A 144,179-nucleotide genomic window follows, 5' to 3' on the forward strand; every position below is an offset into this window, starting at 1 on the left:
CAAAGTTTAACAGAATGAAATTTGACACTTTAAAGTGTGATACATCGCTAAATTGTGTTACATATTTTAAGGCAAGAATCAAATATTTTTCCTAAAATAATTGATGATGCAACTGAACTCACAGGAATTGAATCATAGCAAAGAATTCAATAATAAAAAATAGTAATAAAAAAAATTAAAGGATATGTCAAACTTTGAAGAGATTTAAATTTAAATAATAGTTACAAATATAATTGTAAGACAGTGCAAATGTCAAACTATTCATTACAACGAAAGTAATGTTAAAAATAAATAACGGTGATATTTCTCTAACATTCTGGGTCTTTTTTACTTTGTTATTATTAGTTATTTCCTACCAAAATCTGTTCTCTTCTTTCCTACTAACAGGAACTTGATTTTGTTCAGCAGGTTAGAGTGCCTAGCCTTAGGGACCAAATAAGCCAATCATTTTAATCCTTGTCTCACTCTTCCAGTTTCTCTTGGAGTTAGAGATGACTATGCATCCAGTTTTAGCTAATAATACCTGAGTGAAAGTATTCCAAGGAGTGTTTTGGGACAGCGTTTGCTTCCCCAGTAAAAGGGGACAGCTATGGCTGATGCAGATCTTCTTCCATATCTTTGCCTTAAATATCCACAGAGTACAATAGCTATTTTTTGTTTGTTGGTTGGTTGGTTGATTATTAAGTGAAAACATGAAAGTGAAAAATAATATGCTAAGCCTGGAGGAATGCAAAGGGAAGAGTCCTGAGTTCATGATGACATCCCTAGAAGACCAAACTAATAACTGCAACCATTTAACTCCAAATTTCTTATTATACAAAGCAGCAAAACTGTTTGTTTTAACCTTTACAGTGCAGCTTTAGCATCATCTAGTAACTTCTTATAACTGTAGAATCTTATATCACAACCCAGATCCAACTGAGTCTTACTACCAAGTCTACTGAGATTGACATAATGTTCATTTAAGCCCCATAGATGATTCCTATGCATATTTAAGTTGAGAAACCCTGGTTTAAACTGCTGCTCATGATTTATTCCATTATTTACACCTAAATCCTCACCAGACTGATAAACACTAGCAAATACTGAGAAGGGAAAATTGTGGTAATATAACAAATGCAACTTTCTTGTCAGTCACAGGTTGGGGACTGTGAGGAGGTACCACATCATTTTCTATTAGTCTTCAACAGGAAGTATATTAAAAAATTAATTAAGAATGTTGATTATTATAATTATTATTAGCAACATCAAGGTAACAGTAAAAATCTACATGAAAAGATAACTTCCCTTCTTTTCAAGGATCTATGAAACACATTTATTGATCATGTAATTTTAAAACTGTGTTTGTCAAAGTTGAAGGGTTTTACAGATACACAGGGAGGGGTGAGACTTTGTCCAAACCAAGGGGTAAGGTTTGTTTGTATGTTTCTAGGTCTCTCAAGTCTCCATTCAACTATAAATGTCCTGCTTTTCATCTTAAATATTTTGATTTAACTTTTTTTTTAAAAAAAGTGTTGCATTGGTTGCACAATAACAAGCTGAAAATTTCTGTCCTAAAAGTTAATAAATTCCTAAGAGTTGAAATGAGATGCATAGGCTTAGTTCCCAGACCATCATAAAGTAATTCCAGAAATCTGTAATAAAAGTTAAATCAAAACAAACTTTCTGACTGCTGAGATATTAAAATTACTCTTTTAGTTCATTATCAACTCAAAATACTGACCGAAGTACAATTACAGCCTGCTTCAAAAGGAAAGCATTTTATATTAAGGCCTGTAAGATGTGATCAAAACAGTGACACAGTCATGAGTTCAAATATTTTCATTATTAAATGAGAATATAAGTAGTAAAAAGCAAGCATTCCACTCACTTATTAGGGAATTTTTTTAAATTGAAAAAAAGGAATTTTAAACAAAAATAAAGACAAATAAACATAAGAAATGAATAAAATGTTGCAGTTGATAAATCTTAGGGTTGTATTTTTAGAATTAAAAATAAATAAGGGATGGGAGTATATTAGTCCTTTTCTGGTCACTGAGACACAATACATGACACCCACAGCTTAAAGGAGTGAAAGTTTATTTTTGGTTCACCTTTTAAAGCCATAGTTGGCCAGCTTCAAGGCAGGAAGGCATATAGGAAAGGACTGGCAGAGGAAAACCATTCCTGTCATGGCAGCCAAGATGCAAAGAAAAAAGGGAGGTGCATGGGAGGGAGACAAAACATTGCAGAACACAGCCCCAGTGACCTGCCTGTATGACCATGCCCTACCTCCTAATATCACATTCAGCTATAGCTCCCCCATGACCCAGTCACTTTCCAAAGCCCCAACTCTCAGAACATGGGGCTCTTGGCTATTTCTAGATACAAACCACAATCTGAAGTATGGCTGATTTGTAGAGCATGTGCTTAGCATGCACATGACCATGGGCTTGAGCCCCAGCACCAACGAAAAAACAAAACAAAAGCAAACAAATAAAGGAACCAATGAATTAGACAAATTTCTGGCAATTATAATAAAGACAAAGATGACAAATTAAAATTTATATAATTATGAGTAGTAATGACTTAGTAATAAGTAATGTATAGTAGTAATAATAAGAAAGTGGTTACAGAAGAAATGGACAGATTCCTAGATACATATGAATTACAAAAGTGGAACGAAGAAGACCTAAAAATTCTGAACAACCCAATATCAACCAATGAAATTGAAAATGTAATTAAAAACTTATCAACTAAGAGAAGCCCAGGCCCTGATGGCTTCACTGCTGAATTCTACAAGACATTTAGAGAGGAACTGCTGCCACTACTGTTTGAACTCTTCAATGAAATTGAAGGGAAAGGGAAGCAATACTCCAAAATTCATTCCTGGAATCAAGCATCACCTTGATCCCCAAAGCACAGAAAGACCCAACTGAAAAGGAGAACGATAGGCCAATCTCACTCATGAACATAGATGCAAAAATCCTTAATAAGATAATGGCAAACAGAATGCAGAAGATCATCAAGAAGATCATACACCCTGATTAATTGGGATTCATCCCAGGGATGCAGGGATGGTTCAATATACTAAAATCAATCAATGTAATACACTATATCAATAGAGTCAAGGACAAAACCCATATGATTATTTTCATAGATGCAGAAAAAGCATTTGACAAAATCCAACATGAATTTATGATAAAAACCCTACAAAAAATTAGAATAGATGGTCTCTACCTCAAACTGATAGAAGCCATCTATGAAAAACCAACAGCCAATATCATACTAAATGGTCAAAAACTGAAATCCTTCACACTCAAATCAGGAACAAGACAAGGATGTCCACTATCACCACTCTTGTTCAATATAGTTCTGGAAGCATTAGCCTTGGAAATTAGCCAAGAGAAAGAAATAAAAGGAATAAAGATAGGAAATGAAGAAGTCAAATTGTCATTATTTGCAGATGACATGATACTCTATATAGAAGACCCCAAGAACTCCACCAACAGTCTTCTAGACTTAATAACCAAATTCAGTCAAGTAGCTGGTTACAAGGTCAACACACAAAAATCAATAGCTTTCCTCTACACCAATGACAGACTCACTGAGAGAGAAATAGGGCAAATAATTCCTTTCACAATAGCATCCAAAAAACTGAAATACCTAGGAATCAAAGACCTCTTCTCTGAAAACTATGGCACTCTGAAAAGAGAGATTGAAGATGATATCAGAAAATGGACAGACATCCCCTACTCCTGGGTAGGAAGGATTAATATAGTGAAAATGGCCAGACTTCCAAAACTGCTATATAGATGTAATGCAATTCCAATTGAGATCCCAGAAGCATACTTCATGAACCTCTAGAAAATAATCCAAAAATTCATTTGGAACAAGAAGAGACCCAGAATAGCAAAAGCAATTCTAGGTAACAGAGACATGGCAGGGGGTATCACAATCCGCAACCTGCAACTATACTACAAAGCTACTGTGATAAAAAGAGCATGGTACTGGCAAAGAAACAGACTTGAGGACCAGTGGAACAGATTAGAAGATGCAGAAACAACACCAGACACACTCAGCCATCTCATCTTTGATAAAGGAGCCAAACACCCTCACTGGAGGAAAGATAGCCTCTTTAATAAATGGTGCTGGAAAAACTGGGTTTCAACTTGTCAAAGATTAAAACTAGACCTGTATCTCTCACCATGCACTAAACTAAAATCAAAATGGATTAAAGATCTAAATATTAAAATAGAAACTCTGAACCAGTTGGAACAGAGGTTAGGTAGAACCCTTGAACACATCGGTGTAGGAAAAGATTTTATGAACAAAACCTCAGTTGCCCGTGAACTAGCACAAACAATCAACAAGTGGGATCTCTTCTTATTAAAAGGCTTCTGCACAGCAAGAGAAACCACCAGCAGTGTGAAGAGACAACACACAATGTGGGAAAAAATCTTCACCTGCTCTTCCTCAGACAAAGGTCTACTATCTCGAAGCTATAAAGAATTTAAAAAGATCAGACTTCCCAAATTTAAAGACCCAATCCGAAAATGGGCATCTGAAATGAACAGACATTTCTCAGACAAAGAAGTAGAAATAGCAATTAAATACATGAAAAAATGTTCAACATCACTGGTCATTTGAGAGATGCAAATGAAAACAATGCTGAGAGTCCACTTCACTCCAGAAAGAATGGCTGCTATCATGAACTCCACCAATAACAAACGCTGGCAGGGCTGTGGGGAAAGAGGAGCCCTGTTCCATTGCTGGTGAGAGTGTAGACTGGTGCAACCACTGTGGAAATCAGTATGGAGATACCTCAAAGAACTAGGACTGGAAGTCCCATTTGACCCCACTATTCCACTGCTGGGGATCTTCTCCAAAGAATTAAAAGAATCATACCACAGTGATATATGTGCACCCATGTTCATAGCAGCACAGTTTGTGATAGCTAAAACTTGGAAACAGCCCAAATGCCCATCAACTAGAGACTGGATAAAGAAAATGTGGTTTTTTAATAAAATGGAGTACTACTGAGCCATAAAAAATGAGAAATTAGAGACATTTATAGCTAAGTGGATTCACATTGAGGTGATACTCTTAAGTAAAATAAATAGGAATACCGAATAGTTTCTCTGGTGTGAGAAATGGAAAATGTAAATAAGGACTAAATGTATAATAGGTAATGTGAAATAGGAAGAAAAGGGGCAAAGGGGAAGGAAGTGGGAAGGCTAGGGGAAAGGATAGAAGGGAATGAGATTAATATGAGAAAATAGAAAAATAGGAGCAAAATCTTTTTAAATAGGGAGGAATGGAGGGGTTGAAGGGAGGGCTGGGCAAGGGTGAAAAATAAGAACCAAGCGAGACTATGTAAAGGTGCAAATTTCCAATGACGAATGTCATTATATTGTATACCTAAAATGTACCAATGATTAGAATGAATAATCGATAATGCAAAATAGGAAGAAAAGGTCCAAAGGGCTAGGGGTAGTGGGAGGGGCAGGGGAAAGGAAAGAAGGGAAAGGAAAAATGCTGAGAAATGGAAAAAATGGAAATAAAGTCTTTGTAAATAGGGAAAGGTGGAGGGGGTGAAGGGAGGGCTAGGAATGGGGAAAAAATAAGGAAGTGGTTATAATCACAAAGCAAAGGAGATCATAGATTTATAAAAGAATTTACATTCTAAGCAGGGAATATAAATTAATTCCATACATCAGAAAATAATTTGATGCATGAGTCAAAAAAATTATGATAGAAAAACTTAATACTTAAAAGGAAGTTTACTTTTGCACTTATGCAACAGCAAACCGTTAAAAATTTCATGAATGATCAACAATAAGGGAAGATTAAATGAATTATAACATACTCATTTGGTGTAATACCATGCTACCATTCAAAAATTTCAGAATATTTCACATGGTTTTTATGATAGTCGTCTTAATATTTTGGAAAGTGAAAAAGGCAAATTTCAAAACATCATCCCTGGCTTTTTTGTGGATTAAATTATGTAACTAATTCATGTCCAATCCTCAATGGAGAAGACATTCAAACTGTGTTGGTTCTCCCTCCCACATAGGATTGCTTTTAAAGCTAGTTGTACATATAATGGCTGGTCCAAGCCTGGCAGTCATCATCCCCTAGATGTTAGGCCCTGTTCCTTTCCCTTTGTGTGGAGGAGGGTGTTACTTTAGCACACACTGGCATGTTGTACCAGGATGCAGTGAGTTGAATGTGGTTTCTGATGCGGTCAGGAAATGACAGCACAGTAATGTGTGTGTGTGTGCATGCACGTATATGTTAACCACTTACCTACCACTCATTCACATGCATTTAACATTGAATTTCTGCAGATAATCAGAAAAGGGCAGCTGTGTGAAAACCAGAGATCGTTCTAGGTTCTGCCCAGTATTTTTCAGTTAATCTGGCTGACAGCCAACCCCTCTCCATTTCCACTACATGTGTACACCTTTGTCCAGACCTACAGCATGTGTTCACAGAGGAAGACCCTGGGACATCCTGTGGGGTTGTCAGTGCTCATTAGGACTCAAAACTCCCTCCATGCTTTTGTTTTGTTTTGTAGTTAAACTTGGTATATTTTACAATGGCTTTCATAAAATTCTCTAAGTATATAGTCTGCAATCATTAGATTTGATTTTAATTTTCTATGGAAGTTAGAGTTGTAATTGGATTATTATTCTTAACTCAAAGAAACAATGGAACTGGGATATTCAAAATAGGAGCTTTCTCCTGAGCCCTTCTTTTCCATGTTCAAAGTAAAACATTCCTATTTTTTTCCCAGCAGAGCCCTCAATATGAAGCTGTGGGAAATCTTTGCTGGGTGCCTCAGCTTTGTGGTGGTTATTTATTCCCATACCAGCCCTGCTTAAAACATCATCAATGTGATGTAGTTATTTGCCTAGGTTCCACTCCCTTACACTTAGGATTTTAAAGTACCACTGCAAGAACCTATGAAAATAAGCCTTTCAGGCATATGATCCCATATGTGGCGCAGTGAGTAAAATTATTTTCCTTATCCTTCAGTATTTCTGGTAATCCCAACCATTATTTTAGACCTATCTCAAATTTTCCATTCTCCTTCTATTTTGTGTCTATGGTGTATATTTTCATTCTGAATTTATCTATTATTTCATTCCAATATATAAGAAGATATAAAGGGCCTTTGAAGTCTTTTTTCCCCCCCTTCCTCCTTCCATCTCTCTTTATCTTTTTTTCTTTTTCCTTTTTTTGGTAACACATTTATAAACTTATTTCCCTTCTTGAAATTGATAAATCATGTGGTATCGACTCATTAAGTTAGAATGGTCTCAAGGATCTGGTTTTATGAACTTACAATAAGGTCAAGCTATAGGGCCTATGGGCAAATGTTACCTTCATATTGACTGAGGACTCATGTGGTGTAAAGCAGAGTTCTAAAGATGCTTAGAAGGTTTCTCAGTCACCTAAATAATTTTATAAAACAACATGTTAATGATTTAAGTATAAGTAGATTAAACACATATGGATTTAATTTCCCTTCAAATACACATGACTTGTTAAAATCCAACGGGAAAACACTTAGGGCAAAATGTGTTTTGGGTTTATAAAAACCCAAACACTGGGAAAAAAAACAATTGAAACATTTGTCTAGCCCCAAATACCTCTGGGTCAGCTTATCCCAAATTGTCAATTCACAGACTGTTCCAGGAAACCAGAGCATATCTCATCCATTCTTGTCTTGTGTGATAAAGTGCTCTTAAAATAAGAGGATGTCTCAAAAAATATCTTGAAAGAAAAAAATTATGATGCCCCCCAAGATTTTTTTTAATCCACTACAGTATTACTTGCTTTGTCCAATGCAGTTCTGATATATCTCCTCTAAAGGTGAGGACTCAGTTTTAGTTCCATTATTTCAATCTTTGTATTTGTTTACTTTGTGTTGGAGAATATTTGCAACTCTTTGGAAAAAACTGTTTTCTTCTTAATAATAATGAATTGCTTTATAACATACATAGCTTTGCAAATACTTGACAAGCTCCAGAAATGAAAAGTACTTGGAAATGAAGCATAAACCTATTTGAACTCTTTAGTATATATTAAGTCTTTAAGCTCACACTAATTTCCCCACAGGGCTTTTAAAATTCTTGTCCAAAGAAGACCAATGCAATAGATTACCTCATCTTTCTTTGAGGCGATGCCTAAGAGGTATGGATTCTGCAGCTCTAGAGAGAGCACAATGAGTGTTCAAGAAAATCTGCCAAAACACAGATGATCCCAATGCACAAATCAAAAAGTCAGATTGCACCCAACATTGTGTGTGTGCGTGTTTCATGGTGGGACTGGGGACTTGTCCATAATATCCAAATAACTGAACAATAGCTCTGAGTGGGAAAATGTGACTAATGATTAAATGGCATAAATTTGCTGTTGTTCAACCCTGTCTTCAGCCTGTCATAATCATTTGTACTTGGCATTGCACATCTTCAGGTGATTGTTAGGAATATCTGTGTCTACTTGTTTATGTGTGTGTGTGTGTGTGTGTGTGTGTGTCTGTAAGTGTGTGTTCTTTTTACAGAAGTTTCCAATGTTACAATTTCAGATGCAATGTAAAAATTTTACAAATATTCCTTCATTGCAATGAAAATTTTACAAAATTAACATTTGTGTAGTTAATGTGTTGGTACCTAGCATTGCCCCAGTCAGTATTATAGTATCCTGTCCTACAGGATCATTATATCAGCACTGCTCCCCAGGAAGGTTGGAATGATGGGTCAAACCTTAAAAACTTACCAGATGCCACGTGTTTTACTCTATTACTAGCCTTCACCAAAAATCTTCCAGTAAAATGCTCTTCACTCCATTCTTTGTGTCAAAGAACTGACTGTAAGGCACATACATGACTCAGAGCACACACTTGGAAATAGACAAGACCATATATAAGTCCAGATATGTGGGTCAGAAATCCATTTTGCTTCCTTTCCAAGTCCTTCAGCCAGAGGACTGACATAACTATGACAGTGGTAATAGCAATACATTAACAGTTAATGTTTATTAAGATCTTATTATGAGTGGCAACATTTTAAATTCTGTAAGCAGGTTTGTTGAGTTCTTATTGAATGACAAATTATTATATTTAGTGTACTCAATGTTTTCAACACTTTATATGTTTCAACAATATTGGTTCTCATGATGTCAGAGAAATTATCCCTATTAGTTAGACAAGGAAACTAACTTGGTTAACTTTCCTAGGATCACTCTGCTGTTAAGTGGCAGAGCCATGATTCAAAGGCAGGGAGCGTGGCCTACAGACTACATGTGTTTCCTACCGTCCCTGTGATATAACTGTCTGTCTTAGGAAATCTGCTGAAAAAGGAAGAAGCCAAATGTTAGAGATTTGGCTAAAATGAAATTTCAGAAAGAGGCAATATTGGTGAAGATGAGAGTCCTTCTCTGAATTAAGAGTAATAGGAGTTTTTATATATGACAGATGAAGAAGTGAGAGGTAGTGCAGACTGGCATTAACCGGCATCTGATGTTTTAGACATTTTTACAAAATGCAGGAGAACAAGCCTTCAGTCAGAGTGAGAAGATGAGTTTAGACCTGGGCCCTTTCAGATCACGGCAATACATGCAGAAATCTCCATAGGACAGGCCAAAAAGGAACCATCAAGAAATGAAGGAGCCACTGTAGACTCAATTTTTATTAGGGCAAATGTGTCACTGTAGGAGAACATGATTGATTTTCCCAAAGGAAGTATCAAGAACTGTTTTCCTAGTGACAGGAGAGAGTCTGTACTGAGCCACTGTGTGCACCTCTCTTATTACAGGCAGGAGCTTTTGAAGCTGCTGTCAGGGAAGGAAGGGTAGTGGTTGTATCCCTGGGTTGAGGCTGACTGTCCCACTGAGACAGAGTGTGGATTTGTCCCATAATCTTCCCATCAGGCCCCACTAAGGTGATCATCAGAAGAATAATCCTGGACATATCACATACATCAAGGACTGGAGAAAGTCCTTTAGATGGAAAAGTTCCCAAAGAGTTACTATTTCAAAGTTGCCATGTTCCCCTACTTCTAATAGAAATCTCAGTCTGCAGGGTGTTGGTATCTTTCAGTTTTTTGGGTTTTTTTCAGAATGTTTCTAATTTAATATCAGATTGAATTTGTGTTCCTTTCCTAGGAGAAGTAAGCAGTTACTCTGCTTTATCTATGATTGACTGCCTCTTTTGGCATATACTTAACCTATCAATCTTAACTTCAGGAGCTAGGACATCAGTCACACCAAAGATAGATAAATAGATAGATAGATAGGTAGATAGATAGATAGATAGATAGATAGACAGACAGACAGATAGATTGGGGGAAGTTTCATTTGCTCATCTGCTACCAGCAACTGTAGACTGTGCAGCAGTAATGTAGACTGCACAGGGAGGTTTCAGGAATCCAGTTTGTGTTGATGCCCTTTTCAGGTAGAGGGACTCCCACTGCAAGTCACAGATGCCTGCCCAGACTGCTTAAATAATAGGAGATTTGTTGACTACATAACTGGAAATACAGGCAGATCATAGAGTACAGTTTCATCCACCAGTTTTAACTCTATTTCACCACATTTTCTCACATTGCTTTGTCTGCATGTTGCCTTCATCACATACAGCTTTCCTCTTGGTAGCAGAAATGGCTACAGTAGTTTGTGATTTCACATCCATGCACCACAATGTCAAGAGGGAGAAAAAAATGCTGTCTCTTCTTGTGTTCACTCTTTAGAGAGGAAAAGTCTTGCCCAGAAGCTCTCATCAAACTTCCTCTAGGATCTACTTGACCGCCCCATTGCCTTGGTCTAGTGAACTCCAGGCATTGAATGAGTCAGTGCTGCCTACTCAACCATGCAATATCCCAAGACCAACCACGTTTGCCCCCAGTCCTCCTGTGAGTTCTGTGAAGAGAAGTTAACATTAGATTAATGCTGGGGCTCCCAAAGGCAGGGGAGAGGGGGAATAGATTGGCCTTTGAGGGGCATCGGGAAGCACACTGCTTAGCAGATTCCTGGCTGGATACATTTTGCCAGTGACATAAAGAGGTGATGAGCTTTGTATTGCAAAACCTCTGGAGGAACTCCATGGAGTACATATTCATGGGCCTGTATCTTGCTATAGGCAATGGCTATATATAATTGCTTAGACCTGTACTCCCAAGCTTTAGGGAGGCTGGGGCGAGAGGACTGAAAATTCAAGTCCTGTCTGAGCAAATTAGCAATATATATATATATATATATATATATATATATGGCTAGGGATATAGTTCAATGGTAGAGTGCCCTTGGATTTAATCTCAGTTACAGAAAGAAAAAAAAAACTGCTTAGGGCTGTGACAGTGTTCCTTTTTTCTTTTTGCAGTCCTTTGCGTTCTGACAGCAGTCACTAGAGGGCTCACGGGACACTTTCAGTGCTGGCCCCTAGAGGTGGAATTAAGAAATACGGTGCTTGGAGCTGATTGAAAGGCAGGGGGGTCACTGGAGACCTCAAAGGGCACCCCTGGGGATGAAAAGCTGGCCAAACTCCTAAAGGCAATGTATTCATCGACCAGGACGAGAATACGTGTTGTTATTATAGCTGCACTACCCAATATGCAGCCATGGATTGTGTGTGAGTTTTGAGTGTTGGAGGAGATGTGGCGGGCTCAAACTGGAATGTGCTTGAAGTGCAAGACACACTCAGGATCTGAATGGCTTGGTATGAAAGACAATATAGTAAAATATCTCGATTTTTAAAAATATTGACTACATGTTAAAATTACAATATTTTAACTATACTGGTTGAAATAAAATATACTGCGCATTAAATTAGTATGATTGATGTCTTTTTCTTTCTTTATAAGGAGTTGAGCATGGTCTGTGTTTGGATCTTTCCTGGGCAGTGCCATGCTGTTTGGATTGGTGGGTGAGGAAAGGAGAGCTAGAGCTGGAGTCACTCAGAATCCCTGGGGAGGAAGCTTGAGCGATTTCCAAACTGGCCTCATAGGTTTCTGCAGTCAGTTCCATGCAAGAGGAGGATGCTAACAATGATGACAAGGGTAACTTTCCTCTAGTGAGATGGTCCAGCCTATCAGTGCAGCCTTCATTACTCCAAGTTCCACCAAACAGAAGCCATCTCACATGGATGTTCATGTCATCCCAATAGTTTCTAAGTTCAAGTCTTTGCAGTTCCCTTTCCTCTTAACATAACCTCACACTGGATGCACCTGACCAAAAGTGCACCATTAAAAAACTCTGTATGTCAGATTAAACTCAGCACCCAGCTGAGTTGCATCCCCTAGTTGCCCCAGAGTTTGTGTGTGAATCAGAACAGATGACTAATGTCAAACCTGGATATAGGAAAGGAAAATAAAAACCTTACACATACATTCATCATTTTTCTAGAATAGAAGTGTTTGATTATTTAGCATTTGGAGCCTGGGAAAATGAGCTTATATGAAATATTGCTTCTTACATAACCTATCTCTCTAGAGGTGGCCATATTGTTTCTGTGAATATCACCTATTGCCGCATGTTGTGTGTCAGACAAGGAAGTATCCTGTGTTACTTTATTTTTCAAAGCAACACAATGGAGATCTTCCAGTGTTTTCCTCTTTCAGAAGGCAGAAGTTCACTACTTTTCAACTTTTTATGTAATGTGCTGGAGTCAGATGAATAAAATGAGCTGTTAGAGATTTTCCAAAAGTTTAGACCAAGGCCAAGGACAGCAATCAAAACAAATAGAAGGGAAACCAATCATGTGAAGTAAGGTATAAAACGATAGTATTTGATTCCAATTCCTGGGGCATTGTTTTGCGCTTCCTGTAGCTGTCACCATAATATTATGTATTATAAGTTACCTGAAGATTATTTTTTAAAGTGTACAAAAGTATTGCAAATAAGACACCATTTATAAAGGGGGCTTGAGCATCTATAGGTATTGGCAGAGTCCTAGAACCCAGGCTCTATGGACACTGAGAGAAGACTGTACCATTCTCTAAAAATACAGCAAATTAGTACTTGAGACAAAGCTTGAGCACACAGCATGAGCTGCTATGAGCTGTCACTGACACTGTGTACCTGCAAGGCTGGGTGGGTCTGGCTTCCCCAGGTGTTATCAAGGGGCAGCTGTGAGGGACTTGATGAGGCAGGGAAGTGGGCAGGAGAGAGAGGTCAGAGAGGGCTGGGCACAAGGAGGATGGTGGGCAAGGAGAGGGTAGACAGGGAGGCTTTGGCCTTCCTCAGAGGCGCGGGCAGGTTTATGAAGACAAGACAGCAGAGCATCCATGAAGGGCATACTCCCGGAGCTGTGCCTGGGAGCAAGCTATATAACATGATACTTTGAAGCTTTTGGCCAAACTGGTTCCAGCTGTCCTGCTCTCAGCTAAATGTTCAAGAGCAAGTGTACAATTCCCTTTCCTTTTTATCTCCACGCTTTATATTTCCATGGTGCCTGGCACTTCTTACAAGTCCACACATCTTTCTTCTTCAAAAGACTTTGTTGCTCAAATCTGTGGTTCCATCTCTTAATGTCATTAGGTATCTTAGTATTAGGTTTTATTTTTATATTTAGGCCAAAAAAAGGAAAAGAAAGTTCCTCTGTTTTCAAATAATTTTATTTATTAGCATGTACCAAGCAGTTTATTTTAGAATCCTGGGATCTTTCAGGTTAAAAACTTCAAAGACAGAAAGGGCTGGTTGGGTTCTTACTATTGTTAATGTGAATATTATCAGTAAGTACTATTGGTGACCATCCAGTCTTCCTTAAAAGCAATGTGGAGAAGAGAAAGTTCCTTACTGTGGGAGTCGGTGTGCTGCAATGGAAAGACAATACCAGGGTTTTGAAAGGAATTGTTAATATATTTTAAAAACAGGGATTTTCCCCCACCTCTCAAAATACAAAATAGTACTTTTGGCAATGAGGGTAATCTCATACAAAGAATACAAATGTAAAACCACTAATATATGTGAAAATACAATTTACCAAATTTTACAGACTGGTAAATTATAGGCTACATTGAGTCACTATGACAAACATTAATGGAAGATGGGAAGGTAAATGCTGTTTTGCCATTGGCTAGGTGACTGGTCCTCAACAGCTCTGGAAGACCAGCACAGTAAAGAGGAAATCATCTCCATGGCAACAGGCCATTCAACTTAACTTTTTAACACATGAAGAGGTAATTACTTTATTTTTTTATTTCCATTTTTATAATTTTCACAGTTTATAATAGCAATGAGGACCTTTAGGTCAGGCATTTCCTGGTTGTTAATAACAGGCTGATTTAAGGTCACCAACACTTAAATGCAGTGCCAAAAAAATTTTTTTTAATAAAAAAAGATCTGCAATTTTTTCTTTCTTCCTGAAGTCTGTAGCACAAATAAATGACAGAATTTTATGTTCGTAAACATGGTGTTTTGATTTCCTGTGTAAATGATAATATCAGGGAGGAGAGTGATAACCACAGGGTGCTAAGAGGGTGGGGCTCTGGGTGCCACAGTAAAGCCACAGGTGGATCCCTTGGGATGACAGGTGGCAGGCTGGAAGATAAACCTGGGGGATTGAGAGAGAGAGAGAGAGAGAGAGAGACAGAGACAGAGAGAGAGAGAGAGAGAGAGAGAAGACAAAAAGGAGAGCCTTGTAGGGCAAAACTGGGAAAAGGAGGATGCAAAGTCTCAGATCCTATAAAGTTCTGCTGGAGGCAGAGGTCAGTGAGGGGCTCTCTCCATGCTCCACAGGGCCAGCAGCTGGGTGGTTCCCAGGAGACTTTTCCTTCCCAACCATGAAGTAACTTTAGTATCTAGGCATGAAAACGTTCCAGGGGAGCCCCAGCCACAGGTTGCCTTGAGGACAAGAAATAAGTGTGCTTGAAGTCTACCTATGGTAGCAGAACATGGCAGCAGCTATCTGCAGAAGAGGAAGCACCAAACAAAGGGCCACTGTGCTTCTCAGCAACCTTCCAGCAACTTTAAATCCAGCTCTAAAGCCTGTCCCCATTTCCAGGTTACTGAAAAGAGGAGAGCAAAACAGGACCACTGGTGCTATCCTCTTCACTTCTTCCTGCCCATTGCACAACCCTATTAGCCATCAATCCCAGAGTGTCTATTGTGAGAAAGATAAGACAGTAGAGAAATCTCTGACGTCCACATTCTGCACATGAAGTCCTGGGAAGTCACTGGCTCAGAGAGGTGAGGGAAAGAGACAAACAGTGGCAAATAGAGATGAGAAGGACCCGGATAACCACAAAACCTCTCTCTAGTCCAGAACCCAAACCCCCAAAGACCCTGAAAACAAAAGAACACTCTCCATGGGAGGAAAAGAGAGACATAGGCCAGAGAAAAAGATTTCTGTGAAATGGAGATGCACTCAGCTCAGAAAAGAACCTCATGATTCTGGAGATGCCTCCTGGAAATTATGCTTCCTTGATAAATACTTATGGCTGCGAAGTTTGAGATAAGTTTACTATAAAGCTTTACTTAAAATAAGACACTGAAATCTATTTTACCCTTTCCCTTAAGCTCTATTATTAGCACAGAGGATTGTGGCAGAAAGAACAGGCTCCTTGAACAGTTTCTTGGGAGCCAGGCTAAAATGCAGGGAGACATGGACTTCTCTCCCTTGGAGTGTTCAAGAAGATTCCTTCAGGACTCCTTTTGCAAGGATTTTGAGATCATCATACTCATCAGCCATATTGAAACAAGTCTTAAAATGAAAGGCCACTTTCAAATCTGAGATGGGCAATCTGCTCCTCCAACCACCACTCCAAGTCAGGCCACCATGACTTTCCAGTCTTGCTGTGAATGAAGAGGCTATCACTTACAGGAGCTGGGTTAGAGCTTCTCAGATCTACAATTATGTTGTTTTTCTTCCCTTAAAATCAGGTTCTGCTCATAAAAATTTATACAACAATGCACTAAATGTAGGCATGTCCATCTTCTCTCCACACTTTTCTTACCCAGCCATCACATGAAGGGATCATATGTGTTCATATTTTAGTACCTTCCAGAACAGTTTTATGCTGTTAGGCATTGTTATACATATCCTCCCTAAATTACTGTAAACATTAATAAAGAAAATCCTTAATAGGATTGGGTAAAGTCAAGGTGAAATGCAGTGCCTATCAGGGGTTTTCTGAATGCCATACACTGTGCTGGAAGAACGGCTCTTTCCTTTTTTCTTCCCAGGTCTGAGTGGAACAAATCAAGCACTATAGTCTTCTTTTTAGCTTATTAGCCAAATATCTTTCCCAACTCCGGCTTTTCTTCTGATCAAGGAGAGAGAGGTGTAGGGAACAGGGGAAGGGGAAGTTACCAGAACCTCTGCAGTAAGTCCTGGTCTCCTGCGAGCCAGGGCAGCACAAGGAGAATTACAGGAAAGGTAGAAAAATGAGACTGAGAAGAAGCTGAGCTGTGTGTCTCATCAGCGCTGCTCTGGGCAGCAAAGACGAAAGCCCCCAGCTTACTGCACCTTTTATTCAGTGCATTGGGAGAAACAAATGTAACAAATGACTTGCACAGAGTTCAGTACATCCTGCTTAAAAAAGATGTAACAATCCAAAAACAAGGAGGAACTGAGTAGGTGTTTGTTCCTCCCAGGATTTTCTCAGCTCCCAGGATGTTTCTTGTCCTGGAGAATCACAGCATCACTGGATCATTGAGGTCTCAGTTGTGACCAGAGGCCAAAATGGAATTATGTCTCAGAATTCCATAGCTGGGCTGTAGGCAGGAGAACTAGGCTAACCAAATGATTTTTCCCTAAAATTATGTAGCATTGCTCCCGACAGAGAGGAGTTCTAACATCTCACAAACCTTCATCTTCCCAGGACAGTTGTCTCTCAGCTGCCAAACGATGCTGCTACCTCATCTAGGGGTCACAGTGCAATCCCTCCTGCACTCTGATACAGATGGAAGTTGCTTCTATCTTGTCATGTGCCTTGTCTGACCTTGTCACGACAGGACCAGTATCATTACTGGAGCCTCCTGGCAGAAATGAGATTTCTCCCTTCTTGCAACTCAATTAGCCAACTTTTCATTGACTAGATTGCAATCTCAGTGAGGATAGGTACCATGCACACCTTGTTTTCTGATACCTTCTCTGATAGGCATATAGTAGGCCCTCACTATGTTTTAATGCCTGGAATTCATTCTAGCTGCATCCTGCACCAGTACTGAGAGATCAGTTTCACTCTTTTTCTCAGGGTAACTTCAAATTCATGCACTCCAGTCGACTCTTTCAGCCTCTCTCAGAAGATTCATTTCCTAATGCCAAACAAAGTCAAACATGCATTCTCTCCTGCTCACTCTTGTGACATGCTCTCTACATCAAAACTCTTCAAAGTCACTACTATTTCACTCTCTCTTCTAAATAATTGGCAGTTTTCCCATTTTTCCATTTCTTAACTAAATTATTTCAATACTTGCTCTTTCCCTTGGCACATGAATCACAGATTGCACTAGGCAGATTTTAGTTGCTGTGGCAAAATACTTGAGATAAATCATCTTAAAAGAGGAAAGGTTTGTTTCAGCTCACAGTTCCAGAAGTTTTGGTTCATGGTAAGTTGGCCCTACTGCTTTGGGCTTGAGATGAGGCTAAATGTCATGGTGAGTGATGCATGGTAGTTGAAAACAGCTGAACTCATGGCAACTGAGAAGTTAAAAAAAGAAAGATAAGAAAGGGTCATGGTCATGGTCCCTAATATGACCTTCAAGAAAATGCCCCCAGTGACCTACTTCTTCCAACTAGGCCCCATGTCCTAAAGTTTCCACCATCTCTCAGTAGCACCATCAAGTGGGGACCAAGCCTTGATCATATGAACATTTAGGGGGACTTAAGATTTGTGGGGCTGGGGATTTGGCTCAGTGGTTCCACTGCCTGCCTCACATGTGCAAGGACCCGAGTTCGAACCCCAATACCAAAAAAAAAAAAAAAGATTCAAACTATAGCACAGCTTCACCTTGAAACATCCCTGAGATTAGGGTTAACCATTTAGGTGCACATTGAACTTCACAACCTTTCTCCATTAGAGGACTCCTGTGTTATCTTCTCTTGTATCTTATATGGCTTCAATATCCCTGGGACATCACAGGAATAAGTAAACTCAAAACTGTTTGTGGTTTGAGGCCAATGTGTATGAATGGCTTTGCATTGTACCTAGTTGAAGCTTCATTTCCATTCTCACATTCTTTGAACTTCTCATTAAGACACAAAATGGCACCTTTATGGGAGACTAAAAATTTAAGAAAGGCTGGACTTTAGATATACCATGATAAGAGTTACCATCACTGAGGGAACTATTGCATGAGAGAATGAAAAGTGGGAGTAGATATCAGACTTTGTCAGCAAGGAAAGAGAGGATAGCAGGGATAATAGGCAATCACTCCAGAAGACACTGAGAAACATGGCGAGGAAGTTAGAATGCTGAAGGCCAGTGTGAGAACTGGGTCAGAAGGCAGGAGATGGAGTCAGGTTTTAAAGTCAGTTCTATTGGAGAGACCTGAAGACTCTTCCTGAATGGTTTGCTTTTTGATTCAGTTTGCCTTAATGTCTTGGCTCCTTGGAGCACTCTCCTCTAAGACATGCTTGAAGCTTCTGCTCAATCTTATGGGAGACACAATGTAGAGGAAGCATCTGGGTGACACCAACAGGGCCTGTTCTTAGAAAGGGAATGGAGGAAATCAACCTGTTCAGGCATGGGAAAAGGTTTACATCAAGATGTGTGGCTGGATCTGATCTGGAGGACATGAAGAATGACAAGGAGAATCTGGAACTAAATGTAAGGGCATCTGGGGGAGCACTGTAGACTTTTCAATTTATGCAGCACTTATTTAGTAAATGCCTGCAGCCAGCCAAGACCTCATGGAGGAAGGTAGTGAAGGAGTGATTAAGGAAGCTGAGCCAAGGAGAGGGTTGCAAGAAAGGACAGATGGAAGATGCGGCAGGAGAAGACTTGTGGAGATGTAAAACCTCACTGTTCCTTAGGCTCCAGTCAAATTGGCAGAGTGAAAACTGTCCAGCAAGAATCAGGGCCCCCCATTCCCTTCACTTCCCTAGTTTAAGAATCTCTGCACTTTTCACCAAATCTTAATCATACCTACTTCATTTGTTCTCTTGTTTCATTTGACACTTATTTATCAACTACTACTCACTAACCTAGGCATTATGCTAGGTCCTAAGGGCACTTTGATACTAGAGACAAAGTCCCTACCAAGACTGGAGCAGATGATCCTTTTGCAACCAGCTAACTCTGCCACTGGAATGCAAAATGAGCTATCAACATGATATAAACAAATGAGCAGGACCGTGTTCCAGTGAAAATTTGTTTACAAAAACAGGTGACTGCCCAGATGTTGCTTAGGGTCATGGTTTGCTGACCCCTGGTCTAGAAGGGAAGTCCCTGAGAATCTAATTGTAGTAAGCATCTTGATTGTTTTGTAAAAGAAAGATAAATAAGAGAACAGAGTAAAAGATCAAACTGCCAAAAGACCTAAAACTGAGGATGTGTTGTTTAAGGTCATAGCTGAAAGTCTAATAAGAATGATCTAAGTTGAATGGGTATTGTGGAGTTAGTTGGAAAGGCAGAGAATGTCCCAAGGAGAGGGACAGGCATGGACAAATGCCTAGGCATGAGAGAGAGCAGGAAGACAGTCAACAAGGCAGGAAGGAGGAATGAAAGGTGGAAACCAGTGAAAGGAGAGACTATGAATGAGTACAATGGGGCAGATTATGGAGGTTTATCTTGGTCATTTTTTAAGCAAAGCTAATGTGGAGAAAAATGGAGAAATAAGCAAAAATTTCAACAAGTTGTTTTGCTTATGACAGTTTGGGAGAATCAACAAGCACTGTGGCTAACAGAGCAGATAAGTATTTAAAGCAAGATTTAAAAAAAAAAAAAAAGAAGAAGAAGATCATAAAGCAAGATTCCTGGGGAGAAAGCTTCTACTTGGAGCACCTATTGCAGGGATAGACAGGAGAATAAAGTCAATGCCAGTGACCTTATTCTGCAGCCCAGATTCCAGTGGAAAGCTGAGCACTGAGGCGAATCTGTGGATTTGTCTCTCTCCAGCACCTCTTTTTGTGTAGCCATCAGCCTGCACTTTTAAGTTGGCATGAATGGTCAGCAACTTCCACTGAGTCCCAGGTGCACCCAGGATCTGCAGGCCCAGGGCCATACCAGTGCAAACCTGACACCACTGTCTACACAGGCATGTACAGAAAAGAGGAACAAGACAGGATGGACGGTACCTCTTAAGTCAGGCTTCCTTCAAATCTGCTCTTAAGGAAGGACTGCTCCTACCCACCTCAGGCCTGTATGTTTGTACCTCAAGTACTCTAACACTGAGCCACACCCTCTCGCACCCCCACCCCCAGCATTTTTTCTGACAGGGTCTCACTAAGATGCCCAGGCTGGACTTGAACTTGTGATCCTGCTGCCTTAGCCTCCTAAGCAGTCAGGATCACCAGGCCTGAAGAGTTAGCTGATTTGTATTGTTGAGTGCTCATCGTAAGCCTAATAATTACAATTTTCCTTATAACTCATATCTGAAAAATTTACTTACATAACTCAATTAAAAGATAGATAATAAGAAAAAGAAATAGGTCTTTTGCAAATGGCAGAGAGACTAAGAGAACGCAGAAGGGGGAAGCAGAAGAGGATGAAAAAAGAATAAAGGTGTGTATGTGCATGTTTCTCCAAAAGGAAGGTAAACATGATGCACTTTGAACATGTATTAATAGAAAATAAAAGTAAAAATTGGGGCAAAAAACCACTGCTAGCATAAATTTTAAGAAAAGAAAAAAAAAAAGTAAGCAAGTGATGGTTCTTTATGCAGCTGGTTTGAACAGCATGGAAAACACTGACCCTTCACAAAAGTTGGGAGTTGTGGATTTCACGAGTTAGACTGTAACTCACTTGGAAGCAGTTACTATTTTTTACAAACCTTTGTATTTTTTGCAGTGTCATGTGAAAGGACCAATATACATGTTGAGAAATACATTGAGAAATACATCGTTTGATTTGAAGTCTTTCCATTTCATATGCTTTGTGGCTCTCAGGAGAAAAAAAAAGTAAAAAAACAAAACAAAACTTACTCTCAAGCTCATTCCCTAGAGTGGTTTCTGTTTTGGTTGGGAACTACTCAGGACAATGAAACGGCTTCAAGAAATGGAAGCTTTTTGACCCAACCTTCATGCTAATTTCAGGCAGATTCCTTGCAATGACTTGCAGCTGTGACTGTCATTCTGCCACAGGGAAAGTGTCAGAAAGTCCAAGAATAGTAGCAGTCTGTCATCTCCCTGTTTTTGACGTTCTCGTCTAAAATGTTAATGAAGAAGCTGCTATGCACAGAATGAAAATAAAAGTCAAGAGAAGTAGCAAAGGCAAAAAGTGCAATTTTGATAGTATTAAAATACAAATATTGTTTTCCTGCATGTTATGAGTTCCATTCTGCTTATTTTGGTTGTAAACATGTTGTAACGAGCAATAAATACATAGTGATGCTTACCAAAAGAGAGGAAAATTCAATAGATGTGTAGGTTTTGTTTCTCTTTAAAATCTACTACTAAAGTTAGTTGCTTATAGATTTTTTTATTAATCCATGAGTAACTGAAATTGTGCTTGTTTCACACATTAGAGTTTTTGTGTTACATTTCCCAGTAGAGAGGCCAGCTCAGTAACACTTTCTTGATTCAGTACTCAGATAAATTCTTAAAATCTCAACTTTTTAAATTAAACTTTGAAATGAAAATGTGATCAGAAGATTTTAAATAAGTATTAGTATTGTTGGATACATATAAATACTTTCCTGATAATATCAGAAATATGAAATCTAAAGACTATTATTTCCAAGCCTATTTAATAAAAAGTCCTGTTAATCTAAGGGTTTTTATGTTTATCGTTTATGTGTTAGGTTAATTCTTTCTAGAATAATGAAGAGTCTAGGGAATATTTGAAAGTTTATTTTATTAACTAAACAATGGTATCCTTCACCATGGACTCAGAGCTCTGTGCATGTGAAGGAGTTACTGTCTGAAACAGTGAAGCCTGGAATGAATTGAAATGAAACCTTTAACCTCTGCTGAAAGGGTGACATTTCAACTATCTTAGGAATATGTCAGATAAAGGAAGTGAGGTCCACAGGATAAATGGAGACAGAGAGACAGCAAATTATATCAGACCAGAGAAATCATGGAATCAATAGTATTTGCTGACCCTACTAAATCACGAAGTGCTTTTTATCCATCCCCTTAGCTAATTTAAAAGGTTTTAGTCAATGTGGCTAGAAATATTCTGTCTTCTCTGATGTCATCAGATATTCTTTCTACTAATCAGAAATTTTATATTTTAAGACTTTTAAAAAATGGGTTTAAAAATCACTAATTTTTTTTTCCTTTGAGGACATTGTGTAGGAAAAGATTTTATGAACAAAACCTCAGTCGCCTGTGAACTAGCACAAACAATCAACAAGTGGCATCTCTTCTTATGAAAAAGCTTCTACACAGCAAGAGAAAGCTCCAACAGTGTGAAGAGACAACCCACAATGTGGGAAAAGATACGAGTTTTTAAGGTGAGACACATTGCTTCTGAAACTAAAATCATGAAACAATAGAAACTTTTCCAAACATTTAGTTCCAGTATTTTTCCATAGCTAGTTTCTTTTGAAAAGCAGGTGAGTTTTATTCATTGATGTAATGTCACTTTTATACTGAAGGGAATACTTACATTGATGGTGTGTTAGCTTGCTGTTACTATCACAAAATACCTCAGATAACTAATTTATAAAGACAAAAGGGTTACTTTGGTTTACAGTTTTAGGAGTTCCACTCCATGATGAGTGGACCCATTGTTTTGGGCCTCTGGTGGGCATGCCAGATGTAATGGTGGGGAACTTGTGACTAAGCAAACCACTCACCTCATGGCCAGGAAGCAAAGAGAAAGAGGCCAGAGTTCCTCAGTTTCTTTTGGAGGCATGCATCCTCATGACTTGAGAACTTCCTACTTTCTAGTTTTATGATTTTTAATTCAAAATTACTTTCAGCCAAATGTTTGTGCCCTGGATAATTTGTAATATTGAGGAGCTGGGAGCAGCCGTGAAACTGCTGTCACATTTCCACTCTTACAAACTCCACAGAATTCAACTATTTCATGGGCACAAAATGTATTGGAAAGAAAGAAACATGGAAAGAAATCCAGCCGCCTATTCTTTTAAAAAGTAAAAATAATTAATATTTACATAAATAGGTATAAAACAGGCTGGTGATGAACCCAAATTAGCCACACAATGCAAAATAGTATTTGAGAAACATTGTATTAATTTTTAAGAAACCATCTATTCAAGCCAAATATTCATCTCCAAAGCCAAATTGTTGGTTTTAATCACTATCTTATTTTATATTAAATTGCTTTTGACCAAATTAGTCAAGACACCTGGAGGAAAGCCCCTTTTCTCTATTTCTGTGACACTTTCTGTCATTTCAGTTCTGCAAGAATAGTTTTTGGGTCCTGGTCAGTTACAGAGAATCTCATGGAAACAGGTCCTGCCCACCAGGAGAAACCCAGCAGCACTGATTGGACTGATACCATCTGAGCATTGACACCTTTGCCTGTAGGAAGATTTCCAAACTCTTCTCCCTCCTCCTTCCCGGGGACAATTTAAGGGACCTGAAAATTCACTTGAGTTGAATACTGGATCAACATTAGAAACCTCTATGCTGAATAGCATTTTATCATCTTTAAAAAGTATGTCCATTACCTGTCATTTAATTTTGCCAACACAGGTGTGAGTATTCAGAGCAGACAAAGTTTGAGATGAGAAAAATGAGTTTTGGAGCAGGAGGAACCTTCAGTGTGACTTAGTAATCCATTTCCCTCATTTGCCACAGTGCATGAAGTAGTGCAGACAGATTCACATATCTTTGTTGTTGTTGTTGTTCTTAAATTAGAGAAATTTCCACTCCTCACTACTTTGCAATGAACTTGTCCAGAAAAACACAGTATGTACACAGACCTAAAAAGACAACTTATCAATTTAAATTTGTTGGGTGAATTGAATGTTACTACTAGACAAATCAATGAAGACAATAAAACTAGCTTGCTGAACATCAGAAATTTAAATACAGGGTTAAGAATGACAATAGTTCTCTAAGCCTCGGTATTTTGTCGCTTGGACATTTTGTTTGGTGTCACAATGTTTGGCTATCCTGGCCCACAAGGTGAAAGAGGCAGTCTTCTAATACAGTCCTTGATAGCCTTCACTGTTTGATATTCGTATCTTTGTGTGACTTCCTCCTTTGAATATAGGCTAGACGTAGTGGCTAACTTCTAATGAACAAAATATAGAAAAAGTAAAAGGATGTCATTTCTGAGGTTATGTTGCAACAAGACCGTGACTCATTTTCTGTGGTCCTTCTTGCTTGCTTGTACTGATGAAGCACTCTCCCATGTTGTCAAAGTCCTACAGACTCAGAGTCCCCGGGACTCACACCTGGCAAGCAACAAATAGAGACCACCAGTAAATAGTCCAAGAGGAACTGAACTTCCCAATACACAGGCAAATAAGCTCAAGGGCAAATCCTCCCAGTGAAGGCTGTGATGTCTACAGCTCCGGTCAATACCTTGATTGTAGCCCGTGAAAGTTTCCCAAACCCTGGGAAGCTATGCCCAGATTCCTCACCAACAGAAGCAGGTAGATAATACATATTACTTGTGGCCACTGAGTTAGGGGATAATTTTTTCAGGCACAAATGGATGATTGACACACCAGGTAAGTACATAGCTGTAAAAGGTAGTAAACTTTAACATCTGCCTGCTGCAATCTCTAGATTCTTCAGAATTAGGCAAAGAAGGCAGTCAGGGGATGCAATGGCACATTTTCTCATAAAGTCAGTTAATCTGGCAGTAGCAAGCCCGACTATGAGGTATCCAGTGTGGTGGCCTGTGTAATGAAACATGCTTGCGTGTACTTTTGGAGTTTGTCAGTATAAACTAAATAGACTTTGAAAAAGTGGATTTTATGTGAAATGTTTGTGGAAATCTTGGAAGCTGGCACATGTAATGGAAAGAAATAAGGTCTTAAAATTAGGCCAATTTATGCAGACTTGGTTTCCTCACTGTAAAACTGGAATCATAATATTTATCCCATGAGTTTTAAATGACATACACTCAGTTTAATTCTTGGACAATTGGTACTCTTTGGCCCTCCTTACTGTCGTTGGTAAGGATGAGAGGCAGAAAGGTGGAGTGACTTGATATATCCCAAAAGGAGGAGATCTAGGACTTGCCACTAACCTGATAATGCTCCAAATTACCAAGCCTTTCAAGGGCAGATTTTGAATTCTGAATTCTGTTCTCTAGTCTCATCCACATCACACAGAGTCCAAAGTCATCAACTCTGTGTGTCTAAATTACCAGAAAAATTCCCCCTGGGATTTTATATTAAAACCAATACCTTTAGTGCAGATTGTGACACACTAAGAACAAAGGTTTACGAAGATAAATGGAAGAAGAATGGCACTTCGTTTAGATGAATCCACATTTAAAATGCCATCTTCCTAAACAGTGTCTTCCCTCCACCCTCTATCTTTGATTTTGACGTTTATAGAAAAGCTTTCAAGAGAACAGTTAGATGAAGCTACTAATTTGAAGGAACAATACAGCATGAATGGCACTTACGTGTGGTGATTGCAACAGCAATTGTCTTCTGCCATCTTTCTCCTTGAAACAGTTTATCCTGTCTTGTTCACCCTTTTTGTGTTGTTAAGGGCTATTGCAAGTGGGTGTCTGTGTGTGTGTATGAGAGAGAGAGAGAGAGAGAGAGAGAGAGAGAGAGAGAGAGAGAGAGAGAGAGCAGAGACAGAGACTCAGTAAACTGCTGTGGAAGAGAAGAAGGTATAGGAAAAGATGAACCATGACAACAGGTATGTGTGGAGGAAGTAAGAACACTTGGACTTAGGCTGTTTAAAAGGGGATTGAGTCCTTCCCTGTGAGCTCAGTTCTGGATGTCCTGACCAGTAGGATGAAGGAACTGGAAACAGCTAGCAGCCTTCCATCCTCTCGAGTGGTGAAGCAGCACAGGGCATTACTGTGCTGCAGCTGCCTTCTACTTCCCATCTCATCACACCAGAGAACCCAAGAGTACTGAGCCACACTCTTGTCCTCCAGTTGATACTAACATCCTCTTGGGCATTAAAAAGGAAACAGTTGAGCAGACCATTAACTTATTACACATTCTGATCTAATAAAAGCATCGAGGTACATACATTCCAAATAATGCCTTTTATAAATAAACTGTTGGGGCTCAGAAAACAATACACCAAAGTGAAGATGTCCAAAGCAGCTATAGAAATAGTTTCTTGTCCCCATCTCCTGCCCTCCTGTCTGTCACTCTTCATTCTCCCCCAAGGCAAGCCATAGGAAATAGAATTCCTGGGCTGGGGGATTTAGCTCAGTGGTTCTGCTGCCTGCCTTGCAAGCACAAGGACCCGAGTTCGATTCCCAGTACCCAAAAAAAAGAAAAAAGAAAGAAAGAAAAGAAAATAGAATTCCTCTCTCTCACTCAGGATGAATCATGAAATAGAATCACCCTTTCCTTCTTTCCAAAGCCAAGCATAAAACCTAAAAACATTATTATAACTTTCCCCCAACTTCTATGTAAGAGTGAACCCTAAATAAATTCCCTGGCCTATTGTAGGTTGTAAGATCCCCCATTCCAGAAAAGCCCTTGCCCCATACCAGGAAAAAAGAAATGCTGTTCAGAGAGGCCAAGAAAAGTCTGAAAGCACAGGATGGGTGGGTTTCCCCATACTATTAGAACATGCATTTGTTTTTCAATCACATTTCTCCCCAGTTTTCTGTTCTTCATCAAACTTAAGCATAAAAATGAATTATTCACTCTGGGTCTTTGGGTCTTCAATCTGAAGGTTCCCATGGAATATAAATCATAAACAAATTACTTGGTTATGGCTTTTCTTGTGTTAATCTGTCTATTCCTAGTTTATTTAGCAGTCTTATATAATGAAATTTCAGAGGGAATGTTTGAATTTCTCAACAAAATGAATGGCAAAAATTGTATATCATTCTTTGCTGGCTTTTTCTCCTTTCATTTTACTTGGGACATCCATGTTACTGAGATGTTATGCTTCTTGACAGTTTATAATCAGTAACACTCATGCCTCAGAAATTTTATGGGTTTCTACCACCACTGTGGAAAGCTTGATAGTATTTCAAATAGAAGGGGGTGATCAAAATACACAGTGAATGTTTAAATTTTTAAAAAGTTTTTACAGTAAATGACATACGGAATATTGCCATTAGTCCCCTCAAAATACTCCCCCTCAGTTGGAAAACACTTATCTCATTGTTCTTGTCACTTTATGAAGTGATTCTAGAAGTCTCTTTTCATGAGTATCTTTATGAGATGTGATAAAAAATATAGTGAATGACGCTGCTACTGAGTGTCATTCAACAGAAAGGGGGATTCATAAAAACATGATATATCCTCATCTACCTTATTCACCAAAGCTGGCACCATGCACCTCCTGGGCTTTCCCCAAAGTCAAAATGACCATGAAGCTAAATGTTTCGAATCCATTCAGAAAACTGAGGCAGCTGCAACAGGTCAACTAAAGATGCTGTCATCAAGGCACACCTTTCTCTGCTTAAGTCTCCTCCTGCCCCTGCCCATGACCTCACCTCATCTAAATCCCCTGTCTACCACCAGGCACCTGCCATTCTCATCTTCTCTCTGCTCCAGCCAAGAGCTTTCTTATCTTCCTCCCTCTGCCTGGAACATGTATCACCGAGTTCTCCAAAATCACTCCAGAGTGGCCGCGTGTTATGTCTGCATCAAAAATGCCCCTGCAAAGGGCACAGCCACAATCTGCATCAAATCCATGCAAAGAGAGCATGCCTGGAAAGTCTCTCCTAGGAGCCTTTGTATAAATTTTGATACTGTCTTCCTTTCTTCTACCTTGTAAAGTGAGGAAACAATCAAGTTATGTGAGCTGAAGCCATGTGCATCCTAGAATAATTTGTCTATTTTCCAAAGTTTTTAAATCGTAGGACACATTCCTTGTGGAAAACAGCCATAAGCATGGTAGAAAATTAGAAAGTGTATGTTTGGAAATAAAACACCAGTCTCACAAAGCAGCATTTCTCAAAATCTATCTGAAATCACCTGGGGCATTAAAACACAGATTCCAAGACCCCTCCCTAGAAGATATAAGCAGGTGGACCCTTTCTGGATTCAGAAGAAGAATTTTCATATTTTATCAGCACCCTGGGTGAGCCCTGTGTGCACCTAAGTTTGGGAAGCCATATTCAAAGCATGTAGAGTTTTTGCTTAAGGGACAGCAAAGAGGTAACATCAGGACAGGTGTCCCTGGGGATATGCAACCAGAGGACTTGTGCAGAACTGAAAAGGTAGGTTATTTTAGAGGAAAAGATTCAAAGAAACTCAAGATCCTCAATTGAAAGAAGTAAAATTTATACTGTAGAACTGAGGCACTGACTACAAAAGGTGGCCTATTTTTCCCTGTGTAGGATCAAGGAATGTGGGCACAATTACCACTATCAAAGGGTTTTTCCATGCTTTGCTAAATAAAAAGCAGCTCTGAGACCACAATCAGCTGGTATTAGAAATGTAATAGTCATATCTTATTTTAAAACCTGTTTTTAATCTTTTGCCACCTGTGAAACTAGACTAAACAGATCAAATGTTAAGGCTATCTAAAAATACTCTGAGCAGAAACATAATTAAGGTTCTAATTAGGATTATTATTTAGTAGGCTATGTAGACAAGCCTGAAGAGATAAGCCTCTATCAGTGGCATTAAGTTCTAAGGGTTTATTAGATTTAGGGGCTAAGCCATGTGTTTTGGGGGGCAATATAGAAATTGTGTTGAACAAGTTTCAGAACCTGAATAATGACTGCAATATATTTTCATTTAAATAATATCTTTAAGGGCAAGGATTTCAGCAGACAAAACAATATGCTGTTTGAAGGTTTCTAGCTCATGAGAAAACTTAGCTGTAGAGCTTAGCCAAGGCTTCAGATACCACTTCAGGGTGGACAAAGATAGCAAGAGAGAACTTAGAGGATTTTTGATTAGCTTTCTCAAGGTTGTCATCTTTGTGTCATATGCTACAATGTAGCATAACATCTCTTGATTTAATTATACATCATAGAAAGCACTCTTTGTACAGAAGACTAAAAGGAAATATTTTCAGATACAGCTAGCCCTTCATTATTTGTACTAATAAAGAAACCAGGGTCAACTCACTTTCTGGTCCCCCTTCTGTCTCTCTTATACAGAACCTCTCTTTCTTTTAATAAATTTTTCCTACCCTTAAAAAAAAAAGAAGCCAAATAATGTAGATTTAAGAAAAAACAACCATGATATAAATATCATTGCTGTTATATATTAAATTGGTCACTGGATAAAACATACAATCAAAATTTTAAGTGACTGAAATCATGGGGTCTCTGCCTAAAAACCCACCTCAAGATGAAATAAAAAATGTTTGAACTTTGTTATCTGGTTTCCTTACTCGAATGTGTCATTCTAAAAACCACTTTTCAGGCAGATGAAAAGAGATAGTCAAAGGAAAATGATCTTTTCTCTCTTCTTAAATTACCTGCCTGACTCACAGTTTCCTTGAGGTTGGAAAAGGTTATTAGATGTTTCTGTTGAAGAGACAGATGGCACCTAGGGGAGCCTCCGCTCCAGCTGTCTACCGACACAGCTGGTGAGGTCATCAGCCACAATGGCCTCTGTGTTTTTGTGTTAGGAATGCGTTCTCTCTGGAAGCAGCTGGTCTATCAAGTTCCTTATCCCAAATATGTGTCTCAGAGATCTCATGCCTTTCCCTGCCATAAGCCAGCTATTTCCACATTAAACTGGCAAATGTCACTACATTTATCTTTCTTCAGACAGAAACTGAAGAAACCCATCATCTCTGCACATAATTCCATCAAGAAACTTTGTCTCTTTTTGCCTCTCAACACACATCAAATTTTTCTAGTGACATCTTTGTCCAAGACATCATCCCATTTTATCTGATTAGTGCAATAGCCTAGGTAAGTACTGTCACTTCTCTTCATTCCTTTCTCCCACACATTTTGCACAGAGCAGCCAGACTGATAGTGAAATATAAATCCTATCTTATCACACCTGCTTGAAGTCTTTAATGACTTCCCATTGCACTTCGAAGAAAACCCAAAATTCCTCACAGTGCCTACCAAAAATCAGCATCACCTGGCTTCTGACTTTCCCTTGTCTCGTATCTTTGAGAACCCTGAGGTTTTTCTCCAGATATCAAGATCTATTCCCTTTCACAGCCTCCATGCATACTGTTCTCTGGTCCAGGGTGGTTCAGCCTTACCCCAGCATAACAAAATCACCTAAGCAGTCCTACATATTCATCATCCCTCAGTTCCGGTGTAATCTCCTCAGGAGAATCTCTGCTTTCCCTCCCATCTGAGTATGTCCCAATTTTAGTATATGTGCTGCCAAAGTGAGCACTGACTATATCCCTTCTAGAATAAATTGATTAATTTAACCTAGAGCAGAAGATTTGGAAAAGCAAGGACCATGTATATTTTGTTCACCACAGTATTCTCAGAGCCTGGAACATTTAGGAAATAGTTGGAAAATGAATGAATAATTGACGGAACTATTTACTCTGGATTTTAAGACAAAAATTTTAAATGTCAAAAGAAACAGAAACAAGTACATTTCCAGTTGTTCCTGCATCAGGCTTCAGTTTTCCACAGAAGAGCTGCAAGTAAGAGAAGCAATGTCAGGACCCTAAAGGTCTTTCTCTTCCAAAGCCCCTCATTAGCTCAAGAAGGATCAACACAGCTACCATGTTCCTTGGAAATATTGACGTCTGTTCTTGAATCAAGGCAGGAACACATTTTTTCAAGGTGAATAGAATTTTCATTAACCAAACTACATCCAAATCCTTTGAAGTATGTCATCACGTGCTTCAAAAAGACAGTGACGGGCAGATAACAAAGAGGTGCTAGTAGTTAGCCCTGAAGTATCCACCAATCATCTGGGTCTTTGAGATCAATTTGGGTGGTTAATCCTGGCTTTTCCAATTATTGAGGCTTTCAGTTTTCTTCCAACAGTTTTACTCTTAAAATGAGTATGACTGATAGAGCTATTTTTAGCTTTTGAGAATATGGAATTTGTTTTGTTTGTTTTTGGTACTGGGGATTGAACTCGGGTCCTTGCGCTAGTGCAGCAGGCGGCAAAACCACTGGGCTAAATCCCCAGCCCAAGAATATGGAATTTGAAAGGACTGTCACTAGATGTGGCTCTTGCACCCCCTTCCCAAATAGGAGATGGGAACCTCAACTTGGCCCCCTATGGGATAGGTTCAATGATTTTCACCACAAAAAAAGCATTTCAGGATGCATCAGTGAAAGGCATAGGCAGATTTATTAGGCAGAATAAAAAATACACACTCAGGAAAAAGGTGTGCTTGAAGTGTGAGGTGCATCATGGTCCAGGGTTGGGGGGTTTTATATGGCCTTGGGTGTTTCCTCAAGGCAGATGATCTAGAATGTGTATTCCTAGTGTCTGTCAGGTTACCTGTTAGTGGGCTAGATTAGGATACAAACCATGTGCATGTGTTCTAAGTTTAAAGATATGGTACCCAATCAATAGTGTTGTCTCCTTGAGGGTAGAAGGCTGTGGAACCTGTGAATTTATGGTATGGGAGAGAAAGCCTGGGCCCAATTTACAGGCTTGCTGTAATTCTTAGGAATTATTCAAACTCTTAGGAATTTGAGTTGCTTGGAAGAGATTTAAAAAAAAAAGCGTTGGAACTTTGGGTAACTTTCATTGTGTTCTGAAGCTGCAGTTTTTTAAAAAGTATAACTTAAAAAATTATAGTGTTCTTTTTCTCCTTTTTAGTTACCTTTAGTTTTTCTACCCTACCTTAGTACCAACCTGAAATATAAGAAACATGAAGTTAACAGGTTGAACCATGTCTCCGAGGATAGAGGTCTGAACCCACAGAACTTGTCTGAGAACAATGTTGCCAACCTGATGGTTGAGCTTAGATAAACCACTAGTACTATGGTAATCAACAACTAAGCAATTGGATTAAATATCCCCATACTATTCTACTGCAATCATTTGATAACCCATCCTCCCTTCCTTCCTTCCTTCCTTCCCTTCCTTCCTTCCTTCCTTCTCTCATTCCTTTCTTCCTTTCCTCCTTTTCTTTTGTTTGTTCGTTAGTTATTTTGATCCTTTTTTCTATTAAAAATAGTCATATTAGGTGCTGGTAGTATAGTAATGCACAACAAATGTGGCTCCTGTTGTCATGAAAGTTACTATAGAGTTGAAGGTTAACACTTAATAAATAATTTCACCAAGTAGTGTAACTACAATAGTAACAAAATATAAAAAGTAAAGTTTGTAATGAGAGTGAATGACAGGTGTAACTGACTTTGTTTGAAACATCAGGAAAATTTTCCTCAGAAAAAAGCAGTTCAGTAAGACCTGAAGGCTAGACAGATTGCTTTCTTAAGTGTTTTCTAAAAAGTTTTATAAATATTTTATAAAATGTAACTTCTAAATAGTTTATAAAAGTCTAGAACCTTCTATACCTTTGTCGTTGTTTATAGCTCTTATTCTCAAAATTGGAATGGTTTACAGCACTGCCATCCCTATAATAAAACCACTTTTTACATACTGCCAGATCTGACTTCTAAGAGTTTGTTTTGTTAAAAAAATTTCTATCTATGTTCATACTTTTTTCTTCTATTATCTTTATCCAGTTTTAGGATTAGCACAATGTTGATTTCCTAAAATGAGGGGAGAAGTGTTCCTTCTTTTTTCTGCTTTAATTGTTTGATATAATTTATCAGTTAAAATGTTTATGAGCCTGCTGTTGTCATATAGGTAGGTTTTCAAGCTAGGAATATACTTGGTTTAATAGGTGCTATTCAAATTTTATATTTCCTCCAGAGTTAGTTTCATTAATTTGTCTTCCAAGGTACTTCTTAGAAGTTGTCAAATTTATTTCAAAAAAGATTTTTGTAACATGCTTTCTATATCCTTTTAAATTCTGTAAAATCTGTGGTAATGTCTCCTAGATCTTAATATTGTAATTTAAAAAATGTATAAGTGATATTGTGTAACAATAAGAAAAGGTCTAAAAGAACAGGGGAATTGTGAGGGGCAGGGGAAGGGAAAAAAGGGAAAGGAAAAAATATGAAAAGAGGAATAAAATGGAAACAAGGTCTTTGCAAACAGGGAAGGGTGGAGTGGGTGAAGGGAGGGCAAGGGAAGGGGAAAAAAAGTAAGAACCAAGAGACTCATGTAATGGTACAAGATCCCAATGATGAATGTAACTGTATTTTATACCTAAAATGTACCAATAAAGTTAATGGGGAAATTGGAATGGTTTAATTAGAGGTAAGTTAGGAGAATAATATTCAATCATGTGAGTATAGGTTTCTAGCTCTGTTTTAGATCCTGTGTCTGGGAAAGAGTCCTGTAGGAGCATTTATAGTGACACACACACACACACACACACATACACACACACCATAAATCATCAAACATTTTTGAAAGTTTCAAGGTGATTACACAATACTTTCATATTCTGAGCTTACACATTATCTCCGTGATTATTATCAGGTTTCCCCTACAACTTACAGTGTGCTCCAAATAATATAATTACAGTCACCAGAAGCCAGTTTGACTATACTTACTAATTTATTTACTTTCTCTAAATATCAATCAATATTGGTTTTTAGAAAAGAAATATCTAGTATTGCCTCTATGTAAGGGGGAAAGTGGTTGAGATTAAGAGGAAGAATATAAAACATTGCATATTTTGGTAATGTTTTATTTCATTTAATATTTGAATAAATATAAAATATTGATATATATTATATATATTTAAGGGATTGGCTACATGGGTACATGTGTATTACAACATCTTTTCTAGGATTTTAAAAAATTAAGGTACCTGATTAAGATCCTACCATTATTAGTTCATGTGATGATTAATTAATACACACCACAGATAGCCATTAAGCACTTATGCCATATTTGGATTTGTGTTAAGTAATAGGCAGTGAAGAAAGTACTCCCTTATGTATGGAGTCTAACTCCAGGATGAGGTTCCTGGTTCATGTATCCGCTGCACAAGGAGGTGATTTCTTGAGACTAGGTGAGAGTTCGATCCTCTTATGGAGCATTTAAAAATGGCCTTCCAACTTACATCCTGACAGAGATAAAAGCAACTTATCTCCTCTTCTTAACACTCATCTCTCTTTCCAAGATCATTGCAATGTCAATTCTTTCCTTCCAAATTAGCAAGTTTTCAACAAGAGTCTGTGCGGACACTTTCAATGAAATGAATGTTAAGTATTCTGTCAAATAAAAAAGAATGTAGGAGATGGTAAGGCCAAATTCTAAGAATGTATCTCCTTTGTGACAAAAGACACTAGGTACATTTGGTTATCCTTGGTTCAAATTCTAAATCTGAATAACATCACTGACAAGTTTTTGGATGAATTATATGAAATTCTTTTAAACTCCTTGTCACAGCTTATGACAGTTCTTAAATAGCAGCCAATCACCATGAAGAAAATACTGCACAAGGGTGTTGTCAGTGTCAGCTGGCCCAAATGATGTGTCTGAGATTGAAACACCTATCAATCTGAGTGTCCTGTAAAATCAATACTTTCACTGTACCTCTGAATAGTTAAGAGCTTCCTGAACAGAGACAATCACCTGCCAACCTTGGATAACTAACCAGTGTTATGAGATTAGAGTCTCCTTTAGACAGCCAATGGGCGAGTCCTGTTTTCATGTTACTAAGTAGTTCTTTACCAGTGTATCTGTTACATAATTTGAAGCAGTCCTCCAAAGCATCTTCAGCAAATTGCTGACAGAATGAAATTGTAGCTATGGCAAGGCTGTCTCTTAAAACTCCATAGTTCCTTTGTATTCAGACTAGTGTACTCATAGTCTTTATGGTGAAGACAAAAAAGCAATAATTACCAAGACATAAGTGACTAAAGGCCAGGGACCACTTGAGTCTTGTGTTCTTATTTTAGATTCATTAACATGTACATTGTGCAGGCTTTGTCACTGTTATCATTTTGGACACACTAATACATTAATAATTTAGCTCCTCTAGTTATGCTTTTTCATAGCATTCCAAAATGTTTCTTATTTATAAATATATGAACTAATGTAGTCATAAGTGATAGAAACAAGATATTCTGTTCATAATTGATTCTTAAATCTTGAGGGGCTATAGGGTAGAAGAACATAACAGAAATGAGGGGCCCTTATCTTAGCTGAATTTAGAGTGTCATTTTGCCTTTTGTTGTGAGTTCTTCCCTGTGAAGAGTATGTACATGGGGGAATTCTGAAGATTTATTAAGATAGTTTAGTTGCCTCTTCATTTAGTAGCTGAGCATGATACCAGAATGAGCTAAGGTGTTTGTGATCTACTCTCCAGTGAAGTTGGCCTGGGATTGCCAACTTCACAGAAATAAAATTGGACGTTTCAGGGCACGTGGCATTTTCACTGAAATATAGTTTAGTGCATCTTTGTTAAACTCCTTTCTGAGTTCCTCTGTATTCCTTATTAGGATGAGCAACACGAGGCTTCCCGTTTGAAGGCTTACTTCTCCCTTGCCCAGGCTTAGATTCCATTGCTCCTTGGAACAGTCCCACTTCTATACAGACACATGGACTACAAGTGACAAGATACAGTTAGGATAATTGTCAACTACATAAAAAGACACAAAACAGTCTCCACCCACCAGTCAGATGCTGCTCCATCAGGATGGAAGACAATGGGAGGATGGAAGACAATGGGGAGAAGGGAGATCATTCAGCTGAACACAATCCATTTTGAGCAATCTCTAATCAATTCAGGGACACCTCCTCTTCACCCCCTCTTTTCTCCATCATCTGTCTACATTTGTGTAGATCTGAGCATAGTATTAAGAATACTTTGACAAGGGTGTCATTTTAATCTCAGTGCCTCAAAATGATTGGGGAGAAAAAGTTCTCTTTTGCCTTCAACTCCAAAGTAAAAATGATATGAGAGGGAAAAAATATTCACAAGAAATCTACTTATGGTATGAGTTTTATAGGACTGTCCTGATGGAGATAATTTGAAGTGGAAGAAAGAATATGACATTTGTCATTCATTAGGAAAGGATTAGTCTGGCCAGCCCACTTGGACCTAATTTCTCCCCAATTATAAGAACCTTAAGGGGAAAGAACTTAGAATTTACAGTCAGGAGTTTAAAACCAGCCTATGACTCTTGTTATCTATGTGATCTTACACATGTGTTTAACATTTTGGGTCTATTTTCTTATTCATAAATTAGAAGTAATTCCTAAACTAGAGTATTGTGAATATTAGGTAAGGTACTACATGCAAAAGTATTTCCTGTTTGCATAGCTTGTGTAGGTGGACAATAATATTTGCACTGAATGAAAACACAGAGTTTAATGTCTGCAAAGGTGAGAGCTTAACCTTGGGATGTGGTTAGGGTAAGAGGCAGTCCTAGGGAGGGGCGGCATGCATTGATCCCTCTGCCCTGTAGATCCTCCGAATATGCACACACTTTTCTTAAGTCAGGTACCTTGGGTGTGAAAAGGAGCAGAAAGAAGTATTAGGGCTTCCATTCCAGTTCTGTCTTGTGTGGGTGGCCTCTCCTTCACACACTCCAGGAGCCTTTACTTGCAGATTTCACAGCCATATTCAGTCATAGATACTTGTGAGACTCCATGCAATGTATTTCTTCTCCCAACCGTTCTTGCTGCATGAATTTGGTTATTATGTCTTTTATGCCCATCTATAACCCTTCCACTCCTATTGCAATACATTTGTTAAATAAATTGGATAATCTCTTCTCTAGAATTTCTTATATTCTTCTACATTCTGGACTTTGCATTTACATCCTGTGTTTTAAACTCTTTCCTCTTTCTCATGTATTTCCTATAAATTTGGCTACGAAAATTTTCTTCCTGTAAAGTGAGAGCTAATCTAGAGGCATAGCAAATTCAGGTTCAATGTTTTAAGAATACCTTATAAACCATGTGTTCTGAGTGCTATGAACATGTGTGCACGAACACACTCAACTTGGACTACTTTTTAAACTTAATTTTGCTTTACAATTAGTTAAAATATATATTTATAATTCCAAAGACAAATCTACAAAGTAAAGTATATTTAGAGCAGTGTTGGCTTTATCTTTGTTCCCTCTATTTCATTCCTTTTCACTGTAATTATTTTAAGATAAGTTTTTTTCTCTCATAAAAAAACATGAAAAGTTTACACTTTTTGAATAAAACGTAGTACACTACACATACTATGCTACTCCTTTTTTTTTTTTTTAATCACACTGGTTTTTACTTGCAAAGATCACTTAAAAGTTATAGATGTAGCCAGGGATTTAGCTCAGTGGTTTCATCGTCCACTGCACAAGCGCAAGGACCCGAGTTCCATCCCCGGTACCAAAAAAAAAAAAAAGTTACAGATGTCAAGAAACAGTTTAAAATAGCATATACATTTTTATCATGTATCTATGATATGAAGTTTTTTTCTTTTAACAAAGTTCACATCATATACCTCATAGGAAATAATTAAAATGTTATATATATAAAGTCCAATAAACAAAATTATCTTTTCAGATCTTATATCTTCTCCTTAAAATCTCCAGATATTCTTGTGATGTTTCTGAAATTAGATCTTGGCCCAATTTATTAGCAGACCTTGTGGGAGAAACTTTAAAGGATCCAGACTCAAGTTCAGTAGTAGCTTCTCTTACTCCTCTAGTTATACATTTTTCCAACTCTTGCCACATTTCTTTTTCTTTCTCCTTTTCATACTGATGTATTCTTTCTTTTAAATGATTACATTCATTGATTAACTCTTTATTTCTGTCTTCCAGCATGAGAGTTTGTTTTCTACTCTCACCTGAAAGTGTCTTCACAAACTCATGAAACTGGTCTTCGTTATTAATTAGTGTCCTTCGTTTATAGTCAACTCTGTTGTGACCATCATCCAACTGCTGTCGAAGCAATGCATTTTCACTTTGTAGTTGAGATAATCTCTCTTTTATAGATTCCTACTTTCCCATGTATTTATTCACTTTCCCTTGTTCATCCTGATACATGTGTCCAATTTTCTGCATTTGACAATGTGTTTGCCTTGTGTCTCTTTGTACCTGTTCTAAAACTGAAGTCTTTTCTCTGAGAGCATCTCTTGTGTGATGAAGCTCAATTTCTAGGCTATTGAATTTTTTTTCAGCTTGTTACATTTTAGGTTAGATATGTCAGAATTCAGTTTGTCCTGTAAATGAACCCACTCATCCCTTGCTCTGTGGAAAGCAAGTTCCACATCTCTCTTTTTTTTTTGGTACCAGGGATCGAACTTGGGACCTTGCACTTGTGAGGCAGGCGCCGGAACCACTGAGCTAAATTCCCGGCCCCCACATCTCTTTTTGATGTCTGATTTTCATCATAACCGTGTACAGCAGCAGCCAGTCTGGAATGCTGTGATTCAATTTTTGTTTTCAGTCTTTCCTTGATTCATTTTTCATTCTCCAGTTTAGAATTTAGTGTTGTACTTTCTACTGTGAGACTATTAAGCTGTCTGTTACACTGAAATATTCTTTCCTCATTCAGTTTTACTGTCCTTTGCAGGTCAGCATTCTTTTCATGTGCAATTTCAATATCTTCCAGATATTTATTTTCTGTTACCTGGTTCTGATTTTCTATTGCATCTATTTCTAGTCTTAACCTGGAAATTTCATGCTGCAACCTGTGATTTTTATGCAATAGATCTTCATGACTAACAGAAACCAGATTCAATTTAATTCTTACAGTCTTCAATTCAATATCTAGTGTTGTAAGAGAAATTGCAAGTTGGTGTTTTGCTTCAACTACTTGATAATATTGCACTTCTTGTTTTCTTAACTGTTCTTTAATTTTTTCATAAAACTGATCAACATCTCTTCTCTTCTTGTTGTAAGGCAAATTTTAAATTACCAAATTCTCCTTCTTGACGTAGTTTCTCATGTTCTAACTGTGATTTCACTTCTTTTGTTTCTGTTAGTTCCTTCTGTAGTGTTCTAACCTTATTTTCCAGTTTTTTAGTTTTCCCTATAAGCAGTTCATCATGATCTTTTTAAAGTTCTATTGATGTTTCATATGAATGTAACGCCTCCCATATTTTTAATACACTAACAGAACCACACTGGTGGAGAGAGAGGTCCCTGGCTGTCTGGAGCCCCGCTCCGTCCAACCCACCTATCTTACTCCTTTTGTTCACTCCTTTTATGAAGTCACTTCATAGTAAAATTTAGTTATTCTTCATTTCTTGTAGTTTAGTAATATTCCATTTGGTACATTTATTTAGTTAATTTGACAAGTCTCCTATTGATGGACTCTTAGCTTGTTTCCAGTCATTTTTTATTACAATAATGGTGCAATGAGTGATCACGTAGGTGTGTATTTTTGCCAGTGTATCTTAGGAATGAGTTTCTAGAAGAATTATCTTCTGTTGAGTTTTTACCATTTTGCATTCCAACTATCAATATGTGATAGAGCTTGTTTTTCCTCAGCCTTGCCAATAGAGTATGTTGTCAGTTTCAAATTTTTGCCAATCCAAAGACAAGAATTGTATTTCATTGTAGCTTAAATTGGATCTCTTATTGTGAGGGAGGTTGAGCAACTTTTTCATATAAGAGCCACTCACAGTTTTTTCTAATTAACTATACAGGATTGATAGACATTTTACTTATTTTTAGGAGACTTTAAATTTGGGGGATACTATTGCCTTGTGATATAGATTGAAAATATTTTACTATATTGTCAAGTTCTTTGCTTTTGATGATTTTGCCATACAAAACTTTTTTAAAAATATAATTTATCTATGTTTTTCCTTTATTGCACTTGGATTTTGAGCTATAATTTGTAAAGAATTTCCTCATTCTATATTAAAATTAATTAATTTATGTTCATTCTAGAATTTGTGTAACTTGTGGTTAAATTTAGATCCTTCATTGATTTTAAATTAATCCTGTTGTGTGGTGTGAAGGATTCAATTTTATCCATTTTCATATAATTCTACAGTTATCTTAGCACCATCTGATATAGTCTATCATTCCCCAGAGATTTGAGATATTACCTCTCTTACATACTAAATTGATATAAATATCAAATTCATTCTTATTTTCTATTTTGTTCAGTCTGTTTATTTATCCATGTGTTAATACTATGTTCTTTTAATTAGTTTTTATATATGCTTTAGTATTTGATAAAGACAGATTCTCTTTGTTTTTCTTTTCCTATTTTGTTACTAATGTTGCTTATTTGTTCTTTAAAATAAATTTTACAATCAATTTTTCAAGCTCCAGAAAAAATAATTTACTGATTTTTTACATGTAAATTACATTAAATTTATAAATGAATATAGAGAAAATTGACATCTTTACTAGGTTGAATTTGTCTATCAAAGAAAATATTCTATCTTTTCATTTGTTCAACTATCCTTGATCATCTTTAGTAGTGTATTAAATTTTCATCTTATACTCATATTTTGCTGAACCTCTTGAATCTCTGGGTTGATGTTTTCCATCAGTGCAGAAAATTTTTGCCTGTTGTCTCTTCAAATATGACTTTTCTCTATCCTCATTCTCTTTCTCTCTCTCTCTCTCTCTTACCTTCTGTCCCACCCTTCTACTTCTCTCTCCCTCTCTCTCTCTCCTATTTCTCCTGCAATTTCAACTACATGAATTTCAGAGTTTTTAATAATGTGTTTTTAAAGTTCTCTTTTTAACTTTTCTATTCCTTTTACCTTCCCATGGTGTGTTTTCTATTGGCTTGTCTTTGAGTATACAAATCCTCTTTTCCACTGTGCATAAATTGTTATTAGACCCATTTCTCAATAGAATATACAATTCCAGATGTTGTGTTTTGGGATTTCCAGTATGAGAATATTTATTCTTTTTGAAAGATTTCAATTCTTTAAGAAATTCTTCATTTTAAAAATCTATTTCCACCCTGCTACATCCCCATGCCCCGCTTAGCCCAGTGGGCTCCTGCAGCCCCTCAACCCCCCACCTCTGGCCTCCTGGCTGCACCGCTACCTGGTTCTAAACTACAGAGGCACAGGGGATCAAAAAGGCCATTGTCCTGAGCTTCAGAAGATAGAGCAGAAGTGAACAACAGAAAAAGGGCCTCGCTCAGGCTCCTCCATGAAAACAGAAGTAGAAAAGTGAAGAGAATCTCTGCAATAAAGGCACACCAGACCACCATACTTGGTAAGTTGGAGGGATCATCACTTCCTGTCAGAACCTGGACTATCTTCAGGGGAAAGGCAGCTGGAACCTGAAGTAGAACCTTGCAGAGTTCAACCCTGCAGGAGGACAGGGAGCTCAACTTGGGATTAGCAGCCAGAAATCTGCCTGAATCTCACAGGTCTGCTACTGTCTTGCTGAGATTCATTGACTTCTTTCTGCCCATGGTTGTCCATGTTGTCTATTGTGAAAGCAGAGACATACCCTGAAGGAGGGACTTCATTTTATTTTTTATTTGTCATTTGCAAAATTTTTTTTCTTTTATTTTTAACTTTTATGTTTTTGTACTCATTGCAAATTTTTATTCTTCTCTTCTTCTTTTTCTTTCTCTCATTCATACTCTCACTGTCCCACATCTTTCTTCATCTCCATTTTTGTTCCTGTTCTGGATCTAATTTGGAATTCTTCTTTATTTTTTTTTCTTCTCTTTTTCTTCTCTTGATTGTCATTAATTTTAAAGGAAAGTAAATGCAATTTCTAGCCTCTCTATTGCTGTTAGGGTGATTTGTTCTTGTCTTTGTTCTTTCATTCTGCCTTTTCCTCTTGTCTTCAACAGTTTCTTAGCATTTGCATCATCTTCCTGTGTCTCTGGCCTCACGGCTAACCTTTCCCTATCCTTCTACCTATCTATCCCTCCCTCCCCAACTCCTTCTAACTCTGAATCCTGAAGGGTAAAGTTGTTATATTGAAGAGTTTATTCACTATAAACATATGTTGGGCTGGTCCTTGATTTTGATTTAATTCACACAGTTAAAGGTGATAGATTAATAAATACCACAAATCATCATTTTCTAAGATGTACTTGATGCTACGATGTTGCTGATTGTATCACTTGGGCTAAGGTGTTGTGCTTGATCTAATCAGTTGTCCTTCCTGGTATAATGAAAATGAGATAGCCTTAGAGCCATTAGAAACTCAAAACCTAAAAACCAGCTATATCAGGAAGACACCTCTGAGAAGCAATCATTTAATAAGGGTTCTAACTACAAACAACAAAGATACTTACAATAAGCAACTTCAAAGTATCAACCGAGGAATTAAACAAAGGACAATACCAAAAACAAAAATGATAAGACATTTAAGCAAGGCACAAACTCAGACTTCCACCCCACAAAAGGCAAATTCTGAGGGAATGGAGGTGAAAAAGTCTGATAATCAACCACCTGGACATCCTGAACTGATAGCAAAAGAAGTAACAAAACAGATGAATGAGGCTCTAGAAAAATTCAAAGCAGAAATAACCTGCCAGATAACTACAGAGATGGTGAGCAGAATGAGAGACATGATTTGAGGCTCTAGAACAGAAACATAAAAAAAATAGAGGAGCTCAGAAACATGCTAGAAGCCATGAATGGCCAGCTTAAGAAAGAAACAGAAACCATGTTTGGCCAGCAAAAGAAAGAAATGGAAACCATGATTGCCCAGCATAAGAAAGAAATGGAATCCATGAAACAGATTCAAACAGATATCCAGGAGATTAAAAAAACACCATTGAAAGTATGCAAAGCAGATTAAGAGATGTGAAGATAGAATATCAGATTTAGAAGAAAGGATTGTAGTGAATGACCATGAAAACAGAGATTTCTTACAAATAGTAAGGGACCACAAAAAATAAATCCAGTAGCTGCTAGATGATGCAAAGAAGAATAACATAAGACTGATAGGAATCCACAGAAAAAAGGGAGAAAGTACAATTGACATGAAAAAAAAAACCTGTTCACAGAAGTAACAATCAAAAACTTCCCAGCCAGAGGTAAGGGACTGGACATACAGATAAGTGAGGCATATAGAACTCCAACTAGACACAATAGAAAAAATCTACACCTAGACATGTAATAGTCAAGATCCCAGAAACTCAACAGAAGAACAAAATCTGACACACAGTTAGAGAAATGAAACAAATCACCTGCAAAGGAAAGCCCATCACAACCACAGCAAACTTCTAAACAGAAACCCTCAAGTCAAGGAGAGCCTGGAGTGAAGTATTTCAAGCCCTAAAAGAAAATAACTTCCAACCTAGACTGTTGTATCCTACAAAACTATTTTTCAAAATTGATGGGGAAATTAGATACTTCCACAACAAAGAAGACCTGAGAAATTTCATGAAAACCAAACCAGCACTCCAAACAACTCTAAACAGTATCCTAGAAAAAGATAATGAAGGTCACAACTCCATGAGGCCCAACAGAGGGAAGCTACCAGGCAAGGCAAGAAACTAAAGGGAAGGGGTGGGGGGAAGCCAACAAAAATAAAACATCATGACAAGGATGAGTCAATATCTATCATTTATAGCCATCAATGTTAATGGCATCAATTCACCAATCAAAAATAAATAGACTGGCAGAATGAATTAAGAAGCAAAATCCAACAATATGCTGTATACAAGAAACACACCTAACTCAAAAAGAAATTCATAGACTGAAGTAAAAGAATGGAAAACAGTTCTCCACACAACAGGAACCCAGAAAAAAGCAGGGGTAGAAATCTTTTTTTGCAGACAAAGTAGATTTCAAACCAAAACTAATTAAGAGAGACAAAGATGGTCAATACATCCTTGTGAAGGGAACAATTCAAAAGGAGAGATGACAATCATAAATATATATGCACCAAATATGAATGGCCCCAACTATACAAAACAAATATTAATGGGCATGAAAAACCAAATAAGCACTAATACAGTTGCAGTGGGGGACCTCAATACCCCATTATCACAAATAGACAGATCAAATAGATAAAAAATCAACAATGAAATTCTAGAACTGAACCAAGTTATTGGACAAATGGACTTAATAGATGTTTACAGAGTGGTCCGCCACACAAAATCAGAATATACTTTCTTTTCAGCTGCATATGGGTCATTCTCCAAAATAGACCACATGCTAGCTCATAGACATGTCTAAGTAAATGTAAAAGAATTAAAGTTACTCCCCGTATATTATCAGACTATAGTCCAATAAAATTGGAGATCAATAACATAAGAAACCGTAAAACCCCCACAAACACATGGAAATTGAATAACACCCTCCTGAACAACCAATAGGTCACAGAGAAAATTAAAGAAGAAATTAGACAGTTTCTACAAGTAAATGATAATGTCAGTACAACATACAGGAATCTGTGGGACACAAAGAAAGCAGTTATGTGAGGGAAATTCATAGCAGTAAATGCCCATATTAGGAAAATAGAGAGAGCTCAAATAAACAACTTAATGCTGACCTCAAGCTCCTAGAAAAAAAAAAGGATGACAAACCCAAAGCTTGTACAAGAGAGGATATTATAAAGATCAGCTCAGAAATCAATGCAAAGGAGACTAAGAAAATGATACAAAAAATCAATGAATCAAAGAGTTGGTTTTTTGAAAGAATAAATAAAATTGATAAACTTTTAGCCAACCTTATCAAGAAAAGGAAAGAAAAGGTTCAAATCCATGCAATTAAGAATGAAAAAGGTGAAGTCACAACAGATCCAGCAGAAATCCAGAGGATCATCAATACCTACTTTTAATAAAACGGAAAACACAGAAGAAATGGACAGATTCCTAGATACATATGAATTTCCAAAGTTAAATGAAGAAGATATAGAAATGTTAACCACCCCAATTACAATGAGTGAAATTGAAAATGTAAGTGAAATTGAAAATGTAATAAAAAAATCTACCAACAGAGAAAAGCCCAGGTCCTGATGGCTTCCCTACTGAATTCTACAAAACATTTAAAGAAGAATTATCACCATTATTCTTTAAACTCATCAGTGTAATTGAAAGGGAAGCAATACTTCCAAATTCATACCTGGAAGCAAGTGTTACTTTGATTTCAAAACCAGGGAAAGGCCCAACCCAAAAAGAGAACTAAAAGTCAATCTCCCTAATAAATATAGAGGCAAAAATCCTCAACAAGATACTGGCAAACAGAATACAGAGTGTCATCAAGAAGATCATACACCCTGACCAAATTGGATATATCCCAGGGATATAAGGATGGTTCAACATATGTAAATCAGTAAATGTAATACACTATATTCACAAAGCCAAGGAAAAAAACATATGATCATCTCAATAGATGCAGAAAAGGCATTTGACAATATCCAACACCCATTAATGATAAAAACTCTACAGAAAATTGGAATAGAAGGTCTTTTTCTCAACATGATTAAGGCTATCTATGAAAAATCAACAGCCAATATCATACTAAATGGTCAAAAACTGAAAACTTTCATGCTAAAACCAGGAAGAAAACAAGGATGCCCACTATCGCCACTCCTGTTCAATATAGTTCTGGAAACATTAGCCACAGCAATTAGAAAAGAGAAAGAAATAAAAGGAATAAAGATAGGAAAGGAAGAAGTTAAACTGTCATTATTTGCTGATGATATGATACTTTACACAGAAGACCCAAAAAACTCTGTCAAAAGACTTCTAGAAGTAATTGACAGATTCAGTAGAGTAGCTGGATACAAGGTCAATGCTCAAAAATCAGTAGCCTTCTTATACACAAATAACAGACTCACTGAGAGAGAAATTAGGGAAAAATTCTTTTTACAATAGCATCTAAAAAATGAAATATCGAGGAATCACTCTAACAAAGGAAGAAAAAGACCCGTACAAAGAAAACTACAGCACTCTGAAAAAAGAGACCAAAGAGTTTATAAGAAAATGGAAAGACATCCCTTGTTCCTGGGTAGGAAGAATCAATATAGTGAAAATGGCCATACTTCCAAAACTGCTATATAGATTTAATGCAATGACAAATGAAATTCCAAGATTATAATTCACAGAACAAGAGAAAACAATCCAAAAATTCATTTGGAACCAGAAGAGACATAGAATAGCAAAAGCAATTCTAGGCAACAGAGACATGACAGAGGTATCACAATCCCCATCTTGAAACTATACTACAAAACTACTGTGATAAAAACAGCATGGTACGGGCAAAAAAAAACAGACCCAAGGATCAGTGGAATAGATTAGAAGATGCAGAAACAACTGCAGACATACTCAGCCACCTCATTTTGACAAAGGAGCCAACCACCCTCATTGGAGGAAAGATAGCCTATTTAATAAATGGTGTTGGAAAAACTGGATTTCAACATGCCAAAGATTAAAACTAGGCCCATATTTATCACCATGCATAAACTAAGATCAAACTGGATTAAAGATCTAAATATTATAACAAAAACACTAAACTTGGTGGAAGATAACATAGGTAGAACTCTTGAAGACATTGGAATAGGAAAAGACTTTATGAACAAAACCTCAGTAGCTCAGGAACTAGCCCAAAGAATCAACAACAACTGGAATCTCATCTTTTTTTTTTATTGAATTCTTTTATTGGTACATTGTAGGTATACAACACAATTACATTTCTCATTGGGAATTATACCTTTACATAATGCATCTTGGTTCTTATTTTTTCCCCATTCCTAGCCCTCCCTTCACCCCCTCCACCCTTCCCTATTTACAAAGACTTTATTTCCATTTTTTCCATTTCTCAGCATTTTTCCTTTCCCTTCTTTCCTTTTCCCCGCCGCTCCCACTACCCCTACCCCTTTGGACCTTTTCTTCCTATTTTGCTTTATCGATTATTCATTCTAATCATTGGTACATTTTAGGTATACAATATAATGACATTCATCATTAGAAATTTGCACCTTTACATAGTCTCTTTTGGTTCTTATTTTTAGCCCTTGCCAAGCCCTCCCTTCAACCCCTCCATTCCTCCCTATTTACAAAGATTTTGTTCCTGTTTTTCTATTTTCTCATATTAATCCCATTCCCTTCTATCCTTTCCTCTAGCCCTCCCACTTCCTTCCCCTTTGCCCCTTTTCCTCCTATTTCACATTACCTACTATACATTTTAGTCCATATTTACACTTTCAGTTTCTCACACCAGAGAAACTATTCTGTATTTATACATGTGTGTCCTATTTATTTCACTTAAGAGTGAAGCATCCACTTAGCTATAAATGTCTCTAATTTCTCATTTTTTATGGCTCAGTAGTACTCCATTTAAAAAAAACCCCACATTTTCTTTATCCAGTCTCCAGTTGATGGGCATTTGGGCTGTTTCCAAGTTTTAGCTATCACAAACTGTGCTGCTATGAACATGGGCGCACATATACCACTGTGGTATGATTCTTTTAATTCTTTGGGGAAGATCCCCAGCAGTGGAATAGTGGGGTCAAATGGGACTTCCAGTCCTACTTCTTTGAGGTATCTCCATACTGATTTCCACAGTGCTTGCACCAGTCTACACTCCCACCAGCAGTGGAACAGGGTTCCTCTTTCCCCACAGCCCCGCCAGCATTTGTTATTGGTGGAGTTCATGATAGCAGCCATTCTTTCTGGAGTGAAGTGCAATCTCAGCATTGTTTTCATTTGCATCTCTCAAAAGACCAGTGAAGTTGAACATTTTTTCATGTATTTATTTGCTATTTCTACTTCTTTATCTGAGAAATGTCTGTTCATTTCAGATGCCCATTTTCAGATTGGGTCTTTAAATTTGGGAGGTCTGATCTTTTTAAGTTCTTCATAGATTCGAGATAGTAGACCTTTGTCTGAGGAAGAGCAGGTGAAGATTTTTTCCCACATTGTGGGTTGTCTCTTCACACTGCTGGTGGTTTCTCTTGCTGTGCAGAAGCCTTTTAATAAGAAGAGATCCCACTAGTTGATTGTTTGTGCTAGTTCACAGGCAATTGAGGTTTTGTTCATAAAATCTTTTCCTACACCAATGTCTTCAAGGGTTCTACCTAACCTCTGTTCCAACTGGTTCAGAGTTTCTATTTTAATATTTAGATCTTTAATCCATTTTGATTTTAGTTTAGTGCATGGTGAGAGATATAGGTCTAGTTTTAATCTTTGGCAAGTTGAAACCCAATTTTTCCAGCACCATTTATTAAAGTGGCTATCTTTCCTCCAGTGAGGGTGTTTGGCTCCTTTGTCAAAGATGAGATGGCTGAGTGTGTCTGGTGCTGTTTCTGCATCTTCTAATCTATTCCACTGGTCCTCAGGTCTGTTTCTTTGCAAGTACTGTGCTGTTTTTATCACAGTAGATTTGTAGTAGAGTTACAGGTTGGGGATTGTGATAACCCCTGCCATGTCTCTGTTACCTAGAATTGCTTTTGCTATTGTGGGTCTCTTCTTGTTCCAAATGAATTTTTGGATTGTTTTCTCAAGGTCCATGAAGTATGCTGCTGGGATCTCAATTGGAATTGCATTACATCTATATAGCAGTTTTGGAAGTCTGGCCATTTTCACTATATTAATCCTTCCTACCCAGGAGCAGGGGATGTCTGTCCATTTTCTGATATCATCTTCAATCTCTCTTTTCAGAGTGCCATAGTTTTCAGAGAAGAGGTCTTTGATTTCTTTTGTTAGGTTGATTTCTAGGTATTTCAGTTTTTTGGATGCTATTGTGAAAGGAATTATTTGCCCTATTTCTCTCTCGGTGAGTCTGTCATTTGTGTAGAGGAAAGCTATTGATTTTTGTGTGTTGACCTTGTAACCAGCTACTTGACTGAATTTGGTTATTAAGTCTAGAAGACTGTTGGTGGAGTTCTTGGGGTCTTCTATATAGAGTATCATGTCATCTGCAAATAATGACAATTTGACTTCTTCATTTCCTATCTTTATTCCTTTTATTTCTTTCTCTTGGCTAATTTCCAAGGCTAATGCTTCCAGAACTATATTGAACAAGAGTGGTGATAGTGGACATCCTTGTCTTGTTCCTGATTTTAGTGTGAAGGATTTCAGTTTTTGATCATTTAGTATGACATTGGCTGTTGGTTTTTCATAGATGGCTTCTATCAGTTTGAAGTAGAGACCATCTATTACAATTTTTTGTAGGGTTTTTATCATAAATGCATGTTGGATTTTGTCAAATGTTTTCCTTTTTCTATGGAGATAATCATATGTTTTTTGTCCTTGGCTCTATTTATATAGTGTCTTACATTGATTGATTTGCGTATATTGAATCATCCCTGCATCCCTGGGATGAATTTCACTTGATCAGGGGGTATGATCTTCTTGATGATCTTCTGCATTCTGTTTTCCTTTATCTTATTAAGGATTTTTGCATCTCTGTTCATGAGTGAGATTGGTCTATCGTTCTCCTTTTCAGTTGGGTCTTTCTGTGCTTTGGGGATCAAGGTTGATGCTTGCTTCCAGGAATGAATTTGGGAGTATTGCTTCCCTTTCAATTTCATTGAAGAGTTTAAACAGTAGTGGCAAGAGTTCCTCTCTAAATGTCTTATAGATTTCAGCAGTGAAGCCATCAGGGCCCGGGATTTTCTTAGTTGATAAGTTAATTATATTTTCAATTTCATTGGTTGATATTGGGTTGTTCAGAATTTTTAGGTCTTCTTCGTTCCACTTTGGTAATTCATATGTATCTAGGAATCTGTCCATTTCTTCTGTGTTGTCCATCTTATTGGTGTATACGTTCTGGAAGTAGGTATTGATGATCCTCAGCTGGGTCTGACCCTCTGCTGGGTCTGTTGTAATTTCACCCTTTTCATTCCTAATTGTGTGGATTTGGGCCTTTTCTTTCCTTTTTCTGACAAGTTTGGCTAAAGGTTTGTCAATTTTGTTGATTCTTTTGAAGAACCAACTCTTGGCTTCATTGATTTTTTTGTATCATTCTCTTAGTCTCCATTACATTGATTTCTCCTCTGATCTTTGTAATTTCCTCCCTTGTATGAGCTCTGGCGTTGTCCTGCTCTTCTTTTTCTAGAAACTTGAGGTTTAGCATCAGGTTGTTTAATTGGGTTCGTTCTGTTTTCTTAATATGCATATTCACTGCTATGAATTTCCCTCCTAAGACTGCTTTCATTGTGTCCCCTAAATTGCAATATATTGTATTCTCATTGTTATTTAATTGAAGGAACTGTCTGATTTCTTCTTTAATTTCTTCTGTGACCCGTTGGTTATTCAGAAGTGTGTTGTTCAATTTCCACCTGTTTATGAAATTTTTTGAGTTTCTTTTGCTATGGATCTCCAATTTCATCCCACTATGGTCTGATAATACACAGGGGATAACTTCAATTCCTTTGCACTTACTTAAACATGTTCTATGTGTGAGTATGTGGGCTATTTTGGAGAATGACCCATGTGCAGCTGAGAAGAATGTGTATTCTGATTTTGTGAGGTGTAAGACTCTGTAAACATCTGTTAAGTTCATTTGTTCAAGAGTTCGATTGAGTTCTAGTATTTCATTACTTATTTTTGTCTAGTTGATCTGTTTGTGACAGTGGGATGTTGAGGTCCCCCACTACAATTGTATTAGTGCATATATGACTTTTCATGTCTGTTAGTATTTGTTTGATATAGTTGGGTGCACTAGTGTTGGGTGCATAGATATTTATGATTGTCATCCTTTCCTCTTGGATTGTTCCCTTTACAAGGATGTAGTGTCCTTCTTCATCTCTCTTAATCAGTGTTGGTTCGAAATCTACTTGATCTGCAAAGAGGATAGCTACTCCTGCTTTTTTTTGGGTTCCTGTTGCATGGAGTATTGTTTTCCACCCTTTAACTTTCAGTCTATGAGTTTCCTTTTGAATTAAGTGTGTTTCTTGTATTCAGCATATTGTTGGATCTTGCTTCTTGACCCATTCTGCCAGTCTATTTCTTTTGATTGGTGAATTGAGACCATTAACATTGATGGTTATAAATGAAACATATTGACTTGTCATTGCCATGACTTTTTCTTTTTGTTGGGTTCTCCCCCTTTCCATTTAATTTCTTGTCATGCCAGATGGGTTTATTCTGCTTTGCTTCCTGGGGTTGTGATCCTCAGTGTCTGTTTCTAGGATATTGTGTAAAATTCTTTGTAGTGCTGGTTTGGTATTCAGGAAGTTCCTAAGGTGCTCTTTGTCAGGAAAATATCTTATTTCTCCATCCATTTTGAAAGATAGTTTTGCAGGGTACATCAATCTGGATTGGAGGCTGTTTTCTTTTAGGGCTTGGAATATGTCACTCCAAGCTCTTCTTGCCTTGATGGTTTGTGTTGGGAAGTCTGCTGTGATTCTGATGGGCTTTCCTTTGTATGTGATTTGTTTCTTTTCTCTGACTGTTTGTAGAACTTTGTTCTTCTGTTGAGTTTCTGGAATCTTAACAATTATATGCCTATGTGTAGATTTTTTTTTGATCAAGGCTATTTGGAGTCGTATATGCCTCACTTATCTGTATGTCAAGCTCTTTTCCCCTGCTTGGCAAGTTTTCTGCCATTATTTCTGTGAAGAGATCTTTTAAGTCATCTGCACTCTCTCCTCTTTCTTCATTGACTCCAATCAGTCTTATGTTATTCTTCTTTGCATCATCTAGCAGCTGCTGGATTGATTTCTCATGTTCCCTTATAATTTTGGAGCAATTTTTCTTTTCCTGGTCACTAATTGCAATCTTATGTTCTATATGTGAAATTCTGTCCTCACATTGGCTCATTCTGCTGTGTAGACTTTCAATGAAGTTTTTCATCTCCTGGAAATCTATTTGCATCTGCTTTATGGATTCCATTTGTTTCTTATGTTGGGATTCCATCATGTTCCTGAGCTCCTCTCTAGATTTATTAATCATGTCTTGCACTAGGGGCACAATTTCTGCTGTTATTTGGGAGATTATTTCTGATTTCATTTTTTCCAGATCCCCTTTTGTTGCCAGTTCAGTGGGTCTAGGTGGCTGAGTATCAGAGTTTTCCATCTCATTTCCCTTTGGGGTTGCTGTAGGTGATTTGGAAGTCTGGTTTTGAGACTTATTTACTTGTTTTCTCATTTCGACTGGGGGGGGGGGTTGTTGGCACCTGCACGGATTACCTCCTCTGAGCTGGGAGAGGTGGACCAGGGGCGGGGATCAGCGGTAGGGATGGTGGCCCAAAAGCCCTTTCCTCTGGGCTGGGAGCAGCAGGAGGGATGGTGGCTGGGAAGCCCCTTCCTCTGGTCCAGGAGCAGTGGGATGGTGCCTCAGAAGCCCCTACCTCTGGGCCAGGAGTGGCAGGACAGAAGGTGGCCCAGAAGCCCTTTCCTCTGGACTGGGAGCAACAGGAGGGATGGTGGCTCGGAAGCCCCTTCCTCTAGGCCAGGAGCGGCAGGACTCAGTACTGTGGTCTGTTGGTCTGGTGTCCTCTGCGTCTTTGTAGTGTGGAACCAGGTGGCTATAAGAGTAGCAGGGCGGAGGGTGTCCAGTGGATTGTTTCCAGGGAGCGGGCTGATTCCGTGTCTTCCACGTGACTCGGGACCTCTGTAGGTCGTGCACAGACCTGCCTGTCTGCAGCAGGCTGATTGATTCGGCCCCTTCCTCACTACTCGGGACCTTGGTAGGGCATGCCAGGATCTCATCTTATTAAAAAGCCTCTGTACTGCAAGAGAAACCACCAACAGAGCTAAGAGACAACCTGCAATGTGGGAAAAAAATTTTAGTAGCTGTATCTCAGGCAAAGGACTATTATCTAGAATATATAAAGAACTGAAAAAAATAAGACCCCTCAAATTTAAAGACCCAATTCAAAAATGGGCATCTGAAAGGGATATTTCTCAGACAAAGAAGTAAAAGCAGCAAATAAATATATGAAAAGATGTTCAACATCACTGGTCATTTGAGAGATGCAGATGAAAACAACACTGAGATTCCACCTCACCCCACAAAGAATGGCTATTATCAAGAAATCAACCAATAACAAATGCTGGCAGGAGTGTGCAGAGCAAGGAACCCTTCTCCATTGTTGGTAGAGGTGCAGACTGGTGCAACCACTGTGGAAATCAGTATGGAGATACCTCAAAGAACTAGGATTAGAAGTCCCATTTGACCCAGCTATTCGCCTGCTGGGCATTTTCCCAAAAGAATTGAAAGAATCATCCCACAGTGATATATGTGCATCCATGTTTACAGGGGCACAGTTTGTAATAGCTAAAGCTTGGAAACAGCCCAAGTGCCCATCAACTGGAAACTGGATAAAGAAGGTGTGGTTTTTTTTTTTATAAAATGGAGTACTACTCAGCCATATAGAATGAGAAACTAGAGTCATTTATAGCTAAATGGATGCACATTGAGGCCATACTCTTAAGTGAAATAAATAGGACACAAGTGTAAATACCAAATAGTTTCTCTGGTGTGAGAAACTGACAGTGTAAATAAGGATTAAAAGGTTTAATAACTAATAATTGATACTTTGAAATAGGAAAAGGTCCAAAGGTGTAGGGGTGGTGGGAGGGAAAGGGGAAAGGGAAGATGGGAAAGGAAGAATTATGAGAAAAGAAAAAAAAATGGAAATGAAGTCTTTGTAAATAGGGAATGGTGGAGGGGTGAAGGGCACACAGGGAATGGGGGAAAAATAAGAACTAAGATACATCATGTACAGGTACAAGCACCCCATGATAAATGCAAACCTATTGTATAACCAAAATGTACCAATAAAAGAATTTAAGCAAAAACAATCTATTTTCATCTATTTAACTCTTTTAACAAGTCATGTTAATCATAGAAATGAGGTCTTTGTCTGATAACTCCAATATTGGATCTGTGAGACTAGTTTTGTTGTTGGTTTTCCCCTCAGAGTTCCATCATGTGGTTTTGGTTCATGGTTTTATTTAATGTTGGGGATTGATCATAGAACTTTCTAGAACTTCCATATGATTCTGTCACCTCCAGAGAGATTTTTACCCTTCCTTCTACTTGGAAAATCCAACTCTACATTGGGATAATTAGAAGCTGAGTTATAGTCTTAGAGCTCATTTTCCTCCTAAGGAATAGACTTATGTTAGTTTTCAATTGTTCCAAAAACAAATTATCACAAACTTCATGGTTTAATGCAATGCAAATGTGTGATTTTAAAGTTTTGTAAGTCAGCAGTCCCACCTGGGTTTCATCATGCCAAGATCAAGTTGGGAAAGGAGGCTCCTTGCATTTCTGACACAATCATTGGTTCTTCCTTCATCTTTAGGGCCAGCAGTATAGTATTTGCCAATTTCTTTCTTCCTCTCCTTTTTTTTTTTGGTACCAGGGATCGAACTTGGGACCTTGCGGTTTCGAGGCAACCAGCGGAACCACTGAGCTAAATCCCCGGCCCCTTCCTCTCTTTCTGTAATAGCATTTTTTTCTGCCTTTGATTCGATTGCCCCTTACATAAGGGCCTGTAGGGAACAGGGAAAGGGGATGTTACTAGAACCTCTGCAGTGAGTCCTAGTTTCCTGCGAGCCACGGCAGCACAAGGTGAATTACAGGAAAGGTAGAAAAATGAGACATTGAGAAGAAGTTGAGCTTTGGGTCTGATCAGTGCTGCTCTGGGTGGCAAAGACAAAAGCCCCGAGCTTGCTGCACCTTTTATTCAGCACATCGGGAGAAACAAATGTAACAAATGACTTGTAGAGAGTTCAGTACATCCTCATAAACAAGATGTAACAATCCAAGAACAATGAGGAACTGAGTAGATGAAGATTTTGTTCCTCCCAGGATGTCTTCAGCTGGTGTAATCTTGTCCTGGAGCATCACAGCATCACGGGATCATTGAGGTCTCAGTTGTGACCGGAGGCCAAAATGGAATTATGCCTTGGAATGCCATAGCTGGGCTGTAGGCAGGAGAACTAGGCTAACCAAATGATTTTTTTCCCTAAAATTATGTAGCATTGCTCCTGACAAGGGCCCTTGTGGTAACATTGGACTAATAAAGATAGCCCATGATAAAACTCTGTTATAGTTTAGTTTTAAAATGTCCCCCTAAAATTTCATGTGTGTGGAAGGTAATTGGAACATGGGGGTGCTGTCCTCATCAGTAGAGTCGAGTCATCCATTGAAGAGTTCAGTAGCTGAAGTGCTGTTACGAGTTGGGGCCTGGTTGGGGGTACATCACTGAAGGCATGACCTGGAAGGGTGTCTTTTTTGTCCCTGGCTCCTTCATTCTCTCTGTTTCCTGGCTTCTGTGGGTTGAAGACCTTTTTTTCTTCCATTCTTTTCTTCTGTCCTGTTCCTGACTTGCAGCTGGCTGACCAGGTAGTGGAACTGTGAGTCAAAATAAATCTCTCCCCCTTTAAGTTGTGGGTGTTAGGTATTTTGTTCCAGCTACAAGAAAGTGATTAAGACATTTTCCATTTCAAGATCTTTGATTTAGTCATATCTTGCAAGCGTGGTTTGTCAAGTAATAGATGCACAGGTTGTGGGGAGTAAGGTGTGGACATTAGGTCTCACTATTTTGCCTACCATAAGTCCACCAAGTAAGGTTACCAGATTTATCAAATATAAATATAGAATGCCTTCTTAAATCTGAATTCCAAGTAGACAAAGAATAATTTTTAAAATGTTTTCAGGCTATTCTTATAACTCATTTATTGACTATCTGAGATTCAGACTAAACTGGGGCTTGTTCCGTATTGTCTTTGGCAACTCTATTTCCAATGCCTATCCTGAGAGCATGATATACTCACTGGGACCCTTCCTGCTAACTGATCCTAAGCTTAGTTTTTGTCCCCTCAGAAAGTCAAGATTACCAATAACTCAAATCTTCTTTTAGAAGACTCCCACTTAGTTTTTTTAAACTCCCAGGAGTAGGTAAATATATTGAAGGAAAACCCATTCATGTGCTAGGCTTAACTCTCTGACCACTCTTCCCACCAGGATATTTGTTCAATAAGTCTCTATTTTGTATTTTTAGCCCCCAGGTAACTGTCACAAGCTCTATAGGTTTCTCTTTCCTCCAGCAGCGGTCTTCCATCAAAGCTTTCTTTCTGCACCCCAAACTAGCAGTTGTTCCCAGTAGGAAAGCAGCTGATGACTCTTGAAGCACCTGTACCTACTAGTTTCAGGAGCCCTCTGATGTACTTCAGTAGAATTTCATAATTTACCATGCAAAAGTATTGTATGGCTGCAAACTCCTTTATCAACCCAGGTTTTCTCATAGCAAACCCAGTGCATTTCCCAAGATGATCAAATATGTAAAGTGGTTGGTGGGCTTTAGTGGAAAGGAAGGAGGTGGTGTGGTGACATTAGAATGGGGAAAGTGTGATTGGCTTACTCAGAGTTTGTTGGGCCTCCGAGACCTTGGCATGAGTGTTCAGCCTGGGTGAAAATAAAGCAGGTTCTTTTGAACGATGCAATTTGGCAGTGGCTGTCTCGTTCACACTCAGTTTTGTAGGCCTGGGCTGGAGCTTTGTCCTTGACACAGTAGTTTGAAGGAGTAAGATTTTTTCACGTAACAACTTTTAAACTTTTGCTCACCTTTAATCACCTATTGTATCACCAAATTTGCTGTCACTGCTTCTCTAATGATAAGGAGACCTTTCTCATGGCCCTGTATGAGCCATTGCCACAAGTACCAGGACTCTGTATGCCCCAGGCCAAAGGCAGGCAGCTTTTGGTTTGGGAGCTACTCTTCCTTCTTCCTTATCCCCATCCAGTATATTTTTGCTGGCATTTACTTTGTACCTAGGACCTAATTTCCTGCTGTCAAGCACCAGATCTCCATCCTTGACTTCAGGGCATGTCATTCTTCCCTCTGCATTAGCAGAACCTGCTCAGAAAATCCTGAACTAACTTACACTTGTGAGGGAAAACAGTACAAATAATAGATGGGACTTACCTCACTCTGGGGTTTACCCATCATGCTGGATTTAGAAAAGCCCTGAGCTCAAACTTGAAGCCCTCACCAACTCAGACAGCCCTCTGAGGTAGGAAGATGAGAGGGGCTGCAGGGGGTGGGGGTGGGGGGATTATTTTTCCCTGTCCCAAATTTCAGTATCATTACCTATTCATAAAGGGATGATCAAAACAAAGTCAAGACTTTTCATCAATAAAATATTAAAAAGAGACCAAGGAAACATACTTTTCTCAGGCAAGATGAATATTCTGGGGAAACACTGAGTTGATATTATTAGTTAGAAAAAAAATGTTTATTTAAAAATAATTTCACAGGGCCGGGGATTTAGCTCAGTGGTTCTGCTGCCTGCCCTGCAAGCACAAGTACCAGAGTTCGATCCCCAGTACCAAAAAATAATAATAATAATAATAATTTCGCAAATGACTATGGAATGTAGTGGTTGATTGTAGTTGAGATCCCAGAACAGGGAAAGGACATGGAATAAAAATTAAGGAAACCTGCATGAAATATAGAGAAGTTAATAATAACTAACAAGTCTGTGAAGTATAGAAGAGTTAATGATAACATATTCATTTTGGTTCATTAGTGATGACCTATGTACCATGCTAACGTTAAGATGTTAAAAGTAGGGGAAACTAGGTGTGGTGTATATGAGAACTATCTTCACAACTTTTCTATAATTTGAATTATTATATAATAAAAAGCTTATGTTAGAAAATGATTTCACATACAAAGAAGGTGTTGAACAAAAAGGTGGGACAATCAAAGGTTATGCATATTATTAAAGTTATAAAAACACACAGAAATATTAATATTTCATGCAGATTTCCAGAAATTATTTCAGCAAATCATACTTATCTGAAATTAGCACAGTGTAAACAGAGCATTTCCTGTTGGGAGAGCTATGTTACAGAGTCCAGCAGCACTACCAAGCCCTTGCCTCCTTAAGAATGGCCCTGAGAGTTTTCTCTGGATGAAAATGTATATAATTCACAGTTCTTAAAGAGCTATGGGTTGAGGATACTCTTGGACTCCATTGTTTCATTATTCTCAAATTAACCTCTTAGAATGAACTCTTCTCCTTACCTGTTTGAAATGGAAAACTTATCCTTAAAAGTGACTATTTTATTGAACATTTAAAAAAATAAGACATTTGACTTTGTTTTTAATGAAAACTTTCAAACACACACAGAAGAGTAGAGAGGGGAGTCTCATGAGCACCTCGTGCCTATCACCCAGCTTTATCAGTTATCAAGACTCACCAAGCTTGTTTCAAATATCCCCTCTACCTCTGCAGATTTTCCCCTAGAATATTATAAAGCAAACCCCACTGTCAAAGACATCTTACACAGTTCCTCTTCAAATATTTATGGGAGCACTTACTTACCATGCGCTACCTTAGGAGGTAAATATAGAGATGAGAAAGATATAGGTGTCACCCAAAAGGAGGAACATCAACGGAATCGTAATTCACAGGGTGATAAATGCTGTGGATAGAGGCACAGATAAATGCCTGTAGATGTTCAGAGTAAGGGTGGAGAATTTCAGCCAAGAAGGTGGAGAGAAACCTAAATAATGCAGGCAACATCTGTTCATGATGCCCAGGATTACAGGCACAGCAGAATTAGGGAGAGGAGGAGCAGGCCAAGCCTGTGCCCACCCCTTTGTCCTATAAATACATACTGGACAGGGGCCCTCTCAGAAGAAAGCGCTTTCTCCAAAAATAGATCATCCTTGTGGGCCAAATGTTAGAGTCAGTGTGTGCCTCATTTAGTGAGAGCGAACCCAAAGAAGGCGAAGATTTTTATGAGTCTGACAAAATGGGAACTCAAAATTAAATAATGATTTCAACAATCAAGGTTAATGTAATTCTTGTACTCCTACATTTGTATTTTTATCACAAATATGTGCTATGACATTTGGAGGTATTGGAGTGAGAAAAGATAATTCTAAAATTAAAGTTACACTTGGAGGTAGCAAAATGTCAAAGAATGGAGAGCATAATGGCAGAATAAATCTTGAAATGAGAACTACTTCTTCAAGATGTCTGTGTAAGAATAAGAAAAGGCAGGTAAGAGAAAGGAGGAAATGATTATCACAGTCACTTGGTTTTTCTTAGCAAAGTGGAAGCAAAATCATGAGCCAAGCCTCTGGAGCAGAACTTGATTGGAAGCAAAAGAACACACATGCAATGATGACTACACACTCCAGGTTCTTCCCTACATTTTCCAGCCAGCTAGTATATGGCTAATTCTGGCCAGTGATTTGTGGGCATAAGTGACTTGTATCATCACTTCCATGATGAGGCATTTGAGAGCTAGAGCACCTTCACTCTTTTTTTCCTGCCACAGCAACCCTAGAAACTACATGACGATATGGTGGCACCACAAGATACGACAGCCTGGGTCCCAAATTATTATATGGAGAGGAGCCAAAACAATAGCCATCATCCTTCACATGCCCAAGATATAGGCTTTTGTTCTGCCACCCCAGTGATGTTCAGAGCACAGCATGGTATATCCGCATTGCAGATATAATTAGTGTCCAGCCAAGAGGCAGTTTAACTTCATAGCCAGCCAGACCAGGAAGCCCTCAAGGTCTCCTAATCGTGTGTTGGCAGGTCTCCACAATTAGATGGAACTCTCAGAAGAGCCATCATGTCCCAACTCCTCCTTACAGGACCTAACAGTAGTGTTGACCAAGATCCATTTAATGTGAAAACAGATTTGAAGAAAGCTTGGAGGCTGACCTTTGCGAAATCTCAGACTTCATAAATAGCAAAGAAGAAATCTTAGACACTTCAGTTAGAAAAATAAGGCAGTGATCCAAAGAGATAGCTCTGGGAAGATGCTTGAATTTTCAGGGCCATCATGTTCATTGTGTTCAATAACAATGAAATCATTCAATAGAACAAGTTCCCACAGTTGAGCCTTCAGTTTAAGTGTCAGATCTGGGGCCAGGTCACGAATTCAGACACCATGCCGATTTTAAAATGATACTTACTGCTCAGTTATTCCCCCAAATATTTTTGATCAAATATACAGTTTCAAAGCAACAGTCGATGTGAGTCCTGGATATAGCACAGTCTCAGGGAATGTTTCAAAAACAACACAATCATTACAGAATCAAGACATTTTAGAGATGATCTTAAGGTATGATAAACTTTTGTTCTTAGAAAAACAAAGCAATTCCTGCCAACAGCATTGATATTCAGTCAGCAGGTTTTCCATTTTAAGTGCTTTCAAAATGAAAGGAAAATTACACTCAGGAAATATAAGTAATAGCCTAAGAAATCATGGCAGAGAATAAAATTTCATGATGTTTTTATATTCACAGTAGTTTAGTACTTAAAAGAGTGAATGAGAATAAGCCCATAATTTCTTATCATAGAAGATAACAATTATACAGTAAGTCCCCAACTTACAAACATTTGAATTCCAAATTTTCACAGATATACCTTATAAAACTCACTTTGTTGAATATGAACAAATCCAACTTACAAATGTTCTCCCAGAATGGAACTTTTTGGTCATTGAGGACTTAAAAGTTGGTATAGCATTTTTACAATAAGAAGCATTTTCCCATATATCATACTATTTTTCCCTTTTAACAAATGTCTGAGGTAGGTAATATTATTAGTCCTATCACATAATGCAAACATTTGGTTACAGACATTGTCCGCTTTCTATTATAGTAACATTGACAGAAAAATGTGTGCTCCACTGAACCCTTTTGGGTACTGAGCACCAGTTTGGTATAACTACATGGTGGTTAACCGGAGCCTGGGGATCTCTCACCAGCCCCTCCTCATGAGATGTACCACCTGTGCTGTCTTGCAGCACAGTAGCCCACAGACAGAGCAGCATGTAACACCTTAGGCGCTACCCCAGGAGACGTGCACATGGCTTCCCAGATGCATCTGGCATCCAGTATATTCTTCAAGTGATGGTGTAGAAACACAAGAAGAGATATTTACTTAGGCTGCAGGTGGGATCTAGTGGGAGAGAAACCAGTGCTTCTGGAAAAGCACTTAGCTTTTGCACTCCTTCTAAAAGTTTTAAGCACTTTTGTGCCTTCTGATTCTAAAAGGTGGAATCTTAAAATGACCTGTAAAGTCTATTGTCCCCTTGTAGTAAAACACACATGAGCAGATTCCTCAGGGAGGTAAATTCAACTTTTAGAGGAAGGGTTGGATGGGGGTGAATTAAGGGGCAGAAAATGTGTGTTACATCTTATACCTCTTGCAAAGACAAACAAGTTTCTAAACTTAGATTAATTTGTACAGGCTAATAACAATAACACCTCATTTAACAATGGGGACACCTGAGAAATGTATCGTGAGGCAATTTTGTACATCAGAGGTTATGCATTGTATAGCTTACTACACACCTAAACAATGTAGTAGATATAGACAGCTTAGCCTATTCCTCCTAGGGCCATGATGAAAAAAACAACAATATGAAATTAAAGCAAGCAAAAGAGAAAATGATGCATTCTAGAGACATGATAAATGAGATGTGTGAGACTGCTCAGATGTACAATAGCAGATTCTCAGAGTAAACTCTTTTTTGTAAGTGTACACTTTAAAATAACGATAAAAAGTATAGTATAGAAAACACATAAACCAGTAACATAGTTATTAGCATAATTATTAACCTAGTTATTAATTTGAAGTATTATATACTTAATCTACATGCTATATTATATGCTACTGGGAGCATATCAGATTCATTTATACCAGTTTCACCACCAACATATGAAAAAAGTGTAACTATCTGAGCTACAATAGCCATGGTGTCCCTGGACAACAGATGTTTTTCAGCTTCTTTACATATAATGTTGTGGAACCATCGTGGCACCTGTGGTCTATCCTTATAGAAATGTGCTTACCCTGTACTTGGCATAGTTGTTCTAAGGACTCACTGTTCTATCACTGTGCTTTTAGTTTCCTGATTTCCGTTGTGAGCACTTGTTTGCACTGGGAGCAGAACTGTGATGAAGAAGCTGTGATCCATTCATCCTCATTGTGATAACAGAATGCTTGGAAAGGAATCAGGAAGTTTTAGTGCAGTTCCTCCTGGATTGAATTGTTGTGCTTCCACAAATAATGTCACTAAAATTGAATACTCCGGGCTTTGGTAATATAAAGATGGAGTGATTGTGGAATTTTCTTGAGTTTCCAGTGTGGATCACACCTGTGGACAGGGTGGGCTATTTCCTGAAAAGAATGAGCATTTCTGTGGTCAGTCATCCTGGAGAAGATGACTCCAGGACAGAGGGGGAGGCTGGCCTTAGAGTGAGTCAAGAAACTACTCTCTGTTCCTGTGCTGGCCAGGATTCTGGGATAGAACACTTCTGGCCATAAGTGGTGGTCATGTGAAAATAAAATGTGGCCCAGTGAATAACTCTGAGGATTCACAGGGCCCATGTAGTGAATGTCTATGCCATAATCTGTACATTATATTTACATTAATCATATTATCTCCATGGCACTTTCTTCTATAATTGCTATAATGTTTCACCTTATTACAAGTGATGATTTAGCTTCTGTGGGGGGTAAAGAACTCTGAGAAGCAGCCTGTTCCCCAGTTTGTCACTGATTATGAAAGGAACATGATGGGGACAGTGCCATTGCTGGGAGAGAAGAACCATTATGCCCGCTGAGCCAGTGACTACAGGGCAGCCAGCAACAGCAGCTGTAGCACCTGGCAGCCCATAAACAAGGTTAAAGGACTAAGTCCTGTCCCAAAGACTTTATAGAGTCATTGCGCACAAGTTCTGCTAATAAAGTGATAGGATCTCAGACATTTAAAAATGGGCTATTAAAATAATTTCTATCATAAGGAATGTGCAGGGGAGAAAGTTAGTTTAGTGGATGATAGAGGCTAATGGTAAAAGCGTAGCTGATTCTTTTCATTTTTCTTCATTTTACCTATACATCTAAACCTGTAGGAGAAAGAAATTAAGTGCAGATGAATTAATCTCAGAGGCTAACAGTGTTTAGTATCACAGAAATTCTGTGTTGAGAAAAATTTGCTTGAGATGCTACAAGACTCTAAATTAATATTTTTCTATCATTTTTATTAAAACTAAAAAGGATCCCTGGTACCAAAAAAACAAATAAATAAATAAATAATTGAAAAAACTAAAAAGGAAACTAATGTATGATAGGGACTTTTTCATAATAAATGCTAAAATGTTTTGGTAATGTCATAAATATGCAATATTTGTTCTAAAATATGCAATATTTGTTATAACTTTCCCAGTATTTTCATACTTTGTGAAGAAGAAACTTTGTTGCAAATTATGCTTTACTCCTGACAGCTTCTCCACTAAAAGACAACATATGAGAAACTTTGATTTTGATTGCTATCAGTCCTGGTTGGGGAAAACCCTCTAAACACAAGTTCGATGGATTCAGCTGCTTTCTTGTGAGTTGGGTGACTTAATGATTGAATTATCCAATCTGCCTCAGACTCAGTTTCTTTGTCTTTAACGTGATGTTATTAATAGTTTCACCTCACTCTTGCAATCATGAGGAGAGGCAGAGAACCACTGTGTGTGGCATACAGTGAGCGCCCAGTAAATAATGAAACTTTTGCTACACTTTCAATACTAATGTCCAGTCAAAGACACTTTTCCTGGTGACAGACAGCAGTTTACAAATGTTTCCTGTTCCCTTACCCTGTAGTTATGATCATATTGCCTGTGTTGTAGGCTTTTTCAGTGTACTCAATTTACATAAAGGAAGTAGCTTTGTACCTTAAAATTTTTCATCAATCCACAAAGATGAGCATTTTATTATTATCAATTGTGATTGTTTTTTACAATATTTGGATTACATAGCTATTTCTGAAAGCAGCTCTTAAGAAATTACATGCAATGCCCCTACATCGATGGGCATGCTGACGTTGCACATATTTGCAGGAGATTTTTAAGGGATGGTCTACATGTTTTATCTGAAAGAGAAAAATTCCTCTCCATCCAAGTCAGGAGCCCTTGTAAGGAGAAGAGAAGCCAGACCTGAGCCTGCAGCTCACTGGATGGGCCAGAAGATTGGAGCTGTGTACACTGTCCCTGGCTTCCCACCAACTTCCTCCATGACTTTGGCAAAGTGACATAGGGCATGGAATCAAAAGCCTGCCCACAAGATAGCATGAAAGTCAGTGTTGCAAATGGCACTCTACTTCAAAAAATCTAGGAAGCAAAAGCAGATGTGGGTTTCGATATACACTCTGGGAGCTGGAGATGCAAGTGCGCAGGAAAAGGTAAAATATTCACTTTGTTTTAAGCATGGACAGCTGAAAGTAGGTGATTAATTCATCTGATGCTTTCATAAGAAATCAAGCTTCACATATTTGATTCTTGTTTTGCTTTGGTTTGAAGGACAACTCAAGATTTTTTTGGTCATTTTTATGATTCTTCTCTCCATTTCTTTGTCTCACCAAAAAAAAAAACCCCAGTGATAACAACAGAAGCCTCTTTTCTACTTGAAGATTTCCAAGGGCATTTGTAATTATCACCTCTGAAGAGGAGCATTAGTAACTAATGACAAGCTATTGCCTGTTACACCTGGTGACTTTCCTCCTTTCATGGCAGTAACATAGAGCTATTTTCCAGCAATGAGAAGAACTTCACAGGTCCACTAAATTCCATTTGCTTGTTAAAGATGAAGGGAATGGAAGGCATTGCCTTTTGGAACATCTGAGTTCAGGGTGCTGAAGAAGAGACAGCAAATCCCCTGCCATAAAATGCCAGCTGCAGACAATGAGGTGAGGAGAGGCTGAACTCCAAAGCAGAACCCACGTGTCCTACCTCCTCAAGGGAGGAGCTGGCCACCTGCCTGAGGAATGGGAAGAGCATTCCTCCAGTTAGGTATCATCTTGGAAGACTTTGTGAAGGACTTTTGGTTTGGAGAAGCTGTGGAATCCCCAGAACAAGGAGATGAATGCTTTCATTTGTGAGTTAACTTTAGAAGGCAGATGAAGAGAACAGGACAAGGGAAAGAAGTAGAAGTAGAATAATTTAAATCAATTAGTGATACTCACACAAAAGGGCCTATGGCTGGAGAATGATCACTTTTTAATTTTCCTTCGGAAACATTCCCTTTCCACATTTCTGCCCTCCCATCTCCTGTGCCAACACACCTATCCTTAAGTCTGGTGTTTCTTGAGGCTGTCTGGCTCACTTCCCTTCTCCTTTTAAGCACTCCCCCGGTACCCCCTGTACTCCTAAGGCATCCATCAGTAGCTGCCTACTTCCAAGAACTCTCCCATCTAAAGTTCCAAGCCAGACTGTTCTTGGAGCCTCATGATCTCTATGTGACCGTGCACTCAGCATCTCTACCAAAACCTTTACACAGACACCAAAATCAACACGGGCAAGACAACTCACTACTTTATCTCTAACTCTTCTTTTCCTTCTCAGTGTCTTGTCTGTGTGAGGGTAACCACCCACCAAGCCCTGAACCTGAATAAAGAGTTCACAGATCTATCACTTTCTCTCTGTTCCTATGATGACTACTTTAGTGCAAACACCACTTCTTTCTCACCTGGATGGCTATCTGGGATCCCTAGCTCTAATCTCATCTTCTTCTAGTCAGTTCTTTATGGTGTTGTCATGGTAATGTTTACACCGCAAGATGAAATATGCTGTACAAAGGAGATTCCATTCTTGTCTTGGAACTTTGTTTGAAGACCCATTGCTGAGAACCATAAGGTCACTCTGAAGAACCCCAGAGCTATCAGTCATCTCCTCCCAGGGCTTTCTGAGAGGTGGTCATGTAGGTCCTTCATCTCTCATGCCAATCCCTCCAGCTCCCATGCATTACAGAACACTGGAGCTCACTGAGTTATCAAGGAAGAAAGAAACAATGAGGCCTGGGGAGAAAGAGGAGAGTGCACAGGCTTTTCTCCTCTCTTTCTCACAGGGTGAAGAGGGGGAACTGTCCCCTCAAACCAAGGGATATGCAAAATAAAAGAAAAAAATCTGACATCTCACTTTCCAGCATGATATTTACTGAGCTATGTTAATGGCAAGGCCCATCCCTGGGACCCAATGTAGAGTACAATTGAGAGATGCTGAGAGAACTTGATTTTCAGCCTCAGAAGTTTGCCAACATGGGTGAAGACAGAGGACATGGTTGCCTTTCTCAAGCAATCTGAAGACAATTAAGAAGGGGGAGAGGAGAGGAAATAGTGGGCCAGCCTAAGCAATATGTGTTATAAGGATAAAGGATAAAGATAGTTCTGTGGGAAAATATATGCCATAGAAAGGAATTAGAGTTCACTGTCTTTAAGAGACTAGAGGCTTGCTTTTGGTGGCAGGAGCTAGAGATGTGTCACAAAAGGGAAATCTCTAGAATGTGTCACCCAGTTCAGAGAAGTGTGCAGTAGAGAAATCTTGCAAAGCCTTCTAGATAAGCCTGAAAATGTACCTTAAAAATAACATTTTCTTCTTTTCCTTTAATATCTCTCTCCATCAAATCCTATTCTGAAGGAACAAGAAGCACAAATGATAAAGCAGACTCTTAATTGCAGTATTCCACCTCCAGATCAGTGCTGCACTGGGGGATCAGAAGAAGATATGGATCAAATGCAAGACTGAGGTTTTAATTTAGACACTGTTGGGCTCATTAATATTTGTAAATGAATCAATTGCCAGAACATGACTGCTCTTAGAGTTGAGAGTGACTAGAAGCCTGCAGAATCTTCTAGAGATATTATCAAATGTTCAGGAAGAAAGATTTGGCAGAACACATTTGAAAGAAGTACTGGGAACAAAACAGAAGTCATTTCTCATACTCCAAAGTCAAAATTATCCTATCAGTCCTCTGCTGAAAGTCTTCTCAGTGACTTGCAAGCTTAACTCTTGGCGCATAATATGCACTGTATCTATATTTATATCTCTATATATGACACACATATATGTATTTTTTAAAGATCTGAGTCCAAACTCTAACATTGTATTTATTATCCACGACGTTGGACAAGATATCTACTTTTCTGAGGCTCAGCTTCCTCCTGTACAAAATAAATAAAATAGCAACATTTACCTCACAAACTTGTTGCAAGAATAAATAATAAAATGAATGTTGATAACTCTATAAATCACTTTGCAAAATATAAAGTACTATCACATATTCATTCATGAATTCATTTATTCAACAAAGATGTTATTGGTGATGAAGAAAGAATAATAAATGAGGTAGACAAAAACCACATTATGGACAAACACAAAGGAAAAATAATGTCAGATAGCCCTAGGTGTTATAAAAAAAATTAAAATCAAAATAGTAAGAGCAATCAGGTGAAAAGCAGGCTACTTTGATTGGAAGGGGCTGGATCGAATGGCCTGGAAGGCTTCTCCAAGGACAAGACACCAGAAATGAAATTTTAGCTGCAGGAAGGAAAAAAAAAAACAATGCGGAAAACTGGAAGCCGAATTTCGCAAGGAAAGAGTATAGCAAGGACAAAGGTGTTTGCCTGGCCTGATCTCAGGGTGTGTGAAGGAATGTGATGTAGATGGAGTGCGGTGAGCGGGAGTGGAATGAAAACATGATCAGGAAGGGGCCAGACTGCAGGAGGCCTTGGAGGACACAACAAAAAGTGAAATTTTATTTATTTTAAGTATGCTTTCTTGATACTAGATATGATCTTATAAACAACAATGATGAGGACAATTAAATTGCAAGCATTTGACGAAGGCAAGGCTCATCTCAGTGTATTTCCCTTTATTCTGTCCTAGTCCCCCAGTTTCCAGGTGTCCCCACCTGCCCTAGTGACCATCTCTCCCCTCCCCTCCTCTTCCCTCTCTTTTCCTTTCCTCTCCTCTCGTCTCTTCAGGATATATAGAGATACATGAGGGGATTTATTAGACTTGACTCCCATGATTATGGAGGCTGAGAAGCGCCCCTTCTACACCCCCCCCCCGGTCATCTGAGGCTAGAAAGCAGCTGCTATAACTCAGTCTGAGTCTGAAAGTCAGGCAGAGATTAGCAGGGGGTGAGTGGTTAGGGGTGGGTGCTGTGTAAGACTCAGAGTTAGAAGGCCTGAGAACTAGTACTTCTGAAAGTCAGGAGAAGTTGATGTTTCAGTTCAGAGAGAGGAGTAATGCCCACGCACACGTCGGAGGGTGGATCTTCTGATTCCAGTGCTAATCTCCTTCAGAAACACTGGCAGATGCACCCAGAAATAATATTTTACTAGCTATCTGGGTGTTCTTTACCACAGTCCAGTTGACACATAATATTGAACATAACAGCAAGTGTTTCATTATTGTAATTAAACACATTTTGAAAATGTTAAGTAGATCACAAATTGAGCATCTCTTTTCTCCCTGGCTCTACCCATCAGGCCCAAACATATTGTCTATATCTGTATCTGTCTCTATCACTACAGTTATATCTATATTCTCATCTTTATTATTTCTTATGTCATCAATGAAAAGAAAAGGAGAGACATTGTTAATATACAGCATTCATTACTTTGGGTCTTTTTTTTTTTTTTGGTACTGGGGATCGAACTCAGGACCTTGAGCTTGTGAGGCAGGCACTGGAACCACTGAGCTAAATCCCAGGCCCTGAATTTATTATTTTGGATGTTCACATATTCAAATCAGCAACCAACAAAGGTAAGAAAATGCAACAATTTGTTAGAGATCAAAATTATCAAAATCTAGATACTTATCAATATCTATAAAGATATATAAATATAGATATTTCTTTTCATACATGACACCCCATGAATGACTCTCCTTTTTGTCTTGGCTCTTCAGCTTTGGTGCAGATGATTACCTCAAAATCTGGCTACAACCTACAGCCAACCCCTTGCCCAATGTTGCTTGGGCAGCTAATGGGACTCTCTGAGCTGCCAAAGCAAACAAATGGCAGTCTTGTAGGCCAGTGCCATTAGTTACCTTCCACACCCTTACCAAAGGCATAGAGAAACTTCCTAGAAAATAGTTTCACTCTTAATAAAGCCTAGCTTTGAAAGCAATGCAAAAATTTTATGTTGATAACTGAAGATAAAAAAGGAACAATGACTTTTTCTTTCTCTTTGCATTCCTTCCTTATCAGTACCACAGATAATATCTTGGACTGACTTGAGAGAAAGTCTTGCAAATGCATAGGGGAAAGTAATCTGATACAAATCTGAGCTGTGAATTGTATCAGGCTCTGTACTTGTATATGAGAATAAAAATATGAATAAGACATGACCACGGCTTGCAAAGTGTTCCTTCTTTAATACAGGATTTTAAAACTTAAGAGATAGACAAAAACATTCAAGCATTTCAATTTCTCAATTTCTCCCTATTTTGCCTTAAATTTGTAAAGTACTAACCAGGGAGCAATGGAAAAATCCAAAGCTAAGAAATGTTGTTTGAGCTCAGAATTTTACTAGCAAATTATGCATTAAAGGAAGCCAATAGGAAATCACTAGCTTCTTGGCATGCAGGATGAAGAGTAATGAGAGGGACAAGAGATAATTCTTTTTCTAGTAAAACAATTTCTAAAGATACTAAAAATCTGTTGCCACATAACACTTTCAAAAATGTTTTATACATGAATCAGAATCAACACCTCCTAAAATGAACAATAGCTACAGATTTAATAGCTTTTGTAATAAAATAGATCTGAAAATTAGTGAAAACAAATATTTAAACCTTTGATGGAAAGGCACATTGTAAAATGGATTTTCATAATCATAAGCAAAAGAGAATGATATAATCTTCATTAAAGATGATTTATCAAAACTAATTTTTAATTTTGTATGTAATTTTAACCATTATATATTGACGATTCAAATACAAATGGAAATATTCCATCTATTGGACAATTTTTGCAAACTGATTTCTAGATCAAAATCTCACAGAAATAAAGATATTCTATCCCAAATGAGTAACTCTTGGGATGTGTGGGTTTGTAAATCCAGAATTGATTGTGTACTTCAAATAACTCCCTTTGTGGCATTGTTTTTGAAACTCCTCTGCCATCTGAAAATGCTGCTTGTCCTTGTGGTTACTTTTCAAATGGTCCACAGGAATTAAATACACTAATGAGTTCACTTGGTTCTAAATATTATTAGCCTAATCATGTAAAGCCCAAATGTTTTCAATTAACCAAATGCCCAGAGATACTTGGTGTTAGCTTTAAAGAAAAGTAGCTCCTTAGCAATGCACCTTGGGAAGAGAGACTTGTTTCATATGCTTGCTGCAGAATTTTGTGAGGTGAGTGATGATGCTTTGGTGGTGAGTCTTATAGATCTTTCTTTAGTATCAATCCTTACAGGAGGGTTTGACTAAGTTTGTAAGAACTTTATCAATAGTACAAAGCACAAATTTATGTCCAAAGAGTACATGCTCTCTTATAAGTATGTATACATAATTTCAAAGGATCTCTATATGGATTTTGTAAAGTGTTGAATTAGATGACCTGGAATTTACATGTAAGCCTATTCTAAATTTCATGTGGTACAGATTATGCTTACCTCTGGGTTCTGATCATTACTTTATCATTCCAAAAGAATTGGAACTGAAAGGTGAGTCTCCTTTATGATCCGAAGGCTGAGATGCAGAAACCTGGAACCAAATGTCTGCCAATACTACCTTTAATGTTCCTCATGATTTGTCACTGACAAATTGCTCATAGACAGGACTTGTAAACTGGGTGAGGAATGAACCTGGATCATATTTTTGCACAGTTTGATGTCTGGTTCTTGCTCTTGTTTGAGGGGTAGGGATGGAACTGAGGAAGATTCAGGGAGCTATAGCCATGGGTTTCAGGATGAGCCCAGAGCTGGGGAAAGCCAGGAACTGGTTCATAATAAGTTGCATACTTGTTCCAGCAAAGTTTTGGCACTAGTAACTATTAGACCTTTTAAATCTGAAAATCTTTGCAAAGATCCACATGATCACAAGATTTAGATCCACAATAAACTTTGGGAGATTAAATTTTCTCTTCCTAGGCACTTCCTTTTTCAGGTCTGTCATAAAGTCTATGTGTCAGTATACTATAGCCAAGTCTGCAGTCACTTTGCTACCTACTTACTCTCTCCTACACATGTGCACACACGCACACACATACGCACACACCCCTTACATACACACACACAGACACCATAATACATTCAAGAAATTTAGTCAAAAACATCTTGACTAATTGCTTCTTGACTACTTTCTACAATAATTATTTACAAGCAATTGGTTTGTTTTAGAAATGAGATAGGACCCAACTTGTGAGCAATGACCATCTTCTCCTGGAATTAATCAAGAAGGCCAAACTCTGGGCACAACTGTGGTGGCATCAATAATAACAAAAAGAACAGCCATGTAGAGATATGGCTGATTCATCATCAAAGCTCTTCACTAGATTGGAAGGGACTACATCTGCAGTATGACCAGGCTGTGGGAGCAGGTGCAGAAAACTCTAGATGTACCCATATATTTTGTACCTCAAACTTCCCATAAGGCAAGACACTAAAGACAAAGGAATAGAAACATATGAACAGTGACCCAGAGGACTCTGAATCACAGAACTGAACATTACTGAGAACCTGTTTTCCACCTCCCCTAAAGCCAACCAGCCAAAGCTGTCTTTCATGTACATCAACAGCAGGGCCAATCTCAAAGGGCCCATACCTTTTTTGGAAGGAATCCTTTTCGGTGTTTCAAACTCTTGATACTCACAGCCCTACAACAAAGAAATATCAATTTTCAAGAGCTGGCTAGGAAATTTAGAGAAGAGAATTTGAATTTTGCATGTACAAGGGAGAAGTGTGGGGTCCAAGTGAGTGAGCACACCCTGCTTTTTCTCCCTAACTTTTGGGAAGACACCATATAGTCACTGGTTCTATGGCCTCTGAAATTTCCAGGTGTGGCTGCTGTCATGAATGAGTTCTGGGCTGAGCTGGTGTCTGGGCAACCCTGTTTAGTCAGGTATAAACCAGAACAAGTGATATCATCAGAGCCTAAATGAGATTACTACATAGGATCATAAAAACTTCAGCTCCATATAGGAAGTAGCTAGAGACAGGGTTGGAGATCATGTTCAGAGGAAAGAATTCTAGATGTTTCATAGAACTAAGGATTCTTACTGCACTGTCCTAACCATCACATTTTAAACTCTTTTCCATGGGATATTTGCTCAAATAGTTAATTCTACCTTCACAATTTTTGACATGTTGGTGAACCACTTGAATGGTATTTATTTAATAGTCTAACACCAATACACTATTATTTACTTAGTGATATTTAAAATATTTACTTTAAAAATAATCATATTCACTTTAAAAACCTTAAATAGCACTCTTGTTTTGTTATAACTCAAAATGTTTTTAATGCCCATTAGAAGGACACATGTATTAGAATATTCATGCCCACATATTGCCTAAAATCATCTCACATAACTCCAGGGCACTGCTCAACTCTGGGAAACACTGTTGCCAGTTGTGTTTCTGTTTCTCAAAGCCCACCCCTGTGGGCTTCTGGGGTTGGTGCCTGTGGTCACCAAAGGGGGAAGATGGTTAAAAAGTAGACATGCCCTGCAGAAATAGACTTTTAGCTATTGAAAACTGGGTATGAACAGTGTCAGCATCTTCCCTGAGAAAAAGTTTTTAAAAAGTGAATTATCTACCAGGGATGGCTTGAGCACAACCAAAAGTGCATCTAAAAATGGAGGCTGAAAACAGTTCTGATGAACCAATCTGTTCAGCAGTTTTTGCCTCAAAGTGAAATGCTCAGATCAAGAATCATTAGATTCACAAACTGCTCAGTATTTGCAAAACTGTTCAACGTTCTAAGAAAGTGACATCTTAAAAACTACTGTGGGGGCTTTCTAACATGATAATTGACTAGGCTGAGCTCCATTTCCTTTCTCACTAATGTCCCTGAGGGTGGGTCACAGGGGAGATTCTGAGGAGATAAGAAAAACAAAAAGAAGCAGAGGCCACACATTGAAGCTCATACTTGTGATCTGTTCATCTGCCCTGTGGGTGTGAAGTCATACCTGGGGCTACAACCAAAGAGATGGTGTAACCAAACCCTGCATTTGTGTAAGCCAATCCTCTGTAACAAATATATACGTATGTATTTGCTAAATCTGACACAATACATCGTCAAGAGATTGCAGCCTCTAATTACTATTACGTAGTGTGGTGAGAGCCCTAGATTTAAGTTAGAAAATGAGTTTCAACTCTTGCTTTTTATCACATGCACTGCTTTGGTGAGTCATATAAGCTTGATTTCTTCATGAATGAAGTAGGATTTACAGGACTGTGAGGATTAGATTGAAAAAAGGAATGGATGGTACTTTTAAATTGTAATGCTGTGGTAGTGTTAAGGCATTAGTTTCTGTATTATTCAAGGTAAATAACATCAGCTGCTGTAAAACAAATTCAAAATCTCAGGAGCTTAAGGACTAAAGGCCTATTTCTTGCTCTAGGGGACTCAATGGAGGCTGATGGAACAGAAAGTGAGTGGGTGAGCTTCCATGCTGCCATTCAGAGACTTAGGTTCCTTTCCTTGTTTTGCCCTGGTTTCTTCTAGGGCCTTGTCTTCCTGTCCATTCAGTCATTTAAACAAGGGAAGAGAGAGTATATGAGGAAACACCTGCTTATATTGCCTTGGCTTAAAAATGACTCACAGTGCTTCTACCACTGTCATTGGCAACAACTAGTCCCATAGCCCTGTCCACATGCAGAGGAGCTGAAAGATGTAACCCAGCTGTGTCCATGAACAAGAGCACATCACAGATATTAATGAGCCCTAAGAAGCCTAGGCCAAAGGGCTGGACATTGCTAATAGTTATATTCCTCTCTGAAAGAATTAATATGTGTCCATTACCCTCTAAAATTAATGCCTTGTAGAAAGGACATAATCCCTTTGAAAAATGACAGTCTCTGTCAGAGGTCAAACAAATTTCACCAAATGTTTAACAAATGCATTTAACTTTAAATGCAAATTTCAATCAGATGATCCTAAAATAAGAAGTCTATTTTGGAGCTGTGGAGTAAGAAAGAAAAGTAAGTTATCTTCTGGAGAAGAGCAATTTCACTCATATTGTCATTTTACTTGGTTCCTCTTTCAGTTGGATGGAATAAGATACAGTATGCATCAATCATAGTCAACCCTAAAGTCCCTGTGCCTAAGGGGTGTTACTTCTGGCTTGTGTCTCACGTGCAACACCAGTTGGCACAGCCCTTTGCTAGAAGGACTCACTCCTGGACTCAGGACCTACCTTCACAAACACTCCTGTAATTACTCCTGTAGAAAAAGAGGAGAGATGCCTTTCAAGAGTCTCTCTGGAAAGAATAGGCAGTACTTCCATTTACATTTTATTAGCCAAACAGGTCACAAGACTACATTTAACATCAAAGGAGGCAGTGTGTACCCAGCACAATGGAGCACTGGCACATGAGGAAATGTATCGCACTTATAGAGCTTCTCTCTCACTCCTTACAGGAGAAAAAGCAAGTGGATAAGGACAGTGTAAATGGCGGCACAAATACATATCTGCCCTCTAATGACCTGGATGCACTTCAAACTTTGCTGGTAGAAAAAAAATCTGTATGATTAAACAGAACTTACAAATAATGTCAATGTCCTCTTGCCCTTGAATACCACAACCAAAGCTATATTCAACCCTAAAATTATTGTAAACAACAACATGAATGAATCTCAAAAGAATTATACTAAGTAAAAAAAAAAAAGCCAGATGCAAATGATTGCATGTATACTGCAAGTCTACATTTATATGACATCCTGGAAAAAGCAAAACTGTAATGTCGGAAAGCCATTATCAGTGGCTGCCAATGGCTAATACTCTGGAGGAGAAGATTGACTGCAAAAGGACATAAGGAGACATTTTAAAGTGACGGGAATATTATGTATCACCATTGTGGGGGTGCTTACATAACTGTACACATCTGTAAAAGTCCTCAAATTGGCAAATATTATGTACAAAAATGACATTTCAATAAAAATTTAATGATTTAAAAAGCTTTATGTATATTTTTGTAAACAACTGCTTTTAAGCTTTGGTTGACTTTTGAAATATACTTTCTTGAGAACTCACACTTAGTGTTTTAAAATGGAAAAGCTTAAAGAAAAACATACCATTCTCTTTAAGTGATTATGACTATGTAAAACCTAATTGTTTCTGACTACACAAGTGTAAAGTCCACAAATCCTTAGTTGATTGCATTGTTTAGCGTCTGCTTCAATCACGGATGACAAAGGGATTTTTGGTGCTGACATATTCCATGTACTGTCCTACTTGGGGTGGCATCAGCATAATCCTGGGCACAATTTGATAGACAAGAAATCCACCTGTCTCTGGCAGAAATCTGTGGGTTGAGGCTAAAGGAAGTCTGTAGCCCATAAAGTAGAGTTAGAATTAGAGTTCTTCCTAAATGCACTGCTGTATATTCAAAAACAATGAACAAAACCTATTCCTTGGAGAAACACACGTAGACAGAAGTCTATAGGAAGAGAATAGAATCCCTAAATTCCTTCTCCTAAACATGCACTGTGACAACTTCTTATCAAAGTTGTCTTCATTAACTTTGTATCTTTATCTTATTGTTTTAAGTTTTTGTCAACTTTTTAACAAGTTTTCTAAGATTTGGGGCTTGGATGCAGCTCAGTGGAAGAGCACTTGCCTAGCACGTGCCAGGCCCTAGGTTTCAGTCTCAGTACCACAGGAAAAAAAAAGAAGACTGTTAAGACAATAATTAGAAAAATATAGAAGGCTACATATAAATCTGTACATATAGTTGTGTGTGTGTGTGTGTGTGTGTGTGAGACCATGCATCACAGGCAGCAGTATGAACATAAAACAGACGGAAGCAAGAAAGGAAGTCAGAAGTGGAGCCCTTTCTCTGAGCTGGCCGCCCCCCCAGTCAGTCACACAGGCTGATTTTTCCTCCATGCTTCTCCCTGGCACGGCAGGAGAACCTGGCTTTAGCTCACTCTGAGAAAGAGACAGAACTGCAGGGCTGGAAGGGAGGCAGCAGGCTCTTGCCTGGTGGCAGATGATGTGAGCTCGCTCACATGGTGGCAAAGTTACAACTGACACAGAAGAGAAGGGTTCGGTTCGGACTTGAGTGCTCTCCGTGGAGAAGCAGGGGTCAAGACAAAGTGGGTCTCGGGGCAATGGGATGTTCAGATGCTGTAGCCACCAGAGTTCCTTTTGCTCCAGATAAAACCTGTCTTTTTTGTGGGGCACGAGAGGGCAGGAGCTGCTGAGCTGATTTTCTGTTTCCTCACTTACCCACGTGTCCATCCACCACAGTGTGCTCCTTTTCTTTGTCACTCCATTCCCTCTCATCCACATTTCTTTTCTCAGTTTGACAAATGTACTGATTTTTTTCTTTTTCCTCTCAGGTTCAGGCCTCCCTGGACTGTGGTTGCCCTCCTACTCCTAACACAGCCAGTTAAAAGTCTTAACCTTTATTTTCTAAACAGTGACCTTTTCCAAAACCACAGGATCCACTGTGTCAAGTCAGAGGGCCAGTGGTCCAGGGGCCGACTTCAACATTGCAGCTCCTCGAAATAATGAGGGAGACTTTCACTGATCCATTGGCAACTGACTGCATTCTCTCCTGGCATCTCCTGGACCCTCCTCAAGGTGAAGTTCACTTCTCACACATTTGTTTTCTTAATTAAATTCTTTTATTGGTACATTTTAGGTACACAACACAATTACATTTCTCACTGGGAACTGTACCTTTACATAATGCATCTTGGTTCTTATTTTTTCCTCATTCCTAGCCCTCCCTTCACCCCCTCCACCCTTCCCTATTTACAAAGACTTTATTTCCATTTTTTCCATTTCTCAGCATTTTTCCTTTCCCTTCTTTCCTTTCCCCTGCCCCTCCCACTACCCCTAGCCCTTTGGACCTTTTCTTCCTATTTTGCATTATCGATTATTCATTCTAATCATTGGTACATTTTAGGTATACAATATAATGACATTCGTCATTGGAAATTTGCACCTTTACATAATCTCTCTTGGTTCTTATTTTTCACCCTTGCCCAGCCCTCCCTTCAACCCCTCCAGTCCTCCCTATTTACAAAGATTTTGTTTCCATTTTTCCATTTTCTCATATTAATTCCATTCCCTTCTATCCTTTCCTCTAGCCCTCCCACTTCCTTCCCCTTTGCCCCTTTTCTTCCGATTTCACATTACCTATTATACATTTTAGTCTTTATTTACACTTTCAGTTTCTCACACCAGAGAAACTATTCGGTATTTATACATGTGTGTCCTATTTATTTCACTTAAGAGTATGGCCTCAATGTGCATCCACTTAGCTATAAATGTATCTAATTTCTCATTTTTTATGGCTGAGTAGTACTCCATTTTATAAAAATAAAACCCCACATTTTCTTTATCCAGTCTCCAGTTGATGGGCATTTGGGCTGTTTCCAAGTTTTAGCTATCACAAACTGTGCTGCTATGAACCTGGGTGCACATATATCACTGTGGTATGATTCTTTTAATTCTTTGGGGAAGATCCCCAGCAGTGGAATAGTGGGGCCAAATGGGACTTCCAGTCCTAGCTCTTTGAGGTATCTTCGTGCTGATTTCCACAGTGGTTGCACCAGTCTACACTCCCACCAGCAGTGGAACAGGGTTCCTCTTTCCCCACAGCCCTGCCAGCATTTGTTATTTGTGGAGTTCATGATAGCAGCCATTCTTTCTGGAGTGAGGTGGAATCTCAGCATTGTTTTCATTTGCATCTCTCGAATGACCAGTGATGTTGAACATTTTTTCATGTATTTATTTGCTATTTCCACTTCTTTGTCTGAGAAATGTCTGTTCATTTCAGATGCCCACTTTTGGATTGGGTCTTTAAATTTGGGAGGTCTGATCTTTTTAAGTTCTTTATAGCTTCGAGATAGTAGACCTTTGTCTGAGGAAGAGCAGGGGAAGATTTTTTCCCACATTGTGGGTTGTCTCTTCACACTGCTGGTGGTTTCAGGGATTTAGCTCAGTGGTTCTGGCACCTGCCTCTCACACATTTTTACATCCAAACAGTGTTGTGAATTTCACATACTTAGGTATGAGATAGAGAATTGTTGCTTTCATTTACTTTCTCTGGAGCAACAAAGACTTGGATTTCTGTGTCAAATCAGGTTTCAAAAAATCAGTGGCATTTCTAGGTTGTCCTAGAAAATATCACTATATTTTATATATTTAATGTCAACATTTCAATAAATTCAACTAATTATCTAATGTTCTAGGGTCTTGTCAGGTATTGCAAGGAGAGTTACAGAATTTAACAAATAAAATTGATCACAAAACAATTCTGAAAAAAAATTTAGTGGAGTGTGGTGGCACACACTGATAATCCCAGTGCTTGGGAGGCTGAGGTAGGAGGATTGTAGTAAGTTTGAGGTCAACCTGGGCTACATAGTGAGTTCAAGGCCACCCTGAACTACACATGAACTACATAGTGAAACCTGTCTAAAAAACCAAACCAAAAAACAGATCTAACATTGTAGAATGTCAGAATGAGATGAAGTCTTAGAGATAAACATGTTTGCCAGGCATAATGGCTCAGCTCTCTAATCCCAGCTACTCAAGAGGCTGAGGCAAGAGGATTCCAAGTTTAATACCAGCCTGGGCAACTTAGGGGCACTCTACCACTGAGCCATATCCCCATTATTGTTTTGAGGGAGGGTCTCACTGAGTTCAATTTCCGGGGCTAGAAAAAATAATGATGAGCATGCTCAACTCTTTAATATTACAAATAAAAAACTGGCCCGGAGGATGTCACTGATCTTGCCATTGTTTACCTCTGTCTGTTTGTTATTTCAGGAGGCCTCCTCTCTATTTAATTTTTCTCTTTTCTTTTTTTGAGACAGAGTCTCACTCTAGTTCAGCCTGGCTTTGAACTCATTATGTAGCTCAGGCTGGCCTTAAACTCATGGTGATCCCTACCTCAGCCTCTCGAGTGCTGGGATTACAAGTGTGCATCACTATGTCTGGATTTTTAAATATGTTTTGTGCTGTTGAGAGAGTCTATTTAATTTTTAAAATAAAATAAACTTATTGACATTTTGAGAGGAGTGTGTAGGGGGGCCTGTTGAAAAAGCAATGACGACTTGATACAGAAGTTCTCAGCTAGATCATTTTTAGGATCACCAGGGGGCTTTATAAAAATGATCAATCTCCAATTCCCCTGCAATATATAGGATAAAAACCCCGAGGAGATCCAGAAATGTGTCATTTAAAAAAAAAACTACTCCTGATTCTGATGCACCTCCCAGTTAAGAACCACTAAAGGTAGAAAACACTGGACTTTGATCTGGCTTTAGATGCAATCTGAGATCTTTCCCTTTCTGAGTGAACTTGAGGGACCTGCTTTACCTCTATGAGCTTCAAATTCCTTGGATCAGAAAAAAAAGGTAGTAATAGTAATTCTACAGTGATAATGACATAAACTCTGAGCACAGTCCTCAAAAGAGAGTGCACTCTGAATAAATATTTGTTTGCATATTGTAGCCTTGGAAAGCCTGAGAGTCCTCACATTGTTCTCTAAGAAGCAACCACATTTCCCTGGCAGTTGAAGGCAGGGGTTTCATGGTCAGAGAGGTCTGAAGTTTAAGTCCAGCTCTGCCATTTATTACTCATTTGTCTTTGGGGAAATTAGTGAGTTTTTCTATGCCTGAGTGTTTTCTCTCCCGTGGGAGAACAATAGCGTAGTGTTTGGCATAGAATCAGTGTGCAATAAGATACACCTATGATTATTACTATTAGAACTGCATTATTCTGACATGTAATGCGCAGGTTCTACCAGTGAAACCTCCCTACTTCATTGTTACTAAATGGAACTAGCTATTCAGGTTCTGAATAAGGTGTCATACGCTGACATACATTGATCAATAGAACTGGTATATGATGTTCCTAAATTTTTGTTGAGGTATAATTACATACAATAAAATACAGTTCTGAAAAATGTATCCAACCATTTAATCTACATCCTTATCAAGAAACAGAACATTCCCCCTGACTCCAGAAAGTTCTTATGTGATCCTTCCTAGTCAGTGCCACCTCCTTACACCTGAAAGAGCAACAACTGTCCTGTTTATATCATCATAGATTAGTATTTTTTAGAACTTCATATAAATAGGATCATAAAATGTGTAGCCTTTCAAAACTGAGTTCTTTCATTGCACATGATATATTTGAAATTCATCCATGTTATTACATGTACTGGTAGTTATTCCTTTTAAATGTTGATTACTTCACTGACTCCACTAGTTCCATAAGTTATATACCAAAGAGTATCCTATATGTTCAATTTTTAAAAAAAGAAATAATAACAATTATAGATACAATGTTACCAATGAAAGGTCATTATCAGCTGGTGAAAGAAATAAGAATATATAACATGAGGACAGCAAAATCTGATATTCAGCTATTTTGTCATCTCAGTGGGGAAATGATAGACTGGTCTTTGGCAGGTTCATTCCAGTCTGGTATTTTCACATGGGTATCGGAAATTAAAATTGATACTACCCACATCATAAAATACCATAAATATGTTTTCAAAATATGGTGATGCTCATATTTGAAAACCTCCTTACGGCAGTAGTCTTCAAAGTACTTGCCCCATATAATGATTGCAGAGCAATATATTAGATCTTCTATAAAAAATGAGAAAGATGCTGTGCTTTACTATCATCAATAAGTCTACATATCAGAAATTCCTTGAAGGAAGATCAGAGTCAGAAATATGTTCCTGCCTCCTTGGCTTTTAGCATGTTACCATTTATGGCATTTACCCATGAACCAATGTATGGATTATGTAATCCAGTTTTAATTAAACCAATCATGCAAAAATACTTGTTTAAATTTATCCTGCAAAGAACATACAATGAAACCTACAATGCATCATAGTGAGGCAGATTAAGGAAAGAAAGAGGGAAAATTGAACCTTTTCTTCAAGGAAGGGTCTTCTTTGTCAGCTATGCTACGAACCCAATACATTAGCAGTCTAATCACACCTGAGAATTTGGCAGAAAACTTGATGTTATGAAGAAATATCAGAAATAGGTATCACTGAAGATAAACTTTTGCCGAAACTTATGCTGAGCCTTGAGACATTAGCAAATCAGAACATGAAGCCATGGTAATTAGCAAGATATTTAGAAATATTATTTATTTTAATCTTAATTCATTCTTTAAAATATTCTATTTTATGCATGTTTCAAAGTATGTACTATTTCATACATTAGATAATATGAATAAATAAATATAGGCACATTCATGTATATGTAAATAAATATATGTAATGTACATTGATTTATTGCAGGTGTTTATATATACAGGAGATAGTCAGGTACTTTACTGTGTAATAGGTGAACATCCTAGTGTAACATAACCTAAGCTAGTTCTATGTTTATTCTCCTCTATAAAGTAGTCTTTATTTCTGAACAGCAATGTGGAGACAAATGAGCATAGAGAAACATTTCTACTACTTAAACTTGATCTCTATTTCAACATAAAGATCAAGATCACTGTGTTTACATAATGTACCGTTTGGTCTCAAGAATTGTTCCTTATAGCTGTGGTTTCGAACATGGTTAAGTAATGTGTAAAATAGCCATTTCCATTAATATAGTGCCTTCTAGTGCAATGGAAAACATTTTTTGTAATATTCTTCCAGAAATTTGCATATTCCTTCACTCCTTAAATGTGTTGGACACTTACTAAGATGTTCTTCAATGTTTACAGTCATGTAAATTTATGTAGCTATGTTTTTCTATTTTGAATCTTAAATTTATTCCACCTCCATGAACTAGTTGGTTAATTTTACTGGAAGATTTAATGAGTGGGAGGAAGAAAAAATAGAAAATAGAAAAAGAAAAAAATAAGAGAAGCTTCAAGACATCAGAAGTGAAACAGGAATTATTTTTAAACGAATAATAGCAGTCGATGCTACCATAATAAGACTCTGTTTGTGTAGTGCTTTTCTTCCAAAGAACTTTGAGCCTTTTGTAGGGAAGCTCACATAGTGAGTCAGCACAGCAGGAGAGCAAAAACCACCACCTCGCAATTTGTTTTTATCAATAATTGCCTTTCTGGGGCTTATACCCAAGGTCACAGTTTAATTGCTCACCTAAGAAATTAGAAGGGGAATTTAATGTTAAGAGGCAAAAATAAAGAGAAGGGAAACAGATACTAGTAAAGGAGAAAGACCAAAGCAGACATCATGGGTTATTTTCCAGTTAATTTTATTTCCTTCTGGCACTTTCCACCTCTATGAGATTTAATCGTTTTCATCAGGTGGTACTTGAATCCCAACTTGGATACCAACTTAGTGATTACCTTCAGCCTCTTCAGAAGATTCCTAGTAATTTTAATTTGCTCTCCGTTTTTAAGGTGCTGATGCTGCCACTTGGTGGAATTGTGTTTATTCAAGAGACAAAGTATTTACTGAGAAATATTTTTTATATTTGCACATAATACATTATGCGTTCTCAATACATGTGTTTGTGCTCTTGTAATAAATAATCTCCATGAGTACTTATTATATAAGGCATATATGAGAATATTCTTAAAAATGCTGGCTACTTTTTGGGCACATATTGATTTGTTTCTGCATAACAAATTTCTACGTTTCCCTGATTCACCACTCTTAGAAATTAGGCCTTGTTGGACCCCACAGCTCATATTGATATATTTGGTCCGTGAATCTAGTCTATTATTTTTCATGCATTATGTGTTTAGTCTCTCCAATTAGTTTGCAATCTCTCGAGACACAAGCAGCACTGGTTACTTTCTTTGGGAGTGTTTACTCATTGGAAGCACGTCTTAACTGCTGAGATTGTATGACAAAAGACCTTACTACTCTTTTACAGGGATGTGAGCCTCATGTATAAAGTGCATCATACATTCTGATGGCAATATGGAGATTATCCTCATGATTCATTCATTCAATTAATATTTTTTATCTCCTACTGTATAGAAAATCCAATTAGCACTCAACAGTAAGACAACAATTTCTGACTTCATGTGGCTTCCCTTTTTTTATATAAAGAAGAGATAAGTGGAATGTTAAGTAAGTTAGTTTATTACTCACTTTTCCATCACTGGGACAAAATTCCCAACACCTGCAACTTAGAAGAGAACAGGTTTATTTTGGCTCATATTTCAGAGGATTCGATCCACGGTTGGTTGGCTCCAAGGAAAAATAGCATGGCAGAAGGACATGGTGGAAGAAATCCACCCAAACCATGGTAGTTAGGATGCAGAGAGAGAAAGGAAGATCTGGGGACAAGAACACACCCTTCCGGGTCACACTCCCACTGAGCCACCTCTAGCCAGGCCCCACTTGCTTTCAGCACATTCAGCTATTATTTATCCACTGATGAGTAAAGCACCCTGTGATCCAATTACCTTCCAACCCGGTGAGACTTTGGGGGACATTTGAGATCTAAACCATAAAAATTAGGGAGTACTAAGGACAGATAAACACTTAAAAGTTGGCATCTAAATAAACACCACAAAAATGGGGAGCAAGTCATTGAAGGATCTGGATGGAAAATATTCCCTGCACAACAGAATAAGTAAAATGTCTAAGGCAGGAGTAGTGACACCAGTTTGTTCAAGGATGAACCAAAAAGCCAGAAGGGCTAGGGCAGAGTGAGCTGTTGGAAATTGAGAATAGCTCACAAATGAAGAGATCTGAGAGTGAAGGGCCTTGTAGGTCACTGAGAGAACCTTGTCACTCTGAGGAAATGGGAAACTGTTTCCAGTAGCTGGGGTTGCAATGACAAGGTGGCACAAACTGTTATCTTACAGTTCCAGAGGACAAGCATTTGAGATCAAAGGTTGGCAGGGTTTATTCTGAGGCCTATGAGGGGAACATCTGATGTAGGCCTCCCTCACTGACTCTTGGATGGCCAGCTCCATATTCACAGGGTATTCTGTATATGAGGATCTCCAAGTTTCCTCTTTTTACATAGACACCAGTCGTATTGGACTAGGGATCTTAATGGATATGGTATCTTAATAACCTCACTTTGACTTGGTTAAAATCCTATTAACCCATAATAGAAGCCATTGGAGTTTTTCAGAAAAAAAGTTTATGAATTAATTCTATTTAAAAGAGTTACTCTGGCTTCTGAGCTGAGTAAGGAATCTAGGACATCTAAGCTCATATAATAATCCAGGTGAGAGATGATGATGGTAACAATAGAAGCAGGTGATGAAAACAGCCCATTTCTGGATATGCTCTGAAGTTTGGGCAAACGGGCTTTTCTGATGAATCAGATGCAGTGTGGGAAAAGGAGGCCAGAGTAACTCCTGGTCACCATTTTTAGGGTTGAGACAAAGAAACAGAACAAGTCTGGAAGCGAACAAAAGGAAGCACGGGGCATGTAAAACTTGAGATGCCTGTTGCACACCTAAGCGGAGATGTCAAGGTATATAGCTCAGCAGACACATCTGGAGTTCAGAGGGGAGGTCCTTTCTCACCCTTCGTGGATGCCAGAAGCCATGATGCTTCAGTGTGAATAGAAGAGAGATTAAAGAGCTAAGTCCCTGACTACTTGTGCATTTGGGGTTAGAGGATGTGAAAAGAAAACAGCAAAAGAGAAGAGCCAGAAAAGTACTAAGAAAACTGGTTGAGTGCTGAGTCCTGGAAATGAAGATTATTCACAAGATCCACACAGTCAAGTGCTGCTACAGACCAGGAGTACAAGAACTAAGAACTGACCAGGAGGCCAAGCAATGAGGAAGTCATGGGTGACCTTGTCAAAGGTATCGGTGGGAAAGGATTTAAAAGCCTGACCACAATGGGTTCATTTTGGGAATATTGGACCAGGAGGTAGAGACTCTGTGAGGAGGTCTTATTGTGAAGAGAAAGTGAGAGCTGGAGCGGTGGCTGGAGGGGAAAACACAGCATATTTATGGGTTGATGGATGCTGACTAGAAGGATTGTAATCGGAAAAGAAAACTGACGGAGCATGCAAGAGAAGAGCATTAATCATTCTAGAAATTGCTTCAGAATATCTTACAAGGGTTCGCATTGTTAATTGGAAATGAGATAATACTACTTTTTTGTTAGAGGATAAAATGAAATAATACATGCACGGTACATTGAAAGATGTTTGAAATTATATATACATATATTGCTGAAAATCATATATATCCTTATGTAGCTATGTGTACATAAACATATATGCTATGGTTTATTTTATAGGCTCCTACATATACATAGACCTTTTAACTTCAACTTACAGTCCCATGGTTCTGAAGAAGATGTGATATTGTGTATCTTTGTGGATGTAGCTACTTATTGATGAATAGAGGCCACTTGAGCAAAGAAATAAAAATTTTACAACTTAGGCAGATCCTGTCTCAAAATAGAAAATGAAAAAGGGCTGAGGATGTAACTCAGTGTAAAGGCCTTCGGTTCAATCCCCAATACCATGCACAGACACAGACACAGACACACACACACACACACACGCACAAGTGCATGCTTGCTAACTGTTGGCCTTGGGCATATTATTTAACCTGTCTTACTTTCCTAGGCTATAAAATGGTATAAAAATTCCTAGCTGTAAGAATTAATATAAGAAAATGAAAGGGTTCATATGAAAGTTCCAACATATAGTAGACATTCAATATACTTTTTCCAAATCACAAAAATTGAGTGCTTCAAATCAATCTATTCATCTCATAGCTTTCAAAATCACCAATGTTTTCCAAAGGTGCTCATTTGAACCTATATAATTTAAATGATTTTAAAATAGCAATAATTTGAAGAAGCCCTGTTTTCATCATGTTTTTGAATAATGAATCAAATGCATGGTGGTCTCAGCACTGAGGCTCTATTCTAACCCAGCACAATCTCATATTGAGAAAATAAGCATGTCAGCCTCTTATATAGCATCTAAGAAACAAATCTACATGTTAATGAGATGACCTATTCAATCTCTGCTACTAAAGATATTTATTAGTAGTAATTTTTGCTATGGAGCAACAAAATCTTTCTCCACTTCCCATCCCCTAGGGAACAATTGTTTCATTAAATTATGGCTGTTAGACTTATTGTTCAAGTGAAAAGATGGATTTTAGTGTTCTTAGAGACCACCATAGATATAGATCAAGGAATACGCAATAGCATGCCTGAAGATACTGGAGAAGAGAGCATACAATGATTTTCTTTTCCTTTGTGATACTCCTAAAGAGTCTGTATATCACACAAATAATCAAAATCAACTCTTACATGATGAGATGCTATACATGCATTCTAGTTTTAGATAGACATTTAGTTTGGATAATTTGAAACTTGAGAATTTGTTTACAAATTCATTAATTTCATCTAAAAACTAATAGTCTTCCCTGAATCATCACAATTGAGGGGTAAAAGCTAACATCTTACTAAAATGGTCATGGAGGGTATATACTTTCACATGGTTCATGTTTTATGGTGATGATAAGCAGTTTTTCAAATTCATCTGTCTATATGATAATTTTCTTTGATAGATAAACCACTAGCTTGAAAAAAGGCATGTCGACATGAACATAGTTTACTGATTTTGGGGTTTTTTTGGGTTAGATCTCCATGATTGAGCAGCTATCAGGAACTTTGATTTTACATCCAGCTTTAATAGTTTGTGTGAACTTTGGTGATTAAAAATGGCTATAATTATATTAATGAAATAACAGCAACAACAAAAAGCCTGTTGGGAGGCAATTTTCCATGGATCTCTTGAATTTCTGCACATCTTACAACCAGAGGCTCTATGTTTGTTCTGGACTATCTACCCAAAGATTTTTCTTTTCACATTAGCCTGGGAAGATAGAGATAGTGCCCCTCCAAGGTCCTGAAAGATGGAGATGGTGTCTCCCTTCTAATAAAGGACATGCATGCTATTGCCAAATATAACAGACATTATGTTCCTCTGGCACATTACTTACTGCCTACTACTTAGACTTTGATCTCCCTAAGTTCAGAGTTCCTTCTCTGTATCACAAGTCTCTGTGGGTGCAGCCACTTACGTTTCCATAGGGCAATTGAGGAACTGATACAAGAAAATGCTGACATTCTGACCACTTTGACTGCTAGGAGTAATGACATCCTTTGTATTCATCAGGATTCTCCAGAGAAACAGAACCAATCAAATATATAGTCTAAGTGGGGATTTATTAAATTGGCCTACATGATCAGTTGCTGGATAGTCTCACAGTGCTGTCTGCAGCCTGAAGACCTGAGCAATGAGAAGCTGCTGAGTCCAAGAAGCTGAAGCCTCAGAACCAGATGACCAATGAAGTAGGCCCATTCCAAGACTGAAGGACTGGAAGTCCCTGGAGAGTCCCTGGCACAAGTCCAAGTTCAAAGACTGAAGAACCTGATGTCCATGGGAAATGGCAGCAGCAGAAACATATACCTACTCAAGAAGAGTCAGGGTTATACAAGCAAGAACTTCCCTCTTCTCCTTTTTCCTTCATTCAGGCTCCTGGCCTATTGGGTTGTACCATCTACATTCATAGTGGTACAGGGATCGAACTCAGGACCTTGGGCTTGCAAGACAGGTGGCAGCACCACTGAGCTAACTCCCCATCCCAATCCTACACATTTTTGACAGTTGCATCAATTTATACTGGACTGGTATTTATATTACACGTGTGACCTTCCATGTAAATAAGGCATTTTCAGTCTTTTGATAGACTAGCAAAATTGTTAAAAAAATTTTAAAGACTATCTCCACTACTTATATTTTAGAGCTGGTGATTATCTACTACATTATCGGTTCTTTAAAGAAAAGACCTAATATAGATAATGTGAAATAGGATGAAATGGGGCAAAGTGGAAGGGGAAGTGGGAGGGGTAGGGAAAAGGAAAGAAGGGAATGGAATTAATATGAGAAAATGAAAAAATGGAAACAAAGTCTTTGTAAACAGGGAGGGATGGAGGGGTTTAATGGAGAGCAGGGGAAGGGGGAAAATAAGAACCAAGAGAGATTATTTAAAGGTGCAAATGTCCAATGATGAATGTCATTATATTGTATACCTAAAATGCACCAATAAAATAAAATTAAAAAAAGATTTTTAAAGTAAAAGGGAAAGACCTATAAGTTCATTTCTAAAGTCATAGCCCCTGGCTCTGTGTCAGATACACAAGAGGCACTCAATAAATATTTATGAAGCTAAAGTCAAATAAAGAATATCCTATTGAGTGTGTTTATTGAACAATCTCTTTTAATAAATTTATTTTATAATTACTAATCTTTAGTTTTACCTAGTGGTATTATTAATATTGTATTATTAATAATATCATATATGACATTATTGATATTTTGAGAATCAATAAAATTTGCCTTTTGTTATAATTTTATCAAAAAAATATTTTTTTAAAAATCTGATTATCAAGACTACTACATTTGCAAATGTATTTTGATTATATCCAGGTTCATAGAATACAACAGAACTGGCAAATTAAGATATTTTACTTCTTGCTGTGGTTTCTTCCTTATAAAATAAGGCAATTAGACAAAATAAAATGTAAAATCATGTTCAATTTCAGGATTTTATGTTTCTGTGTTACTGATTTCCAATCTTTCTCCTATGAGTTTAAAGAAAAGTAATGTTCACGTAAGAAACATTCACTTTTTTTTGCTAGTGATGAAAAATAAAAACAGAAAGCAATCAACTGGGACAGACTTTGTGCTATTCCTAGGTCTCACTGCTGTTTGCTGATCTCAGGCTGGTGTTCCCCCTCACCGCCATGGCAGACATTTTATCTCAACTGTGTTCTATCAGTTCTTCTGAGGTCTCAGGCCAGAATGAAAGCCAAAGGTGGAGCTGAAGCTTAGGACTGGTCCTCATGGAGTTTTGGTTGTTGTCCCTCACTCTGATACCCTTGGAATGAAGCTCTAATGCATTGTTAAAACTGTATTAAAAATATTGTAGTGAATGAAAAAGTTCAATTTTTTGGTTAGAGTTTGGGGCTTCCAGTCAGAAAGACTGTATATTCAGCCTAGAAATTAAATGTATGCCAAGCCTCTCTGTGTCTCCACGTAGGGATTGGGAATTGGAGAACCAACACAAGATAGCACTGACGTCTGACAATAGTCTTCTGAGAGTAATAAAGTCCTTTGTATCTAATCTCAAAGTCTCATGTCTTCTACAGCATTCATGAGTCTAACTTCTTAACTCACAAGTAGCACTGTATGAGGAAGAAATTTGATGGTATCTGCCATAGCCTTAGCAAAATGACAGCCACACGCTAGTTCATTTATTATCCAGATCTCAAGTAAGCATGCCAGAAACACTTTTGTCTAATTTACCCTCTCAGTGACATGGTGTAAATGCAGTTGAATATGGGGGCACTGGGGTGGTGGGGGAAAGAAAGAACCACAGCTGTGAGTGGTTGAAGGTTCTGAATGAAAGTAATGACTCCGTATCTGCTGGAGGTCTTGATTTAATTCCATATGTGCTTGGGAGATGATAATTCTCATAAAGATTAATCACTCCACAAGTGTTTAAAATCATAAAATAATGAGGAACTGAATCTAGCTTCTGGCCTCAGAATTCCTGTAACCTATCCAAAGGGTCTCTCAGAAGCTGCACTCTTAGAGGACCATTGCACGATTTCCATTACAACAAATGTTTGTTTCCTTGAAAATTGCATTTTAAGCTTTCAAACTTAAATCTAACTTGAATGTGCTGCCACTTTCTACAATAAATGCTGACATAGAAATTCAGTGTGATATTTAGACAAGTAATCACTGATATTCTACAGAGAAGGAAAGAAGTACCCAGGTTTTTGCTTTGTTAGTGTCTCACATGGAGAAGTTAAACTCCAGAACTTCTTCAGACCAAAATACTCTACTTTTATGAATTCCTTGTAATTCATGACACATAAGAGAGAATCCTGTGTATCTCTGCATGTATGGTGCACCTGCATGTACATTGTGCATATGTGCATGCACCTATATGCAGAAGATTGTGAAAAGGATATAGAAGAGGAAAACTAAAAGTGGAAACATTACCAAAGCTTCATGTTGAAGGGAATACTGAGTCAATGTTATTCTAGGCAGTACACACCAATTTCAACTTAGAAACTGGCAAGTTGGTTATATTTTTCAGATGAGCAAAGTGCATACTTTTAGAATGATGGAAGAATATTTCAACATTAATTTTAACATGTCTTTTTTACTGATGAAATATGCCAGGCTTACCCAGACTGAGCTGAGCCACCACTGTTTGATCTGGACAGAACGCTTCCCCAAGGGACCAAGCCACTCCCTGGTGAGCCAGCCTGGCCTTTGAGGAAGAGATGCTATGCTTGTGAAGTGATATGGAATGAACCACAAATCGACTAGATTTTCAGCCTCACTTCACATTAGATCATCTGGCAAACTTCACTACCCCCTTCTGAAGGCTACCGAACATCTGCAGCCAGCCCTCACCATGCAAGAAATATTTAATGTTGCAAAGCCTGAGTCAGGAACCAGCGACCTGGGTTTCAAGTTGACTTAGGCAACTTACTGAAAACTCTTTGCTTTCCTTTTCTTATCTGTGAAAAACATTTCCTCATTCTGCTAAATTTAAGATGTTGAGGGAATAAATTTATAATACCTATGAATCAATTTGAGCTCCTTTCTAGAATGATAACTGTTGGGGGCTGTGTTGAAGGTGCTTGTCTTGCCCAAAAGTCCTTTAATAAGAACTTCCCTGACCTCAACCTCTTAGAACTGGGCCCCAGCAAACAGCTCATTTAACGTGATGCTGAGTCCCTAGACAGTTAGTTAAACTGAGATGGGCAAGAGAAGCCAATCTCAAATTAAGTTGAACCTATTCATGGACCTCTCTCAGAAAATTGGAAGGGGACATTAGAGCCTTTGGAAAATCACTGGGCACCTGGGACTGGAAAGTGATGTAGAGCTAAGGTTTAGCTGCATGTTCTAAGACACCATCTTAAAAGACCAGAAAAAGTCATTATGCAAAGAGAAAGAAATGATCCTGATACATAGAGAGGAGCAGGGATGTGCAGCTGCTGGTCCCCAGAGAGTGACACTGGGAGGTATTTCCTTAGTTACTGAGCTTATTCCAGCTCCTCATTCCAGCGCTTCGTGTACCCTGGGTCTTCTTCCTGTCCTTGGAATCCAAAAGATAAGCCCATTTCCTTTCAACAAATTTACATTTTAGCATATGCTAGTTGGAGTGAGTTCTACTACTTGGAGCCAAATGATCCCCAAGCCTGAAATCATATACTCTGAGTTGCCTGTCTTGGAAATGCTAGCAATGTTATTGGCATAAAAAGACTCTTAACAAGACTTTTAACTTCTTTAAAAAAAAATTAAAATCCTTTTGAACAAAACACTAGCTCCCTGCTTATTCTTGGCAATTCTTATCTGGTAAGGGGTGAACCCATTTTGAAATGTTACCCTAACATGAAACTGAGCAGAAACTCTGAACAGGAACCCAGGGCTCAGCTATTAGTAAAGGTTTTATTTTTGTTAGAGCATTTCAAGATGACCATTCTTAAACTACTAAGTAGCTAACCTGGGTTTTTTGTCCTTGACAACTGCACAGCAAGTTTTGCATACACAGGTGCAGCTCTGACTTTACTCATCAGCCACGGTGGCCCACATTAGTGTTCATGTGGATGTCACTCACAGTACAGATGGCCCAAACCATGCTCTCAAGTGGGCCAGAAGAATTTGGAATGGAGACAGAAGCTGGGGGTGGTGTGAGAAGCTGGGTTATTGCTGTTCACAGGGAATCTAGGTGAATCGTGACCATGTCTGACAGACTGAGGTTGAAAGTGAAACTCTATTTAACCATCAAGATTTGCTCAACTGGGGACTGCTTATGATGGGAAGAAGCAAAGCACAGAATTTACTCATAAGTAGTCCTAGACTTGTAGGTGGAAATCTTTTCCTTTGTGGTATCTGCCTAATCACAAAAAGAATCAAAGAAGATCTCTCTATATTATATATAATATTTGTTATATAAATTATATATATATGGAAAGAGAGACAGAGTCAAGTACAATGTTTTTAAAAGATCACTAAATAAAGAGCTGAAATAGCTATTCTGAACTTCAATTTCCTTGTCATTAAAATATGGGTGTTAGACTACATCACCTCTAAGATTTCTTGAAGACATAAAATCAAATTATTCTTTTCCTTATAGTAGGAACTCTTTGGAGCAGGAATTATATTTTGAATATCTGTGGCCTCTCCCCATTCCCTCCTCCATAGTGACTTATTTTCCTAAATGGAGTGAGTGTCCCATAAACCTGGTGAGTCAGTACATCATCCTCTAAATTGCAGCACCGAACTGTCAAAAACTTCAACACCTAAATCACAAATCAGCCCAGAGATAAAAGTCCTCTCTCTGCCCAGTGACCCCATCACAGCAAGAGATTATTATTTAAAAATACTGTTCCATCTGCAACTTTTCAAGAGGAATGAGGTTCCCAAATTGATACATGCAAGTATGCTGTTTGTTGGGTGCTGACTACTGCTTGTGTCTCTTCACTGAAGACACAAAGTTAGTTGCAAGATGAAAGTGTCTTAGCTCTTCTTCAGAGGAACTTAAGGAGAATTTTGAGAAATTCACCTGACATCTTTCCTTCGGGGAACACCTGTCCAGCAGAGTAGCCACAGCAAGGACAGTCCTCCACTTCCCTGGCCTCCTCATCTTACCTGCTAATGCTGCCAGGTTGACCCGATATTTAAGTCCTCCCTCATTGAGCCAACAGCGAGCAGAGGTCATTCTTGGTGGAAAGTGTCAAGAATTGTGCCTTCCCTGGAAATGTCACAAGACTCCCTGGTGAAACAATAATGGGACATTGACTTGACATCCCTGCATCTTGATTCTGAGGACCTGTGCTTGGGGTGTGTGTTTACTCTGGTGCTTCCTGAGACCCTTGAAAACCTTCCCAGCCTTCAAGGCTAAGCTCTTATCAACAGTGCATCATAAATAAGACCTTTTGTTCCATTTTAAATGGTTGGGGGTACAGCTCAGTGGTAGAGTAAGTTCTTTGCTTGTGTCAGTAAGGTCCTGAGTTCAGACTCCAAGCACCAAAAAAAACCCAAAAACAAAACAAAACAAAAATTCATCTATCTTGAAGGATCAGTAAATTTTTAAGATAAGAAAGCCACTCCTTGAAATCTAAGACATAAACAAAGTTATTGGGAAGTATATAAAATGCCAAATGTAGCATATACTCCAGTGAATGGAATAAACTATAAAATAGCTACTCATTCTGTTAAGTGATGAGCGATATTTTGAACCAAAGTGACTTTGCATAAACAAGGATGTGTCTTTTTTTCTTCTATTTTATTAGGAAGGAAGAAAATAAGCACACTAGCAATAAGTGAGTGACCATGCTATTGATTTTTAAAAAATTATCTATAGACTTACCCCTAGAAAGTTTATACACTAGTATCCTCAAAAGGTGCCTTTGAATAATTTCTTTTTACAGGGACTTTTATGAAAAAATAATATTTTCTTGGCAGTCCTTGATATGCCTGTTCCCCATAGAGTATGGATCTATCCTTCCATTCCTCATCTACCACTCTTGTATATGCCTTGTACTGAGGCAGTTATTACTTAGTATTATTATTATTGACTTGTAAGTGCACCTCCTCCCTTAATAGCTTATGAGTTTCTTGAAGTAAAGGAATATCTTTTTTATGTTTGAATGATGAGTACTTACCAATTGGTGCACACCAGGTATATAATAAAGAATTATATAAATAATTAAATTTTCCAAAGCAAACATATTGTATGACATGCAGAACCATATTACATGATACAAAAATTCCCAGAAGTATAAAAGTTTAAAGCCTCATGGACAAAAAAAAACAACTTAATTTGTAGAACTCTCTTTTTATCTGATGTCATTCTTTTGTATTAAGTAATAGGTAGATGAAAAGCAAATATTAGACCCTTGTTACTAATAGTGCATCATACAGAAAAAGCATCATACACCATCAAAGCAAAAATGCATTATTGGCAAACGTAAGTTTCTCTCAAATTTTCATAAACTGAAATCCAATAGGAGGAATTCAGTTGACATCCAGAGTAACTCAGTTGGTCTTTTCTGGAAGAAATCTCTGTTAAGATGAAATAGCAATCTCTGTGAGCCGAGTCCAAGATTTTTAGAATACGTTGCCTGTTTTTGAAAGTCTAAAATAGTAGATCCGACAAAACAGAACATGAAGATTTTTCCCCTGAATGAGACATTCCATTTGGGAGCAATTTGTCACTTTTTTCCATCTTGTTTCTATTATGGCTTTTTATTTCTGCTGTTATTTTTCTCCATGCCCATGTGTCTTCTCTGTAATCCATGGTTTATTTTGATGGAGTGTATTGTCCATGGTCAGAGTCAGAGGAAATGAGCACCTAGTCTTCATTTCAAAGTTTTAAAAGGTCTTGGTTTTGACCATATCAAAGATCTGTTTTCTTTTTCACAGTTTTGCTAAGAAAAAAAAGCAGCTCATCATTGAAGGAGCTTCATATTGAACTCCATCTGCATAATGGAATCCATTGTTTCAAGCAAGACAGGCATGGGACTTCTCAGAGGAAACAATGCCTACCACAGAGTAGGAGCTCAGAAAACATGTTGGATAGAAGAGTCCCAGCTCTTTAGAGGAGCTGATTTCACTTCAGTCTAGCTCTTTAGTCTTGGTCACATGATTAAACTCATCTTTTTGTTCTCTTCTCCAAGATCTCTGGGCTGTAAAAGAATTTAGTAGCCTATGTTCTGAATTTAAAATCGCAATTTGGTGATACTATGGGACAGGAAAAACTCTAAGGAACATTGTTGGGCTAAGGATTACACTTCATTTGAGTATACCTCACCAATAGCAAAGCACAAGTAAGACATAATATATTAGTTCTTTGAATTTTTGCTTTTGGCATGACATCGCATCCAGAGGAAGAGGAAGAAGATGGGGGACAGAATGAGTCCTCCTTATCTGACTTGAACAGCATCTGATTATATATGCTTGACCCAGTGTCAATTGATAGGATTGATTTAAGAGAATGTTAAATGGGAATGTAAATCACGCAATCATAGAATATAGCTACAGAACAGATGTTGAAGCATTTCTACTCTACCCATCATTTACAGTTTAAATTGCTCACAATGTCTCCCCCATGTTTAGATCTGGTGTCTAGTTAGAACACTGTTGCCAAGGCCTTACCCTCCCAGTGTGCCTGCCACCGTATTCATATGGATGCACTGGGCCCAGGAGCACATGGCCACCTTTTGGAGATGTGGATGTTTAGTCATAGGCGCTGACTTTTCTGACCTCGGAGATTTTATATTGATGATTTGGTTAAATCTCTGGGTTAAACTTTCCATGTTTAGATTCTATGATTCTAGGAAGCTTTATTTACTATTTTATTTTGCAAAGAGGAGCACTCAAGATGAGTCATGGAAAAGCCATGTGTTCTGTAAAAATCTGTAACCAGCACTTTTGGCCATATTTAAAGGTTTCTCTTCCTCTGCCACATGTCACTATGACAAGCCATCATAGGAGTAGGCAGCTACGTGCTCTGATTTGTGGTCTGAACTCTGCTGAGGGGTTGTTTGTTCTCCCAGACATCTTGACAGCCTGGTTCAGGCCAGAGATTTAGATTCTTGGGTTTCCTTTCTTGATGCTAATTTTGTCCTTGCAACTCCCGGACACTAATACACACCAGGTCCTATTTCTTTCTCTTTGTTTATTTCCAGTCATAGAGTTTGGTATTATGGTTGTAAAATATTGACATACTCCTGTTTTTGTGTATGTATTGGTAAAAAGTGAATTAAAGACAGCCAAGGATTTTTCACTCAAAAAGGATTTACTGAGCTTCTACTATGTGCCAGGCACAATTCCCCTTAGAAATTCAGACAATGCTGTTTTCTCCCTCCAAATGCTACCATATCATTGAAATACATTTTTAAGTTGTCAGATCTTTTCCTTTAAGTCATCATCTTAATGGTTTGTTTAAGTGACTCTTCTGCTTCTTTTAGCCACAAATCTTTTTGGTATTTTCTGTTCCAGGAAATAGAGGAGTAGAGTCTTGTTTTACACCAAGGAAACAGTTGACATTTAACTAATACATGAAATGGTCATGAGGTAGCTCTTAGGAAATATGCTTATTAATGCAGAGATGGATGCCAGGTTCACAGAGCAGAGATTTGTTTGAAACTCCCACAGGAAGAAGAGCTACAACTTCTTATGTTCCCTGCATTTTAGCAACCAGACTTGTCCAATGACTTCTTTCTGTTTATCCCATAGGTACATAGTCATTAATTATAGTAAAAATGCATCTTTGGAGGCATCAAGACTCAGAGAGGTATGCAATCATATGGAACATGGGTATGGGGTCAGTAGTATCAAACGATCAGCACTTCTTGCTATAAGATAAATCAAGATATCCACCTGAAATCTTTATCATTTGCTGACAAAGCAGAGGTCTAAGAAATGCTTCATAGCTAGACAGATGTTTAATGTGTTTTCTAACACTCTTGGGTTTTTTTCTCCTCCCATATGAACAAGGATCAGTGTAACCTCAAAGAATTTCCTCTTAAACTTTAGTACTGGGAAGCCTTGTTCATACTTTAAACCTGGGAAATAGGAAGTCCCCTTCCTCCCAATAGCTTGTGTGATTCAGGGACCCTAGTGATGACTGGCAATTGTTGAATCAGGCAAATGGGGTGCTTCTTGAAGATTTCAAACAAAAGGAAGGGTAGGAGCACATTGTATGTAGAGCTGTAGGAGCTGCATCGCCCACTGTGGACAAGAAGCAGGTTTGTGGTGTGGGTTTGTAGAGAATTTAAAAGTAGTAAAATAGACTGGACACCTGTTTGCTCTTTATTTTCTCCATGAGTTGCCAAATGATAAACACCAGTAATGAAATGCTCATTATTGAGAAAAATATTTGTTTCATCTATGTTCTAATATTAGAAATAATTGCTGAATTCACATATTCAAGTTGATTTTACATATAAAAATACCTATGTAAGCTTCAAATTGATGTGATTTGATTTTGTATTCTTTAATAAACGTGGTAATTTATATGAAAGTCAATGCATAAAACCAGTTTCCCAGCTGGCCCCATCAAGGTGTGCATAATTCTTTAGAGAGAGTTCATGGCTGGCTATTTGGAATTGTTCAAGCTATCTTCTTAGTGATGTATCTCCACTCCCTACGATACCACAAACTCATGTCCATAAACGGTAGGTGCAAAATAAATGATAATACAACAATACAGGTATACTGGTCTGCCCAGGCTGCCATGACAAAATATCACAAGTTTAGTGGCTTGAACAACTAAAATTTATTTTCTCACTGTTCTCAGGCTGAAAGTCCAAAATGAGGATGCCAGCAGGTTTGGTTTCTGGTGAAGCCTCTCTTAGCTTGCTCATGGCCTCTTTCTCTCTCTGCTCTCATGGCGCTTCCTCTGTGGTAGGCAGAGGAAGGACAACTCTGGTGTCTTTCCTTCTTACAGGAGCTTATTTTCTTCCTCTCAAAGGCTTCATCTCCCCAAATGGTCACGTGGGAGGTTAGGGATGCTGCATATAAACCTAAGGGACAGGGAGCACGAGTAAACCCACAACAAACAGTGAATGTAAAGAACAAGAAACAGAACCTCAACTATTTCAATTTTGTTAATTTATTGTGTCTGCACAGTGTTTTTATTTGTGTTTAAAATTTAAAACTGAGAAATAGAGTGCAAATTGCAAGGTGTGATATTTTTGGTTGGTAAATACAAATTTTAGTTTGTACTTTAGGTACAGTATTTTACTGCATTGAAATAATACTTTTAAATTTTAAATTTACTTTCTCTATAAATTTTTACTAATATAAATCTCTATAAATTAATCTCTACAAATCTCTATAAATTGTTACTAATATAATTGGATTTACTTGTCATAAATTGAAATGTATTGTCCATTATCAACACAAACATGTAGATATGTTTTTCCCCCTTTTGAAAAAACATGCATTCATTTTAAGTCCATTACCTGATTCTTTTCTTACTATAAAATTCTAATTTTTACAGGATTGATATATATATATGATAAATCCCATATATATGTATATATAGAGATCTATATAGAGAGAAAGAGATATAGAGAGATATAGATATATAGATAGGTAAAGATATATAGATATAAATCCATATGTATATATTTATATATCTATTATGTATCTATATATTTATATAGACAGATATCTATATATATCTATATATTATATTATTATATTATATATGATATTGTTTTATATTATGTATTTATATATCTATATCTATAGAGAGATGTAGGTCCATGTGTATCTATCTATATGCATCTGGGCTGGTTGTAATTCAAGTTGGTTGTAAGTCAATACAGCTGAGATCTGGATGTACACAGTACAGATAACAAAAGACAAATGAATCTTCCATTAAACTAATTAGCCCAAGTTGTTCATATGTCAGGCCAGTCATAACTTGAGGGTCCACTGTAACTCCATTCCTGTCTACTCGGGGCTCATTCCCATTTGTGTCCTGTTTTGGCCTCTTCTATGCCACCAAAGGATTGTCTGCACAGCTATGGGCACCTCAGCATATTGATCCAAGCCACTGACACCCCAACAGCCAGCTCTGGACCACCCTCTCAGGCCTAGGCTGTGTACCTTGGCAACAAAATCTTCCCTCAGGAGGATGGGTCCCAGGAAAAGCCAGTAAGGACCTCGGAAATAGACTCTGGTTTATTTGGTCGGGGAATCCTTGAATCTCTTATCTGGATCTTGGTGAGCAAGGCTTGAGATGGACACTTCTTCTTGGGCCTGTGGCCTCTCCACCCCACAGGGAGAGGCATACACAGGCAGGTACCAGGCTGACACATTTTGTCGTCTAGGTATGCAGGAGGAACTCATATGAGCAACACATGAGCTGGTAGATGTGACTTAGTGTGATATGTGTGTTATGCAAGATGTGCTTTGCAGAATTTCATTCTCACTAGCTTCCTAGATGATCTGGATGTTATGGATCTTAGTTGTCAGGGTCTGGGTCCCTGGAACTGCCATTAAAAAGGTCACTGGAATCCTCCAACCTTTTGATTTTCCATCTAAGAGGAAAAACTTGGTTTATTCCTGACTACAACAGCAACAAGACATCCTATGGAAAGTAGTAAAATTTTACACACTCTTCTAGATAAAAATATAGCATTATTTACCCTTTCTCCTCCTCCTCTTCTTCATCTTCATCTTTTTCTTCTTCAGGTATTTGGATTTAAATTACATGAAGATGAACAAACATTATTCTTCATACACTTTTTATTTAATACATCCACATCTATAATTGTATTTATGTAGACTTACGTCTGCAAATGTGCATTTGGATGCATGTATGTATTTGTGTGCTCTGTGTGTGTGTGTTTGAATCTTTGCCTCCCAGAAGTCTTATTGAAAGTGATTTGTTTTGAATACTGATGCCTGCTCTAGGTGAGACTTTTTTTTTCCTCTTAAAGGTGTCAGCAGAAGCTGTGAAAAGGTACCAATCAGAGAATATAACATCCCCTAAGGGAATTTTCTGAGGTTCACACTTCAGGTGCCAGACTCCCTTATTTCAGGATAAGTATTTGACATGCTTTGTTACCTGATTAAACCTGCATGTGTTTCATTCTGGCTTATTACTGTCTGAAGCACTGTGTTGTGAAATGAAAATTACTGGCATTTGCCTGCCAAATGCAGTGATTCAGAGAATTATGAATTAGGATTCTTTAATTACAGAGATCAGCACCTGATAGGTTAATTTCAAAAGCAAAGTTAACTACATGTGCTCTATTTATTTTTAAGTTAATTCTATTGAATTGCACTCCATTTAAAAGGTATGATTGGTCCCCTAATAATAAACAGTATTCTGACAAAAAAACAAGGAGTAGTAAGCAAAATGCTTTGTTGAATCTCACTGTCTTTCCACCTGGACTGGAGAATGGAGAAAATTAAATTTTTATGGAATAGAACTCAAACACCAGTGATTCTTTTGGAGCATTTCTTTATTAATCCTATTTGGTATTATTATGTACAATTTTTAAAAAATTGTGGCTTCATAACATTTGATTGTTTTGTTTGATAACAAGTAAAAACAAGTCGATTTGTGGGAAACGATAGGAGACTTCTTATCCCACAGTATTTTCTCTATCTTCCATTGATATTTTGATTTTTAAAGAAATTACTAGAAATGATGTCTAGTTTTTATTTTTTGGACCAGTTTATTAGAGTTAACAGATGTTAAATAGAAACAAGAGTAATATTTTAGTGCTGCACAGTCTACCAAAGCAATTTCTTTGAAAGATTCAATGTGCTGAGTCAGAACCCTTGGACCTAAAATCGAAGCTGTTTATTTTTAAGGCCTATATCATTATACTTACTTTAAGATGTGCCCTTTATTCCAAGCAGGAATTCGCGTGATAATAACATTTTAAAGATCTACACAGTAGAGCCCAAAATAAAACCTTCATGCCTCCTCTCATCCCCATTACCAAGAGACACAGACTACGAACAGTTTCTGAATTAAGTTCCTTGAGTGGTGGTCTTTATATTTTATGAGACACTGCTATACTTTTTAAGAACTGTGATTATTTGAAGTATATGTACACTAATCCATAAGTTTCTAAGCTACTCCCCACAGAAGCAACACATCTTGGGTGTTTCTCAAGCAGGCTACCAGAGAATACATTATCTAGAATTTATTTAAGTGATTTTCTAGTGAAAGAAAGCTCTGAAATGTTCATAATGTCTGCAGTACTTGGTAGTTGTGAATGCAAACATGGAAATATGGTGGGTAAAGTGCACACTCCTCCTTTGGAAACTCCCACTTTACATAATCCTTAAAGATGATGTTCCCTTGGAAGGCCTTTCAGACAAGGTGTTGGTTCACTCCTCTCTTCTGCCCTGGAACCTCGCTGTACTTCACACCCAGTGTGGATGCCTCATCTCTAGATTATTTACCCAGGGACATGCAGTGACTCCAACTTGGACAGGAAAATCTTATTTTGATATTTGGGATTCTTATGACGTTGATTCTTTGCCCTGGTACCCTTTGCAGATAAACTTACCTCATACAAGGAATGATCAAAATATATGGCAAATGTTTAAATTTTTAAAAAATTCATTACAGTAAAAGACATATTGCCAATAATCCCCCTCAAAACATTCCATTTTGATTAAAACACACTTGCCCCATCATTCTTGCAACTTTCTAAAGAGTCTTGGAAGTCCTTGTTTGTGAGACGGGATCAAAAATACAATGAATGTTGCTGCTGAGTGCCATCTAATGGAAAGGCCGGCTCTTAAAAACATTATTGTGCACTTTTATCTACCTTGTTGTCTGGATCTGGTATCATGAGACTTCCAGCCCTTTCCCAAAGTTAAAATGACCATGGCCATAAAGGGTCATGAACGGATTCAGGACACTGAGGCAGCACAACAGCACAACTAAAGAGACCCAGGAAAGAAGGCTCCCAGAACTCCTTCAGAAAATGGCAAAAATGATAAATGTGTTTGAAACAAGGGGGGAGGATTTTGAGGAGGATTAATGGCAATGTGTCTTTTACTGTAACGAATTTTAAAAATATTGAATACTCATTATATGTTTCAATCACACGACATAGCCAGCTCTTGTAGCATTAATTTAAGCACACTTTTTTAGGGTGTTGTCCATAATAAACTCTTTATACACAATGAAGAGGCAAACTATAAAATAGGAGAAAATATTTACAAACCCTGCATCTTAAAATGGCTTAATATCCAAAATATATAAGAGATTCAGGCAACTAACTCAATAGCAAGAAAACTACCTGATTTTTTTTAAAAAACTATGTGAATGACCTGAATATACATTTCTCAAAAGAAGACATACAAATGGTCACTATGCATATTAAAAATGCTCAACATCTTTAATTATCAAGGAAATGCAGACTAAAATCATAAAGATGTTAGGGCTAGTTGCACATTCCTATAATCCCAGCTATTTGGGAGACAGGAGGATCAAAAGTTCAAGGCCAACCTAGGCAATTTAGCAAGATTTGTCTCCAAATAAAAAATAGAAAGGACCGGGGATTCATTTTAGTGGGTCTACTCTTTAATACCGCAAAAAAATCATAATGAGATGTCATCTCACATTTGTTAGATTAGCCACTATGTAAAAGACAAGGGATCACAAATGCTGGAGAAGATGTGGAGGAAAAGAGACACACTATGTTGATAGGAATGTAAATTTGTACAGTAATTATGGAAAGCAGTATGGAAGTTCTTTAAAAAACTAGAAATAAAATTACTATATGATCTAACAATTCTACTAGTCAGTGTATAGCCAAAAAAAATTGAAATCAGTATATAGAAGAGACATCTGCACTCGTACATCATTATTCACAATAGCCAAGATATGGAACCAGCCTAGGTACCCATCAAGAGAAAAGTGGATAAAGACAGTGTGCCATCTGTACACAATGGAGTATTACTCACACATAAAAAGTTGAAATGCCACCATTGCAACAACATGGATGACCTGGAGAGCATTGCATTAAGTAAAATGAACAATTTTAGGCACAGAAAAATACTGCACCATCTCACCCATATGTGGCACGCTAAAAATTTGGTCTCATAGAAATAAAGAGCAGGACATTATTTACTAGGAGTCAGGGTGGGGTACTGGAAAAATATTGGTCATGGGATACAAAGTTACAGTAAGACAGGAGGAATAAGTTCAAGAGATGTGTTGTACAGTATGGTGACTATAGTTAACAGCAAAATATTCTTTAAAATGCTAAGAGTGATAAATGTTCTCACCATAAAATGATTACCTATGTGAACTTATATTTTAATTAGCTATGCTTAACCATTGTACTTCAAAATATGCTGCTCAATATAAATACATACGATTTTATCTATCAATTTTAAGTAATTACATAAATTTATTTTTAAAATACAAAGAAAGATGTGTATTTGCTGCCCCCGTTTTTTACATTTTCTCTTTATGTTTTATTTCTGCCCAATTAGTTGCATAAAATAAAATTCTCCCACAGAGAATTACTTACAAAAGTATTCACTTCTATTTTACATATTTTAGCAAAAAAAATGGACAACAATCTGTATTTTTAACAATAGGAAATTAGATAAACAAATTATGTTATATTCATACAATGTTATATCATGTGGGTATTATAAATAATGAAGAAAAGAATGTGTGATAAAATGGTATGGTAGTCTTGATTTCTACATATTAACATTATACATGCTTTTATTTTTTGCTTATATGCATTCTCTACATTTTCTATAATGTACATACATGTTTGAATGCGATGTGAATGTTGTTTTAAAAACATCAATATTTTATTTCTCTGTTTGGAAACTCAAGCACTTTGGAATTTAATACCATTTAAAGCAACTATAAATTTAGAAAATACTTAAAGTACATCTTCACGTATAATTTAACCTAAGGAATCAAGTGTATATTTTTAAACATTTCAAAGCTATAATTTCAACTATGATTCTGAAAATGTATTAAAGCCTCAAGGGTAAAATTCAAGATGTGTGTCATTGAAACTCACTGACAAGCACAGATTTTATTTTTGTTAAGTTTGAACAGATATCATAGTTTTTGTGATTATGGAAACTTATAGGTTAGAAAATCTGTGTGTGTGTGTATGTGTGTGTGTGTATGTGTTTCTTTCTGAAATTTGGAACTTAATAGTTACAAATACTAGGATATAAAAGGCAGACATTTTTACCTCTCACACAATTATTTGTTATTGTCCATCATTACTCAATGTTAATTTCAGATTGTCAATTTCAACAATTTTTATTATGTTAATTTCAGAGATGTCAGAATAAGCTTCATATTCTTTCTTATTGGGAAGAGGGATTCTTATAAAATGGAAACTTTGGTATAGCCTAACTGAATATACTGTATAAAAATAAAGAAAATGTCAAAATAATAAGCAGATGCTCATCTTCAAGTACCTTAATTAATCCTTGGGAATTGGGGTCAGTTTTGAGGAAACTGTGTTAACATTTAAAAGTCACCTGAGTAACATATAATACAAGGAAGCAGCAATTCAAAAGAGCTAATGGTACTTTTGAAAGGTTCTGTACTGAAGAGGGTAATAGAGAAGACAAAATCTGACTCAGGCATTTGTGTCTTATATTTGCATATCCAAGAAAGTCGAATTGAAATATAGGCATTATGTAGGAATCCTCTTTATGTGCTTTATTTAGTCTTAACTGCATATGGAGAAACTTAAGTTCCCTGAAAATAGATTGTACTTGCCCCAAAACGTAACAAATTAGTCATTAAAAACTAAACTTGACAAAAATATAATACATTTAAAAAATACTTTAAAGTGTTTCCAATTTTGTTCACATAATCTGAATACTGGCTAGAACATTAACTGCAGATATTTGGACAGCTTGCCTTGATTTGCATGATATTTTGAAATTTAACGCATTGCCCCTTTCTTAGCATTTTACAGGTTGGTTCCAGAAGTGAATGTAATCTTGAAAGTGTGTTGGCCCTATTGCTTTGGGGCCTGTGGCATGGTGACTCATTATGGTGAGAGTGCACAGCAAAGAAACACAGCTCACCTCGTGGCCAGAAAGCAAAGAGAGTAGGGGTTGCCGGGGTCTTATATAATCCCCTTCAAAGACAGGTCCAGCAGAGACCCAATGACCTCCCACTAGACTCCACCTCTTAAAAGATCCATTTCCTCCCAAATAGCAACTTTCTAAGGACCAAGGCTTTAACACATGGGACTTAAGGGAACATTCAAGAGTCAAGCCATAGCAAATACGTAATATTAGTTGAACTTAACTCTTGTAAAGCAGAACCATTAAATATAGTAAGAAACATTGCTATTCTCAAATCTTTTTATTGTATAAAAAACAAAATTTCATAACAAAATAATAAAAGAGTAACAGCACACTGCGTATCATCTTCAAAGTAGTTACTCAGAGCATACAACATCAACAGAAAAACATTATCTTACAAAGAAGAAACAAACAGATATTACTACAAAACTTTGTTTCAATGAACTAAGAGAAACTAGTAGTATACAGTAAAGGAAAATTAGCATATATATTAAAATATTTTTGAAATCTTGATTATCCTATTTGACCACCAGTAGTTTGTGTTCTCAATTTGTTCTCTAGTAAGAATGACAAGTTTGCCATGAATTCTTTGGTCCCTTGTTTCACTCACTTAACAATGGCTTTTAGTTTGAAGAGAAAGCTGCACATTTTCACACAGGCCTTACACAGTGCAGAATATTTGACAAAGTTGCCTTGTAGAATGGACAAATGATATGTACGAACAACTGAGCACCAGATATGTAGAATGAACTAATCAAGAGATATAAAGTACAACTTAACAAAATTACTCTGTACTGTCTTAGAGATTTTTGCTTAATAAATAGATTTTAACTCCTCTCATCACAGAAAAATTTCCTATGTGAGATGATAGACATTAATTTATTTAACTATGTTAACTATGTTACTATCTTTGTATATCTTATGACATTATGCTGTAAATCTCAAATATACACAATAACATTTCTATATTTAAAGTATTTTAAATGTTCATGATGTGAAAAATCTACTGTATATTGATTTTTGCTTGCTGAAATCTTCTGATTTTAATGTTACCTACTTTTCCTTCTAATTCTGTGGAGTTTTCCTTGTGTATTTTGAGACTATATTATTAGGAAAAGTAGATCTAGAATTGTTATATGTTCTTAGTGAAATGACAATTTTATCATTATGAAATGTTTTTCTTTTAGTAAAGTTTTATTACTCAAAATTTATTTTGTTTGATACAATAATAACTATGCCAATTTTCTTTTGATTAGCATTTTATTACTTTTTCATCTTTTTCCTTTCAATTTTATTCCCTGTATATTGAAGCTATGCCTTGTATCCCAGACATAGATATACATAGAGATATTGATATAAGTAGGACATAGATAAAAAGATATATCTTTATCTACAATACAACTTTACCATGTCTTTTTAAAAATACATTGTAATGTATAAATATAAATGTGTCTAGCATTTAATAAATTTATATTATACGATACGTGATATCCCAAAGCCTATTCTTTCCAACTCAATATATATTTCAGAAGTCTCTAATTATGGGTATTCATGCTAGATTTTAGTATTTTATGATTAAAATTTTCACCCATATAGCAAAGTTAAAGTAATTCTGTAATGAATGTCTGGGTTTCTATCATTTAGAGTCCATTAACAGTTTACTAAACTTGCATTTTATGTACTTATCTATTTATCTGTATCTATAGTTTATATTATATGCCTATGTCTACAAAAAGTATACATATTGTAAACATTTTACCTCTTTTTCTGTTTTATACACATCTGTATAATTTAGATGTTACAAATTACACAATAATTTCTTTTGAAAAAGACTCATTTACTTTATAAATAGAGATTCCCAGGTCTGATCCTTGGGTACTCTGGGTTAGCAGGTCTGAAGGTCAGCTTTTTTTTTTATCATCAGCACATTGAGCCTTTCTCTACATGCACCCTCAAGGCCCTTTTTGGGCACTTAACAAGTTCCAGATGTTAAAACAAATCCTTTCCTTGTACTGTTCCATTGACTGGTCACAACTTACATATGAATTAGGTACTATTGTTTGGTTTTGTTCCCATGTAGGGAAAAAAGAAAAAGAAAAAGGCACTGAGAGAGAAAGCAAATTCCCTAAGATCACATGGTGATGAGGAGTAGGATACAATTCAGGGTAAGTCTAACTTGAGTCAGTTCATAACCAAGAAATCACTTTCTTCTTTGTAATAAATTAATTCAAAGTAGACACAGTGCCTCTTATGAGTCAGACAAAGGAAGTGGCAGGCAGGGTCTATCCCAGGGTCCTCTCTTATCCAAGATCTCTATCTCTTGGTTTCAGTTATGCACAATCAAATGGAGTTTAAAAATACTGAATGGAAAACTCTGGAAATATACAATTAAAAACTTCTGGATTGTGTGCCCTTTGGAGTAGCATGATGAAACCTTGCACCATCCTGGTCCATCCTTCCTGGGACATGGATCATCCCTTTGCCCACATTGTATACACTGTCCACCTACTTGTTATGTAGCCAACTCAGTTGTCAGATCAAATATTATGGTATCACAATACTTACATTCAAGTAACCTTTAATTTATATAATAATGGCTCCAAAAGCACAAGAATACTGATGTTGACAATTCAGACATCTTCAGAAGAAGCCATGAAGTCCTTCCATTAAGTGAAAAGAAATTTTGAGAGAGTGCATCCATGTAACTTTCATAACTGTATATTGTGATAACTGTTTTGTTTTAGTGTTGTTGTAAATTTCTCACTGTGCCTAATTCATAAATTAAAATTTGTCATGGTTTGCATGTATAGAGTGGTTAGAGTGGTTTCTGGCATCTACTGGAATCATAATTTATAAATATAAATGGAATGTATGCCTGTGGTTAAGGGGTCTATGGTACAAAAGTGAACAAGGTATGTTCTCTGACTTGAAGAAGTTTATGATCTATAGAATAAGACAAAATTTTTTGGTACCACCTGATAAGATCTGTGGTAGAAGTCATCACAGGGCATTGAAAGAGCACATGCCAGGTGTACCTGACTCTGTTGGGAAGGGGCTGAAGTTGTTAGGAAAGATTTCCTGGAAGAACTAATATATAACAGTGATACCTGGAGATAAACAAGAGTGAATAGACCAGAACACCGCACTACATGCTTTAGAGGACAGGGCATAAAACAGATGAGAAATTCAAACCAGAGTCACTTGAGAACAGAAAGGCATAACAGTAAAGAAGCTCCACCTGCAGTGGTATGAGGGCAAGAGAGATCATGGAACATTTCCATTTGGTATTATGGCAAGAATTGTAGTTCAAAACACAAATCTGATCATGTCAACCTATTTAAAAGCTTCCAATGTTCTCTGTTTCCTACCAAAAAATACCTCAACACCTTAGGAAACATGCAAAAGCCTTTCAAAGTCTGCTTGGCTTCTTTTCTTTTTTTTAATTAAATACTTTTATTGGTACATTGTAGGTATACAACACAATTACATTTCTCATTGGGAATTGTACCATTACATAATGCATCTTGGTTCTTATTTTTTCCCCATTCCTAGCCCTCCCTTCACCCCCTCCACCCTTCCCTATTTACAAAGACTTTATTTCCATTTTTTTCCATTTCTCAGCATTTTTTCTTTCCCTTCTTTCTTTTCCCCTGCCCCTCCCACTACCCCTACCCCTTTGGACCTTTACTTCCTATTTTGAATTATCAATTATTCATTCTAATCATTGGTACATTTGGGGTATACAATATAATGACATTCATCATTGGAAATTTGCACCTTTACATAATCTCTCTTGGTTCTTATTTTTCACCCTTGCCCAGCCCTCCCTTCAACCCCTTGAGTCCTCCCTATTTGCAAAGATTTTGTTCCTATTTTTCCATTTTCTCATATTAATTCCATTCCCTTCTATCCTTTCCTCTAGCCCTCCCACTTCCTTCCCCTTTGCCCCTTTTCTTCCTATTTCACATTACCTATTATACATTTTAGTCCTTATTTACACTTTCAGTTTCTCACACCAGAGAAAATATTCAGTATTTATACATGTGTGTCCTATTTATTTCACTTAAGATTATCACCTCAATGTAAATCCACTTAGCTATAAATGTCTCTTTTTTCTCATTTTTTATGGTTCAGTAGTACTCCATTTTATTTTTTTAAAAGCCATATTTTCTTTATCCAGTCTCCAGTTAATGGGCATTTGGGCTGTTTCCAAGTTTTAGCTATCACAAACTGTGCTGCTATGAACATGGGTGCACATACATCACTGTGGTATGATTCTTTTAATTCTTTGGGGAAGATCCCCAGCAGTGGAATAGTGGGATCAAATGGGACTTCCAGTCCTAGTTCTTTGAGGTATCTCCATACTGATTTCCACAGTGGTTGCACCAGTCTACACTCCCACCAGCAGTGGAGCAGGGTTCCTCTTTCCCCACAGCCCTGCCAGCATTTGTTATTGGTGGAGTTCATGATAGCAGCCATTCTTTCTGGAGTGAGGTGGAATCTCAGCATTGTTTTCATTTGCATCTCTCGAATGACCAGTGATGTTGAACAATTTTTCATGTATTTATTTGCTATTTCTACTTCTTTGTCTGAGAAATGTCTGTTCATTTCAGATGCCCATTTTCGGATTGGGTCTTTAAATTTGGGAGGTCTGATCTTTTTAAGTTCTTTATAGATTCGAGATAGTAGACCTTTGTCTGAGGAAGAGCAGGTGAAGATTTTTTCCACATTGTGGGTTGTCTCTTCACATTGCTGGTGGTTTCTCTTGCTGTGCAGAAGCCTTTTAATAAGAAGAGATCCCACTTGTTGATTGTTTGTGCTAGTTCACGGGCAACTGAGGTTTTGTTCATAAAATCTTTTCCTACACTGATGTCTTCAAGGGTTCTACCTAAGCTCTGTTCCAACTGGTTCAGAGTTTCTATTTCAATATTTAGATCTTTAATCCATTTTGATTTTAGTTTAGTGAATGGTGAGAGAAATAGGTCTAGTTTTAATCTTTGGCAAGTTGAAGCCCAATTTTTCTGGCACCATTTATTAAAGAGGCTATCTTTCCTCCAATGAGGGTGTTTGACTCCTTTATTGAAGATGAGATGGCTGAGTGTGTCTGGTGTTGTTTCTGCATCTTCTAATCTGTTCCACTGGTCCTCAAGTCTGTTTCTTTGCCAGTACCATGCTGTTTTTATCACAGTAGCTTTGTAGTAGAGTTGCAGGTTGGGGATTGTGATACCCCCTGCCATGTCTCTGTTACCTAGAATTGCTTTTGCTATTCTGGGTCTCTTCTTGTTCCAAATGAATTTTTGGATTGTTTTCTCAAGGTCCATGAAGTATGCTGCTGGGATCTCAATTGGAATTGCATTAAATCTATATAGCAGTTTTGGAAATATGGCCATTTTCACTATATTAATCCTTCCTACCCAGGAGCAGGGGATGTCTCTTCAGTCTCTCTTTTCAGAGTGCCATAGTTTTCAGAGAAGAGGTCTTTGATTTCTTTCGTTAGGTTGATTCCTAGGTATTTCAGTTTTTGTGATGCTATTGTGAAAGGAATTATTTGCCCTATTTCTCTCTCAGTGAGTCTGTCATTTGTGTAGTGGAAAGCTACTGATTTTTGTGTGTTGACCTTGTAACCAGCTCCTTGACTGAATTTGGTTATTAAGTCTAGAAGACTTTTGGTGGAGTTCTTGGGGTCTTCTATATAGAGTATTATGTCATCTGCAAATAATGGCAATTTGACTTCATTTCCTATCTTTATTCCTTTTATTTCTTTCTCTTGGCTAATTGCCGTGGCTAGTGTTTCCAGAACTATATTGAACAAGAGTGGAGATAGTGGACATCCTTGTCTTGTTCCTGATTTGAGTGAGAAGGATTTCAGTTTTTGATCATTTAGTATGATATTGGCTGTTGGTTTTTCATAGATGGCTTTTATCAATTTGAGGTAGAGACCATCTATTCCAATTTTTTGTAGGGTTTTTATCACAAATGCATGTTGGATTTTGTCCAATGCTTTTTCTGCATCTATGGAGATTATCATATGGTTTTTGTCCTTGGCTCTATTGATATAGTGTATTACAATGGTTGATTTGCATATGTTAAACCATCCCTACATCCCTGGGATGAATCCTACTTGACTAGGGTGTACGATCTTCTTGATGATCTTCTGCATTCTGTTTTCCTTTATCTTATTAAGGATTTTTGCATCTATGTTCATTAGTGAGATTGGCCTATAGTTCTCCTTTTTGGTTGGGTCTTTCTGTGCTTTGGGGATCAAGGTGATGCTTCTTCCAGGAATGAATTTGGGAGTATTGCTTCCCTTTCAATTTCATTGAAGAGTTTAAACAGTAGTGGCAGTAGCTCCTCTTTAAATGTCCTGTAGAATTCAGCAGTGAAGCCATCAGGGCCCGGGCTTTCCTTAGTTGATAAGTTTTTAATTACTTTTTCAATTTCATTGGTTGATATTGGGTTGTTCAGAATTTTTAGGTCTTCTTTGTTCAATTTTGCTAATTCATATGTATCTAGGAATCTGTCCATTTCTTCTGTGTTGCCCATCTTATTGGCATATAGGCTCTGGAAGTAGGTATTGATGATCCTCTGGATTTCTTTTGGGTCTGTTGTAATTTCACCCTTTTCATTCCTAATTGCATGGATTGGGGCCTTTTCTTTCCTTTTTCTTATAAGGTTTGCTAAGGGTTTGTCAATTTTGTTGATTCTTTTGAAGAACCAACTCTTGGCTTCATTGATTTTTCGTATTGTTCTCTTAGTCTCCATTGCATTGATTTCTCCTCTGATCTTTGTAATTTCCTCCCTTGTATGAGCTCTGGGGTTGTCCTGTTCTTCTTTTTCTAGAAGCTTGAGGTGCAACATCAGGCTGTTTAATTGGGCTCATTCTGTTTTCCCAATATCTGTATTCACTGCTATGAATTTCCCTCCTAAGATTGCTTTCATTGTGTCCCATAGATTCCGATATGTTGTACTGTCATTGTCATTTAATTGAAGGAACTGTCTGATTTCTTCTTTAATTTCCTCTGTGACCCATTGGTTATTCAGAAGTGTGTTGTTCAGTTTCCACGTGTTTATGTTATTTTTCTAGTTTCTTTTGCTATGGATCTCCAATTTCATCACACTATGGTCTGATAATATGCAAGGGATGACTTCAGTTCCTTTGCACTTACTTAAACATGTTCTATATGTGAGTATGTGGTCTATTTTTGAGAATGACCCATGTGCAGCTGAGAAGAATGTGTATTCTGATTTTGTGGGGTGGAAGACTCTGTAAACATCTGTTAAGTTCATTTGTTCAAGAGTTTGATTGAGTTCTAGTATTTCATGACTTATTTTTAGTCTAGTTGATCTATATATTTGTGACAGTGGGGTGTTGAGGTCCCCCACTACAACTGTTTTAGTGCTTATATGACTTTTCATGTCTGTTAGTATTTGTTTGATATAGTTGGGTGCACTAGTGTTGGGTGCATAGATATTTATGATTGTCATCTCTTCCTCTTGGAGTCTTCCCTTTACAAGGATGTAGTGTCCTTCTTCATCTCTCTTAATCAGTGTTGGTTTGAAATCTACTTGATCTGCCAAGAGGATAGCTACTCCTGCTTTTTTTTGGGTTCCTGTTGCATGGAGTATTGTTTTCCACCCTTTAACTTTCAGTCTATGAGTTTCCTTTTGAATGAAGTGTGCTTCTTGTATGCAGCATATTGTTGGATTTTGCTTTTTGACCCATTCTGCCAGTCTATTTCTTTTGATTGGTGAATTGAGACCATTAATGTTGATGGTTATAACTGAAACATATTGACTTGTCATTGCCATGACTTTTTCTTTTTGTTGGGTTCTCCCCCTTTACATTTAATTTCTTATCATGCCAAATGTGTTCATTCTGCTTTGCTTCCTGGGGTTGTGATCTTCAGTGTCTGTTTCTAGGATATTGTGTAAAATTCTTTGGAGTGCTGGTTTGGTATTCAGGAAGTTCCTAAGGTGCTCTTTGTCATGAAAGTATCTTATTTCTCCATCCATTTTGAAAGATAGTTTTGCAGGGTACATCAATCTGGGTTGGAGGCTGTTTTCTTTTAGGGCTTGGAATATGTCACTCCAAGCTCTTCTTGCCTTGATGGTTTGTGTTGAGAAGTCTGCTGTGATTCTGATGGGCTTTCCTTTGTATGTGATTTGTTTCTTTTCTCTAACTGCTTGTAGAACTCTGTTCTTCTGTTGAGTTTCTGGAATCTTAACAATTATATGCCTATGTGTAGATTTTTTTTTTGATCGAGGCTATTCGGAGTCCTATATGCCTCACTTATTTGTATGTCAAGCTCTTTTCCCCTGCTTGGGAAGTGTTCTGCCATTATTTCTGTGAAGAGATTTTTTATGTCATCTGCACTCTCTCCTGTTTCTTCATTGAGCCCAATCAGTCTTATGTTATTCTTCTTTGCATCATCTAGCAGCTGCTGGATTGATTTCTCATGTTCCCTTATAATTTTGAAGCAATTTTTCTTTTCCTGGTCATTAACTGCAATCTTATCTTCTATATGTGAAATTCTGTCCTCACATTGGCTCATTCTGCTGTGTAGACTTTCAGTGGAGTTTTTCATGTCCTGGAAATCTATTTGCATCTGTTTTATGGATTCCATCTGTTTCCTATGTTGGGATTCCATCATGTTCCTCAGCTCCTCTCTAGATTTATTAATCATGTCTTGGACTAGGAGCACAATTTCTCCTGTTATCTGAGGAATTATTTCTGATTTCATTTTTTCCAGATCCCCTTTTGTTGCCAGTTCAGTGGGTCCAGGTGGTTGAGTATCAGAGTGTTCCATCTCATTTCCCTTTGGGGTTGCTGTAGGTGATCTGGAAGTCTGGTTTTGAGACTTATTAACGTGTTTTCTCATTTCGACTGGGCGGCGGGGTGGGGGGGGTTGTTGGTGCCTGCACAGATTACCTCCTCTGAGCTGGGAGAGGTGGGCTGGGGCAGGGAGCAGCAGTAGGGATGGTCTCCCAAAAGCCCCTTCCTCTGGACCAGGAGCAGTGGGATGGCGGCTCAGAAGCCCCTATCTCTGGGCCGGGAGCAGTGGGACTCAGTAGAGTGGTCTGGTGGTCCGGTGTCCTCTGCGTCTTTGTAGTGTGGAACCAGGTGGCTGTACAGAGGAGCGGGGGTGGGGTTGTCCAGTGGATTGTTGCTGGGGCGCGGGCTGATTTGGCGTCTTCCGCGGTACTCAGGACCTCCGTAGGGCATGCGCAGACCTGCCTCTGCTTGGCTTATTTTCTCAGTCAATTTCTACTACTCCAACCATTCTGGGTAATCTCTGCTCAGGAACATCCTCACTCATGGTTTTCCCTTGGCTAAGATAGCCCTTCTTTCATTTCAACTCTGTAAAATTCTATTTTTCAAAGTCCACTTAAATGTCACTTCTACTGTGGAGACCCTGATGATGCAACTTGTTTCTTCCTCATTGTTCCCATGATGGCTTTTGCATGACTGTAATGTTTGAAATATATTCATAGATTGTGTTTATGTGCTTCTCTTGTTTGATGGACTTTGAACTCTGGTGTTTCATGTATTTCTTTATCCTAGGTCTAGTGGACTGGATAGCCTTCTATAATTCTTAAATAAATATTTTTGTACTTGATTTACTAGTGTGTGTCAAAAGGATCAGATGGTTAGAATTTTTTAAATAGAATAATAATAATGACATAGCACCTTTTATATTTTCCTATATGCTCCAACTGTGCTGGAGCTTTCTATGTGTTATCTTCCATTTTCACAATAGCCCTCCAGAGAAAGCATCATTTCAATGGTTACAGTAGAAGGAATCAAGTGTAGGCAATTATCTAAGGTCACAAAGTTTTGTAATTGATTTGACAACCCAATGTTATCAATAATTGTTTAGCTATCTCCAGTTTGACATTTTTCTTTAAATTATAGTTATATTTATCAGTTTTGTGACACAATTGTCAGTCCAAGAACTCTGAATTTTATAAATTTACCTTAAATGTTTATTAAAAAAATTAAGTGAGGCCAAAGCCAAGTTGTAGGTGCAGCCAGAATGATACAAGAAGAGGTGTGAAGGGTCGTAGTTCAAAAAGGAGTCCAGCTTCACACTTTATCTCTGGGCACTGGCCTAGGAAATACAAGATTCCTACTGACTTTCCTCCTTTAGATTGGATTCCTCCCTTATTCACACCAAATTTATGAATCAGTCTCAAGGAATGGAACTCAGGGGTCTGCATTCACGGCACTCTCAATGGCCCAGACATTTACTCCCTCCTTCCCCTATCCCCTCTCCTGCAGGTGATTTTTATGCACTGTGAAGCTCCAAGATCTTTGCTATTCATATTCCTTGGCAATATAATCAGTCACATTTACCAAGTAAGATTGCACTTTCCTGGGAGTTATAATCCATAACACATTTTATTGAACAACCTGAAAGATTCAATCCAGGATTCCAAGGGGAAATCAAATAAGCAATAAATACATAAAAGTGCCAGTAATGATGCTTACATAAAAATAATTATAAAGACTGAATTTCTGGTAGCTCTAGTCTGAAAAACTGTAGTTGTGAACCAGAGGATTTAAAAAGTGACTCACACTAATTAATTATTCAGAATTAGATAGATATATTTGTAGATAATGCTATTTTAAAGTCAAAATCCTCACCATGCACTAAGCTAAAATCAAAATGGATTAAAGATCTAAATATAAAAACAGAAATGCTGAACCGGTTGAAACAGAGGTTAGGTAGAACTCTTCAAGACATTGGGGTAGCAAAAGTCTACAAACAAAACTTCAGTTGCCCATGAACTAGCACAAACAATCAACAAGTGGGATCTCTTCTTATTAAAAGGCTTCTGCACAGCAAGAGAAACCACCAGCAGTGTGAAGAGACAACCCACAATGTGGGAAAAAATTTTCACCTGCTGTTCCTCAGACAAAGGTCTACTATCCAAAATCTATAAAGAACTGAAAAAAATCAGACCACCCAAATTTAAAGACCCAATGCAAAAATGGGCATCTGAAATGAACAGACATTTCTCACACAAAGAAGTAGAAATGGCAAATAATTACACATGAAAAAATGTTCAATATCACTGGTCATTCAAGAGATGCAAATGAAAACAATGCTGAGATTCCACCTCACTCCAGAAAGAATGGCTGCTATCATGAAATCAACCAATAACAAATGCTGGCGGGGCTGTGGGGAAAGAGGAACCCTGCTCCACTGCTGGTGGGAGTGTAGACTGGTGCAACCACTGTGGAAATCAGTATGGAGATACCTCAAAGAACTAGCACTCGAAGCCCCATTTGACCCAGCTATTCCACTGCTGGGGATCTTCCCCAAAGAATTAAAAGAATCATACCATATATGTGTACCCATGTTCATAGCAGCACAGTTTGTGATAGCTAAAACTTGGAAACAACCCAGTTGCCTATCAACTGGAGACTGGATAAAGAAAATGTGGTTTTTTAAATAAAATGGAGTACTACTCAGGCATAAAAAATGAGAAACTACAGACATTTATAGCTAAATGGATGCACATTGAAGCAATACTCTTAAGTGAAATAAATAGGACACGTGTAAATATTGAATAGTTTCTCTAGTGTGAGAAACTGAAAGTGTAAATATGGACTAAAATGTATAATAGGTAATGTGAAATAGGAAGAAAAGGGGCAAAGGGGAAGGAAGTGGGAGGGCTAGAGGAAAGGATAGAAGGGAATGGGATTAATATGAAAAAATGGAAAAATAGGAACAAAATCTTTGCAAATAGGGAGGACTGGAGGGGTTGAAGGGAGGGCTGGGCAAGGGTGAAAAATAAGAACCAAGAGAGATTATGTAAAGCTGCAAATTTCCAATGATGAATGTCATTATATTGTATACCTAAAATGTGCCAATAAAATAAAATTTAAAAAAAGAAGTCACAATCCTGATTTCCTAACCTATTCTTTTTGCATGAGAATTGAACTTAGTAGTAAATAATAACCACCAAGTAACATCACCAATTTTGAGCATCTATCTCTACAAAGAAGAAGGCAAATGTCACCATATGTTACACATAGTTATTATTACAAATGTTATCATAATAGCAAACTTGTTGTATATTTGGGTTAAATCATGTTCTCAAAATTGAAAACCAGAGAGAAGAAAAGTACAAATACTTAAAACACACCTATCTAACAGTAGAGAGAAAGTAAGAAATTTTAAAATGGTTTCTATTTGATATACATTTAATAATACTAGCACATAGCAAAAAGATCAGATGGTTAGAATTTTTAAATAGAATAATAATAATGACTTATGGCACCATTTATTAACACCTATGTGCTGTAACTATGCTGGACCTTTCTATATATTACCTTTACTTTAGTCTTCATAATAACCCTCCAAAGAAAGCATCATTCCAATGGTTACAGTGAAAGAAACCACATGTATGCAATTGTCTAAGGCCACACAGCTACTTAATGGCTACATGAGTTTCTGAATCCAGGACTGTCCAACCTCGGAGTTCATGCGCATTTCCCTTTGGACTATACATTACCCAAGGGCACAAACTTCCTGTTTTTATTTCGTGCTCTATTCCCAGAGCTTTGAAGAGAATGTGGTATATAATAGGTGCTCAATAAATAAAGGATTGACAGCATGCTATCAAGAACAGGAATTTTATCCTTAACCATTTCTCTGGAAATGATCCTTAATTCTAGTTTATAATGGTAATCTAACACCAAAAAATGGCAATAATAATAATCTGAGGGCATAAATAATAAAAATACTTGAGTAATTCAAAACGGGGCAAGAAAAACATAAAAAAAAGTCCACATAAAATAGGTGGAACAAATAGAAAACAAATAGTGAAGGTTTAAAACTTAAAACTCAATACATCAGGAATTAAATTTAGCACTTGATAACAACTGCAAGTAAAAAATAAAGATTGTTAGATTGGAATTTTTAAATTATACTTATACTGGTTACTTATTTGAATTCTTCTCTTTTTATATATGTTGTACAGATGAAAAATGGAGACTCAGAATGTGAAGAAAGCTGCCAGAATCGCACAGCCAATGTATAGCAAAGCCAGGATCTCAGCCTCAGTTGGGCAGGCCCGGAAACCTTCCTAGTGGTATTTAATAGGGGCTCACCAAAGAGAAAGTCTAGATGAACTCAGCAAGAGTAGGGTCAATGCATTACTGAGGGGCAAAGCCCACAACTGCAACAGTGAACAGCCAAGGTCAGGACCCCCATCAGAAGAAAGAAGAGCTCTGTGGGGATGGATAGGATTTCTGAAAAGTACACGGGAAGAACAAACTGACACTGGAAGCCATGACTGGAACAGAAGCAATTCACAAAAATATGTGAGTTTTACTGTCTCTCACAGCACATGACAGTCCTGGTGAAGAGGAGAGGAAATGGATGGTTGATTAATTCAGGGTTTGTGTTTTGCCAGGAAGTGTCAGATGACAACATGGGCAAGGAAGTTAGAGTATGCAGGAGAGATGCGTTAAAAGATCTAGTCTTGGGACATGCAGGCTGACAGAGGAGGCTGCAAAGTTAGAGGTGAAGGGATCTAAAGAGAGCTAGTGCAGGGGTAAAGGGGCCAGATACCTGACTGGAGTGAAGAATAGTTATTCCAGAAGGAAGGCAGAAAGATCCCGCCATTAAAGGGGGTGAGATGAATGTCGAGACAACAATTTATAAGACATCTTCTTTTTGGGTACCGGGGATCTTGAAATAAATTAGAAAAAAGTTAAAGTCAGTTACATCAATTTTATTTTATCACTACATTTTGAGATACAAGACACGGGCTGCACATCAAGTCTCACTGTTAGCAGAACCATCATTTTCAGGAGGCTATTTAAAAGTGATCAAAGATGATTTAAAAATTCCAAATTCTTCCAGGTAACAGATTTCTTTCTCTGACTCACAACATTTTTTTTCTAAAATAAGGAGGAGGAAAATAGTTAAAATTAGCCCTCTTTTTATAATCCATTTGCTGAAACCAATTAGTAATTATTTTTAACATAAGCAGTTGGCGTGAGAGCAGAGATAATATATTTACAATATGAACTTTGCATCCTTGATGAGACTGTCATTTCTATATGGAAACAAGACTGTCAGCTGCTTCCCCTTTTATGACAGAGATGCAGGCAGTTTAAACACTCTTAAGAAATGGTCCCTGAAATTATAACATATAGACTGTTATATATTTGAAAAGTAGAAATGTCTACAGTTTTTTAAAGACTTTCCACTTTTTAAAAATAATTTTATCCTAACAGAGAAGGCATGAGTATTTTAAATACCTGACAATACGAGGGAATGACTTCTTTACAATAAAGTATTGACATAAATGGAAACTCCTTGATTCCTGGTAATAAATGTATCTTTTTGAACTAGTCCTAAAGCAGTCTGGTATTAGCCTCTTCCCTTCTGAATTCCCATATTTGGATTCAAAGTGAGACTTTCTTTTCACTTCTCGTTTAATCAACACTGGCACCAAACCACCATTGGCTTGATATTCAGCTTGAGTCTGACCTAATTCTGAGATGGCAACAAATTCACTCACTTTTTGGTCAAAAAAAGTTAAGAGTAAGAAGAAAAATGTAGGAAAGGAGAAAGATACCAAGTCTTTCTTGTATTAGACTGTATTAAGGCATCAACCTAATAAATTTAGGTACAGTTGTCCCTTGGAATCACAGGAGATTGGATCCAGGAACCCCATAGACACCACAATCTACAGACACTCAAGTCCCCTATATAAAATAGTATTTGCATTTAAATTATGCAGATCCCCCTGTATCTTTTAAATCATCACTAGCTGGTTTATAGTGCCTAATACAATGTAAATGTTATATAAAAACTTGTATTGCTTAGGAATTAAAGACAAGGAAAAACAACCTAAGCATGTTCAGTACAGATGCAATTTTTCCCCAAATATTTTCCATTTGTGATTAATTGGTTCAATCTGTAGTTGTAGAACCCGCAAATACAGAGGACTGGCTGTGTTTTTACAATGCACCACGCATAGTTCAAAGAGTTGCCTAAGTTCAAACTGACTTGTGATTGAGTTTAGCTGGACTCCACTCCATCTTTTTCCCCAGCTATGCAGAAAACTTTCTTCTGCAGCACCTGGAGTGGGTGCTCCCTGCCTTCTGTGTGTCTGTGTGTCACTAGAAGGATGCCTGGTGTTGCCTGTGAAGGCTGGTGTATTTTTAGCCATGGTTGCTGCTGTAGGAATTTTTATTTCTGCTGCCCTGTTTCTCTATGTGTACTACCTTGGGAAACTTTTCCATGTCTCAGTGAGCTGGAGACTGTCCATAGGCTCCATCTTCCCTTGATAATATGCTACTCCCCTCTGCTTGCTGAAAGAATGTCTTCGAGTTGACCATCATCACCATGATGGAGCGTTAGGAGTTAAAATTTCTGTAATCCAGCTCAGATTGGGGGAAAATAGAGGGGTTTTTTTTCTACTTCGTAATTTTTCTTTTGATTTAGAACTCAATTCCCCATAATGAGCTCAAAGCATAAGTTTGTTTTGCTAGAGACTGTGAGTTGCCTTCCTAAAGTCCCTTCTCTCCTCTTTTCTTACTAAAATACTCCAGGTTTTCCCAAACATAAAACACCCAGTCAAAGTTATGCTTCCCAGATTTTCTAATGGCCAGTTATGGTCCTATAACTAGATGAGCAAGTAAGGTATAAGTTAAAATATTTTGTGAAACTTCCAGAATAGCTTTTTTAAGTAAGATAATTCAACTTAAAATGTACTTTTTAAACCCTCTCTTCCCCTTACCCAGTTTGCTGCCTAAAACACTGGTGCTCTCATATCAGTAGTTTACTTCATGCCTTGGATGTTATTTTGTATTATAGTTCTTGTACCTATATCTTATGTCCTTCAGTGAAAATATATCAAAAGCAACTCAAAATCAGGGACTCCTTTTTCAAGTAATAATGTGTGTGTGCATGCATGTGTATATGTGTGTGCATGCACACACACATAATTTGGGGATAGATATGAATTCATAAAAGTAACAAGAAACAATCTCCGATGTAAAGAAGTATGTATTGAAGATAAAGTTACTTGGCAGGAATAATAGAATATATATATATATGGCACAAATTCAGATACACACAGATTTACAGATATGTTGAGATAGATATGTTTCAATCTAATTTCAAGTTATGTATTTTATTTAACTGAATTGTCACTTTCCTTCCTCTTCCATTCAAATGGTTTCAATACAGCTGTTCATGTGTTCATCTTCAGCACTGAAACGCTCAGAAAGGATGAGGCAAGGCAATCACTTCCCCTTTAGAAATATGAAGAACTAACTGGCAATGCCCTGCTCCTACTGTCCTCATAGAGATGTCAACTTGATGTATAAGGACCATCTAGCTGGTTAATAAAGTTCTGAGTACATCTCTGGATGATTGACATATGAGCCAGCAAACTGAGGGGGGAAGACCCACCCTGGATGCAGGTGACACCAACCAATAAGCATACAGCCTGGGTGGGATAAAAAGAGAAAGCAGAAGGATGTGTTCCCTTTTTGGAGGAACTCTAGTTCTTGGCCATTGCCTTTAGGATGTTGGTCTCCAGTTTCTTTCACCTTCCAGCACAGACTCTTCAGCCTCCCAAATCTGACTTTTCCTCTTTGATCCTTAAGCCCACCCAGTAAAACCCTTTATATAATTTACGTATATTTTGTATTGATCTTGTTCCTCTAAAGAACCCTAACTAATAGAATGCCACTTAGTAACCAGGAACTAGCAGAATCAGTGCCAGACAAATGATTGTTCCCTTTTCTGTACTCATCTCCTGTTTAATAATGACAACTGTACAAGCTATTGAAATGACATCTTAAGATATAAAGGAAATCATTTGAGGATTCATTAAATGCCAATCCTTTTTAAACATGAAGTTTCTTAAAAACACCAACACATGCAAAACTATCTTTGTAATGTTTCTATAACATATATCAATCAAAAACCATATATTCATAAAATACAATTTGCTATAAAAATATTAATTCTGATAGTACTTAATATAGTAATATTTCCAGGGGTGTGCGATCTAATAGAAAATGTCTCAAAGTTATGACAGCACACAAAGAATAGTATTTATAATAAATATAATTTATCTCATAAATAATGAAATCAGAAATTTATTTCTTAGTTGTTTGACACAGGGGGGATCAGTGTGGGTCCTGCCGTAAATCACATATCATGTTAATGATCATTTGAAACGAGTGATTTAGAGTGGAGCCTCTGAAACAAAATTCTGAAGCGTGTTCACTGTATTATAATATGTATGTAAGCATACCAAAGATGTCAACTATCTACTAAAGAGTCTGACTTTCCTCCTGCACTATAGGTTATGACAGAGAAGTTGGTGTTCCTTGTATCTGGCTGGGTCCACAATGACCCAGTCCTGGCTATAGGAAAATGGGTGGCAGCGGTGGGCACCACTTAGACCTGGCCCATGAAAACCTTTCTGTGATCCTCAAAGGCTCCCATTCTCTATCCTCTAGGTAGAAGTGAAGGAGCTGAGGCATGACATAAGGTAACATAGCTGGGTACTTGAAACACTGTGTAGGCACTGTTTGCCAAGGACCCACCTTAGAATAGTCTTTAGAGAAAAACTAAACTTTGAGCCAACTGTGGTGGCAAATACCTGTAATCCCAGCCCTCTGGGAGGCTGAAGCAGAAGAGTTATGAGTTCAAGCCCAACCTGGGGAATTTAGTGATTTAATCAAGGAACTCTCTCTCAAAATAAAAAACAAAACAGGGGTGGGAATGTAGCTCTAGTTTAAACTCCAGTACAGCAAAAATCAAAACAGACAAACAAAAAAACTTTGGGCTATATCAGTGAAATGTGGGGTTTCATTGTCATTGTGGTCAGCCCACAGCAGGCCATGGGTGCCATGCAGTCTCCTCCATACATTCAGGGTTGCAGTTTCCTCTCGCTAACAGTAATTCACAAGAAGGCAATTTTCTTGACTTCTCTGCTTCTTCCTTCTTCAGATTTTCTCCCTAATATTTTCCCAGTAACGTCACATTGGAATCACTTTGAATCCAACAAAATTGATTCTTGGTTTTCTTCTTATAGAGGTGACTGCTAAGAGCTGAGTTCAGAAGTGAAAGAAGAGGGAGAAGGGCCGGTGGGAGATGAAGGACCCTTTCCTGTGTTCTCACTCCCACAGCACTTTATCTTTCATACCCTAGGACTGCCTGGGCCACCCTCTAAGGTCTGGCTTCCAGTGCTGTGCTGAGGTCAGAAAAAAGGCAATTTTGCAAAGTGGCTTCTGGACTTCTTTGGGGAAGGACAGAGCCAGGAGCTTGCTATGTAAAGGGCCCTGAATATATAGAGGAAACCAAATCTTACTGTGTTCGTAAAAACATGGTAATTGACCCCGGGTCTCCTCAAGAGTTCTAACTTGCAGTTTTCTCTGTCTCTCTCTGTCTGTTTCTCCCCCGCCCCTCACCTTGATGTTCCCTGAGATTGTACCACTAAATAATTAGCATTTCCCTTCCTCTAAAGAAAATCAACCACTGAGCGAATGGTAGCAGGCTCCTTTGTGTAATATCGATGGAATTTAGGTCATGGCAATATTCTAGTTCTATTTCATTAATAGGAAACTTGCTTGAGAAACACTGTCTCATGTAATTGCTTTTTTGTGATGTTCCTGATGAGTTCAGGATTCAGAACAGGCTAAGTCGATCCCCATGTGTAAATGCATGTGTGGGTGAGTTCCTACCCATTTTGCCTTGATGGTCTAAACTGCCATCTGGAAACTGCATCTTGGGGACTGAACCCAGGTTGGTGAATGAAGACTGGCCCCAAAAGATGATGAAACCCACAGAAGAGAGGCAGACAAAGGTAGAAGTGCACAGAGTGCAATTTATCAGGAACTCGCTGACAGAAGCACAATTCTGGGCATCAGGAAGAGCAATCAGATCTCCATAATCCAGGCCAGAAAGAAGGGTATCTAGATGGGTTAAAGCAAAAGCTACTACCAAAGAATCAGGCACATCCATACAACTCTAATGGTTTGTCTATCATAGTTTGCTGGGAAACAATGCAGGAAAACACCAGCCAAATTTATTTTGGAGCAATAGTGGTGGTTATGACTCAAAATGTCTACAGTTATGTCAAGCTTAATCTGTACAGTTATGGATCTTTAGAAGGATTTGACATAGACAGTGAAAAGTCTTTGTTCTTGTGGCTATTTCACAGCTAGAACAACATTGTGCTTACATTGCTTCTGTGTGGAACCTGCCTCCAACACTTACCTGCTGTGCAACTTTAGGAACAACACTTCATCTCTCTGTGCTTCCGTTTCCTTTTCTGAAAAATTGGGATTTTAATGATACCTACTTCATAGGGTAATGTGAGGACAACCTAAAATGAATATACACCTAACACAGTGCTGTATTATTAGCCCTCAATTAATATTAGCTAACAGGATAGTAATTATCAAAAGAAGACTGCATTGTCCACTGAATTTAGGTCATGCCAGTATTCTGTAGTAATCGAGATTACCATATTCATTATGAAAGATCTCTGAAGCACTGTAACTTCCAGTTTGGTAATCTGGAATCTCTGCCAGAGCACTCTCTGACATAGAATAGGTGTGACAGATGTTCACTTACCTACATCTCTGGGTTCTTGTCCAGGTCATATGAGAGGTGCCTGAAGTCAGCACCTGTGTCCATACTGAGAAGAAAAGGTTCTGATGGGGCAGGGCCAGCCATGCCCCCCACCCTGAGTCTCCCACTCTCTAGGACATCACAGGAGAGCTTCCTTAACCAAAGAGGCAAAGGTGAGATATATCAAAGGCATTGAGGCTTCCAGAACCCCAGATCTACAATGTCTCAATAGGATCAACTTTGTCCTGAGGACCAGCCCTCTGGAAAAGGACCTGACTTGACAAGAGTCAGGAGGCCACATCCCTTCTCTAATGAGCAATTGGAGAGCAGGACCAATGAATTAACCAGTACAAATGCCAATGCTTAAAGAGGCCAGGCAGACAGTGGAAATGGATGAGGATGGTTAAATGCCAAGCAACAGAGAGTGGTGAGGAGTGTGGCAAAGTATGCTGTAAAAGTGTAGCAGTCATTCAGTTCCAATAGTGGTGTCCTACTGGTCTATGCAGCGTGTATTGCCAGATCTGAAGATTTTTAAAAAGAATCTAAAAATGTGTATGTTTATGTGAAATTTCCTAGTGTGACAACCAACAAAGCATACAAAACACAGCTAAAGTTCAGATCTGACATTAGGCTACCAGAAATCACAATATGTAATACCTTGTAAGGACAAATTACTCCAAAAACAAAAGGACATGCTATGGTCAGGATTTTCAAAGAAAATGTTAATCTTAAGTACTTTTTCTTATCATACTTGCAACTTTTCTGATACATGCAGGGCCCAATTTTTAATATGGAAAAACATAGTTTTGATACCTGTAATTACCATTTTTGTTCTCCTTAGAAATATTAATCATAATTCCCCAAGTTCGAGAGTGAAAGAAGAAGTGGGCTTAAATATTAAAGGGAACAAAGCAGATTCAGCTAGATAATATGTTGACTTTAGAGAAGAAGGATTGTTGGAAATTCTCTCAATGTACTCCAACTCCCAGTGCAAATTTCCTTTTCTTTTACTTGATTATGCTTCTTGCAATTTAAATGCTTTGACTCTTTTATTAACAAATTGTATTTGAGTCATCCTCAGAGGTCTAATCCATGATGAGGGCACCACATGATTATTAGATAATTATTCCTTTTTTAGTATCAGCAAAACTGGTCTGAAAGTCTTCCAATCCACTAACCAAGAGATGGCCTGATAACTTTCTTGAGACACATGCATTCCCCTACACAGGTACATTACCCAAGAGACAGTGCACAGTTAGTTCTGGTGTTAGAACTTAACAAACAGCAAAGTAAGTAGCAGGGAAAGACCCCAGTCTGAGGAAGATTTCTTTCTCACTAGGTTCTCATCCCCTAATTCAGGAGTATGGGACATTTAAAGTGTGCCACATTTCCATGTGGGACAGGAACACTATCTGATGAAATATGGCCTTTGAACAGGAAATGGGAAGGTCATTGTCAGCTTGGACTGAGCATACAGACAGTAATAATGGCACTGCCTTTGCTGGTGTCAAATGTAAATGTGTTCAACAGCCCCATGGCCTGCTATGAACTGTAGAAAACAGCAACAAAAAAATACCCTGCCAATTCACCCAAGTCAGATAATTATACTGACTGCAAAACATCCAGGCACGGAGCTCTGGAAACCTTTTAGGGGGTCCTTTATCACACCCTGCCTTTTCCAGAATGAGACTAATTTGCTACTATTTCAGCTGGCTCCAGCAAAGACAGCGGGCAAAGAGAGAAATGAGAATGAATTGTCAGTGTTATTGTAAAGATTCATGATTAGTCACACTCACCCGCAGGCAAGATCCTTGCCAGACACCACACCGCTCATTAGCAGACCTAAGACCTGGCACACCTCCCACAGCTGAGCAACAGCTCTGGCTCAGCAGGCCCTCGGGGACCCACATGGCCCTCTGTTCTCCCACACCCTGCAATGAGAAAGGCCAGTTTGGGCAGGCCTGGGTGCAGTTGGCTCCCTGGATATTAAGTGAATCTGTTCTATGCTCTGTGTTGCTTAAAATATAATTACTCGGGTGCTCGCCTGGTGTGGAAATCAAGAAAACATCTCTATATGGGATGCTGAAATAGTTACCTGGCTGGGGCCACCATTGTGTCCCAAGTTCCTTAGGTGGACTGAAGAGCTGGGCATGGCCATGGCTTGTCAGCCTTGCTTCCCTCTTTTCCATTACTTCTCCTTGTCTAACATCAGTAATTACTAATTGCATTCAGTGATGGCCCAGCAATTATGACAAATTACAGTTAGGGCCACTGAAGGGTTCAGGGTATTAATGACCATCCCAACTCACTTGTAGGAAATAGGGTGAGCTGCAGGAATCATTGATTTCAATTCCATAACAATGAGGACATAAAAATGAGGCTGAGATGCAAAAGGACTTACTCAAAAGTATGAAACAAGGAAAAGAAGCTATGTTACTATTTTTCTTGTCAGTTTCATTCAATTTATTGATGCTACCTCCCATATAAGATGCCATTTCTAGGACAGCAAATTAGTTCCCACTATATCACTGTCAGAATCATAACTCCATAAAACTCAATTAAACCAAAAACATCTAGCTTCTATTAGAATGGTGTGTACTCTCCACTGGGGTTTTGAAAACAAAGAACGTGGGGCCAAGACATTGTTAATGATCACAACAGGTGCCGACCATGGTGGATCATCATTCCATACTCAGGTGTAATGAGTCGCCATGGTGGATTCTGGTAGAAAAGGAACTTAGCAACTTGATTGCTTACCTCTAGGGACCCTCAGGTAAAAGTCACTATGGAACCAGATGTCAGAGCTCACATCATACAGCATGCACTGATATGTACGTGAGCTTCAATTTGAGGTTGGCTGAAGGAAACTCAAGTGTGAGAAGCATCATTAACAATGTCCCAAAGCACTCATGCTGCATTCCTTCTGGCTGGAGGCACTTCACCCTGGGCTTTGTCGGCGTGTCACTGTGAGAACCCAGGCAAGTGTGATAGGCTTTGGGGACATTCTAGTGGGTTTCTAGCATTTTCAAAACTCTCTGCAAAACTATAGACAGTGCTACATCTAAAGGAGGTGTGTAGGAAGATTCAGATATATTTAGGAAGGATATGTGTCAATGAACCCTCAGCCATGTGCCAAGAGGCACATGTTTATCTGGGGGTAATGGCAGCTCACAGAGAGTCACTGGGAAGAATAAGTGGCCCTGAGAAAATGTGACTTATACAAGAGGTGACTTGGGAGAAAAGGATGACTACTATCTCATTCCCCATACAAGTCCAACAAGCTTTCCTTTGATGGACCAAAGAGCTGGGCACAGTCATGACTTGTGTCTGTGTTCCTGAGAAAAGAGAGGCAGAGCCTAAATTTAAAGGAAGGCCTAATCTGGCCCTGGGAGTAATGAATTGCCAGGCCTCCTAGACCATACCCTACCCCACAGAGGCTGGAATGGTCAGCCAGACTCTTTGTGACATGGTGCCAAGCTTCAGCCTGACTATTGTGTGCACCACAAATATGTGCCACCCTGCTTCTGCAAGTGTCTCAGGCATATGCATACCAGAAAAATAGCCTTCCCCTCCTACTTCTGCCTTACAGTCGACCTTCAATCTCCATGAGCTCTGTATCCAACCATTCAACCAACAACAGATTCAAAATATTTGGGAAAAATCACATCTGCACTAAATATGTGCAGATGTTTTTCTTGTCATTATTCCCTATGCAATACAACTACTTACATGCATTTACATTCTGTTAGGTATTAACAAGTCATCTACAGATGATTTAAAGTATAAAGGGGGTATGTTGATTGGGTATATGCAAATACTACACTATTTTATAAAAGGAGCTTGAGCATCTCAGCCTTGGGGTCTTCTATCCAATCCGTCAAGTGCACCAAGACTTACAGAATGGTACTAGCAACTCAATTTTCACATACTTTTCCCAGGTACCATTTTAAGTGCTTTAAGTGTTTTGACTCTGTTAGTCCTCCTCATAATCTTATGAGAAAACATTTTCCACCTTTACACTTGAGAATTAGGTAATCTACCTTAGTCACACAACTAGGAAGTGGAAGAGCTAGGATTCAAACCTAGAGCTCCATGTGTTTAACTACTATGTTAGTTAAGAAACAATCATATGACTCTGTGTGGACACAGGTTCTTGTGTTTCCAATAGGCTTCCGAGATTTCGGAGTATATCTCTCTCTTCAAGTGTAAGAACAATCAGTGACATAAAGACAGGCCTCTAAAGGCAAAGATGATTTGAGAAGATAAGGCCCATGGGGAAGTTTGGCAATGGGACCAAAGAAGGGCTTTGTGATCAATGCCATGGATCCCATTCTATCACTGACTAGCTCACTTTCTCATGAGTAGGATGGAGGTAACTTGGCCCTTCATTCACAGGATTCCTAAAGCTTAAGAAGGGCTTTTCCTCAAAAAATGTCACTGAACAGTGACTGGCCAACAGAAATGCCAGATAAATGGTGGCTTCAATTATTATTAAATAGGATGAAGTAACTAGAAGTTAGAGAAAGATACATTTAAAAAGAGATTAAAAGTCTACATTAACTTCCTAGTTTTCAAATTTGTCATGGAGACTTATGAGCCATAAGTAAGAAATTTCTCTTTAAACTATTTGGAAAATCACCAACAGAGGAAACTCTGCTAGCTGATGTCACTACTCCTGCTTTATCTCTTACCTCAGGATTTGGTGAATAATTCATAGTTACCATATAACAGCTAAGCCTGGCTTCTTCACACCTCCACTCTCAAGCTTGGGACAGCTCTGTCCAAATTCTCTGTGGGTTTCTCTTGGAAAGGCTCCCCTGAGCAATTGTAGCCAGAGATTCACCCATCGTCTGAGTGCTCAGGAGCCAGCACAGCTCTGCCCTGTCTCCTCCAATCATCATCATCCCCACTGTTACTGCTCCTCACTGCTTGGCAACATGTTGGCAGGTCACTGGCCATGAGCCTGCATTCATCACAGAAGCTCTGTCACTAAAATAATCATATTTCTCTTGAGGTAAAGAGTAGTTGAATTAAATTGGGCAGCATTTGATCCTGACCATACAAATTGCCTGATCCAATTGAGGCCTCAGGGAAGTCACAAGCAGGAATGAGCAGTGGTCAGACAAATGTCCTTTGACTGTCACATTCCTATCCAGGCACTCAGCTGGAAGACCTCCTCCTCCATGTAGAAACTCTGGAGGGAGACGAAAGGAAAGGAGAGCCTGGGAGAAGAGAGTAGCCAGCAGGGAGCAAAGTTGGATAATCCCACAATCTGGACCTTTGGACAGGCAGTTGTTTCAACAGGAACAGATGGAAGCACAGACAATGGGTGGCATCTGCAGAACACAAAGTTAAAAACATACTGTGGTGGGGAAGAGGCAGGAATCAGGGATTAAAGGTAAAGATGGTAAATGGGAGTTAAGAATTTTGCTCTGGTGACATCTAAAGCTGTTCATGGTTTAGAAGTCATGCATTTGGGAAAACAGGCAGCCCAGAATTCTTTATCAAGAGTACTGTAAACCACATGAGTATTTCGTTTATTTATATGAACATAAAGAAGAAACATAGGTGTCTGCTTTCCTTTCTGCAGATAAGATTAAATATAGACATCCTATTTAAATGTATCCAATAGGATACATAAGGGGACGCAGGGAAGGAAAATGGTATGAAATTTCAGGGATAAGCCTTTAAAAACCTCTTGCTCCATCACCCCTGTGACCACTGTCTCCTCTCTGGAATCTGGCTTCACTATACATCTTTCGGAAACTGAATGGCCTTTGCAAACCTTTGATCTCGTCCCTCTGTACTTGTGTTTCATAATCATGTAAAACCAACATGGAAACAAAAGATGCTAATGTGTTGGGGGCACCTGGAAATTCACCTGTGCTTGTGAAACAGCCAAGTTTGACTTTCGTCCTCAGAAAGGCACGACTCAGTCCCTTCTCTATGGGGGACACTTACAGGATGCCCTCAGTGAGTAATGGAATTGCCAAGCTGGGAAGAGTATTTCACTATAACTAGTCACTCAAGGTCTGCCAGGAATTTAAAAAGTGTTGGGATTTTGAGAACCATAGACAGCAGCCAGGCACAAGAAATCAACAAGGTAAAAATTATTGTCCTATTAAGAAGCTCAGAGTAAATGGCTTCTGACTGTTTCTGTTCTCATATTACTGCTGCAGGAGGTGGTAATAGGAGGATTTCTCCCTCATTTATATTCAGAGGGTTCCATTTCTGTGCAAGGAAAAGAATATGTGGGCTGAAAAAGGAAGTCCTAAACACCCAATAAATTCTAAATTATAAGACCTATTATGACACATGAATGACTTCCCAGATGGGGAAAGTTTCCATTGAGACATATGATTCAGTCCAGTAAGAAAGCCCAGTGCCCTCAGTAGATTCCAAATTGGTTCCCAACCCAATAATCCTCTAATGTCAAACCAACTCGTCCAGGGAAAGGTCCTCCCAAAAGAGATGAGTCACCATTACAATACTGATAGAGCAAAGGGAGTTAAAGTCATGCTGAACTATACGGAACCAGCATAAGAGTTTAAGGTAAAACTTAAATGAGATTGAGGACTAGACGGACATACTAACTGTACTCTTGTTAAATGTCTTCCATCTCAGACTTTGCTATACGTGTACAGACTTTACACTTGCATGCTCCCATTCTTGGAAGAGGGTGTTTTTTTTTCATATGTGTGGTCATTGCTTATTCCCTACCATCTTGTAAGTTGTTAAATTTAATAAAAAGAAAGTTGGATCTTAGTGCGAAGTCAAACAGATGCATGTGACATGGGCAAGGAATCCTCACAGTGCAAACTGGCATCACTTGATCAAATTTCTAGAGCTGGCTGTAGAATTCAGCTGCTGCTTTCAGTTTCCTCACTGGCTTCTCTTTCTGCATGTTTTTTATTTGTGTTGATGGTGCTTGTGACCTTCTTTCCTTACTTCACATATGCTGCCTTCAGGGGTTTCCTAATGGCTGTGGAGGCATCCATTACCATACCCACACTGCAAATTCCTAACTCCACCTCTTTGTGACAACATTCTCTCCTAAGCTTCAGTTCTTTCAACATTGACAGAGAACTCACCATGTGACAGGCCCTAACTGGGTCATATGGGAAGCAGACATAATAAATAAAACATGATGTCAGTTGTCAAAGCTTATATATAACATTATATTCAGCTGTTTACTGACATTTTTACTCTAACTTAATAATAGTGATAATAATTTTTAATGATCTGCTATCATTTGTTGAAAATGTATCAACTTACTTTCATACCACTGCTCAATAGAAAGTGTTTTCTGGTTCTCTGAACATACCTGCATATGACCTTCTGTGATGATTTGAATGATAATGTTCCCTCCAAAATTCATGTGGTGACTTAAATTCCAATGTAATAGTATTAAGAAGTGAGACCTTGGGCTGAGGATTTAGCTCAGTGGTGCCTCCGCCTGCCTCGCAAGCACAAGGTCCTGAGTTCGATCCCCAGTACAAAAAAAAAAAAAAAAGAAGTGAGACCTTTAGCAGATGACTAAGGGCTCTTGTCTCGTAAGTGGATTAACAACATTATAAAAGAGCTGGAGGGAAGGAACTAGATCCCTTCTGTACTTCTGCCTTCTGCCATGTGGAGACACAGCATTTATCCCTCCAGAGGACCCAATAACAAGGCACCATCTCTGAAGCAGAGAATGAGCCTTTACCAGATACTATACATGCTGGTACCTTGGTCTTAGACTTCCTAGCCTCAGCACAATGAGAAATAAATATCTGTTGTTTATAAAGCACACATCCTCAGGTGTTTTTCTTAACACTTAATGGTTCCAGAGTGCAATAAATTTGGGGGCACTGATTCCAATTTTGCTTTATGCCATTGTCTAACTAGTGGGGTTTGTTGTTCTTTGTGTTTATTTTTGGAAAGGCCAGGAACAGTAGTAAAAAGAACATGAGATTTGGTATCACAGAATATTAGGCATGAATACTATGCTGGCTAATTGACCTTCTCCAAATCAGCTTAACATCTTTGAAATGAATCACTCACACAAGTGTGCCATTGGTTGTTATTAGAATAAAATAAATGGAATATCTGGTGTACTCACTTTCCTTTTTAACTACTTGATTCTGATACATTGTGAGGTTCCAAAGCCATGCCTTTGGGAATTATGCTGAAGGTAAACATACCCAAAGTTCTGATAGGTCAATCTTAGAGTAAAACATACAAGCTTTAGGATGCATCTTCTCCAAGTAGCTGCTTTGACAGAACTGAGTTCATCTGTTTCTTCCCGGTATTTGTCTGTCCTCCAGATAATTGAGATTCATTTCTGGATAAATGAGGGAGCATGGTAGTCTTTGGTCTTCACCTAGTTTACCCTTTGGTGGCAGTACACCACACATCCCTATTCCTGTGCCTTCGCAAAGGTGTGTAGAGGAGGACCTGGTCTTAGAGCCCAATCTCCAATCTTCAATCTCTTCTTTTGCTTTTTATGTAAATTATTCCTTATATTTCTAGGTAATAACAAATATAGTTCATCTGCTTTTATGGTCATTTAGAATGACAGGGAGCTTTGCCAAAGTCAAACTAAGCACATTTCATTCAACCATTTTTCATGAGAAGGATTTTCTTACACAAAATTATCTACAATTAAAAATGTAGAGAGTTTTTCCCAGCATGGCACAGCTTTCTAAAAGATAGAAACAAAACCTTTATTGAAAGAGCTATTTATAATGCCAGTAATTTTCTACCTCTGTCCTGCTATTATTAAGGATAGCTGTGTTTTAAAAGAACTCTTAGCTCCTGTCTCTGCACTGCCTGTTGTGCTCACATAATGGCCTGTCTCTAACTTCAGCCCATTGCCATGGAAGTAATTACACCACTCTCTCCAAAGGTCAATTTCCTGCAGAATCATGGAGGGAGCAATTGGGTTCCAAATGAAAAACAGGTCCTACCTGGAGTGTAATGAGTAGGGAGGATCCAGAGAGCACTATTTTATGTGGCAGAATGCTTTGAATACAAGTTTTGAGGTAAGACATTGTCAGAGTAAGATTTTTAAAAAAGTGAATAAAATAGTCTTCCTGATGCCTCGTTTCCTTTTCCCCTATTTTTCTATCATATCATGTGGCTAGACGCTCCCAAACAAGTTGCTCTTTCAGCTACTGTGATATTTCCTGTAGCAAACATACCAAGTGAATAATTATATTTCTTTCACAAAATCCTGGAAATGAATCACAAAATCCCATGGCTTTAGATGTGATCGAGGCCATCCTGTCTCATTCCTTTGCTTTCAGGATGGTTCAAACCAAAACCTTTTTTCAAGCAATCAAAATCTACACTAAAAAATCATGAAATAATTTTTTCTGAGGTCAAGGACAAAGTTCCCACTGTATAAAACTTAAAATATTTTGTCAAGGTAGCTACAGCCAGGTAACCTTGCTGCAGATTGGGGTCCTGGGTTTGTCACCATGAGAATGTGAACTACCTAAGTCACAGACTTGTTCCAGTGACCAAATGAGACAATGGATGTGAACATACTTTATGAATCAGAGAACATTCTTCAAGTATCCCTTGTTATTGTTGTGCTCATTTTTCCCTGGATAGCCTAAAAGATATAATCATTTGCACTCATCTCCAAAAAGACCACCTCCCTCCGAGCAACTGAACACTTCTAAACGTGTGCATAGGCACAGCAGCCTCTGCAGTGTGGAAGAAGGTATGCTCTGAGGAAGAAAAAAACAGCAAGAAAACCATCTGGACAGCAGCACCTTCTTGCCTCCCACTACAGGAGTACAAATCTACATGTGGAGTATTGCTAAATAGCAAGAAAGGAAGGTTTGGCATGTAATGGAAACTTCAGGAGGTAGAGTCTAGTGGGAGGTCTTCTAGTCATTGGGAGTGTATACCAGAAGGGATTATTGAGATTCTTCCTCTATTTCAATCCAGCCATGAAGCAAGAAGTTTGCCCCACCACATGCTCCCCACCATGATGTGCTGGCTCACTACAGTAATAGAACATGGACTAAAACCTCCACAACTGCCAGCCAAAATAAACCTTTATACTTTATAAGTTGGTAGTCTCTGGTATTTTGTTACAGTAATGGAAAGCTGACTAACACAGGTAGGTTAGCCTTGACCTAGTGTTAAAAATTGTTTTTTGTATTAAATTCTTTTATTGGTACATTGTAGGTATACAACACAATTACATTTCTCATTGGGAATTGTACCTTTGTACAATGCATCTTGGTTCTTATTTTTTCCCCAGTCCTAGCCCTCCCTTCACGCCCTCCACCCTTCCCTATTTACGAAGACTTTATTTCCATTTTTTTAATTTCTCATCATTTTTTCCTTTCTTTTCTTTCCTTTCCCCTGCCCCTCCCACTACCCCTACCCCTTTGGACCTTTTCTTCCTATTTTGCATTATCGAGTATTCATTCTAATCATTGGTACATTTTAGGTATACAATATAATGACATTCATCATTGGAAATTTGCAGCTTTACATAATTTCCTGGTTCTTATTTTTCACCCTTGCCCAGCCCTCCCTAAAACCCCTCCATTCCTCCCTATTTACAATGATTTTGTACCTACTTTTTCATTTTCTCATATTAATCCCATTCCCTTCTTTCCTTTCCCCTAACCCTCCCACTTCTTCCCCTTTGCCCCTTTTCTTCCTATTTCACATTACCTATTATACATTTAGTCCTTATTTACACTTTCAGTTTCTCACACCAGAGAAACTATTCGGTATTTACACATGTGTGTCCTATTTATTTCACTTAAGAGTATTGCCTCAGTGTGCATCCACTTAGGTATAAATGTCTCTAATTTCTCATTTTCTATGGCTCAGTAGTACTCCATTTAAAAAAAAACCCCACATTTTCTTTATCCAGTCTCCAGTTGATGGGCATTTGGGCTGTTTCCAAGTTTTAGCTATCACAAACTGTGCTGCTATGAACATGGGCGCACATATACCACTGTGGTATGATTCTTTTAATTCTTTGGGGAAGATCCCCAGCAGTGGAATAGTGGGGTCAAATGGGACTTCCAGTCCTAGTTCTTTGAGGTATCTCCATACTGATTTCCACAGTGCTTGCACCAGTCTACACTCCCACCAGCAGTGGAACAGGGTTCCTCTTTCCCCACAGCCCCGCCAGCATTTGTTACTGGTGGAGTTCATGATAGCAGCCATTCTTTCTGGAGTGAAGTGCAATCTCAGCATTGTTTTCATTTGCATCTCTCGAAGGACCAGTGAAGTTGAACATTTTTTCATGTATTTATTTGCTATTTCTACTTCTTTGTCTGAGAAATGTCTCTTCATTTCAGATGCCCATTTTCAGATTGGGTCTTTAAATTTGAGAGGTCTGATCTTTTTAAGTTCTTCATAGATTTGAGATAGTAGACCTTTGTCTGAGGAAGAGCAGGTGAAGATTTTTTCCCACATTGTGGGTTGTCTCTTCACACTGCTGGTGGTTTCTCTTGCTGTGCAGAAGCCTTTTAATAAGAAGAGATCCCACTAGTTGACTGTTTGTGCTAGTTCACAGGCAACTGAGGTTTTGTTCATAAAATCTTTTCCTACACCAATGTCTTCAAGGATTCTACCTAACCTCTGTTCCAACCGGTTTAGAGTTTCTATTTTAATATTTAGATCTTTAATCCATTTTGATTTTAGTTTAGTGCATGGTGAGAGATATAGGTCTAGTTTTAATCTTTGGCAAGTTGAAGCTCAATTTTTCCAGCACCATTTATTAAAGAGGCTATCTTTCCTCCAATGAGGGTGTTTGACTCCTTTATTGAAGATGAGATGGCTGAGTGTGTCTGGTGTTGTTTCTGCATCTTCTAATCTGTTCCACTGGTCCTCAAGTCTGTTTCTTTGCCAGTACCATGCTGTTTTTATCACAGTAGCTTTGTAGTAGAGTTGCAGGTTGGGGATTGTGATACCCCCTGCCATGTCTCTGTTACCTAGAATTGCTTTTGCTATTCTGGGTCTCTTCTTGTTCCAAATGAATTTTTGGATTGTTTTCTCAAGGTCCATGAAGTATGCTGCTGGGATCTCAATTGGAATTGCATTAAATCTATATAGCAGTTTTGGAAATATGGCCATTTTCACTATATTAATCCTTCCTACCCAGGAGCAGGGGATGTCTCTTCAGTCTCTCTTTTCAGAGTGCCATAGTTTTCAGAGAAGAGGTCTTTGATTTCTTTCGTTAGGTTGATTCCTAGGTATTTCAGTTTTTGTGATGTTATTGTGAAAGGAATTATTTGCCCTATTTCTCTCTCAGTGAGTCTGTCATTTGTGTAGAGGAAAGCTACTGATTTTTGTGTGTTGACCTTGTAACCAGCTCCTTGACTGAATTTGGTTATTAAGTCTAGAAGACTTTTGGTGGAGTTCTTGGGGTCTTCTATATAGAATATCATGTCATCTGCAAATAATGACAATTTGACTTCTTCATTTCCTATCTTTATTCCTTTTATTTCTTTCTCTTGGCTAATTTCCAAGGCTAATGTTTCCAGAACTATATTGAACAAGAGTGGTGATAGTGGACATCCTTGTCTTGTTCCTGATTTTAGTGTGAAGGATTTCAGTTTCTGACCATTTAGTATGATATTGGCTATTGGTTTTTCATAGATGGCTTCTATCAGTTTGAGGTAGAAACCATCTATTCCAATTTTTTGTAGGGTTTTTATCATAAATGCATGTTGGATTTTGTCAAATGCTTTTTCTCCGTCTATGGAGATAATCATATGGTTTTTGTCCTTGACTCTATTGATATAGTGTATTACATTGATTGATTTGCGTATATCGAAACATCCCTGCAACCCTGGGATGAATCCCACTTGATCAGGGTGTATGATCTTCTTGATGATCTTCTGCATTCTGTTTGCCATTATCTTATTAAGGATTTTTGCATCTATGTTCATTAGTGAGATTGGCCTATAGTTCTCTTTTTCAGTTGGGTCTTTCTGTGCTTTGGGGATCAAGGTGATGCTTGCTTCCAGGAATGAATTTGGGAGTATTGCTTCCCTTTCAATTTCACTGAAGAGTTTAAACAGTAGTGGCAAGAGTTCTTCTCTAAATGTCTTGTAGAATTCAGCAGTGAAGCCATCAGGGCCCGGGCTTTCCTTAGTTGATAAGTTTTTAATTACATTTTCAATTTCATTGGTTGATATTGGGTTGTTCAGAATTTTTAGGTCTTCTTCTTTCAACTTTGGTAATTCATATATACCTAGGAATCTGTCCATTTCTTCTGTGTTGTCCATCTTATTGGTGTATGGGTTCTGGAAGTAGGTATTGATGATCCTCTGGCTTTCTGCTGGGTCTGTTGTAATTTCACCCTTTTCATTCTTAATTGCTTGGATTTGGGCCTTTTCTTTCCTTTTTCTGATAAGGTTGGCTAAAGGTTTGTCAATTTTGTTGATTCTTTTGAAGAACCAACTCTTGGCTTCATTGATTTTTTGTATCATTCTCTTAGTCTCCATTGCATTGATTTCTCCTCTGATCTTTATAATTTCATCCCTTGTATGAGTTTTGGGGTTGTCCTGCTCTTCTCTTTCTAGAAGCTTGAGGTTCAGCATCTGGTTGTTTAATTGGGCTCGTTCTGTTTTCCTAACATGTGTATTCACTGCTATGAATTTCCCTCATAAGACTGCTTTCATTGTGTCCCATAGATTCCGATATGTTGTATTGTCATTGTCATTTAATTGAAGGAACTGTCTGATTTCTTCTTTAATTTCCTCTGTGACCCATTGGTTATTCAGAAGTGTGTGGTTCAATTTTCACATGTTTATGAAATCTTTTGAGTTTCTTCTGCTGTGGATCTCCAATTTCATCGCACTATGGTCTGATAATATACAGGGGATAACTTCAATTCCTTTGCACTTACTTAAACATGTTCTATGTATGAGTATGTGGTCTATTTTTGTGAATGACCCATGTGCAGCTGAGAAGAATGTGTATTCTGATTTTGTGGGGTGGAAGACTCTGTAAACATCTGTTAAGTTCATTTGTTCAAGAGTTCGATTGAGTTCTAATATTTCATGACTTATTTTTAGTCTAGTTGATCTATCTATTTGTGACAGTGGGATATTGAGGTCCCCCACTACAATTGTATTAGTGCATATATGACTTTTCATGTCCATTAGTATTTGTTTTATATAGTTGGGTGCACTAGTGTTTGGTACATAGATATTTGTGATTGTCATCTCTTCCTCTTCCCCTTTACAAGGATGTAGTGTCCTTCTTCATCTCTCTTAATCAGTGTTGGTTTGAAATCTACTTGATCTGCAAAGAGGATAGCTACTCTTGCTTTTTCTCGGGTTCCTGTCACATGCAGTATTGTTTTCCACCCTTTAACTTTCAGTCTATGAGTTTCCTTTTGAATTAAGTGTGTTTCTTGTATGCAGCATATTGTTGGATTTTGCTTCTTGACCCATTCTGCCAGTCTATTTCTTTGGATTGGTGAATTGAGACCATTAACATTGATGGTTATAACTGAAACATATTGACTTGTCATTGCCATGACTTTTTCTTTTTGTTGGGTTCTCCCCCTTTACATTTAATTTCTTGTCATGCCAGATGGGTTTATTCTGCTTTGCTTCCTGGGGTTGTGATCCTCAATGTCTGTTCCTAGGCTATTGTGTAAAATTCTTTGTAGTGCTGGTTTGGTATTCATGAAGTTCCTAAGGTGCTCTTTGTCATGAAAGTATCTTATTTCTCCATCCATTTTGAAAGATAGTTTTGCAGGGTACATCAATCTGGGTTGGAGGCTGTTTTCTTTTAGGGCTTGGAATATGTCACTCCAAGCTCTTCTTGCCTTGATGGCTTGTTTTGAGAAGTCTGCTGTGATTCTAATAGGCTTTCCTTTGTATGTGATTTGTTTCTTTTCTCTAACTGCTTGTACAACTTTGTTCTTCTGTTGTGTTTCTGGAATCTTAATATAATTATATGCCTATGTGTAGATTTTTTTTGATCAAGGCTATTTGGAGTTCTATATGCCTCACTTATCTGTATGTCAAGCTCTTTTCCCCTGCTTGGGAAGTTTTCTGCCATTATTTCTGTGAAGAGGTTTTTTATGTCATCTCCACTCTCTCCTGTTTCTTCATTGAGCCCAATCAGTCTTATGTTATTCTTTTTTGCATCATCTAGCAGCTGCTGGATTGATTTCTCATGTTCCCTTATAATTTTGGAGCAATTTTTCTTTTCCTGGTCACTAATTGCAATCTTATGTTCTATATGTGAAATTCTGTCCTCACATTGGCTCATTCTGCTGTGTAGACTTTCAATGGAGTTTTTCATGTCCTGGAAATCTATTTGCATCTGTTTTATGGATTCCATTTGTTTCTTATGTTGGGATTCCATCATGTTCCTGAGCTCCTCTCTAGATTTATTAATCATGTCTTGCACTAGGGGCACAATTTCTCCTGTTAAATGAGAAATTATTTCTGATTTCATTTTTTCCAGATCCCTTTTTGTTGCCAGTTCAGTGGGTGCAGGTGGTTGAGTATCAGAGTGTTCCATCTCATTTCCCTTTGGGGTTGCTGTAGGTGATCTGGGAGTCTGGTTTTGAGACTTATTTACATGTTTTCTCTCTTGTACTGGGGTGGGGGGCTCTTAGCACCTGCACGGATTACCTCCTCTGAGCTGGGTGAGGTGGGCCAGGGTCGGGGAGCAGCAGTAGGGATGGTGACCCAAAAGCCCTTTCCTGTGGGCTGGGAGCAGCCGGAGGGATGGGGGCCAGGAAACCCCTTCCTCTGGACCAAGAGCAGTGGCATGGTGGCTCAGAAGCCCCTCCCTCTGGGCCGGGAGCGGTGGGAGGGATGGTGGCCCGGAAGCCCCTTCCTCTGGGCCAGGAGCAACAGGACAGAAGGTGGCCCAAAAGCCCTTTCCTCTGGGCTGGGAGCAGTGGGAGGATGGCTCAGAAGCCCCAACCTCTGGGCCGGGAACAGTGAGACTCAGTACCTTGGTCTGGTGGTCTGGTGTCCTCTATGTCTTTTTAGTGTGGAAACAGGTGGCTGCCTGTCTGCAGTGGGGTGATTTGGTGTCTTCCGGGCGACTCAGGACCTCGGTAGGGCGTGCACAGACCTGCCTGTCTACAGCGGGCTGATTCGGCGTGTGTTCCGCTCAACTGGGGACCTCGGTAGTCCCTAGTGTTAAAATTTTGAGGTGAGTAACAGGAGAACTGGAATCTACTGCTATCTGTCTATATGACTCTGGGCTATTTATTCACTTATTTGGTTATTCATTTTAATAAACAATATTTAGGGTCAAAGGCTAGGGAGTCTAGGTTTAAATCCTGATTCCTCAAATGACTTGAAAATTCTCCTTAGAATAAAAACAAATATTGGCTTGTGTTTATTCAACAGTTATATATGCCATTGCTGTTCCAAATGCTGTCCAGTATTAACTCAGGTCACAATAACCCTATGAGGTTAACTCAGTAATTGTTCCCATATTACAGATGATGGAACTGAGGCCAAAGTGCTTCAGTAACTGGCCATAGGTCATTTGGCTAATGGGTGGAAATTAATTATGCTGGATTCATCTTAAAGAAATGTGCGATGTATGTGAAGTCCTCACAGCAGTGGCTGCCACATTTTGAGCACTCAAGGTTAACTATAATTCCTTGCTTGTTTGAAGACCCATTGTGTACCAGCCACTTTGGTAGGTACAAGTTCCCAGCCCCATTCCATAAAGATGACAGCTTTTTGTATCCCCTATATTTCTGGGAATGAAGTCTCAAGGGAATTAGGTAAAGATGTACAGCAGGTATGCTTTTGAAAGTAAAAAGCAAATACATTTGGAAGGCAGAATTTGACATAATGTCCTTATAATAGAAAGCTTCATCCAGGAGATGTATTATAGGAACCCTCTCGCATGAATAAACATCATCTGGTACTATGGCAAGTGTCTAGAACTTGCTCCATTTGCCAAAATAAATGATTTGATTTGTAGTCCTCGGACTGTCACATTGACTTTGGTCCTGTTGTCATAGTTCCATGCTTGTTTATTTCCCTCCAGAGTAGGACACTTAGTACAATATGAAATGTCTGTTTTCTGTTCCAGGACCTGCTAGCCCTCTGCCAAAATAAGATAGTATATTATTCTGAAAATTGTTCCTGTCTAACCAATATATGTTGATTGAGTGTTTATAAAGATTAGGTTGCAAAAGACTATATGAAGGACTACAGTTATTAATGTTTTCCTGCATATATCTGTCATCCTGGATTAATTCTGCTATCACTTTCATATTATGAAGATGGCAAGCCAAATGCAACAGGGGATCATTCTTCTTTCTATCTCCATACCATTCTAGAGACAAAAACTGAACCTAATCTAGTTTGGGAATATATTAAAGAGAACTATCCTTCTTTGGTCCTAAAAGCAAATATCTGAGGGAGGTTGGGTCACAGTGACTGGATGTTAATTTAATTTTGATGACCATTACTTGACTACCTGCTCTGACCTCAATTCTAGGATATAATATGGATCAGCTGTGTTACTTTAGACATTTACTTAACCATTCTGGACCTCGGTTTCTTTATCTGTAAAATGGAGGGAAACAAAGTAACTGCAAAACTCTTAGAAAGTATATATGACACCATTTAATGCTTTCACACACCTTGTAAAATAGATTTTACCCCTTTTACACCCACTAGAACCAAAGCTCAGTCATAACCAACACACTTAAGTTCTCCTAGTTGGTAAACAGCAAGGTAGAGTCTGAAATAGAGTTTTATTTTTTATTTTTTTATTTTTTAGTACCAGGGATCGAACTTGGGACCTTGTGCTTGTGAGGCAAGCACTGAGCTAAATCCCCAGCCCCATTTATTTTTAAAAGTTTTAAAATCTGTGCTATTTTCTCTGGATGAAAGGCCCAGGACAAAGAAGGACTGGGATTGGAGAACTGAAAACCATAAGCAATGGATGCCAGACGTCATTATTATTCAACTCACTTGTCCTTATCCATGTTATTTGGACACTCCGGCCTCAGACTATCTCAGTATCTGTGTTTGCAGGTCACTGCTCAGAGAGGTTTTCATAAACAGTTTCAAAATACAGACATTCAATTCAAAGGCAACAAAAGCCAAACTTACTTTAAAGTCAGAAAGTTCCGTTCCCTGCCCCATGACATGCTCTGTGTGCGGGAGGTCAAGTTTTCCTAGCGATAAGGGGGTCTTCACTGGAACATTCTCAGAGCTGAAAAGCTGATCCAGAGAGCCTCATGGGTCATGGGGAGACAGCTGGCTTTGAGAAGAGGCTTTATCTAACTGGACCCGCCAGCAGGAGCCAAGCAAGAAACAAACACACTGCTTCTGCCAAAGGCTGCACACCAAGGGGGCAGCTAGCATAAACGGGACTATTTCTAACCATGCCAGTGCTGTGAAGAAATGCAATACCTAGGTAGCCAATGAGACTGGGACATTTCCTTTCAGAAGTGTGCTGGGTTTTAGCTCCTTGAAGCTCAGGATGGTGTCTTATTCCCTTGCCCCTGCCACTGCCACTGATGCTGTTTTATTCTTCTTCCTCCTCCTCTTCCTCTTCCTTCTTCTTCTTCAGCACTCATTCTCTCATAGAACAGTAATCAGTCAATTTAAATCAAAGCTAACCAAGATACACCATGTGCAGGTACAAGCACCCAATGATACCTAAAAATGTACCAATAAAAGAATTTAAGCAAAATAATAATAATAATAAATAAATCAAAACTAATTCTGTCAGTGTGCTGAAAATTACTTCTTTTACTACCTCTCATCAAATATACCTCACAGCAAGCCTCCTAGGTATTACTGGAGGTGGTATGTATACATTTTCCTGGCACTATTTGATATGCTTTGTCCTAAAAATTGTGTCTCCTTTGCACCTGTCCCAGTAAGATGCCTGCCAGGAAATAAACATGCTGGAGGGGCAGTTAGGAAGGTGTTAAGAGACATCTCTGGTATAAACACCTAATGAAGTTAAGATAAGTGACCATATCCAATGATAAGAGACACTTAGTCTAGTCCCAAAGGAAAATTATAATAGCACTTTAAATTATAGCACTTTTGTTTATTTTTTTTAAATCCCATGAAGAGTCTGCTGTTGAACAGAATGGAATAGAAAATGTAGCTAAATGATGCTTCTTGCTCCTGTTCCTTTGCAGCCTTCAGAGCTTCTGGAGGTTCTGCTGGGGTAAGGGAGGGTAGTTTGGGAGCAGTTGAGGGACATAGCTTCCAGTCCAGCTGTGCCAGAGCCCAGATGCTCACTCAGAAACCTTCTGGCCGGGGCAGGGATAGCTCCTGACTGTCTCAGGTGGTCCTCCACCAGCTGTCCTGAGTGTCTGGTGGGGGAAGTGCCGGACACCTGCTCATCCCATGTGGTCACACTGCAGGTCCACAGAACAAGTCTCCAGAAGCTGAGCAGTGCACAGGCCACAGCTTTACACTCCCTTTGCTCTCAGACTCCAGTGCAATCCTTTCTGCCTGGGGGCTGTGTGGACTTGGCTGCCACCCTCAGATTTGCCCTCAGCCTGCATGGCAAAGTGTTTGCAGTTGTGAGAGCTTCTCGACAAAAGCTCCACGGTGCCCTCCGAGTGCTCCACCAATAGTTGTCTTTTCTTTGGTCATTCTGGTCAGAGTTGAGGAACCCAAACTCATCGAGGGTTTAGATGGTTTTCCACATTAGTTCCGTGTGGTGCTCAAATTGAACAGAACGTTGCTTGGTTCTCTGCTGCACTCTGATTTCACAGACTTAGCCTAAAATTCCTTACATTTCTCCCATGAGCCTCCAGGTTCCTTCCACTTAATTCCACTCACTCCCAGCATTATTAGTGGGGCTATATATGCAACTAAAAAGAAAGAAGCATCTACTTAGATAACACAGAGAAGACTGTCACTGGATTAGACATGTGAAGATAATGTCATTTCATAAAAAGTGCAGAATTCAGTGACAGAAAGCCTGCATTCTAATCTTGTACCCATCACTTAAAAAGTAAAAGATTCTGAATCTTTGTGTGCATTGTGGACCCCTACAGAATGCTTTGTAATCTTAATCACATCCATTCAAAAGTT

The 144,179-nt window shown here is 38.2% G+C and overlaps 1 pseudogene; it reads right to left on the reverse strand.

Annotated features, from left to right (window-relative positions):
- Positions 1-37,667: 37,667 nt before the first annotated feature.
- Positions 37,668-92,660, reverse strand: LOC147821717 (ankyrin repeat domain-containing protein 26 pseudogene; annotated as a pseudogene).
- Positions 92,661-144,179: the final 51,519 nt, after the last annotated feature.

This window comes from Heterocephalus glaber, unplaced genomic scaffold, assembly GCF_053883595.1.
Source record: "Heterocephalus glaber isolate CG9 unplaced genomic scaffold, H.glaber_assembly_v1.0 deba00001720, whole genome shotgun sequence".
NCBI lineage: Eukaryota > Metazoa > Chordata > Mammalia > Rodentia > Bathyergidae > Heterocephalus > Heterocephalus glaber.